This window comes from Rhamphochromis longiceps, linkage group LG6, assembly GCF_057381845.1.
Source record: "Rhamphochromis longiceps isolate RC_006_pf linkage group LG6, R_longiceps_female_GT1.1, whole genome shotgun sequence".
NCBI classification, from domain to species: Eukaryota; Metazoa; Chordata; class Actinopteri; order Cichliformes; family Cichlidae; genus Rhamphochromis; species Rhamphochromis longiceps.
This window is the reverse complement of record NC_140562.1, coordinates 43150463-43262183: the sequence shown is the minus strand read 5'-3', so window position 1 is coordinate 43262183 and position 111721 is coordinate 43150463. Positions and strand designations below refer to the sequence as shown.

The window sequence follows — 111721 nt, the reverse complement described above, 5'->3', positions numbered from 1 at the left end:
TGCGGTCTCTCCTGTGTAAAAACAAAATATATATTTTTTATTAGTCCTTTATTTATCCAGGTAAAAAATCTCATTGAGATTAAAAATCTCATTTCCAAGAGAGACCTGGCATCATGGTAACAAAAGTCACAATACACGTACCACATAAGTACATAACATTTAAAACAAATACAATATCCCATACCAACATGTGAAAAATATACAATAACAGATCAAATTAAGAGTACATTAAAAACAATCACACTCAGTAAAAGAGTTGTTCTCTCGTTCCTTTAAGACAGACTTAAACTCTCCCAATTCTGATCATTTCAGTTCCTTCTGCAGATTATTCCAGGAAGCAGGGGCAGCGTATGTAAAAGCCTTTTTCCCCAATTCTGTTCTGATTTCTGGGACAATCAATTGTAGGATATTGTGAGAACGACGGCTGCATTGGTTGTGGTTTTTACACATATAAACACATAAATAAGATGAACCAGCCCAAGGAGAGGTTTATAGATAAAGATCAACCAATGGGAGAGTCTACGAATATGCAAAGATGGACATTTAGCAGCAGCATACAAAGAACAATGATGTACACGATTTCCATAGCCGGTAATAAGACGTAAAGCACAATGGTACACAGTATCCAACGTCTTTAGGTAGTGGGCAGGTGCATTCATAAAAAGCAGGTCATCATAATCCAATAAAGGTAAAAAAGTTGCATGAATCAAGTGTTTTCTCACTTGGAGGGAGAAACAGGATTGATTTCTAAAAAAGAAACTTAGTTTAATGACAAATTCTGATCTATAATGATCCCTAGATACTTGTAAGATGTGACCATTTCAATTTCAGTTCCTTGAATTGTTTTAATCTTAGGAGACGTAGCTAACAACTCTTTGCCATTTGAGAATAACATGAACTTGGATTTCTCTGGATTTAACACCAACTTGAGTTAAATGGGACTGAACGACATCAAAGGCAGACTGCAGAAATTGCAGGATTTGTGCTACTGAAGGGGATGAACAATAAATAATTGTATTTAATCTGCATAAAGATGGAATGCTGCATTCGAGAAATTATCACAAAGGTTGTTTATGTAAAGAGAAAATAGCAATGGCCCTAATATGGAGCCCTGCGGAACTCCTTTGGATACTGGGAGAAAAGAGGAAGAAGACCCGGACACACTGTTTTCTTGGTGACAAGTAATTTGAAAACCAACTTACAGCATTTACAGATAGACCAATATTGTTTAGTCTATGTAATAAAATAGCACGGTCAACTGTATCAAAAGCCTTTAACAAGTCAAGAAAAAGAGCAGCACAGGATTTTTTGCAGTCCATTAAATCAGCGATGTCATTAACCACTTAAACAGCAGCAGTTATTGTGCTGTGTTGTTTTCTGAATCCTGACTGATGTTGGGAAAGAACTGAATTGATTTAGTAAGCCAGGTTTCTGATGATATAAGAATATCAGTATCTAACTCTTTCATCCAAATTTTCACAAAATCAATTTTGGGAAGAAGACTTCTGACATTTAAATGAGTGATATCAAGACCTGTTCGAGTTTTGAAATCACAAGGAGTACTTAAGCATTTGCAATCTGGACCGGGATTAGGTTGCACATTTCCAGATAAAAGAAGCAGAAGAACAAAACATTTTCTTTGCACAGATTTTTTTTTTTTGTAGGATTACAGACTGATTTCTCTTAGTGCCCAATCTCTTTGGGGGGTGAGAGAATTGGGAAATAAACCAGTGATATTGAATAAATAAATCAGTTGGAATGAGATCTCTGCTCAGGATCACGTTTGAGAAGCTTCTAAAAGATGTAAAATCCCACCTTGTTCCCTTTGAGAGGAGTAAGAAGTGTGGTTTCTCTTGCTCTGCAGGCTGTTCCTGCACCTGATGTAGACAAAAAGCTGTCAATAAAAGCAATAAAGGAAAAAAGGCTACTGAGGATAACATGCTGACTGACAGAGGAAAAAGACCTGAGGTAGAGCATGGCTGTGTGGCCTGCTGGCTGATAACATATACAGATAGATATAGAAGTATAGAGAAATAACTTTCATTCAGAGAAACAAGTATTTGATACCCTAAAACCCAGCCAGAAGTGTGGGTTCTACAGATGTGTTTATGTGGCTCACAGAAATCAATCAATCCATCAATCAATTACAGATACTCCTGATCTCAACTCCATTTCAACCTTTCTGCCACCATGGGCAAAACCAAAGAGCTGTCAAGAGAAGGTGACAGCAGTGCGTGATTATTTAGAAATGGATGAAATGTAAATTGACCCTCCTCACCCACTCGTGGGGTGGCTGTAGCTCAGCAGGTGGAGATCCGTTGCTTCAGTCTTTGGACAAGATACTGAACCCCATGTTCCTCTGATGCACTGATTGGAGTCTGAATGTGTAGATGGATAGAAAGCACTTATGTGTAGAAAAGAGTGCTCAAGTAGAGCAGAAAAGTGCTGCATAAGAACAGTCAATTTATCATTTACCGTCAGTCACCCTCCGTCTGGAGCCCCACGCAATATCTCGCCCCTTTGCGTGACGATGATCCTGAGGAAGGTGGTGGATCAGCCCCAAACTAAATTTATTAATCATCTGAAGGCAGGTGGGAAGATAGTTTCCCAGAACAGCGCTGATAACACGCCAGACAACACCAAAATCTTGAATTCCCCTGCTCAAGAAGGCGCAGGTACAGACCTGTCTTAAGTTTGTCTGTGAACATCTAAATGACACAGAGAAGCCTTGGGAGAAAGTGCTGGGGGCAGAAACTCAAATCATGCAGACAGTGAAGAAACCTAAAAGATTTAGAGAATGTCTTTAAGGAGGAGTGGGCCAAAATCTCTCACCGTTGCTGCCACTGTGTTTGACAGCAAGGATTTCAGGTTTTGTTTGGGGTGGATCAAATACTTACTTCACTCAACGACATGCAAATCAAGTTATAACTTGTATGTACTGTGTTTCCTGAATTTTTGGACAATATTCTATGTCTCTCTATTAAAATGAAAGCGACATAAAAGAATTAGAGATGGTCCATTTCTTTGTGAGCAAATTTACTCATTTAGCAGATGTTCAACTAATTATTTCTGCCACTGTACATCACCAACAGTGTGTACAACAGTGTGCAGTGTGTCGGTGAAAAATGCTGATTGGTTGAAAGAAAGGGAGCTATAAAGAGTTCATAAACAAAAGACGTCTATATCTATCTGTGGTCGGAGAAGCTGCGCAACCAAAATCATTACAACCATACAATCAACTTCATCACCTTACTTTGAAATGGTTACTTTAAAAGCTGGGACCACCAAGTCTGACACCTCTGACAATCAGGTGCATCAAGATGGAAATAAAACACAGACACAGCTGCTCTAAGACTGAATCAGTCTGTTTCAACTTTGCAAACCTGAGAATAAACACACACGCACACAAAACAAGGAGACACACAGAAATGGACACTGTAAACACACTCACACTCCCCATATACACTCTATATTTAGGCCCCAGACCCAGGAGATGGTCCGCTTCACTCTGGGGTGGAGGCCGACCGGCTCAGTCCCCGCAGCAGCAGAGGAGTCCACCATCACAGACCCTAAACGGACGACCAGTTCGTCCTCTCAACCTCCAGCCCCAGATGGCAAACAAGGAACAGGGTTGTAAAAAGAGCCCATGCTTCACTCCGCCTGTTCATACGTGGTGTCCATGCATGGTGTTCTAAAGTGCATTTAAAAAGGGGGGCATGGCACAGACAACCCTCTGCCAGATAGCAGCTGGTGTCAGCACGACCCCTCCACAGAACCCTCAATGTCTACATGCGATTTAAAATTGAGAAGTGGGGTCAGGTGGGGTGAGGCTGAACGAACAGACCCCCTGTCTAGACGCCATTCAGTGTGCCCACCCAGAAGAGGTGTATGTGTTATGACAATGTAGGTAATGAGAGTGTCCAAGGCCCTGCATGTTTGGTGGTGTGATGGAGCGGGAAGCAATTAGGGATGGGGAGGAAAGGCCCAGAGGGCAAAGTGTCCTGATTCCTGGAGCCAGCCCCCCCACTGACCTTAATAGGCACTCCTGTTCCCTAAAATCCACCAAGGGCAGGGGGCCCCAGGCCCTTCTAGCCCAGGGTACATGGCTGCAGCACCATCTTGGGGCCAAGCCAAGGAAAGCCCACCCGACCCAACCACAGAGGGAAAACTACACCCGCCAGACATTCAGTCAACTCCCAGACTACATAAGGCAATAGACACCCAGGTTGAGTCCATCCTCCACCTCTGTTAGATCCTGTGGGTTTAAAAAAATAGATTTCCCGATTTTAAATAGATTTTAATTTGAATAGTCCGATATCAATTAATTAAATTCTGAAAGATGTTTAAATATAAATGTATTTTGCCAGAAACGCCAGAATCTCAGCTCATAACTCACAAAACTATTTTAACAACCACCGAGCAATTAAAGGGCAGGTAAATAGATTCTGCAAACAGAAACACAAAGCGCTGTTCACATCTCACAGATTCTTAAACTGCACGTTTCATCACTCCGACCAAAACTCACTGAACCAGCAGGAAAAGAAGATGAACCTACACTTCACATTTGAAAAACATCGTCATGACTTTTCTCTTACTTTTGCCGTTTAGCTTCCACCACAATAAAATCCCACTTCCTGCACAGTGCTGTCTCTCAGTGTACTTCAAGACCAGTTTCCCATCAAAAAATCTCTGTTTTCTGCATTTTTCACTGGCTTATTACCCACCAGTCTACCGTTGTGTACGGCCGCTGTTTTTTAGGGGGGAATCTCTGACAAGAAAGGCAAATTTCGGCTGTTCAATACTGAAGAAATTTCAGCTTTTACCACTTATGAAAAATTGGAAAATGCTTAGCTCAGTCTCTAATAAAACCTCTGTAGCTTTGCTCTGCTTCACGTCAGCAGCATCTTCATATGTTGATTCATGGTTTTCTTGAGTTCTCGATCTACTGTAACATATTTTTAAGCGAGTGTAGCAAAACCACGACAGACCTGATGACCACACGTTCATGCTTTTGAGGATTTCACACATTTTATTCTTCTGGTTGCTGTTCACACGCTGGGCTGCAGCCCACCACATACACCACAACAACAACATCAACTCAGGACCCAGTTCAGTGTTTTATCCTGGCAAGGCATGATTGCGGATGCTGTTTAGTTGCGTCCGCCTCCCCTGCAGCGGCACCGCAGACCACACCCCGCAATAGGGGGTTATATGATATAAAGCTGGTCACACAAATCTTAAGGCTAGACCATGCAATTTCACAGCCTCACACTTCCGGCCTACCCGGCCCACATAGACCGTGAAGGCCAGGTCCTCAGGAGGATGCACCCTATGAATTTGGACACCCCCTACATCTAAGTGTCTCAAATGTCACTCAGCAGTGAGCTGCTAACTAGGAAATAATCCAGACAAGAGTAGAAGTGATGGACGTGAGAAGAAAGTCCCTACGGTTGGCCTGAAGGGAACGCCATGCGTTGCCAAGTCCGTAATCGCTCATGTACTGATTAATTACATTTGTGGACTGTCAGTTGCACTGAGTTCCTCCTGTATTGAGCATGTCCATTTCTTCATTTAGTTCACGGCTGAGGTCGCCCCCAAGAACAAGTGAGCAACCTGAGCAGGGTGTTCAGAGAGTGCACCACAAAAAAAAAAACGTGGAAGAATGAGGGGTCATCAACATTTGAGCTGACAATACATAACGTTTTGTTACATATAAATCATTTAATTATTAGAAATCTATCCCCTGGATCTATAACTTGAACACTTTTATGAATTAAAATTGCCACTCCTCTTTGCTTAGAGTTATAGCAGGCTGAGAACACATTAGGAAACTTGCTTATCTATAGCTGTGACAGGTCTTAAATATCTTTAACCTTTTAACCTAGCACACTTTAGTGTACCCATGGTTGTGTGTGTGTGTAGCTGATGTTGCACGCTGTGTGTGACGCTTAAACGAAGGAGAAAAATCACACATCCATCATATGCAAGAAGGTGTGGTTCCATAAGAGCGCGATACATAGACCCGAGTGGTGCTTGGTGTTGTCTGATTGTATGTGTGCACATTAAATTATATGCGCCGTGAGGCTGTAGAGGATGTGCTGAAGCTGTGTGTGTGTGTGTGTGTGTGTGTGTGTGTGTGTGTGTGTGTGTGTGTGTGTGTGTGTGTGTGTGTGTGTGTGTGTGTGAGATCATGCGGTGCAGACGTGTAAAGTTCAAGGGTGCAGAAGCAGACACAAGAAAGAAAAGCTAATCCAGAAGATGTTGGGGGTGAGAGGGAGTTAAAAAGTAATGTAAGTATTTTTGACAATGCACAATTACAACTTGCTATCTGCAGCACTTTTACACGACCATAATACATCTGTGTGCGTGCTTAAGGCAGTGGTTCCCAACTGGTGTGCTTTGCGACAACTGTACAATATATTTTTGCACTGTACAACTACAGAAAAAAATATTAATGACTATATTATTTTTTTTAGGCAATTTAGGCTCATGCACACTTGGTAACTAGCAAGCTAAAAAAAAAAAAGGCTCGTGAAATCCAATAATTTCTTCTAAATGAAAACTCAAAGCTCACTTAAAGAGATGAGGAAAGTTTAATGATGGTGGAGTGCTAACACATTTGGAAAAATGATTTCAAATATGATGAGTGGTCTGCAGATGGGCTGCCTATAGTGCTTTTCTGTGATAACACAATCTGAAGAAGCACTGATGACATATCAGACGCTATACAGATGATTTGGTGTAGAAACGAGTACAGATGTGCCCTGAAATCTTGGCTCCTGGTTTGGTGCATCTATCCATCGACCTGTTTATGTGAAAGAAGTTAAAATTGCGTTAATAAATAATATGTGCACTATAACTGTAAGAAAAACTGCTGCATGAAGGTATAATACAAAAATCTCTTTGGGATCTGATGCTTGACGAGTGTGTTCACCTCACAGAATGAAGATTTATTATACAGCTTTATAGAAAACTGTGATGGAGAGCAGTTTGTTCAGTGATGCCTGACTCCCATGGAGTCTCCAGTGATGCTTCCAGCCTCACTGATTAGTTTGTTGATCCTGCTGGTGTTTCTGGCACTATCGTTACCACAGACTAGTAGAAGATCTCCAACATCTCGCTGCACACCTTAAAGGATCTGAGCTTCCTTACAAGTGGAGTCTGCTCATACCCTTTTTGTACACAGCGTCACTGTTGCTCCTCCAGCGTGTCCGCTGCTTCGACCTGATGCTGATGGGCGTAGTCGCAGTGTTTTTCATCCAGAAGTCAACCAGCATCTTTTTTGTCTTGCTGACATTCAGAAGGAGGTGATTTCTTCTGGGCCGCTCCAAAATGTTCCTGCACTCTGACTCCTGCCCACCCTTATTACACCTAACCACTGCAGTATCATCATTCCTTATTAAAGGACGTGCTCTGTGTATTAATGGGTTAATCTGCCTTTAAGTTGTCTGTAAAGAGTGTTATAAAAATGCTGATTCATTTCTTGATCTTCGTGTTCCCAAAACTCGTTGAGCATTATTTATATATTTACCTCCACATCATTCTGGATTTGATAGCTTGTTATAAATCCTTTGCAGCACGGTGCTTTTGACTGTCTTAAAAGCACAGCTTTACTCACTGTAAAGGCTCAAATGACTAAGAGAGCTTTCAGTTTTTGCAGTAGGTAAATCTACCGAGGAATGATTATTAACGCCTGTGTGTGGTTTCTGGATCGCTCAGTGTCTCTCACCTTGTCCCCTTTCACTGATGTGTGACAGTTGGCTGTTTGGCATTCTGCCGCTTCTGTCCAGGTGTACTAAGACTCATCCCCCTTCATATAGCTTGGCGTGGATGACGTTGCAGGATGGGAGTTACGGTCAAAAACACCCACAAGTCTCCAAAGCCCCAACGAGCTGTTCAGTGCTCGTACAGTCTCATGCAGGGGGTGGGAGGTGTTGTCCATGATGGATGTTAGCTTAGACAACATCCTCTCCTCCCCAACCTGCTCGACTTTCCTTGGATTAGTGAACTTATTTCATTTCTAACAGAAAATCATGTGTTTTTGTTTTTTTAGCTAACATATAATCGGCGCAGGCAGACTCTTTGTACTTTACCTGCTGACCTGCTGCCAGGCCAAACACATCAAACCTGTGGCTCAGGCTTAGCTGCCCCACTCCCATCTCCTTATACCCCTGACACTGAACCGGCCCTGATATCTAAAGAAACAGGTGAGATATTTCACATCAAGAAGTTTTTTCACCTGCAGGAGGCCTCTTGGGAAATAATATTTGCATTCTACACACTATTTAAATAGAACGTTTTTGGAGAAGTGTGTGTTACTCTGCGTTTATTTTCCACACTGTCTTATGACTGTTGCAGGTGCTGAGAGCTTTCAGGAAGCTGAAACCAATTAAAACCTATTTGAGTTCCACCAGTTCTCAGGACAGAGACGTATTTTAGTTCACTATATTTTGTTTGAAAATTCATAATCGAAGGATTATTTAAGTTTTATGTTAAAGCAGTAAAAATTTATTTTACCCAATTTTATAGATGAGTATTGAAATTCACTTCCATCCCAAAAAACTTACATATATTTTATATGTATTTGGTTTAAGCCACCAATCACTGAAAAAGTAAAATTTAAAATTTAATTTATCAATTATCATAAAAAAAATATGAAAATGTAAAATATGACTTGCATATATCTCATCAATCTTCCCTGAAATAAAAATGTGTTATATGTTGCCGTGGTTTCCTTTGTTAAAGTGGTGGGGCCCAAAGTGATATGTTTTTTCCATGGGGCCCCAGATCCCCAGTGGCACCCCTGGTGGCGTCACGCACTAAACCAGGGGTGGGCAACTCCAGGTTTTAGATGTGTCCTTGAACCAACACAGCTGATTTAAATGGTTAAATTAGCTCCTCAACAAAGTTCTCCAGAGGCCTGGTAACGAACTAATCATGTGATTCAGGTGTGTTGACCCAAGGTGAGATCTAAAACCTGCAGGACACCGGCCCTCGAGGCCTGGAGTTGCCCACCCCTGGGTTAGAGCCACCTACCTCACTAACAGATGAAAATCTGTGTAAACCACAAACCCTTGTAATCACACTCAGTGTCGTGGATTTCGATTTCTTCGTCTCGTTACGGATTCTTTAATTCCAATTTATACTTCATGGTTATTCCGCTGATGAGTTTCGGTTATGTGATGTTTTGATTCATGTCTTGGTTTTTATTATTAGTTATAGTAGTTTTAGTTCCCTCAGTAATTGCCACTATGTTCCTCCTTTGTCTCGTCTCGTCAGTGCCTTCTCCTCTCTCTCTGTTACCACGTCTGGTGTGGGTCTTTTTGTTACTTCCCCATTTTATTTTGAAGGTTAGTCTTCTGTTTTGTCTTGCTCTATTTTGACTTTGTTTTTCCTTCCTTTGTGGTTGTGAGTGCTGTCCTAAATGTCAGTGTTGTCTCTCTTTCCTTTCAGCTGTGCATCTTTTTAATCAACCCTCTGTACATGAATAGCCCCGTGTTACTCTTTGTCGACTCATCTGTTTTGTCTTTCTTTTGTTTCTTTTGTTTTTATTTTCTATCCTCAACTGAACTTTGAGTAAACGAGTGATGAATTGTATCCTTTCCAAATTTGGCAAGAATCCTTCCCTTATCTATTTTTGCATTCTAACTGTGACACTTAATACTTTGTATTTGTAATTAAAGCAGTAAATCATTGCAGCTGCAGCAATTGTGGCTGTGTCGAAGGGATGTGGTTAGTTAATGGATTCTCGCCACCTTCTGCACAACTTACTAGACTTTTAGTCCAAAATCAGTTGCTGCTCTAGTGCTACAGGGACAGATACGGCACATCTCACACCTCAGTACCTTCAGTCAGATTGGATTTAAGCTTCTTGTTTTGGCATATTTAAATTTATTGATCTCATCACTTTTGTGTGTTTGTTTTAATTTGATTGGCTTATGTAACATATTCATTTCTCAACTCTTGTGATAAAGTATTTCTTGTTTTGACTTGTCTTTTTATCTGCCCTGCATAAGAAATAGTCAAACTAATCTCCAACTTAATATTTTTATTATTTTACAACTGTAGATACTAGAGTAACTTTACATGATTCAAAATTCAGAATAATCTTTATTTATTCTATGCATTATGTGTTTATCCTAGACCTTCATACGCTATCTGAATCATGCTTTGACATCATCTTTTTTCTGATTGGCTGCCCCTTGCAAACTGATATCGGAGAGCAGGTGAGTGCCAAGATTGAGACGTCTGAAGCCTGAGCTTTTAGCTCGCAGGGATTACCATGATTAATGTGAGCTTCCAGTGTTGGAACACTATATACAGGACAAAAAAGAACAACAGATCCTGTGCAGCTAGCATATGAAGTATGACAAAGTGCACATTTTTAATTGTAATTTCTCTGAATATGCCATTGCTATTTTTGATGTAATAAGTGCACCTGAAATCTTGTTTTAATATATTTAATCTTGTTTTGATAATCTGGGCTATTTACAAATGGCAGAGAAAAGTACAAATAAAAGGTACACAGCTGGCTTTAGTTTGATTTGATATACTCTGCTTTGAATAACAAGCACAAACAGACAGAAATAATATACATTGTAGCAAATGCAAAAATGATCATGAAAGTTGTTTAACAGATACAGACAGAAATAAACTCAGGTGATAAAAAGAAAAAGAATCTATGTAGATCAAACTTCTGTGTATATCAAACCTATTTTTAACTAAAAATGCACTTTTCTGTTTTTGTAACACTGTGTGGTAAGGTGTTTAATACTGTTGACATTTTTCTTTAAGATCACAAACATCTTGAAATATTCTACCTTAGAACAAATATACAAAAACAAGGAGAGCAGAAAAACATCTGGAAATCCATTTGTGTCATTCAGACTTTCTTTTTTTTCAAGCAGCGACATAAAATTAAGATTGAGCCAAATTTAGTTCAGCTTATTTGTGCAGTCCTCCACAAAAGTCCCAGTTAAGCTATCTACATATAAAAACATATGCTTTGATATTGTCCATAGCTCTTTGTAAGCAGGTGTGTAACACTAGGCTGAAGGTGCTGACTCCTCCACACGGACGCTGTTTTAAGGAGAAAATGTGGTGGTGGTCTCAGTTTCAGTGGGCACTGAGCTCCGCCTCCTCCCACAGGTATACCTAAAGAACCTCTCCTGGCTCATGCAGCCAAACTCTTTCAGTAGTTTCAGGAGGTCATAACGAAACTTTGTACCGATAAAGGCGTAAACAAAGGGGTTCAGGCAGCACCTCAGGAAGGCCAAACTCTGGGTCGTGTCAGTGGCATAGAGGAGGTTGTTTTCGTATTTGCAGTCGATCAGTACTCCGCGTGCTGTAAGAACTGTGCTCCAAAACAGGACCACGTTATAAGGCGTCTGGAAGACCAAGAAGACAGCGACCACAGCGAGAATCACCTTGATGGCCTTATTCCGTTCAAAGCTACGAGCATAGTAAAGGGTCCTGAGGATGCTGCTGTAGCAGAAGGTCATAAACAAGAAAGGAAGGACAAAACCCAAAGAAATCTGAGTTGCCTGGACGGTGATGCGAAGTGGGTCAGCGTTGCTGGAGAAAGGGGTGCAGGTTTTGTTATTGATGGTGGTGTACACCATTTCTGGCACAGAGAAGATCAGGGCCAACACCCAGACCAAAGCTGATGACAACTTGCTGATAATCACTGCCTGGGAGCGGTGGCGGTGAGCAGAGATTGCTTTGGAGATGGCAAAGTAGCGGTCGACACTGATGAGGGACAGAAGCAACATGCTGCTGTAGAAGCTGACCTTATAAATGGTGTACATGGCTTTGCACAGCCCTAGACCCAGCACCCATTCTACCATGGAGTTGGCTGCCCAAAAGGGGAGGGACAGGGCTAAGAGCAGGTCTGCAAAGGACAAGTTGAGCAGGTACACATCGGTCATGGTCTTGAGTCGCTTGAAGTAGATATAAGTGAGGATGACGAGCATGTTTCCTGCCAGCCCCAGGAAGCAGATGATGGAGAAAAAGATGGGCATAAACACGAAGCGGAACTGCCGATTGGAGTGCTTCTTACAGAGTTCAGGAACGTCACTATAATCCCAGCTGGAAAAGCTGTAATCTGTGAATGTAGTGGTTGTGTAATTTCCATCGTCGGACAAGCAAGGCTGCAAAAACAGAGCAAAAAACACATGAAAGAAGTAAAATAACAGAGCAGATCAGACAAAACTACACCTGCCACCTGCCTTTGGTACATTGTACTTTTACACCACCACTTCCTGGGGGGAGGGGGAGCACTTGGTACCACAGGGGAAGACTGCGGTTCGGTAAATACTATTTATCCCAAACATATTTACAGCTGGAAGAAGAGCTTCAGTGAGGTGTTTCTCTTACCTTAGAGGTCATTAACCATACCAGCACAGTCGGCAGAAAGTTCTGGAGAGCTGAAAAACAAATGTAGATTATTTATTTATTTATTTTAGAAATAGGATCTGTGGAGACAAGCTTAGTGTTCATATAAACGATGACTTTTCAAGATGCTCAAACGTTAGTTTTGGACTTCCTCAGCTTCTGTGCGAGGGAGGTTTAGTAGAAAACCCATATACATGTATTTCTATGCAGATAATACCCAACTTCCAAATCAATTGGTCCTCAAGCCATAGAGGGCTGAATGACCTTTAAATTTCTACTTCAAAATTCAAAGAAGGGTGTTATTAGTTTTTAATATTGTATTGGGCCTGGACACCTCAAAAATGGTCTACTTATTCTGGATTGTATTATTTTTGTCCGTCTGTAAGGAAATATGTTCGTTAACAATTTCACTATGTGCATGTGTGTGTGTATTTCTGCACATGACTAACAGTTTGCATTGGAGTTACACAAATCCAGCAGATGCGTGCGTGGTACAGATCACATCTTTTGAACTAATCAAGCTATCAAACCCAAAATAAGTTAGTTAATTGGTGGTATTAGGGTGATTTCCTTTATAACACGCATGAAATTCGTGTTTATTTGTCAGCTTTTAACCCAGAGTGAAATTTGATATTTGGCTTTATTGTCAAGTATTATTAGTATAGTACTGGTTAACATTTGAAAGCTTGGGAAGAAACACAAATCCTTTGTCACATTTTTGTCACAGCAGATCCATCCGCTGTGGTGACCAACTGTAAATAAGAGAACAGCTGGTTCTTTGTTTTTCTTCTTCTATTATTGTTACATTGTCTACATGTGTGGGATTTTATGCTTGTAAAAGACTTGACAATAACTGTTTTCACTGTTTGACTGCAACGACTCTTTATTACTGCCAAACAATCATAGACTGTTTGAGAAGTTTTTCCCCTTCTGGCCTACATCTTTTATCTTTTCTAATCTGTTTTCGGGGCTTTTGATCATGTGGCCATCGGGGAAAACTCCGTTCCTTCTTTTTTTTTTCTTATGAAAGTTATTTGTGGTACTCACAAATCTGATTAGTGAAACTGTTAAGATAAATGAGACTTTTAATAGATTGTGACATTACTGATATGTTGATAATATTTAAAACTAAAGACAAGTGTTACCAACCGCAATAAAATCTGCTTCTATTTCCTAATTGTTGATGTAAGTTCTTTTAAATGCCACTAGTGTATTTTTAGTAATTTGGGCTTCTTCAAAAATGATACTTTGAGCTGCTCCTTTATTTCCCAAGGGGCTGTCGCAGCGGATGAATCTACACTCGACTTTGCCCAGATTATTACACCAAATGCAACCTTGTGATTTATCTAACCTTGCGACAGACATATACTAGAACAAACCATGCAAGGCAATTATTATTATTTTATTTTACCACCAGTAAGCAGGTCGTTGTAAAGTTGCTGAATCAAAGTCTCTAGTATTTAAAAAAGCAGCTTTAACACACTAAAAAAATGCAAGTCCATGTTAAGTGTTCAATAGTAGATGAAACTGCCACAGCAGCTATCATTAGTTTTAAAATATAAAACGTGAGATTTAAGAAACACAATCTTTTTGGTATTTTTTGTTTTTTGTCTGCATTTATTCATTCATTCATCACAGCGCACACAAACGTCCTTTAACTATGTTTCTAAGCTCTACTCACCTCTGAGAGGAGTCATGTTGGCTGACGGTAGTTCACTGTAGGTGAAGCCGCTGCACACGCAGATCTGTCTATTTGATGGTGCTTTCCCTTCATTCTCACTGACAGGTCTCTGAATTTTTTTTCCTGATACCACATCACGTGGTAACCACCACATGTGAAGTGAAACCACATGTCACAAAAGTTAACTTCAGTTAATGGCGCAGTGATATCATATGAAATATAGATGGAGTTCAAGCTACGATGGTGTGTGCCAGTTGGTGTTCTTTGTTTCTCTCTCCCTAACTCTCTCTCACACACACTCACACACACCCCTACCTGCCTACTACAACTCTTTATTATTATTATAAAGAGATTATAACCTCTTCAAAATCTTCACTCTACCATGTAACACTACACATGATCTATAGAATAAAAAGAAAGCACAGGTTTGGTGGTTTTGATCACGTTGAATTATTTGTTAACACTACTAGCAAACATTGACATTTCTTTGCACAGCCCTTTGCTCCTTGTATCTAACTGAGAAGTCGTAGGTGTTGATGCGTAAAGCACTGTGAAAATTTCAAATGTTAGTTCAGAGGAACTTGAGTGATTCTGTGCCTAAGGGGTGGCTGAAGTTCAAAGCTACACATTGCAGTCAGCAGATACTAATCTGAGAGCTAACACGTATTGACCTGATAATAATCAGCATTTGCTTAGAGCTGAATGAAACAGATGAATTCTCTGAATGTTTTGTGTTCATACTGAAAGATAGTTTTGCTTTCATTGACATTTGCTGCTGTTACTGTGACATTCAGGGCTAATGCTGGACATGAGGTGAAACCCTACAGAGCTGCTTTTTTTTAACTCAAGATCTGCACTAGCTTTCTGCACACCTGTCTCTCTGCGGTATTGTGGTTTGTTGCTTTCACTTGAGGCAGTACTAACCACAGTACAAACGTGGCATGTTACAATGCACCGTATCATCTTTCACGTTGAAACCATCAGATCTGTCAATCGGATGGTGATTAGTTTCCAATCTTATGAGGCTGAAACCTTACAAATCATTGCACAAAGATTTAAATCTCCTGCCAGATCTGTGGCATTACTCGAAGCACCTACTGTGTCAGGATCGGAGATGAACAGGATGATGGGTACTGCTGCTATGAAAAACAGGAAGAGGAAATCAGAACAATTCCTTCACATGTTACCCACTTCCCTTACCTGTACTGTGCAAAGGAGAAAATGCTATATGCAAGTGCAGTGAGCCATGGCGAAGCTCTTATTTCTGCACCATGAATGTTTTACAGTACTGTCATCAAACAGTACAGCTTTTAAGTAAGGCATTTAAAAGCAGCGTGCAGATGAATTCAAAAATATCTGGTGTGTTTGTTTAAAAAAGCTAAACAAAAACATCAAAATATTTAATCAGAAACAAACACACACACCTTCATACAGGTAATTAATGCACAAGAAGTGGCTGCACATGATGAAAGACAAGAATTGACTTTGTTTATATATGGAGAATTCTGCTGTTAAATAATGTTATAAAGATTTTATTGCATGTTTTTTGGTATCTGTGGAGCTGAATCAGTCTGTCACAACAAGCTGCCACTTTCTCTCTACTCAATCTGCTCTACTTGTGATTGACAAATCATTAGCCATTATCTAATGAGCATATCCTTTCTGACTCTAATTACAAATGGAAATGACAGAATTACCTTTTTAATAATACACAAAACTAAAGTTCTTAAACAGAAGTTCCCTTTTTCTATAAATTTCTGTATAACCTGATGTCCTTTTTTTTTTTTTTTTTTTTTTTTTTTTGTTTGCCACCACAGTCCCAGCAGCCCCTCCCCCTTCTGGTCGTCAGAAAGAATGCAGGTTTAAGCCACTTAAATCAGTCAACCAATCGTTTATACTGGAGAGACTAAGTACAGGAGAAAGGATTACTGTTAACTTTGAAGAGATAGCAGAGTATAAAAGAAAATAAAAAATATGGAGCTGAAAATGAGCAGAAAAGGCTTTAAATTGGGCTGTTTTAGTAGCTCAATACAGCTGAAGCCCAAATATACAGGGTGGGCCATTTATATGGATACACCGTAATAACATGGGAATGGTTGGTGATGTTAAAGTCCTGTTTGTGGCACATTAGTATCTGTGAGGGGGCAAACTCCTCAAGATGGGTGGTGACCATGGTGGCCATTTAGAAGTCGGCCATCTTGGATAAAACTTTTGTTTTTTCAATAGGAAGAGGGCCATGTGACACATCAAACTTATTGGTAATGTCACAAGAAAAACAATGGTGTGCTTGGTTTCAACGTAACTTTGTTCTTTCATGAGTTATTTACAAGTTTCTGACCACTTATAAAATGTGTTCAATGTGCTGCCCGTTGTGTTGGATTGTCAATGCAACCCTCACTGAAGCATAATAACAAATCCCAGCAGCAGCCAGTGATATCCTCAGCCTTCCAGCACAGCGGTCTTTTTTGCGCCACGGACCGGCCTTTAAGGTGTCGCGGATAAATACAACAAAATAAAATGATACGACCGAGACAAAAACTGTGGTATTTTGTAAATATAATAATAAACGTGAATTCACTGTGTAATTGTGTAACTTTATTAGCAGCGTGCTCCTGAAACAACCAACAACATTGAGAGTAACATCCTCCTCTCTGGTCGCTATGGTAACGCGTAAATATTTCTTTCAAAATAAGAACCAACTACAACACGGGTAAAGACCGTGTTAACGATAAAAACCCTGAAAACCATGAATTTCACACCCGAGCCTCAATTCTCATGGCCCGGCACCAAACCACTCACGGACTGGTTGGGGACCGCTGTTCTAGCAAATATACCTACGGTATTAATTTCAAAATCCTGTGTTGCTTTCCCAAAAAGTTGATTCAACATCAAGACCTTTGTTGCTTTGTTCTCAAGTCATTGCATTAACAAGATTTTCAGAAAACTTGAACTCTGACCTTTAGGCCACGGTCATTGAGATTCAAAATTGTCTGAGATTTTTAGCAGATACCCCCATGGTATCTAAAGTCCTACTATGCTTCGTTCTGGAGTTATCCCTGACAACCTCGGGTGTGGATGCGCCTGCCCGGCAGGGAGACGACAAAGCCTCAACAACCTTTTGTGGCCGAGGGGTAAAAATGAAGCGAGCGGTTTCCTTCAGGGTAGAAAAGTTTTATTGGTATAAATATGCAAAAGGAAATTCATTTTAAGACTGCATGTTTATGAATGTTCTTCAAGCTTTTTATGAAAATCCATGTTTAAGCAAACCTCGTTACACTGTGTACACAATTACGGTACATTTAAAGGCTTTCTGTTGAAAACCACAATAATGATCTTAACACACAAATGTTCTAAGCATACTGCTTTTGATTTGATTGACAGCAAGCAAACTTGAGAACACTGGTAGTTGAGCATTGTACAGCATTGATGATCATGTGATATACTCACGGATGGACTGGGCCGGCCCCAGGACAACCGATACACAAATATAATTTAAAAAAAGCTGATAATAAATAACAAAAATAGCTACTACTAAATGACTACGAACTCCTGAGACAATACTGCCACTGTAATACTGATACAGAGAGTAAACAAATATTCTCCTGCCGAGGAGATGGTCACTTGGCTCCACTCTTTACAACTCATTTTAAAAAACATGCAAAAACAACAAGAAAAGCAACAATGACACAACAATACAAAGTTCAATATAACACTGAGCAATGTTTGTTTCGTGTGACGGTCAAATTGCGACAGTCAGGATTCTGCCATAGAGAGTGCTAAAGATATGTTTCAGTATGTGCTGAAGAGGGCGTGTATGGGTTCTTCCAAATGGCAACGCAGTCTGTGGAGAGAATACATAGTGCTTTCACATGGGCTTCTGTGGCACATTTAGCAGCCATTGATTTTATCATTGCTTTGTCGGCTTCCAGTGCAGGTTTTTTTCTTTTCTTTTCTTTTTTTCAGAGTGTGTCTGCGAGCCTTAGTGTTCGAACTCGGCCTCAGGCTTGTTAAACATCGAGCCCATCTGAATGCTCTTCATATGCTTTGACAACTGAGATGACACTGTGCAATATCTGTAATCGTCAGAGTGCAGCAGCCCGGCCAACAGCCTGACAGTTCACACGCAGCCCGCTGCCGGACTCAGTGGGCTGCTCGCGCCCTGCTGGGCCCCTCTGATGGCTCGCTAGTCGTGGCGTCTTCCGTTTGAGCGGAGGTGGTTTCTGAACCCGTGTTGCTGTCGCTGGTTCCCTCCTCCATGGCTCCCTCTGGGACGCTCTCTTTGTCCTCTGACGCCCCCTCTTCGCTGCCGGGGTGGGCCTCAGGTTCCTCTGAGGTCTTTGGCTTCCCTGAATCAAAGAAATGTATTTGTTATTATTAATTCGATCTTCCAACCAGCATTTCTGGGGCAGGGATGGCATTTCCAATCACAGTTCACATATTTTCATATTGAAGGGAGGCTCATGAATGAAGGTAGCAGTTTTCAGTGGTGCAGCGGGAAGGGCGAAGCTGTTGGTGCAGAACTTGATCAAGGAACTGTTACACTGTTGTTTGCTACTAAAATAGACCAAGACAGTGAACCCAGGCGGAACCAAAGGAAACTCTGAGAGATCTGACGTCAGCAGTGCTTGTTAAAAACTCGTGAAGGTAAAAAAGTCAATGTGAAACACCTGTTTGACAACCTTAAAGCAGATTTTTGTTTGCTTGACACAGAGACGGTGCAGCTGAATGAGCAAAGGGCACAGCTGTCTGAACACACACAAAATGCATGCTTGCCTTGCTTTAAGCCTCTGACATCACTTGTAAACTTTGCAGCATGATGACGGACGCTGTCCCTCTCTCACAGCATTTACATCACCGCTTTTATTTTCAGGCTTCAGTTACTAGAGGTAAGCCATGAAAGCAGACAGACCCATGCTTTTACTAGCATGTACACTTTGTGACAATATATAAAGGATACATGTAAATATATCATACTGACGATAGACTCGAGCTACACCATCGTGGACTGCAGGAGGTGATGGTGGTCCCTGCAGCTCAGTGTTGGTTGGACTGACCTACCAACTTGAACAACGACTAGCTGCAGTTCAAAACAGAGCCACATGAGTTTAGGGATAGATGGCTGCATATCTCATTGCCCTGGACAGGACTGAGCTTTCAAAATAAGATTGAGAAGTCTGAAAAAGTCTAAATATATGAAACACAGAATATAAACGTGTTATTAAACCGGGCTATTAAACCACAGATTAAGCTGCTCAGAGTGTTGCGTTGGACACAAGCCATGACTAGTGTCCAGCGTTGCTCACCTGGTGCGTCTGTAGTGCTGGATTCGGTCTCCTCGCCTTCCTTGTTGCTGCCTTCGCTCAGAGAGTTTTGCTGGGGCTTGTTGCCATGTGTTGCACAAATGTGTTTGTCTTCCTCTGCCAGCACACAGGTCGGGGCCTCTCTTGCACCTCGATCTCCTGCATCCTTCTCACGTTCTGCCATCCGTTTGCGGGCTGCTTCTTCTGCTGCAGCAATCTCTGCAGAAATCTTCTCCATGTCCACCTCCACCTTCATGCAGCACAACTGAAAACAACAAACAGCAAATGTGGAATAAATAAGTTATTTTTGAAACCTCTGACTGTTTTCTCAGAACTGTAAAGACAAACCTAATTTTCTTTTTGGAAACCACAAACGCATCAAAACAGTTTTATCTCTTCTATAAACCACACAACGCTGCCAGAACTCTCTCTCACACACACAGGCAAAACAACAGTACTTGACATTCATTACACACTCTCTACAACGCTCTTCGGGGTATTTAAATCAGGACTTTCCAACCTCATGTGGCTGTCCTCCACCCACCACTCTTTTCAGTGTGAGGTACTTATGATGTGTGGCAGAGAAGCAGCAGAGAAACAGAACAGTGCATGCAGTAAATCGTAGTTTTAAACATGTTTCACATGTTTCTGTAGTATGACTCAAGTAAATGAGGAATGTAAAAGTGGCTGCTTTCATGAATAAATCATAGCACAAGTCATACAAGGCTCACATTAAACACTACTTCTTTCATGCCATGCACAAAAACACACTCTATGACCTTTATTCAAACTGCATCTGAAATTACTGATTTGTGTCTTTCTCCTCTTCCCACCCCCTACCCCTCAGACGGTTTCCATCCATTGCTTCCTGCGCACCCTGAACGTGCTTCATCAACATGATTAGCGACGCCCGAATTTTGCGCTACCATGCATAAAATATAACACCTGTACCATTGTGTTAAACGTCCGGCTCATGTGGTTAGCTTTGTGCATCACTTTGCAAAATGTCTTTAGTCAATTGTATTTGTTTCTTCAAAAACATCATATAAGATGTACAAGTTGCTTCAAATTCAAGTGAAAAGACTGGTTGATTCAGTAAATAGTGCAGGAAGGTTAAATATGACTCAGAATGGGAGTTGAAAGGTTAGTTAACTAAACCTGAAAGCTTTTGAGCAAAATGAAATAAAGATAATCACTACACTTTGACAAAAACTGAAACACTGTATTTAAAAACTAAAAAAAACAATCTTGAGGCACTTTCCTTGGTTTCAGTCTTTTAGGACGTCAGCCGCCGACACAAAATGTGTTTTGTTTATTTTGAACTTCTTCAATCATAACTTGTGGAATTAAAAAAAAAAAAAAAGGTTTTATTTCTGTTTCGTTCTCACTGGAAAATATAAGCCTGTGATGGTTGTGGTTTTAACAAGTCTGTGCAGGATAAATAAAATTACAGCTTGTTAGAAAGTACACGGATCAGGTCACAGAGCCTTTGGTGCAGATGTTTTGACACTCAGGATGTTGACTGTATTCACAAAGTGTTGTGTTTGTACTGTAATCTGTATCCTGAATTCCTGTTATCATACCTCCTTTATATTCTAATACTTGTAAAGCTTAAACTGGTGAAAACTAAACACACTCGCTCTAAACACACTAAGAAAGAACAAAACAGAAACAAAAAGTTACTGGAAAACATGACCAGTATAACTCTGGTGTTAACATGTTTGTGCAGGCTGAATGTGATGTCACAGCTGTCTAGGGAGCACCTACAGCAGGTCTGTCAACTTAAAGACTTGTTCTGTCTTTAACAAGCTCTGTAAAATATAAATGGCGCCACCTTTTGTCCACACCGGGAACTGCAGCCCATTGCACAAAATAACAGTTATAATGGAGGCTACAAATTGTGAATGATGACAGCTATATGATTGCCAGAACATGTGGATGGAGTTAGCTGCAGCTTGGGCCTGCGTGGCAGATGGAGAAAGGCCCATAACCAGAGCTGCACACGTCACGCAAAGTGAAGCTTGCGTGCAAGTAGGCAATGACAGAGTTCAATGTAAAAGACGCCGTACCCTTTTGAGCTCGTTTGTGAACGACTCTGTGGCGTCGATGAATTTTCTCTTCTTGTCCTGATGGCGGTCTTCAATCTGAAGCAACTCTGCCTCCAGTTTTCTCTGGGAAACGAGACATGCAGGCACCACAGTTAGGAATTAACGAGCTGATGAAAACAGAGCCGTCAGTGAGCGTTTAAACATCCCAGTTTGATCCTACCTGATGAACCATCAGGGACTGGACCTGCCGTTTGAGGACCTGCATGCGAGCGGTCGTGACGACGGATCGCACGTCTGGGACGACGCTCTCGCTGAGGATCTCGCTGATCAGACGGTGGTTTCGTTGGAAACGAGCCGCGGCCAAGTGCTTTATAGAAAACCCGTCGTCGTAATCTGAAGACAAGAAACTCATCTGAGTTGTTGCCGTACACGTTTATGGGCCTTTCAGAAAGCAAAGCAAAAGAGGCTTCAGCAAAAAACCAGCGTAAACAATACAAACAGAATCACGCAAACATGTATGAAGACGGCGTAAACATACGGAGGATATGGCTCAATATTTATACAGAGTTCGAGCTAAGTATATGCCATTATGTCCAAACACATCCCTAAGCAAAGTAGGTGAATGGCACAGGCAGCCAATTATAACCCACAGTATGTGGACAGATGTTTTAAGCCGTACTCTGCAATTTACATTCATCAGTAAATGTTTCTCTGTGTTGTCTTGTAAGTACAGGACGACTGTGCATTAAGGTAAAAACCTACAAACACAGCCTGAAGAAAATATTCATGCTAAATTACCCTGTTACCACTGATTTGGGAATGTATTCCCAATAAATGCACAGAAATCCTGAAAGCATCTTTGACACCGATTACAGCTTTGACTTGAACCGTCGTTTGAATTTGCTCAATTTCAAGTTTTATTGTCATGTACAGATAAGCAGTGTAGCAACATTTACCCATAATGAAAATCTTTGGCTCGTGCTCCTCAGCTTTACATGAACATATAGAAAGTGTGCAGTTATATTAAGAAGAAAATAACAGAAAAATAGCAATAATAATAATAATAATGAAGAAAAATGCATTAAATATTTAGAGAATTTAAGACAAGCTGGTATATACAGTTTGTGCAAAACTGTGCAATGAGCATTTAAGTGGCATTTGTTGAAGTGACAGTGTGTAGAGTCCTGTAATTGTAGTGAGTGTGTAATAGTGTGTATAAGATGTTTAAGTGCAGGTTAAGATGTCAAAGCGCAGCAGTGCATGTGCACGGCTTTGTTAAAGCCACCTAAGAGATTTTCATTAGAAATTAAAACCTATCCCAAGACTGCGCTGTATGCAAAACATTTCCTCTATATGAGCACGGCGAGTGATTTATGGGCCCAGATGAGTGGAAATTAACCATAAATGTCACAAAGCTTTCACAAGCTCATGCTGACTGATAAAGTAAATTATGTATTCAGTGCTCAGCAATTAACAAACTGTGGTTGTGTGGGGAAATTTATATTAGACCACAAACTGTTGAGTTGTACATAGACCTCCAGGTGGAAAACGCTTTGAAAAGTTTTCTGACATTTAAAATGTGTTTTTTAATCAGATTTGACTGTTTCCCACTAAGCACACAATTAAATTAATTTTTGAATAATGTGTTAAAATTAATGTCTGTTGACTGGCAAGACTTGTTCCTAGAAAGGTTTTGAGATGACGTGCATGACCAGTCAAGGTTTGCTAGTCAGCACCACAAATATTAAGTAGTTAAACTAATTATTAAGTAAGTTAAATAGTTAACACTAATGGATTAATAATGCAGTCAGGGTGTAACCTGCCTTTTAGCCTGTCAGCTGTGACAGTCTCATCCCCTGTGATGGTAGGTTCGATCAGCAGCCAAGAAAAGAACATGAATTGATGGGTAGTTAACAATCAACTGTAATATGTCACACAGCTTGGCACAGAGTGACATATACATTTAGCAGGACTTGAAATTTGGTCGAGTGAAACAGCGTTTTTACAGGACTCTATGGAATCCACCGTCTCCTTCCACAGAAAGTAAGAGCATAAAGTGGTAGCCAGGTTCTGCTAATCATGCACCCGATGAACTGATCGTAATCGACTGTAACCACCACTGGAAGTTTGCTGGTCTGGAGCATTCAGGTGTGTTCAGGATCTTCCCAGGGGTCGACTTCCCAGCAACTTCACCCCAAGTTCAGACTAGAGTTAGCCAATTAATCGAAAACTAATCAAAACCGACATTCAGAAACTCTAATCGACATAATCTCACATCTGTTATTTTGCTTTGTTTTTTAACTCGTTAATGTTTAATACTCCCCTGTTTAAAACATAGTGTGTTGTCACATGACTGCCACATCAAGTCTACAACAGAGAAAATAAAATGCATGAAAAATAGTTTCAGCAGCCAACGTTAAGACCACCAATCTGCTACCACAGCTCCAACACCATCGGATTAGCAAAAATAAATAATTAATCCAGCATTAGTAGCATATTTATGGTACAAACCTTGTGAACTATGAGCGGAGGAGAAAATTTAAAGTGTGTAGTAGTAATAATAAAAGTAACAATCATCAGCGTACGTACATGTACATCCATCTACGTCGACATCTGCAAACCTCACTTGTCTTCACTTATTTATTTTTGTACTTATTTATCTTCCATTATTTTTTTTATCCTCATTTGTCTTTATGACAGCAAGAAGGAAGAATTTCACTGCACAGAGAAATGCTATGTCTTCTGTACATATGACAATAAATGCTTTGAATCTTGAATCTTTGAATCTAATCATAATAATCGTAGTGCAATTAGAAGAGGACGGAACAAGTATGGCTTGTTTGGTAGAGTTCTCTTAAGTTTCTAAAGTTGCATCTGAACAAACCACGAGACATAATAATAATGAGACCAAAGTGGAGACGTTTGATCAGATTGCACAGCACCACCACAACTCCTCATACTGTCAGCACGATGGTAGGGGGCTGATGATTTGGGCTTGTTTTTTTACAGCCACAGGACCAGACCGCAAAAAATTCTTGAGTCAAACTAAAGCTTGGCCCGATTTCAGCCACTAAACAGGAAGTAAATCCCTAGTCCAGCAGCAAATCTGCGACAGAATGACTGAAATAGAATGAAGATGCATGGTGGTGGTCCCAGTCTAAGTCCAGACCTCAACCTGATCATGATCCTGTGCATTAACCAGCGCCCACAAACTTGAATGAACTGAAGCAAAGCTGTAAAGAAACTCTGCCAGAATTGCTCTACAACGATGTGAGACAATGATAAAGTCACAGTTTTCACGTGATGTATGATTATACATTGGAAGTTATTGAAGGCTCTTAATATAAGCATCTTAAATCCCTCCCCCTGCCGTCGGACAGACTCCAGCTTCAACAGCTTAAACTGCAGCTTGAAGCAGTCGTTCTTGTTCTGCTCTGGAAATCCGCTGCGAGAACGATGGCCCCACAAACCAGGCCTTGCAGCAGGTGGAGACCTGGTGCTGTTGAGTTCACCGAGGCTTCAGAGAAGAGCAGGGACTATTGCAGGGATGTTTGAGGAACCTACTGCTTGTGGTAATTTCTTATTTAAAGGGACTAAACTTTATTACAGAGACAAATACAGTGCAATTCTGCTGGAAACAGTGTATTTTTATACTCCATATACATGTTTAAAAAGACATCCATTTACTCTTACCCGTTAACAACAATCCACCTGTGTTTTCGCCATTTTTCCATTTAGCAGACTTGCTTTGACTTTGTTGTGGCAAGCTTCGCCCTTGCTCACTGGGTATCACCTGAGGTTGCTGGTGCTGTGCACCTCTGTGTGCACCTTTTGAAACTTTCCAGAGAGCAGAAATGAATGTCGTTTGCCACATAGGTGCTCAAGACACAAAAACAGGAAACCATTACCACTCCGAATGCCGTGTGAGAGCATTAAGCTTCTCTATGATCACAAATGACGTCTCACTAATGTGTGGGATATTTCTCAAAAGGTAAGGTCTCCACGTCGAACACTGTTTCAGGTTATTTTCTAGTAGAGTCAAACCACAGCACCTCAAAAATACCCATTTTAATGTTCATAAACAATGCAACAAACTGATGTTTAGAGTAGAAGTGCACGAAGACTTTAATAAAGAGTGATCTCTGTTCTCTCCACCCGGAGAGCTAAATCTTATTTAATCGTCGCTGTACGTGCAGTTTGTTAAGAACAAAGCCCACTGGGATACCAGCTTTGACATTTTTATGGTCTGGGGTGTTTCTAAATAGCAACGGTTTTATCTGTAGTTTTCCTGTGCATCATTATCGTCTACTGTAACTCAGCCAGACCCCAGACAAGCATCATTTCCTTGAGGTGGGTGTAACTCAAACGTTTTCTTCTGGCTTCTGTCTAACATGGTGTGTGTGTGTGTGTGTGTGTGTGTGTGTGTGTGTGTGTGTGTGTGTGTGTGTGTGTGTGTGTGTGTGTGTGCGTGCATCAGTCAGGCTTTATAACAACAGAGCAAAGAATGTAAATTTTGCAATTATGTCTTAACCATTGCCAAAAATACCTACAAAATGTAAACACGTGTGCAAAACAAAGGCAAATTTTGGTCCCAGGCTGGAAGCTTGAAAGCAGAAATGGCGTTTCAAAGGTACCATTACCAAAGATGTTAATGGTTGTAGCGCTATAGGAGGAGGGGGGGGGATAACACATTCTCTGGGTGTGCGCGCTCGCAACGCTGTGTGGTCGTGCTACAATAATTACAACTCTGTGGCAGTGCTCTAAAGAGCCCAGGGGGCCTTACCATCTGGATCCTCTGCTGGCTGAATACTCATGTAAGGCTCATCCTTGTCCAGCCTGGACTGCCTCTGGCGACTCTCCTCTTCCAGAGCTGCCTCGGCCCGGCTTTTTGCATTTACATAGGCCAGGTAGGCTGGCGAGTTGTGATAGGCCTTCATGCTCTCATTATACTCAATCTACAGTGGAAAAGATGAAGGAATGACAAGGAAACAGAAAAGGCAAGCAGACACAACAATGTGGACCCTTGTATCTAGGACAAGATGAGGAAAGAGGTTTATTCAGGAAGGAATGATGACTGGAGGGACCCACAGCTAGCGGGGACACATCTACTGTCACCCATCAGGAAAAACCCCATAAACACCCCTTGTAAAACAACCAACCTTCTCTGCTTCGTAGTCATTCAAATAATCCTGTTTCTCCTCATCAGTGAGGTCCCTCCACATGCCACCGATTATCTTCCCAATTTCCCATAGCTTCAGATCAGGATTGGAGGCTTTTACTTGATCCCAAACCTGGTGATGAGAACCAGACATGGGTGTGGGGTTGGGTTGGGTTGGAGGGGCTATAGGTGGTTATCTCTTTGCAGAGAGGTCACAAACCAGAGGAGGCCGTGTGCTTTAAGCTGCATTTCCAAGCTCAGAAATCCCACTATGTGATGTAGACAGTTCTAAGTAATTCCTGGCTTAATCTGGCTTCACACCTACCTCGATAAACAACTACCAAGACAAAATGTACATCTTACTATGCAAACTATGTTCAAATCAAAGCATCCCTCTCTTCCAGCTGAGCACATGATGATGCAAAAGGGAGCAGTTAAACACTGTACCTACCTTGCGACTGTATCTCATATATGGCATCAGTGGCTTATCGGGAGGCTTGGGTGGCTTTGGGATATTTATTCCAGAGGAATTCTGGTAAAGAAAGGAAAAAGAGTCACCTTGAGATACGCCTGCTGTGCAGTGACGAGGCATCCACAGAAACACTATAGCTAAGCTAGGCTGAAGCTTGTGACGCTACAAGCAGGTGATTATGTTCAGGTTTAAACACAAGATCCATTAAAGGAGCTTCTTATCATTTAACTCGATTGCATTGATGACAGTTTGGAGGTATAAACAAGAAGAAGAAAGCCCACAGAGTGCACTGCAACAACGCAGACTGTGGGGGGAAAAAATCAAATAGAAAAATCTCACTTAAGCTGAGATTTGCTCAGTGCGAGACATAATGCCATTATCAGAGGCAGCCAACCACAGCTTGCATGCAGCGACTAAATTACTGCTCAGCAGCCAGAGCCATGCCGAGCAGCAAAGTCTTTAATGCCATGGCAACATGATGGCATGGGTTACTTAACATGGCTGTCAGAAATGCAGACTTTGAAAGGCAGGTGGGATTTGAATAGACACAGATGGACTCTTAGCAGGTCTGCAGTATGAAGGAGGCAGCAGAGGGAGTTTGGGATGGTATGCATCATTTCTGATTCGGTCTCAGTACCGGAATGAGTTTCTACTGTAGGAAAGCAAAATTATGTCTAACCTGATTTACTCCAAACAAAGAAAAGTCAGTCTTATAGCTTGCAAAGGCCTCATCTGCAGCGTCTTCATTTCACTAGAGCAAGCTTTTCTGGTTTGCCTTATACTTTCAGTCACTGCCTTTATTTATTTGTTTTGTTCTTCTATGTTAATATTCATACCGTTACCCGACTGTTGCTGCTTTGGCTCCCTCCCAGTCTGTAGTTGTTGTAGGCCAGATGGCTGTATGGGTTGTACCCCACAAACCCGGTGGTGTTGGGCATTTGCTGATGGAAACAAATGAGACAGAAACACGAATGAGAAATGACCTAAAAGAAGAAGAGGGGAAAGCCCAAGACAACGAAAAAATAATAAAGAAACCAATGAAAGAAGCTGGGAAAATGCAAAAATAAAGAAACTTGAATTCATGCTGGTGCTATAGGAAAATACAGCAGTGGTGTGTCAGCACATCATTCTGTGACTAAACAAAATCAAGCACAAACTGTACTAAAGGTCCTTGGTGTAATTTGCTGGAGGAGATTTCTTCCCCTCTGGTCTCCATAATTTTGCCTCTCCTGAATTATTTTTATTCCTAGTAGGAATAAAGTTTATCCCCTTCCCAAAGTGATTAATGCTACTTTAACAACAGATACATCTCAAATAATATTGTTTGAGATGTATCTGTAGTGCAAACGACAGTAAAATCAGAAACAGACTTTCACTGTTGAGCCTGGTGCCGTTCCATATCTGCCTTGATCTATGTGTGGCTTTTTAGTCTAACAACAAGCACTAACAGGCTGAAAATTACGGCTAGTAAAATAAAAAAAATTAAGGATTCAGAGCAGAAGACTCTGATAGGTCCTCTCAAAAGAAATCTTTTACTCCTGAAGCATAATTTAGAGTCATGTTGGGCAACTGGGCAAAATTCATTTAGAGTTAAATCTGTTTAAAAAAACAAACAAACATTTTTTAAAGTTAAGTAACTGTGTTAAGACTGTTTTTGCCAGTAAGCCTATTATTATTATTATATGAGATTATTTTTTTGTATAAAACAGGCCAAACGCTGCAAATGTTAAATTGCATTTATCTGGTAGAACTGTTGCTAAAAGTATCACATGAGGACATCTTGGGGAAAAAAATGTCATCATGAAATCTATATGAGCCTAGCACTAATATTCTGGTTTTATTTGTGTGACTGAAAAGACCCAATCAGGACCCTGCTTAAGTGTCTCCTCATCAAAACTTAAAACATATTCAATGAGGTATTAAAACTAAAACTGATGTCTGGGGCTGATGCTGTGTTCCTCTATGTTGCTTTCTTATTCAATGCAATTATATTTTGGATGCAATCATTTTATTGCATATGCGTGAGCTGGATCCTAACTAAATGTGGAGCAAAGAGTAAGTTTGATATTTCTGACTACCTCTCAGCATTAGATCCACCTTTCCCTGTTCTCCCACACAAAGTACACAGAAACTACACAGGTTACGGCAATCACGTGAAAGCCAAATACATGTTTTATTTGAATGCAACATGTATGAACGAAGCTAAAATGAGATTTTATGATCGTTCATGATGGTGTTTGTACACTCATGTAGCTCTATTTGCACTTTGGCTCCTTGGATTTCAGTAGAGATGCAGCCATCTCTTTCTGATTCACACACGTTTTGTGTAGGACGCTGTGTGAATATCAGTGAATCCGTCATTATGATCCAATACAATCAATATCATGTATACGATTCTACTTAATGAGTACTTTTACTTTAAGATGTACTCTGATACTAAATCTTTTTTATTAATTAATTATTAGTTTTAGTTATTCTTCATTCACTCTTCAGTGCCACTTTTCGTGCATTGCTTTCTTTTGACCAAGTCTAAAAAAAATAAAATATGCTCTATATTTGTCACTGCACCTGAGCGACTACAAGGCCCTGACAAAACATGCAAATCTGCTATAAATCCCACATACCACTTGAAAGTCTTTCCCAGTATTTTTTAAACTGCATTTATTTCTGATCAATGATTGTGATTTCCTCCAGTACCTGAAAACAAAATAAAAATCTCCATTTTGTGTGACATAAAAAAAAAACCAGGGGGTGGCTGGAGTTGGGGCTGAAACAGAATGAAAGGTTTTAAATAAAAACCCATGGGTGTGGATGTATATTTGAGAATACTTACAGTTGTAGGGGCAGGGGGAGGTGGAGGGGCATAGGATGGTCTCTCTGTTTCGGGAAAGAAATATCAGTCCTGTCCAATCTAACTTCCACAACTCTTGTCATATCACTTCGCATGGATAAACTGAAACACCAGGTCTGATGCATTTAGATACCATCACCTACAAAGAGCCTGACTATAATTAACTGTTTCAAACACTCCCAGTGTCTTACTTGACATTTCTGCAGTGAGGAGGATGAATCAGTCTGTTCCAGTCATTGGATCTGCAATAAACACATTTATGAGGAGGGTAACATTATATACCCCAGTGATTAAATGGGAGATTCAAACATAGCGTAAAACAAAGAGATGCTGATGGTGATTCAGGCAACAAGGCAGGCTAACGTCCACTAGCATCAACGTTAGCTCAAAGCTAACTTAATAAGCGGAATATCTATGGGGCAAATTCACTGTGTCACAATGTAAATAGCATCAATGACCGCTCTATGTGATTATGAAAGTGTGAATATGATGATGGTGGGTGAAGAGCGTAGTTCGCAGACGTTAGACTCGTCAATGCTCATCCTATAAACGACCTATAACGTAACTAGCAAGTCGCTAACTAGCTAAATCTTTTGCTGTTAGGTTAGCCTGTCTGCGCCAAAAGTCAACCTCAAGTTTAATTTACGGTTGTGAGCTGACTTTAAATGTGGCTGACAAATTCCTAACGTTGTGATAGCTGACATTTCTTGTAGTTCGCTTGGCCCATAAGTTCGTTTGCTCTAAATAACCAGCCGGTTGACGTCTAACTAGCTGAATAGCTGGTAGCTAAAGGAATGAGAATGACACCTATGATTATTATTAGCATGCAGCGTTAGGCAAAGCCGACATGTCTACAGTTATTTGAAATTCCCACGTAATCTGCAAGCATGAATACTAAAGGGCAAAAAACTCACCCCAAACCCTTTAGTCCCCACCACTGTGTGCAGGTTGTGGCTTTGGCAGGGAAGGCTAACCACCTAGCTTAGTAATACAGTTCCCACTAGTGATGGGTCGTTCGCGAACGAAATGGCTCTTAGACCCGGCTCTTTGACGTGAACGACGCGAGCCGGGTCCTTATCGCGAGCCGTCACGTGGGTTTTTTTTTTTTTCTCTCAGCCTCTCTCTCGCACTTTTTTCCCGCTTCACTCTGCACGCGAGCCTTGTGCTTTACGCTGGGCAGAGGGGGGAGGGGCGGTAGTTACACTCAGTAGCACAGGAACAGAGCCAGAGAGAGAGAAAGAGAGGCAGGGACAACAACATTAGAAAGGTATAGTAATCATCCACAACTATTTTCAGTTGCAGATGATAAAGGATTGAGAAAGTTTATTCATGCAGGTCCATATGACAGAGAATATGCATGTTCTTTTAGTTTTCATATTATAATTTATATTTAATTGTGTTGTGGTTTGCAGTGTTTTGTGTTCTTTTCACTTTAAATTTGTGAAAGGAAAAAGCTGAAAATTTAAATAGTTAAAAGTTGAAATGTGAATAGTTGATTTTTGTATTATATGATTTATTTATTACATTTTATGTGGAGTGAATAAATAAAAGTATATTTACGGTGGCCCCTAGAGACAAAGCACATACAAACTTCAAATCACGTATGAACTCTGAAGCATGTACAAACTCCAAAACACGTAAAAACACGTACAAACTCCAAAACACGTAAAAACTCCAAAACACATACAAACTCCGAAGCACGTAAAAACTCAGAAGCACATAAAAACTCAAAACACGTACAAAAGACAACAGAAGTGCTCCAGGATGCTGGGCGCAGTGTTGAGCCTTTGTTATCTTGTGGCTACACAAGCCAGCAAGTACCAACGACCGGATTTGGTGTGTGGTAATAACAGGTAAATGAACTTTTTTTTAAATTATTTGAATATATATATGAGTGCCTGTGTATAAATACACAAACAATACACACATGCTTTCAATTGTGTAATTTAAGTGATCTAGTAGCTCGGCTTTGGAAGTTCAGTTCATGCTAGAAATGTGTTTTGGAGTTTGTACGTGTTTTGTCTCTAGGGGCCACCGCATATATTTATATATAAACATATATAAATAAAACCACTTGTTTTTATGTTAGTAATTCCTTTTGTGCATAATTTTATATTATTGTTAATAATAAATTAATTAAAGCAACAAAACAACCTGAAGAGCCGGTTCGGAGCCGAAAGAGCCGGCTCTTTTTAGTGAGCCGAACCGAAAGAGCCGGATCTCTAAAAAGAGCCGGAAATCCCATCACTAGTTCCCACAATAAACCAGTGAAATGGGGTCCACTCGTATGATTCCTGCAGAATCTTCTAGAACTGCACCCCCACCCTCTCCTTATTACAGCTGTGCCTCGGCTCGATGCTGATGCTCATCGCTCTCTGCTGTCACCGCTGCAGCAGTGACAGCAGAGACGTTTCTCCTCCAGCATTCAGAAGGAAAAAAGACCATATGGCAACAACAGAGCTGCTGAGTGGGATTTCACATTTTCCCTGCGTGGCTTTAGATTTAAGCTGCAGATGTGCAACGTCGTAGCATGATGCAGTTTGCTCCCGGATTGTGAAAAGCTGACCTGCATTGTCACCCCTGACTGCAAAACGCATCATGTCAAAAATCAGCCAGGTCAGTGCAGATGCTCTGCAGCCATCACCTGTGGAAAGCATATATTATTTCCATTTTAAGGCAGTAAGCTAGTTTTTCTTGCAATATAGGGGAAAATCAGGAATGATTTCTTATGTCACCATACCATAAGCTGCATTATGGATGCTTCACAGGCTTGTGAGCTTTTGATAAACTCAAGGTTGCCCCATTCACTGCTCCCATGTTGTTAGAACTGAAATACTTTGCATTCTTGTTCACATTGTCTGAGAGCCGCCCAGGTCAATAGTTCTAATAGTGAGTTCCCTAAAAAAAACAAAGAAAAGCCCGTGGGATTTGGCCCATTCAGCCTGAATAGTTCTTGTTTTGAATTTGTTAATTGATTGTGGTCATTGTGACCCTCTTTCTTTCTGTTTACTCTGTACACTTGAGAGGTTATTTTACTTCTGCATGACCTGCCTCCTGCACAATATGCATTCAGAGCTCATCTGGTGCTTCACCTTCCTTTGACTCTCCAGGTCACAAAAGGCCAGAAAGCTGAACAGATGAGACAGAGAACAGATTCCAAATGAGGCATGGCAAGGACCTTGTTTAACCTTGCACACCTGCAACAGAGTGCATCTGGAGGTAGGGTGGAGGTCACATGCTTCCTGCAAGTTCAGTTACAATGCAGGCTTTACATGGACATTTGTGCAGGGCCTCCCAGGTATAGCTGTGGGATTGTGGATGCCCAGAGGCAGAATATCCCATGTGACACTTTAAATGAGTCCATGAAGCTCCTCTGGTAATGCACAATCAGTCCTTAGGCATATAAACCAAAATAGACTCAGGCAGTGGAACTAAGCAGACGTGAAAGTTTACTCTGGTGTTAGATGGCAGAGATATTTTTAGAAGCTGCTAAACACACATTATCATGATGTAACCTTCCAGAGGTTCCTTGCATAACTGCATCGAGTTTTATGATTAATGCGTCAATTTAAAAAGCTTTCACTGTAGGCTGAGGGAAATATATAGTGCCAGATTAAGATGTGAGAACATAAATTCTCCTTGTACATATTTTCTGTCGTAACTTCTAAATATTTCCTTTTCTACATTTGGTCTCCAGGCAACAACTTGATATACTTTTTTTTTTCTCAAAAATGTATTTTTGTTCACCAGATCACTAAAGCTCATTATGTAGTCACGTTTTATTCAGAGGCTTATACCCTGCTTAGTTTGGTCACAATAGCCCAGAGTAACACTCAGTTAAGTACACTGTTTCAGCTGCTCATTAAAGTGATATAAATAACTAATCGTGATAAATATCTAATCAGGCATGTACATAGCAACAACTCGGTGCATTTAGGCATGTGGACAAGGTTACCCATACGGAAAAGAAATAGTAAAAACTTATATGTGATTACTCATGAAAGTGGCCACTTTCATGAGTAAATCATATAAGGCTTACATGATTTACTCATGAAAGTGGCCACTTTCGCATTACTTTCATACATTGTTTTAGTAAGTATCCAAAACATACAAGTTTCATTATATAATTTTTCAAGGGATCTTATATCTGTTTTCACACTTATATGATTTTCATACAAGTTTCACACAAGACAGATACAAATTTTATAAGATTTATATATATCTTTTCCATATGGGTAAGGCTACCAGCTGAATCTAAAACCGAGCAGGAGAATGGGGAAGAAATGTAATTAAACGGCTTTGAAACTGCCATGGTTGTTTGTGCCAGGCTGCTCTGATTACTTCAGAAATTGCTGATCTGCTGGGATTTCCCCACACAACCATCTCTAGGGTTCGCAGAGAATTGTCCAAAAAAGAGAAAATATCCAGTCAGCAGCAGTTCTCTGGTTGAAAATCCCTCATTGATACCAGAGGTCAGAGGAGAAAAGCCAGACAGCTTCGCCCTGATAGCAAGGCAACAGTAACTCAAGGTATGCAAACCAAGATATGCAGAACCTATCCAAAGATACATTTAGGCTGCGTTCACACTGCAGGTCTTAAAGCTCAATTCTGATTTTTTGATCACATCCGATTTTTTTGTCTGCTTGTTCACACTACAAATAAAACGTGACAGCAAACGCACACAACGCGCTCTGTTTAGACCCAGAGCAAACAGTATTGTTTGACTAATGGCCCTAAAAGACTTGTTTCAGACTTTACGTTTCTCAATTTTGCTTTAAGTTAAAAAGTTATTTTGTTATTAACAAATGTCCTAATAATGATCCTTATTGCTGTTTTAGAGGAGCGGTGCTTCAAAGGATAGCTGCAGATTTCTGTCAGAATCTGCAGATTATACAGTACAAATAAAATGTTCACGTTTCTCCAACGTTGTCTTCCCGACAGTTTCACTGACATCTACACTGGATGGCCAGGAAGCGTTCACGATGTCTTCTCGGGCGCTGATAATTGGCGTCTGTCTTGTGTCAGTGACGTAAAAGACGGATTTAATGCGGCATGACCTTTCAAACAGCAGTCGTTTTCTAAAACATCAGATATGTATCGGGCTCAGTACCACATAGGATTTGAAATATCGGATTTGTGCCGTTCACACTGTCATACCATGATGGGATATGGGTCGCATACGGTCAAAAAAGTCGGATTTGATGCACTTTCGCCTGCAGTGTGAACGTAGCCTTAGTCTCGAAGCAGATGGGCTACAGCAGCAGAACACCACACCAGGTGCCACTGCTGTCAGCTAAGAACAGGAAACCTAGGCTACAGTTCACACAGGCTCGCCAAAATTGGAGAAGATTGGAGAAGCGTTACCTGGTTTGATGAGTCTCAATTTCTGCTGTGACATTTGGATGGTCAGAATTTGGTGTAACTGGCATGAGCGGGGGAGTGGATGCATCTTTCCTTGCATCAGCGGTTCACGCTAGTGGTGGTGCTGGGGGATATTTGGGCTGTTTAGTACTAACTCAGCATTGTTTAACCTGCAGAGCCTGCCTGAGTATTGTTGCTGACCGTGTCCATCCTTTTATGACCACAGTGTCTCCGTCTTCTGCAGGCTGCTTCACCATGTGTGAGTGGAGGTGCAATTGTGCTTTTATCTTTTATGGTACAGCAAAGCGATCCTGAGCATCATCGCTGCTGCTCTCTGTTTGAGTCCACCTGAGCTGAAACGTTTTATTAGCAGATGTGTTGCTCGCTACATTCTTTTTACTGCATATATAAGTGAAAGATTTGTTCTGAGTCCTGCACCAATGCAGCCCTCCTGCTGTTTTCATTGACTCTAAGCACAGTGTCTTTATTTTCCTTGCCTCATACACTCTCTTTAACCCTTCTATGTCATCCTTACATCTGTACTTAACAGCTTTGAAATATAACATTTTATCGGGTTAAATATCCCACCTATGATGACCTCACAGTGTTAAAGTAAATACTGACTGTGGTGAAAAACTGCTTGCCAAGAATAGTTTGCTTCAGTTCATTGCATTCGTCAACTCATTATCCATCCAGCTGCCCAGTATACTTTTTACTGGCCCCGGGACAGAAGTTCACTGGGTTTGTTGAGTCTGAGTATGTCGAACAACTTTATGATGATCTGGTGCTCAAAGGTGGGCAATGCTGTCCTTCACTTATCTGACACATCTGACAAATCCCATGTAAGCACAGTGAAATAGTCACATATGGTTGCCAGAGACAGACAAACACTGGAATCTATATTTATTTATTTATTTAAACATGAGTTAATTATATTCACTAGAAAAATGGATCTCATATTTAGTTATTCAATCACAGAAATATTTCACATACGATTCACTGCAAGAGCATGTTTAACAGAAGAGTCAGTAAAGATCTGAGATTGGATACAAACAACTTAGATATTTAAAAGAAAAAAACGCTTCAAGACTAAGAACTATAATTAACTGTTGTAAACTGGGACACTGGTAAGAAATGATAAGACCAAGTCTTTATTGATAAATAATAATAACACTAAATAGAGCATATTTCAGATTTGATGCACCATTCTCCAAAATATATCTCTGACATTTTTATACTACAGTGTTTTGCTACCTTTGTACACATCCAACTGTGCCTTCAGTTTAACTCTGACCTGTCAAGGCATGGACAGACCCCAGGAATTTGGCAGTCGGTACTTCGGGCCCTGAAGGTCGAAGTGTGAGGCCTCTGTGCGTCAGACACATCCCACAAATGCTCAAGTGAACTTTTTGCATTTGTACTCAGGAAGCGAGGACTCCAAGAAATCACATTTCCCAGTGGGATAAAAACCAAAAACACTACTTTATGACAACCAGATGACTGTTTTCCATGATCAGTGGAACTATATCTGCTATAAACATTGACTGTATATAAATGATGTCACCCATTGCAGATTTTTTTTGTTTTTTTGGTGGGTGACTAGACACAAAAACACAATTAGTCCTAAATAGTAAGGTAAAGAATCTGTGTTACCCTTACAGGACAAATCTATGCATTTATTTGTATCTGCAGACTTAATAAACAGAAATATCTCTTATGCTTGGATATGTGAAAAGCCAGGTAACAAAAAATGGTTGCAAATGTAATGCAGGTTAGTTTTCTTTCACTCTACATTAAACCTGATTAGGGTGGGCACCAAATGGGTTTTTTTCTGCACCACCTCACTAAAACAATAGAGGATATAGTCACACCATAAAGCACATCCTTCTTTTTGTCCAGTTTTACTCTAAATGTGACAATACTTTAAAAAGTTAACATTGTTCTATGTTAAACTAGCATTTGAGACCTTGAAATCAACCAAACAATGTTTATTGAGGTCACAAAATAATTTAGTGGAAAGTTTATTTTTTAAATTCTCAGTTAATACAATCTTATTTCTTTTGGCAGCCAAGGGACTCGCCACCTGCTGGACATCAGAAGGAATGCAGGTTTATATCACTGCTGCGACTAATAACACCAAGCTACACTGTAGTTTCTATGTATTTTAATCGTTGTATTACAATGTGTACATTTTCATCAGGAAAACATTTAAAATGTAGCTGATTATTTCATTTGAAACTCTATATTTCAGTTGTTTGATCACTTCAGTGTTTAAGTATAACAATCCTGTTCTGGAAACATACACAAGACTTCAGCTGTTTCCAACCTCAGTCCATTTGTATGCATGCAAACATTACTTCATATGTTCTACACATTAACAGATAATATCAAATGCAAACAGTCTATTGTCGAGAAATGTAATTACAGTTCAGTACAGCAAAGTCAGAGGACAAGCAACTTACTATAGCTTAAATACACCATTTATGTAGTTAGAAGGCCTTTACACAGTCAAAGCCAAAACCATTTTCCATCTCTCACAAGGATTAAGACTGTTTTAACAGACAAATGTGTTTAGTAACACTTCATTAGTCGATGAATTGTAAGATAGGATTTGCTGGAACAATCTTTGTGAGTTCACTGAATGAGAACTGGCGTCTTTATTTTAACGTGCTCATAGTCTTCGGTTTGATTTTCTCAAGCCGCAGCAATTATTCTCCACCCATACCATCTTCTACTTATCTGTGGTTACCTGAACTACCTTTGGATGCATTTCTGTTTTTACTACCAACTAAAACTGCACGTCAGTGACATGCGCTGTATCTAAAAATGTTTAAACTGAGCGTTAGCTTCAGTGATTAGATTATCGCAGCTTGATTTATTTGGATTTTTATTGTTACTTTTATACCCTGTAACCTGTGTGTGGAAACTTCATCATGCTTTATATGAGAGCAAAACTTGGTTAACACAGAGACAAGAAAAGATGCTGAGTTTGGTCATTGTTGCTCAAATTGTTTATTATGATTAAACATTACAGGGTTTAATCATAATAAACCTTTTTGACAGTTTTCCATTTGAAAAAGAAAAAGAAAGAAAGAAAAGAAAAAATATGTTTTTCCTTCATTTGTCTGTTATAATGTTTCAGATAAGATCAGTGAGTGTACAGGTACACTGTCCAATGTGCAGAGTGCTCTAAATGCTCTGTTATTTGGGATTTTTTGTTTGTTTGTTTGTTTGTTTGTTTGTTTCTCATCCCTCTTGGCTTTATACGTATAGACTGTATATAAAAGATGAGGACACCCATCGTGATGAGGGTCTTCACCTCGCTGTCTTAGTGTTTTCAAACCAGATGTCATGAACATGGGAGCAGATCTGATTTAAAACCTGGACAGTGCACGCTAGCACATTTACTCATTTAGTCACAAGGTTCAGTCATAAGGTATCCTGGACACTAATGGCAACTTTAATTTATGGAATATAAATCATAATGTATACAGAAGTAGTCAGAGAGCTGAGGGCCATTTTCCCATAGACTTAAACAGTTGGGTTTCTTTTTACAATTAAGAGGCCTGCCTTCTGCTGCCTGTTCTTTACGTTTAAGGCACTCTTCCACATGAGCGTAAACTCAGAAATTGCATCTATCTTCAATATACAGTCTATGGCAGAAGACCCCTTGATTGTTTGTTTGCCAGACAGCACAGTTGGCTTAAAGGGAGCTAAAAAGGGAGGCAGCACCAGGACCCAGTGTAAGATAAATGAGCATTACTTTTAAGCTATTTTAGCTGTTTTGAAGCTGCTCTACTAGAATCTAAGAATCAAGATATGGAGTTGGCAATGAGCATAATAATTCCAATAAAATCCAATTTCTTGACTGAGTTGCATAAAGAGAAAACGATCACATTAACATTGGGAATATCAGTTTTCCACAGGGACCTGGGCTGAAAGCAGCTGTCACTGGTTATATATTTTACTACCTTTCCCAGGAAGCACGAGAGATAAGCTCAGATTATTTTTCTTTTCTCAGTCTCTGTTTATCTGTCCTGCTTTTTATAAAGTAAAAACCCAATGCACTGTGGGAAAGGTAAAAAGCAAAAATGAATGAATTTTCATGGCACGTTTATTATTCAGTTTGGAGCTGAACGTACCGCTCCGTGATTTAAAACTTAAATATTGTTTAGGTAAAATCAGTTGGTGGACATACAGAAAGTAAAAAGAAAGCCAAAATTTTGTATTAAGTGTCTTTTTGTTTCCGACACATCTTAAAATTATAGGCCACACACCAGTGCTTTGTTAGGTTAATGTTAATGCTGTTCTGTTCTTTGGTTTTTGAACCTTTTCTAGTGAATCCTGGGCCCAAACTGCCAGGACACCAACAACAACGACAGCAACAACAATCTTTTCTTGAGTCAGTAACAACCAAAGTCGCCCATGCAGCCGATGATGGAAAACCGTGACATTTGCACTGATAATGAACTCCTTTAATTATTATTGTAATCCTCAACAGATGCGTGATAACAGATACGCTGAGGAATTTTTATTTCCACATCATCGCTGCGTTATCTTTACTGCTTCGCCGCAGTCATCCAAGCCCAATTTTATGTTGGCTATAAGTTTACTTTGCTGCGAGGAGTTTAATCATTAAACTTTATTACACTCTGCTTCTATATTTACAGAACTGACTAATGAAACATTCAGCCAGGCAGCTGCAGTGATAGTGCAAAGCTAACGTGGGATTTTCTTTTTTTTTATCATTTGACAATAACACTGAAAACCTGCAGGAAAAGCCTTTTTCAAACAAAGGTGATCCTCACATTTGCTGATGCTAATTGCTCCCCTCGTCACTCCAATCTGAAACAATACCCAAAAAGTGCAGAAACATTTTCCTTTTTTTTTTCCTTTCTTTTGTATTTTGGCACAATCAATATGTAGCACCACCGAAAGTTCTGCCATGCAGTCTGTTTGGAGATAAATCCCCTACATCGGAGCATATTCATACAAACACGAGTCCTACTGGCATCTTAGCACCAGCTGGAGAAACAAGATTATCCTATCAGCAGTGCACAGAGTTTCTAACCCAGCTACGCTGCCAGTCCTTTATGCTAGAGAGAGCTCAAAGAGGGAGGGGGTGCAGAGTTAACCACGGGGTGATGAAGCAAAACTATTCTGGGCTCTGTGAGATACAGATTTGCAGACTAATCTCACTTTTCACTTTGGTCTTTGTGGTGTGAAAAGCTATGGCTTATCATTTTGGTAATTCGAGACAGGGGTTGATGCATTCCTTTTCTTCCCTGTTTCTTTCTCTCGTTCTCGTCCCATCTGTTATTGCTACTCTGATGCCGTGGCTGAAGTAAACTTTGTGTTTATCAAACGCAAGCAAAACGCATTTTATGGTTTGATTTCACTTGCTTATTAGATGAGTGGGGTTTACAAAAGAAAGAATAGCAGACTAAGAGTCACAAGTTACTTAAAAAACAAGAAGCTGGTGCACAGTCTTTTGAGAATCTTTCCGGATTGTCCAGAAATTCAGGTGAATAAGTGCTCCAGAAAGAATGAACCAAATGTTTAATCTCAGGTTTGATTGTTGGGTGGAGTGACTGCTTTTTTTCCCAGAATGCTACACTAAACCAGAGAAAATGACACGCTCTGCATTCTCTCTTTCTCAAAGATCACAACCACAACTGTTATCTGGAAGTGTATGTGTGCCTTTCTTCTGCCATCTGGTACTTTAAAGCACATGTGTCTGAGGACTATTGGCCTAAAGTTCACGTGATACAAAGAAAACAGAACAAGTGCTCAAAAGACTCGTATCACATACCCGCACACACAGAAACAAGATAGCAAAAGAACTCAATTCAATGGTTTCCTTTTTGTTGCACAAGCTCAAGTACCGTTGGCCTCAGGTAGAGTGAGGCTTAAGAATGAAGTCCTTTAGTCATATAGTTCTACTAATAAGCACCAGTAGAATTCAGCTGGTCCTGCACCCCCACTGCTTCCCCCTTGGTCTTCAGTCCCTCAGGCTAGCAATTAACTGGTGGCAGTCTAGATCCCCTCGCAGTTCCAGCGGCCCCGGCAGCCTCAGGCCCGTCTTCTGATCCACACACCAGCATTTTCCCCGCTGGCCGTCACGTGCAGGGTGGCACTGCAAGCATAAAGACAAAGGCGTTATTCTAGTTCTGTAACAGTTTTTCTAGACTAACTGTGAGTTTTTCTGGACTAACTGTTCCTGCATATTTTTGTTTTTGGACTCTACAAGTCTTGCTAGGAGTGTAACAAGACTCATCAATGAAAAGAAGACCTTCGTTGTGATATTTAAAGACATTCCCACTGTACCGAAATGTAATATCGCAGCTCCAGATTGAGATAATGCTGCTTACTTTGCTAAAAACACAATCACACATTGCAGAAATTATACCCAGTGGATCCAAACAGAGTGTGAGAAGTGTTTAAAGCAGTTGAATTATTTAGCTAAAGCATTCCTTTTTTGAGCTTTCAACAGTTACTGTAATACTAAATTTATTGTGTGCGTTTGCACTTTTCCCATCACCAACACAGACGAGTTAACAATCTCAGAGCAACCCTGCCATGAAATGATTCCCAGTTGTCCCCAATGACCTGTGCTTTACTTCCCAATACGTTTTATCACAGCGCAGTTTTAGTTAAACAGTAAACAGATGCCTGCGAATCTGAGCAGAGAGAGATACTTTAGCCGTGTTACACAATCTGCACAGCTCAGACTTTTGATGACGGGTGCCTTAGCAGAGCTCGCCTTTTATCACTGACTCTGCGTCTGCTGCTTTGATTGCATGTGCAGCTCTATCAAGAGCTCAAGAGCAGCCCTATCTCCTCTCATTCTCCCTCACTCTTATCTGCACACTTGCCCAATCTCTCAAAGGCAAAAAAAATAAACTAACCCCCCAAAAAAAGCAGGTAACTTCATCCAAGAACTAATTGCATCCATCGCAACAACAAAGTGATTACTGTCCAACAGTTTAGGGGAAACCGCTTTACACACAGTCTTGATTTCTGAGAGTAAATCACTTTCCATGTGAGCTTAGAACAATAACGATCTTGGCATGACTGTGACAGTCTGCTTGGAGACACTTTTGTGTTGATTTAGACTGTATGTCATCAGCTGCAGGCATGTTTTGTGTCTTGGCGAGAAGATTGCTTATGTAGTTTGAAAGGAACTCTTTGAACTATAAAGATAGGCATTTTTATTGGTAACGGCTTCATGATTGAGATTCACAGTTCACCAGTTGACATGGTCAGATTGCGGTCTGCTGAGTGAAAGCTGGAAAGTACAGACCTGTTTAGGGTGGAAATCTCCATTTTTGTCACAGTTGGGTATGGGGATCGTGAAGAGGTCATCGTGTGTGCGAGTATTCGATGCCAATCTGTCCAACGCTCTCTGGAGCTCGGCACGACACGGGGCCTGTAGGAGCAATAAGATTTGATTTGACGTTTAAAGACCAGCTGTCAACCACACAAATAAACAGGCACTAAAACAATGGAAGAAAATTATTCTCTTTGCTCATTAAAATCATGGAAAAATCTCGAGCAAGTTTAGATTTACTTTTATAAAGCGTCACCCATCTTAAGTTACCATTCTAGTCAGTAATGAAAAGTGATGAGTAATGCCAAAAACACGATTTCAGAACACAGTGAAAAACATTTTGATTACTCACAAACTGCAGTTTGTGACTCAGCCCATAAAAAGCTAAAACCCTGATTTGGCAGCTATCCTGTTAAGGTCGACTCCTACGTTTTGAACGACCTGTGGATGTCCCGTTCTGACCTCTTAAACGTGCTCATTTGCGAGTTCTTCGTAGAACATCGGCCTCTGTCAGTGCGCCCCAGGGCGGCTGTGGCTACAATGTAGCTGCCATCACCAGTGTGTGAATGTGTGGGTGAATGGGTGGATGACTGGATGTGTAAAGCGCTTTGGGGTCCTTAGGGACTAGTAAAGTGCTATATAAATACAGGCCATTTACCATTCTGCATCAATAATCCCATGTTAAAGATTATCATGGGTCTCCACCTATTACTTATCCAAATAGTGGTGTCCCAACACAAAGGTGGTCCATCAGGAGCACGCCTGCGTGTTTCTTAAATATTCAGAGGGTTGAGCACCATTGGTTTGTTCCCCAGGGTCAGACTGTCAGTGCCGAGTATTCATCCGAACTGTGGCAATGACCACACCAGCACAGTCTAACCACCCACCCTGCTGACAGATCTGGCTGCCCTGCCTCTTCCTCCTCTTTTCCCAGAATAAAATGAAAACTAAGAAAACATGTCTGGGGTCCAGCGCAGGAAGTCGTCAGAGCAGGCTTTCACAGGGAGCAATTTAAAGATGGTACCTGATTAAAGTGTTCACGGAGAAACCCTTGAAGGGGATAGGATTAAAATGTTGTCGTTTTTTTTGCGGTTGAAGTCGCACAGCGTTATATCTGAGTGCACAGAAGACACTGATTATGAAAAAGCAGCTTTTAAGTAAGCCGGTGTGTTTGTACCCAGCATCTGACCCTGAGAAATGTGAACTCGAGCTCTAAATGTGTTATTTCTGTGCGTCGATGTTCCACATGTCTGTGCGAAATGAATGCGCTGAATAACGTGCCTGTGACGGATTAGGATCCAGGTTCGAACAGCTAATGGCACGCTAATGAAAATATGCACGTGTACTTTCATTCACAAGACCAAATGTTCCAGCCTGTAAATAACTAATTTGTTCAATTTATAACCTGCCTGTTACACGCTTGTGACTCTGGAACTGTAAAGCCGTAATGTAAAACACCTGCTGGATTCATGCATTTCGCTGCAGCGGACATCGTCTGGGTTTCTTGTTTTTTCTGTGAAACGTAAGAAATGCCCGAGGATCATTTCTCTCACCAGGATCGCTTTGGCGTCTTCTCTGGCGTTGTTGCTTCTCAGGTTTGTGGATTTTGGAGGGTGCCGGGCCAGGGTCTTCTGTATGCACCGCTTGTCCTGTGGACTGCACCGGATATTGCTGTTGTTCGGGTGTTCGGGAGTCATCTCTTCCTGCCTGTCCATAGCTAAACAACAAGAAGTAAAACTTTAGATCTTCAAATTCAAACAAGCGGTTTATGAATCCTTGAAATAAATGTGTTTTAAAAAAATGCTATTCACAGCAGGTTTATAAAATACTTTTCTAGAAGTCTTATTTACTGGCAGTTCCTTTATGGGGGCATGAACCTAACTGTACAGAAGGAGCTCCAGAAAGTTAAATAGTGCGTTCCTTGATGACTTCAAATACCTTATTTTGTCTTACCAACAGTCCAAAATGTATTTTAGTGAAAGTTTACTTCAGGAATGGCAGTGAAAGCTAATAATTTGTCATTTAAATGATAAAAGTGTGAAGTGAAGCATCTAACTGTTTTGTTCTAATAGTCCTCCTCGGTCAGCCAACAGTGTGGTGAATGTAGGCTAAAAACAAGGCCAGGTTAACTACAAGGACACGCAGCCTTGTTCCTGCCTGTTTGTATGAAGGGGGGAGTCTGTGCCACCTTTGCATCTCCATCATCCTGCAGTATGAGCCCAGCAGGCAACCAGCTGCTTCCTGAGGAAATGCCCCCCTGCCTCGTCATTCTCCACCTCTCCACAACAACCGCAGTCCGCACCAGATGGAGGTTGTTTGAGAGTATTTGCACTGTCACAAGCTTTTGGGGGCACGAGAAGGGCGAAGTAAAGAATAAAATGCGAAGTCTCGGTTCTCATGCATCTTGCCTTTCACCTGTGGCGTTTAAGGCTTGGCAGCGCTTTGGACTTTGTGCTCATAATCCATGGCTTTCTTACAAATTGGCACTGGAATCAAAGGACTTCAAAGTGTAGTTTTACAATTTTTAAACTGGTCTTTCTCTGATCACTGAACCAGATCTGAGCTCTGGTTAATATCACTGATCACTGGCAGGCATCCAGCTAACTGCTCCTGGCATAGACAGTGAAACAAGGGTTTGTAGCCTCCTTAATCTTGTGCAACATGCAGCATAGGTGCATAAAGGCTCAAATACAGAAACCTTTCCTTTGTAGTTCAGACTCTTAAACATGTCCTGGAATGCCCCTTTAAGGATCCCGGGCCACTTCCTGGGGATGATTAGAGGGTTTTACAACTTGATCGGTGACCGTGTTTCTCTAAACCTCACGAAAGGTCATGTTGCTTTGTTTGTCTGGGGTGGAAGTATATCTCAGCTGTTTATATTTTTAGTCTCTTTGCTGTTAAACCTTGCTCATCAGCACTTTCTTCCACAAGAGCCATCGGGGTTTCATCTGTTTCCTAGTTGTTCTTTCTCCTCTTTTGCCGGTTCAGACTTTTTCCGACTCCACGTAGAGCGAGCCAAAGTGGGTCAGGGGTGGCATGTCCTGTTTGCTACCACTTCTGTTTTTCCATGGAGGAAGTCGCCACTTCTCTGTGTGGTTTCATCGGATTTGGATCGCCAGCTCTTGGCATCTAAATATCATTCCTTCAGGGCATTGTCAGGCCTGCACTGACACATTTGCGGCGCATTGTTAGTCACAGGTGCACAGCAGAGATAAAGGAAGTGCTGGAGTGAGCAGACAATCGCACTCAGAATCAGGGACCAGGTGTCATGAATCGCTGTGCGGCAGGCAGGAGAAGGACCCAGGATGCAGACTCACAGACACGGGGATAAACTTAAAGAACACAGCTTTAATGCTGGCACGGCAGAATACAGGAAATACAGAACTAACTGGGAAAAAGTAAACTAACATTCGCAGGAAGGCACAGGAAGATCCACACAACATGAGGGACGACGTCACGCTGAACAGAGGGAGACGCAGACAGAAATACACAGAGGGTTAACGAGGAAAGTGGGAACACACGGGGAACACAGGTGACACTGATAATCATAACGAGACAGGGCGGGGTGAACTGAACATGACATGTACGGGCGTGAGAGTCACAAAGTAAACAGGAAGTGCACAGAGGTTCAGACAGGAGGAGAGAGAGCACGGGGAAAACACAGACATAACGGGCTGGGAAAACATGAAACAACCACAAAGGGAAACGAGGGCTCATAAATACATAGAGGGCACACAGGGGGAAGAGAGAGCACGGGGAGAACTTAGACATAATGGGCAGGGGAAACATGGAATAAAACATAAGGAGAGACGAGGGCTCACAGATACACAGAGGGGCACACAGGGGGTAAGAGCCATGAAGGGAAAACACTTAGGGAACAACACAACAGGGCAACTCAGAAAACATGGCCTAAGCAAGGAACAAAATACAAACATACAAGAAAACTAAGAACACTGGGCCAACATGGCCCAGGACCATGACACCAGGTACATTTTAATTAACCAAAGCTGAGACTGTAATCAGTTCAAACAGACACCCTCACCTGTTTGTTAATCAGCAGATTTAGGTCATCGTCAACTAGTCATTGTGATAAGTTAGCAGAACGATAACGCAGCTTCTGACTCGGAGTATTTAGCAGACAAACTCAAAAGCTCTTACACAATAAACTGCATTGCTTGCTCAACCTAGCTTTTACATAAATATTTGTCTTCGCGTTGCTGCCAACGTCTTCGTCATAGTGAGCGTGACGTGCCGAGGGGCATCATTCATCGCTTGAAAAGAAAAACCCCACTTTACACAAGTTCGTCTCAGTACGTTATTTAATCCACATCATAACAAGTCCAGGCCACATGTGTCTGTTTATATATTTGCCTTCTCTCTGCAGACTGTAGAGCAGTGACACGAAGGGGTCATCAGATTACAGATTCCACTGTTAGTGGCTTTTAAGGCTGAGGCTGTGAAGCCCAAAGACAAATGTTCTCCCCAAATAAATATTTGGTTATGCTCAGAGTGCTTCCCACTGGTTTATACTTCTCCTAACTTGGATCTCAGATCTCAGATCGTCCATTACGACATGCAGCCTTTTACAGATTATTCATTCGTGCTCTACTGGATACAGATGCTGTGAATATGTTTAAGGTGAGGCTAGAAAGGTTTGAAAAGCTGAAAACATCATATCAAGCACTTTCCTGAAAGCGCATGGAGATCACTTTGGAGGACAGCATATTCACAAATGAGATGTTTTGGTGGACACACCCTGAAGAGGAGCAGCTATAAAATGTATTTGCTACTTATAGAGTGCCACACGGTTGCTGTTCTTTTGTAGGCCAACCCAGAGGTTCACATTGTGCTGGTGGCTGAAACAAAAAGCCAATGAGATTTTTACTTAGGCTTATTGGATTATTGCAAAAAAAATAAGCTCTTGGAAAAAACATTGTGTCCAAACTTTTGACTGGATCCGTACTTGGACAATATATTTTTCAACTGTGTGAAATTAATCACAGAAATGCTTAAGTTAGCCACAAATGATCTACATCACTCTCTATATTGAATGGTACAGAAACACCATTGACATGTTAGCAGCTCTCATGATTCTAGTAATGTATTTAACAATGCTCTTAAATGCATCTGTCCATTTCTGACACTTTTCTGGCAAGTCTGGTTAATGGGAGTAGCAGTCTAAGCAGACATGCACAAACCATCCTCTTCCCAAACAGCTCTTGCAGGCTTGTGGGTGTCATACTGAGGCATTCCCAAGCCAGCTGAGAGACATCATCTTTCCAACATGTTCTGGGTCGGCCCCAGGACCTCCTCCCAGTTGGACATGCCCAAACCAAATCACCTAAGAGTCATCCAGGAGGCACACGAACCTGCTCAACTGGCTTCTTCTGATCCAGAAAAGCAGTGATCCCCTCCTTAAATGAACTTTTTGAAGTTCTTCTCTTCTGTTGAGTTACAGCGAGAGCCACAGCTCATCAGGCTCAGGCCTTTCCTGTTCTGACACATTGTTTTATTTATGTCCAAACATTGAGGATTAGTTTGATTTGAACATAAAACTTAAAATGACACCTGATAGAATAGCTTATATTGCGCTGACAACAGCTAATGTCTTTTGAAACAAATGGTCTTCGGGGAGTCTTCTTTTCCCAAATGTTTGGTGACACTTTTATGTGCTTTTTCCCCCCCCCCCTTCCCTGCAAGCGATTCTGGCAGCAAACTGAACTCATCTAGGCTTACTACCAACTGACTGCTCTTTTTGGTCAACACTGGACACTGCCAGAGTATCAGTATCAGACGCTCGGTTTCCAGGCAGAAGATTTCTTTGAATCTGTTAATTATCAGCTCGAATCTAACGCAGCACCAGTGCTGCTGTCGGGGCCAATGAAAATGTTGGACCGTGCTATAGGGTAATTTGTCAAAGGAAAGGTTGAAAGAAAGTTAAATCAACACTAAATCACAAAAGCAGAAACCTGCTGCTACTGCACGGCCTGCTGCTGCTCAGCGGATGTCAAAACAGACATCCCAGTCTCTAGAAACCAATCAGGAGCAATAAATCTGTAAAATTAAAAATACCTGCTTGATTATATACTGGCTGCTCTTTAGGAGCTAGCAGAAAAAAGTGCATAATTAGAAACAGAACTCAGAAACTATAACTATAAGGCTCCTTTACAGGTTCAAAGCAGCTTTTCATGATTCAAAATCGTATACTTATGCAGCCCTCAGTTCATCTTCTGGCTCAAACACACTGATTAGGCTCCTAATGGCAGATGTCTTGATCGGCTGACCCTCACAGACAACAGATTTGAACTGCGGGGCGTGAAGCTTCTGTTCTCACAGCCAGAGGTTTGCGTCTGAGATTACCTTGTAAGGATATCCCCTCTCACTGACGGCAAACCGATCCGAGAAAAACTGTCTGCAACTGAGCGTTTAGAGCAGTATGAAGCCTGAGCTTTGACCCACATGGTTTGCATTTACACACGCTGACCTCATTATTTGAAACTTTAACCGTGTTTAGTGTGAGAATCCTCCGTTATAACAATATAGACATGACAGAAAACAAGGAAAAGTATAATAGGTCCCCTTCAGCCCAATACTCTACAGCCTAAACCTCTTATAAGCCAGATGTAACACAAACACACACACACACAAAGGTGTGGATCAGAGAGAAAAACATGGGTAAAGGATAGGGCTGAACCTTTTCCAGATGGATCATCATCAGGATAAACATTATCCTTGAACCTGTGTCAAACTTTTGGATCAAAGCATTGTTCGGCGATGAAAATGAAGCTTGTTTTTCAGAAACAGGGGCTCACCCCCCCCTCTAAGTTTCTCGTGTTTTCAGGAAGGAATTCTGTTTTTAATCGAGATGAAGACAGAACCTGAATCTGAATTCATGTCTGTTATATAAACTCAGCCGATGTGGATCTGTCAGTAAGATATCTCTGGAGCCAGATCGTGTTGCTGTTTGTGTTGCAGATTCATTTGCTTACAGATTTGTGAGTAAATTCTGTCACAGAGAGCAGTAATCCTTGCTGAGTTTATGCATTAATGGTGCTTTGTGGTGAATAGAGGGAACCCTGCATCTATAGTGAACTAGGTCAAACTATTCTGGGTTACTCCATTAGATTGATTGTAAGCTAAATATTCTTACATTCAGAGTGATTCGCTCCCCTGTGCGAAGACAGGAAATGAAATCAAACATTGGTGATTACAGCTGAGGAATCGCACTTTTTAAAAATCTCTTAATATCAAGACTGTTGCCGGTGAGGCGTTTAGTTTGATTCACATCTACAGGTCAGGATGTGGGCCCTTAATCCTAAACTCAGTGCTTCCTAAGTGACCTAGTGGAAGTTAAGAGGTGAAAATGTAGTCAAACGGTGCATACCTACACCAAGGCCAACTGAAATTTAAAATTTAAAGATTTATTTAGTGTATTTATTGAATTCCTGGATTCCGAAGAACATCTGGGCCCAGATTAGAGTGTAATATTGTCTTGAGAACTTTAAGACAATAATTCCCAGTGTCAGTTTGATATGTGTTTTTTTTCATGAAGCTATAAAACCAAATGTCCAATTTTGTTCTACCTTGACGTGGTGAAAATCTTTCCAAAAATTCCTGGATCCAAATCTGGATCGACTCCCAGGGACTCCATTTAACCTGGGCCAAGCCCCACCTGGGGCAAAAATGTTCATGCAGATCCATCCATAACTCTTCGAGCAGTTCTGCTAACAAACAGGCAAACCAAGCCAGTCACATGTCCTCCTTGAAGGAGGTAAAATGTCCATTTGTTCTCGGGAGATGGAGCTAAAGTATTTTTCTTACTGAACTTCTGGCTCAGACTTAAATCCCAGCCCGTGAGGATTCACTCGCCTCAGATTAAGGATGTGTTGTGGCCGGGACAGAGTTGGGTTGTTTGTGTATCTCTCGGCTCCAACTCTGGAGGGGGGTCCCTGCCCCACAGAGAACAGCAATTAGCTAATCGCATTTACGGCTGCACAAGAGCCCCAGCTGTACAAATGCACCGCACGACCCAAAGAAAGCAAATATGAAATGACATCTGCCGAGACAACTTTGAGAAAGCACATCTTTAATAACCAGTTCGGAGCTCCCAAATTGTGCTGGGAGAAAAAATCTAGGTTAGCATGCTGCTTTCATAAAGGCCTACGTGCGTCACAGTAAATTGGACATAGTCGAAACAGAGTCTGGCTCCGCCGACTGCTTCATTCATGCAACTCCCTCTGTGCCTGTAGGTGTAAGACTTTTCATATCTGACATCTGTATCAGTTTGTAAATAATATCCGTTTCACTGCGACAGGGAAGCGTCTGAATACCCGACACCGGGGCAGACCCAGCAGGAATGCGGGAACAGATGCCAGCACACGCTTGATGATTTATTCTAAGTATTAAGATTGAGACGGATCCTGAGAAAGGAATATTAAGAAGCACTAAAGCTGCCTTAGACTTTGACATGCGGCGCAGGATACTGCCTGTTGTTGCTATGGAAATTCAGTTCAGGAAGAGAGAAACGGGCAGATAGCTCATAATTCTTCACAGCCTGATTTAATATGTTACTTTTCCTAAACACGAGGCAGCACCAGCCAGCAGCTGCAGGGCTGTGACTACCAGCGTGAACACCCTAAATTCACTTCAGTACGCTGTTAGGATGTGCCTGCATCCCAGGGTCCTTTTATTGCGAATTCTCTAGGTTTTTACAATCCCTCTTTCTATTTTTATCTGGCATGTTCACTGTTGCTAGGAGTGGGGCAGTGTCAGACATGTATTCAGGAGATGCACCCCCTTGTTTAATAATGCATAAGTACGGTGAATGCACCACAAAGGAAATCTAGAGCTTTTTTGCCTCTCCCCAGTGCCTCTCTGATCGTCTCCCATCTGCCACGGTTTACATTAAACATTCTCATACAGTAGATCTGAGCTGCTGCCAGCAGAATTGATTTACAGTGAGATTTATCGGGCAGAGCTTCCCTGCTTTGTTATGACAGACCTCGGGGGTGAGAAAGAGCATCGAGGCAAACGATACCCAGCGCTCGGATTACAGAAAACCCCCAAAACAAAACTTTTCGAAAATGTTCCAACCCGCCAAGTCCCCTCCGTGTGCTACAGCTCAGCTAACTGGACAATGCAGCATCGGAGAGATTCAGGGAGAACATTCTGCAAGATAAACGGGTGTGGACCCAAACAGCTCTCCTTTTATATCAAGCTCAACACAGCTTTCCTCTTCTTTCTGATTCCGTTCAGTCACGCTATGTGCCGGGCTAACCTATGCTGGCCCTGCGCAGAGAGCAGAAGGCTCTAATTTCAGCTCTGGCAGCAACAGTGCCGATGAGCTCATCCTCACGAAGGAGCTGGACACGGTGGGCGATGCGCTCGAGGGCTCGTTCGGGCAAGAGAGGAGGTGGGGTGCTCCCAGGGCCAGGAGAAACAGATGCTGCAATGACAATGAGCGTCCTGCGAGTTTTACACTGACTAAAGCCCGTCCAGGTCTTTGGAAGACTATCCTACTACTATTACCAGAAAATGTCTGGGAGCATGTGTAGCATGTTCCAGCAGATAATCTGGAACAAATAAAAGAGCCGCCACCTTATAACAGTTGTCTTAAATGATTTAATGGAAATCAGCACCACTCCCTTTGTGGAGACAAGCAGTTAGTCTAGTTAGGAAGAAGCTGATGTTAGTGCAGTGAACTGGAACTGGATATGCAGATCCAGCATTAGACATCCCACTGTGTGAAAGTGGAAACAGACTTTGGAAGAGGAATGCAATAACAGAAAAGGAGAGCTGGGCCAGAAGAGTGTCATAGAGACATCAGCAGCAGAAGAAGAAGAGTTAGAGATTTGCAGCAGCAGCGGGAGGAGGAGGAGGACCAGGGGTATCCATGAAAGAGCACCACGTAAATTACTGATTGCAGAGAGCTCTAATAGCTCCAGACTGGCCACACTCCATTACAGTCATTTCATACAGCAGCTTTTATTACCTCCTCCCATTACAAACACACACAGATTCACTGGGACACACACACACGGAGACTCTCACATTTCCAGCATCACCACAGTCCATTTCACTGCCTGCACTTCACCTGCAGGACCTCACTTAAACATGGCATACGCGAGTTCTGCTGACAAGAAGAAAATTTGCAGGATGCCTTCAGTAAACTTTGTGCAGCGTGCAGCACACGCACACCCTGGTGCTCCGCATCTTTCAGCAGGGCTTCCTTTCACAGCGAGCGGCCGCAGGACAGCGGCGGGACTGTGTGCGCTCTCCCATCAGGATCCGGTGCGTGTGCATGCTCTGCTTCAGGGCTTAGCTGAGATTAGGGTAAACAAGCAGCACATTGTCACCCCCCCAACTCTGCCCGGATCAGGTAAAAAAGGTCCGGGAAGCACAGAGAGAAAACATTCTGGTCTGCAGAGACGCCGCTTCAGCTTGGGACAGATCACTTTTGGCACCAAATGAGAGAAAGACCTTTGCCGCTTTGAGCGTAACTAAACAAGAAGAAGAAGAGCCCGGTTTCACTCTCACCTGAGTTCTCCTCCACCTCCCTCTCATCAGTGCAGATCCCCTGGCCATGCATCAGTGAGTGCAGCGGCCTCTCCACGCCCCTCGGCGGGTAGCAGCGGAGGCCCGTGCCACATCGGGGTGAGTAAACGCCACAGTGGGCTCCTTTAGGCAGGGCACAGGTGGGGCAGCAGCCGCAGCCGGGCTCCCGCACCGTTTCCTCGCAGCCTTCAGGCAGACGGCAGCTGGCCAGGCGCTCCTCTGAGCAAACGGGGCAGCGAATGGCCTGGTCTGACAAGCACAGTGCCGCCAACGACAGGGCGCCAAACACCCACAGGCCCCAGCAGGACGGAGCTACTGCCACGCCACCTCCACGCACCATGGCAGTCCCGGCACCTGCACGCAATCCTTTGCCCTTGTGTATGGTCACTTTGGCCGCCTCCTCTTCTGAATGTGGTGCAGCTTATAATCACTTTGAGAAGAGGTTTGAGAGGAACACTTTGTCCTGGAAGGTCTTTGATATTTTCAGCTGGTTAGTGTTTCAAATGCAGGCACACAATGCCTCTGCTGTACTGCTTCTCCGTTGCTCTGATTCAATTTCACACCGCAGAAATTGGAGCCTGCTCTTGATGCGCTCAGCTCGTGGGTGATGAGAACAAGTTTTGGGGTTTTTGGGGGGGTTTCTTTTTTGTTAAGGTGGAACGAGCGGGAAGGATATCCACCGGCACGTTCAGGTGAGGCTTGCTCTTCGAGTCCGAGTCCCGATGCTCGCCCGCGCTCTGCCGAAACACCAAAAAATCTGGTCTACAAGTGTCCAAATGCAAAGCCAGTCAGCGAAAGGCCGTGTTTTTGGTAACAGCTGCAGTTTCCTCCTCTTGCTGGTGTGCAGTGCAAAGGACTCGCTCCTGAGAATGGCTCAACACGAGTGGCTCTCCTTGGACTTTATACTGGCCCATGGACACGCCTCTTTCTACAGTGAGAGAGGAGCTGAAAGGCAGAGCAGAGAAAAGCCAGACTAAAGCTCTCTCCCTCTGTCTCCCTCTCGCACTCAGGCACACAAACTTATATACACTCTCCCTCATTTACTTGTCCTCTCTCAATCCTGAGTGCCCTGAGAGGAGAGGGAAAAAAGAGCCCAATCGCCTTTTCACTTGTTCACACAGAGAATATCACTCTGTTCTCTCTCCCTGCAGCCCACCCTTATCTCAGCCACTCTCAAATATTGATTTTTTTTTTCCCTTTTTTTTAAAAGATAAAACCATTTACGTCCAGGAAAAAAGAAGCAATGTGTCAATGCTGCTCTGCTTTAATCAACCCCAAATGCACAGCAGAAAACAACCTCTGCAGCCTCAACAGGGTCTCGCCGTGTGTTTGTGCCTGCATCCAGTGGTCAGTCCAGGCTGTGCCGTCAACCCCCCCGCCCACCCACCCACCTCCTCATTATCTCTGCTCCTAGATCTCTCTCTCTCCCTTTTTCCTAACTAGAGTGGGCAGCTATAAAAAGGCAAATGGACAGTCAAACACAGACCCCCCCCCCCCCCCTGCCCATTCCCAGCTGCTGCCCTCCCCCCACCAATCCTAAAAACGCCTCCCACCAGTGGGATCGCACGATATGTTCTACCAATGCTGCAGTTTATTGCACACGTGTGTGTTTCTGATCAGACTCTGTAAATCAGCGTGCTCCTTGCGTCTTGTTTGCCTGTGCATGTGTGCCCTCCGCCCAGCCCAAAAGGTTTTCAATCATGGCTTTTATTGCTTTTCTTTTTTCTCCCCCTGTGTTTCTTTGCCTCCATTTTGCCATGGAAACCCAGCATGCATTGTAACGCCTTTGTGAGTGTGCGTTCTTTCAGCTTTTTTCTACACGCTGGTGGCTGGTTGCCACCGGCAGGCCGTGGGCAGCAGCCAAGCCTCTCAAGGCCGTGCACCGCTCAGGTGGGTGCTGCAGCGAGCGTTGTTAGTTACGAGACATCGGTGGTACTGATCTGAAACGTCCACAAAGCACTTTAAACACACTCCAATACAAGTCTGCTTTAGGGCTCTGTGGTAAGGTTAGAAATTTTTACTGAGCCTCGATTTAAAAGACGAGCCACCCGCTTACTTTTATGTTCTTTTTTTACAGAGACGGAAAAATCAAGCTGCAGTTTCTGGAATTGCTCAACAGTCTCTGAACTCACAGCAAGAATAGGAACGTTATTATGTGTCAGTTATGAGGTGTTTGACTGTGTTTGTGTTTTGGGGGGTGCAGGGTGGTTAGTCAAAGGTTAAATGTGGTTATTGACGCAATTTTGTAGATGCTGGCTGAGCTAATGAGTTGTGTGTGAGCTGTGTTTTTGTTGTAACTTGAAAAGCAGTGCAACAGACCGGCAGACAAGCGGAACATGTAAATTCTTCTTCCGGTATTTTAGGCTCGTTTTAAACAAATATTATTTTGCCAGAGATGACAGGAAAAGGAGGGCAGACGTAGACGGGAAACGATGGATGGGAATCTTTCAACAGTGTGAAACAAAACAACCTGAAAGAAACGGTGCAGACAAAAGCAGAAGAACAACAAAGCCGCCTCCCCCCAACAAAAAAGTTAAAGTTTATATCCTCGCGGAAATCACATTTTTTTTTATCTTGCTGTTCATTCTAACAATAAGCTGTGATCTGTTGAAGTTCACAAATGAAAAGCACATAAACAGCTTCTAATAGATGTCATAAGATTTCCCCCAAAAAAAGCAGAATCTTTGCCACCTGGAATATTTTCAATATCAAAAAGAGACCATGTGCAATACTCAAATTCCAAAAGTATTGGCTATAAAAGCTGAAAGGTATAGATTTAATTACGAAATGGAACAACCTGGCAGATCTTCACAACTTTAAAGCCACATAAGGAGAAATAAAAGGAGAAAACTGACCTTTCCTTTATTATGTGCTTTCAGTGAAAGAAATAAGGATATATGGTATTTCTGTTTGTCTGGTGCTAATATGAAGCTTAAACAGTCAAAGTTGATTCAGTGAAGTGAATATTTACTGCACAAAGGTGCAGGATGAAACCAATAAGCTGTCTTATTAAAGGAGAATGAGAGAAAGGAGCTGAAAACGAGCAGAACTGGAAGGAGAACTGTGCGTTTTCTCTCACCTACATTAAACTGCTTTAGGTTTGAGTCATGTCCACAAGTTTTACAAAGAGGAGGGACGACCACAGGAAGCTAAAAGCTGTTTAAATGTTGATTTGAAGCATACTGTCTTTGCCAGCAGAGCTCTTTGCAATCAAATATTTAAACCTGTGAGTGTAGAAGTCCTTAGCCCGACCCTGTGCTTTTAGGATATGTGATCTAAGAGAAATCAGAAACAGTTGTTCCTCACTAAAATGAGAAAGATGTTTTTCTCTCTCCAGAACACTGAGGCTGTGATAGGTCCTGTGATTTTGAAGCACACTGTGGAAAAACTGTGTGGAGACCCTTCGTTATGCACAGATAATAGTAAAACGTACAATTGTGGCACATCTGACGCATTAAAAGCATCATATTTAAATAAATAAGAAGTGGGATTACGGCAAGATGGCGTCGTAGCGCGAACACCCGTCTCGCTGTGCTCCGGTGAGGTCCCCCGATTATCCGTCTAAAATACGTGTTCACCTGGTGAAACGTTACAAATGTGCGTGGGAGTAACTCTATAATGAGTCTGGACGACTATTTTTCTAAAATGCCTAACGTCAGGTCTAAGAAAAAGACAGCTCCGGTTGTGCAAGCTAGCGACATTGTGGGTCCTATGGCGGCTGAGCCTGAAGAAGCTAACGCCAGCGACACAGAAATCTCCGCTGACGCTGAGGAAACTGGGAGTGATATCGACCCGAATATCCTTGCGGCTCTGAGTAAGATAACTGACAGCATTACAACTTTATTGGATGTTAAAGTTGATACTGTGCTGGCCGCAATCCGTGAACAGACGTCTCGGATCCAGGCTCTGGCGACACGGGTGGGAGACGCCGAGATACGGATTTCAGGCGTGGAAGACACGGCAGGTGTATTGCAGGCGAAAGTGGCTCGACTCGAAAAACAAGTAACTGACATGGCAGACCACATGGACGATTTAGAGAACCGCAGCCGCAGATGTAACCTTCGCCTGGTCGGGCTTCCCGAGGGCACGGAGGGAAATGATGTTGTCGCCTTCATGGAGTCATGGCTCCCCTCCTATCTCGAGCTCACAACTAAAAATGGGAAGATCAAACTAGACCGCGCTCACCGCTCTCTAGCACCGAGGCCGGGCCCCAGCCAGCGCGCCAGACCCATCATTATGAAGCTTCATAACTTTGCTGATAAACAACGTGTGATGGCCGCAGCTCGGCGCCTGGCTACGCAGCCGAACCAACCAACAAGTCGGATCAAAGTCTCCTTCTTTAATGATTATTCAGCGGCGGTAGCCAAGAAACGCAAGGCTTTCGACGAGGTGAAAAGCTGCCTGAGGAAGAAGAATGTGGATTATGCGCTTCTCTACCCCGCCACACTGAGGCTGTTTGCCAACGGCAAGGAGAAGAGATTTAACACACCGGAGGCAGCTGCGTCCTACGCGGACTCGCTGCCCTGAATCCCCGTAACCACCGGAGTACTCCTTTTCTTCACACTATGCCTTAATTAACCGGTGTGAGTACTTGCCGAATCTAGGCATATGTGACTCTCTTTTTTCGTCCTCGCTGCTTATAAGCGACCAGGTGAAATCTTCCACCCCATCGGGCACCGGACGGACTGTGTTTTCGTCTATGGGTAGGCGTGAGTTACGCGCGTGCAATGCCCTTCGGCTTTCCCGACGGGCAGGAGGAGATTGGTTTTTCCCTACATGTTTAGTAGGGCTGTTGCCAAATCACTGTTCTTTGAATGTTCCGTCACACAGCTCTTTCATGCCTTTTTTATTTTTATTTTATTTATTTATTTTTTCAACCAGGGTGTGGTGAACCCTTTGGCTCAATATGCTTTGTGTGATACATGAATAAGTCTAATAATGAGTAGGCTGCGAATATGCACCTGGAATGTACGAGGGGTTCACAGCCCTATTAAGAGGAGGAAGATATTTACTTGTCTAAGAAAGGACGGTGTAGATGTTGCTATGTTACAAGAGACACATCTTGATAATAATGAACACTTGAAGTTGCAACAAGGATTATATGGACAAGTGTTTTTTTTCATCCTTCACTACAAGAAGTAGAGGAGTGGCAGTGTTGATTAGGAAAAATGTACCTTTTGTAGTAACTGATTGCGTTAAGGATCTGAAGGGCCGCTACGTGATAGTCAAAGGGATTTTGCAAGGCCAAAATATCTTATTACTGAATGTTTATTTTCCACCTGCCCACCCAACTACCTTTCTTACCAAAATGTTTCTGGAATTAGCCCCATTTCTTCCTAACTCTACCGTTATTATTGGTGGTGATTTCAACTTAATGTTAAATCCGCTTATGGACAGATTTCCACACAGCATTGCAACTCCTTCTCCTCAGGCCAAAGCGCTTCATGCTCTATGCGACGAGTTTGGACTTGTGGATGCTTGGAGATATACTCACCCCTCCGATAAGCAATACAAATTTTTTCGGCTCCGCATAGGTCCCAAACTAGAATTGATTACTTTTTTCTCCCGAAAACTGACTTAGGTTCAGTAGTATCGTGCGACATAACAAGTATAATCATCTCAGATCACGCTAGGGTAATCATGGATCTCGATCTTAAAGCTGCGCTTCATAGGTCCCGCCACTGGAGGCTTAATACCATTATTCTTAAGGATGAGGAATTTACCTCTCACTTCTCTGCAGAATTTAAAGCGTTTTTGGATATCAACACCCCCTCAGCTACTACTGCCTCTGTTTTGTGGGAAACATGCAAAGCTTATGCGAGGGGCCTAATTATTTCGTATTCTGCGACAAAGAAGCGACAACGGATGGAGGAACAAAAATCTTTAGAGAGCGAATTGATGGATAAGGAGAAAACATATATTGCCTCCCCATCACCACCATTATGGCAAGAAATAACCGCACTCAGGTCAGCGCTGAATTGCCTTCTTACCAGAGATGCAGAGAAGAAACTTAAATACACCAGACAGAGGTTCTACGAGCATGGAGATAAGGCCGGTAAATGTCTGGCGTACTATGTTAAGAAGCGCGCAGAATCTAATACCATTGCAGCGATATCTGATGAAGGTGGCCACAAGATATATGAAAACAAACTGATAAATGACTGTGTTAAGAAGTTCTACGAAGCCTTGTACTCTTCTCAACAAGTCCCGGAGGGGGTGCAGCTGATGCATAATTTCTTCACCCAATTCGACTTACCAAATTTGTCAGAGGAACAGAAGACTGCCCTTAACAGCCCTATAACTAAGACCGAAGTGATTAAGGCTATTAAATCACTGCGAAGTGGAAAGTCGCCAGGGCCTGATGGCTTCTGTTGTGAATTTTATAAACAGTTTCGGGATATTATTGTGGAACCGCTTCTTGATATGTTCAACCACTCCTTCATTACGGGTGAATTCCCGCAGACACTGAAGGAAGCCAACATTTCCCTAATTCTAAAGAAAGGGAAGTGTCCTGATTTGTGCGGATCCTATAGACCTATAGCCCTCTTGAATGTAGATAGGAAACTGCTTTCTAAAATTCTGGCCACCCGCTTAGAAATTTTTTTACCTGTGCTGATAAGGGAGGACCAGACAGGCTTTATAAAGGGTCGAAACTCAGCCACCAATGTTAGACGCTTACTGAACGCTATTGTAGCTTTCAAGCAAAAATCTATTGACGGCCTGGTGCTTTCTCTCGATGCGGAGAAAGCATTTGACAGAATTGAGTGGTCTTATTTGTTGTATACTCTGGGCAAATTCGGCTTAGGGGAGAATTTTATAAAATGGGTCAAAGTTATCTACAATAATCCACAGGCAGCAGTCCTGACTAATGGACTTAGGTCTGATTACTTCAACACTCATAGGGGAGTTATGCAGGGCTGCCCCTTATCGCCCCTTCTATTCGCTCTGGCCATAGAGCCTCTTGCTGAGGCCATAAGGGCGACGCCCACAATACGTAGTTTAGAGATTGGACAGCTGTGTCATAAAATAACCTTATACGCGGACGACATCTTGATTCTTTTGACTAACCCTGTAACATCCGTACCCAGTCTCATTGAGGTGATTGACAGGTTTAGCCATTTCTCTGGCTATAGAATCAATTTGGCTAAGTCAGAGGCCATGCCTCTCGGTACTCTTTTCACAATGCCGGCTACTGTTCCTTCCTTTCCTTTTAAATGGTCTCCTAATGGATTTGTGTATTTGGGGATCTTTATTACCCCGTCTCTCGACCAATTGTACAAAGCCAACTTCACACCCTTATTTGGCAAACTCAAATAGGACCTAGAGCGGTGGGCGTCACTTCCTGTCTCCTGGCTAGGACGCATTGCCCTGATCAAAATGAATGTGCTGCCCAGGCTATTGTATCCTATCCAAATGATCCCTGTCTTGTTCTCTAAGAGAGTACTGAAGGACATAAATGGTTGGCTCACCTCTTTCATCTGGAACAAGCGCAGACCCAGACTCAAGATGGCAGTGTTGCATCTGCCAAGCTCCAGGGGCGGCTTGGATCTACCTAATATTAGATTGTATCAGCTTTCTGCCCATTTAAGATTTGTGAGCGACTGGGTTAGGGGTAAAACCTCAATCTGGTCGGATATTGAGACAGCTCTGTCACAATGCAAACTGAGCGATCTATTATTTTGTAATGATTTTAACGGAATTAAGGCCCTTTGTACAAATCCTGTAACAATCAACACCCTAAAAGCGTGGCGAATTGTCCGCCGTCTTGAGGGAAGATCGAGAATAACATCAACCTTTACCCCTATAATGAATAACCCTGCTTTCCCTCCGGGTTCTTTGGACCCCGGCTTTCAACGATGGTCTGATAAGAATATTAAGTCTCTTGGTGACCTTTTCTCGGGTGGTGAACTCATGTCGTTTGAACAGCTTACCAACAGTTACGGCTTGCCTAGACAGGATTTCTTTCGTTTTTTGCAAATACGACACTATATCACTCACAATACAACCCTTGCTGAGCACCCTGAAGTATCTGATGTTGAGAGGGTTTTGTTTGGGCAACAGCTGACGGTGTCTCTGAGTTCATTTTACCATGTGCTTAATGCTTTGACTACCACTGATGCGCAGGGGATTAGAGGTGTGTGGGAGAGGGAACTGTCGGTAACCATAGATGAAGATAAGTGGGATACCGTTTGGTCTCTCGCAAAAAGGATTTCAATTTGTACTCGGACAAGAGCAATCCAATTTAAGATTTTACACAGATTACACGTATCCCCTCACCGCAGACACCTCTTCAGCCGCTCTCTTTCCCCTGTGTGTCTTAAGTGCAAAACTGATGTAGGGACTTTAACTCACTGTTTTTGGTCCTGTTATAAGCTTCAAGAATACTGGGCTGACATTACAGGTGAACTGGGGAAAATCTTCCACGTTGATATAGAGATGGACCCTTTGTCCCTGATTCTAGGTCTTCCAAGTGACCGCCTAAAAGCGGCGGCCAACAAAAGATTGTATAACACTCTAACATTTGCAGCCAGGAAAAATATCCTCTTACAATGGATCAACAATAGGACTCCCACTGTCTGTGGCTGGCGCAAAATAGTTTTTGAACTGATTCCTCTGGAATACCTCACACACGTTATACACCACAGTGTGGGTCAGTTCTATGGGATGTGGCACCCCTTTTTGGACTATATTGGACCGGACCTTTCCGCTATCTTATTCAAAGGACTACTACACACGTGATCACCACCCGGGCGCTGTAAGACTGACTCACCACCTCTTGTATGTTATATTTTGTATCTTGTATTATGCCTTATTTAAGAGCTGTTGTGTACGTTTTGTGTTTGTACTGTTTTGTTGTTCTGTGTCTACTGTCGAGACACTGTCGTGTTAAAGGAAAATCTGCAATAAAAACAATGATGAAAAAAAAATAAATAAATAAATAAGAAGTATATAAATAAAGTGAGGAGCATACATCAGCAATTTTAGAAGCAGTGAAAGACAAACATTTTCATCAGTAACCCTCTTTCTGCCTCAGTTTTCAGACTACGTTCGGATCTTTAAAGGCACTACATGCTGGTACGTCCTCCCGTCACTGAAAACCAGCTTTGCTCATATGGTCGCTCCAACCTCCTTCATTACTGCGTGTTACTAATTAGGCGTCTGTGGAGTTAGATAGTGGATAATCTTTTGTAACAGACCCGCCTTAGGGTTGAACATAAAACATTCAAATGTCACAAGACTTAAAAGTTTTGATTATATTAAATAGTTTTTGGCAGTTTTTAAAGTGTTTCAGCTGAATTATTTGTTCCCCCCTTAAAATTTCACCTCACACTTGAAATTTTGTAAATTTTAAAGGTGAAACCAAAAACTAAATCTGATACAAATATCTGAGGGTCACTTCATGCTCCTGTACCACAAGACCTTTGTTACCTGTGGTAACTCCACAGGTTGTGGTCAAAGCTGGATCCGGTGAAAATGTTGACGTAACACTGAAAATACGTCAGTATCCCCCCCGCCTCTCTTACACATAAACACACACACACGCGCTTTTGTCCCCCATGTTTTTGTCTCCGTTTGCGTCACTCGTCCCCTTTAAAGAAAAACCTAAGTATGACTCGAACGGCGGTTTTAGAGAACTGCTGCTCATTCAAGCAACAAGTGCATTCAAACTAAACATGCACCTGGAGATCTGCTGCGCATGTGTTCAGGGATTTTTTAACTTGTTTTTATCAGCAGGAGAGAGCATGAGCTTTTATTTGCCTTTATTTACACGCGTTAGAGTCGCTTGTTTTTCCCGTGAGGGGGATGGTAGATGATTTAGCAACTATAGGCATAAAAATCACACAAATATAACTTCACTCACTGTAAACAAGTGAATGCTGTGCTCAGATCATATGCTGTATCATAAAATAGGTACTGATTTCAGTGATACTGCATATGCACTTTTAAGACTGCTTAAACTCTCCTATAATAACAAGCCCGACTGTTAAAGCTCATCTGTAGACAATATTGGGATACAAGTATTTAAAAGCTTTTTTCCTAATTCTCTTCCAACTCTGCGTCAGAGATGGGAATAAAGAGAGGGACACTCAGCAGCTGCAGCATACAGATGCAGAGCCATGATGTAAGATTTTCCACAGCCAGTGTCTGACTTCTGCAGGTACGGACCATAAAGGGCAGATATCAGCTGTTTATTCACCTGAAATGAGGGGAATTCTTAAAAGAAAGAAAAGTAAATGAAGTTTCAGCTTCAGACGAGTTGGACTTTGAAGTAGCTTTCACATCTGGCCACAAGATGGAGTTAGATCTCCTTAAAAGCCAAGTCTGGAGCCATGTGGACGCCCTGAAGTAACATCAAACCCCGAATCGGTTCTTTGTTTCGCTCATAAATGTTGTTGGCTGTGCGTGTTTAGGTTCAGAGAAGGAATGTTTGAAGATTTAAACATCATCAGACTTGTTCTGAGTCTCGCCGTCGGTGCTGCTCTGCTGGATTCACACGCTCTGGTCTTTGTTGCTCCACCTTGCTGAAAATGCGTTCCTGTTCCTTTAAGGAATTCACGGCTGTGACGTTGCTTATATTCCATATTCAGAGAAAGTCCAGCGGCGGAGTGTGGAATCTCCTCCTGTGAGTGCACTTCTCCTCTGTGGTGCTGAGCAAGAAGCAGGTAAGATCTTATTCTCATCATTACTCCTCAGACTTACTGTTAACTTCCAGCAAAAAACAAAACCAAAGACGTCTCCTGGAATTAACAGCAGCAATGTAGACATGTGCTTCTCAATTTCATTTTGACCATGTGAGAAAGTTTCCTATTGATGTATTTTAACGCAAGAGCTTCAGTTAATCATGAAAACCCTATCAACGGTGTGGTGTTTTATTATTTATTAGAGCTGATGCGAATAAATAGTTGAAACAATATAAAATATAATGAAATACTTTGTTAACTCGGTGGAAACTGACAGGGGGCTTCTTTAAAAAGTGCACGTCTGGATTTTTCTTAAATAATTTTGAAACTGTGCTGGAGTGTCTGTGTGTGCTCTTTTACGCCTGCTCCTGTGTACAAACCCAGCAGGAAATACATGAGCAGTGAACATCATCTCTTTCTCATAAGGCTAAATGTAGAGACAGGGTCGAGCAATCAACCGTGGGCTTTTTTACCCACTCTTCTTTTTTTTTACACTGTCCAACCAACAGGAACAAAGAGATGCAAGTCTTGCTTCTATTTCTTCACAGGCCTTGTAGAAATAGTAAAGGGGAGGTTGGGGGGGCTCTTTTATTAGCATCGAGAGCATCTGAAAAAGTTAAAATTGTCTCACAAACGGTCAGATAAAATGTGACACAATGAATGTAAGAAACAAACCCGCCTTTTCTCTATCTTTATTGGCAGACCTGGTTTTAAAGCGCCAAAGGGGAGAATCTGGTTAGACTCTCATTAACCGAATACTGTAAATCCCCCCCCTCACAGAACGTTTTCCTTCATCATGAGCACAGAAAAGCATCCTGAATTCACATCCTCAGAGGCAGACGGGATGGGTGAGTATAGGCATTCCTTGTCTTTAATGTGAAACTTTCGATGATGAGGATGCACGCATTCCTCCACAGCGGCCACCATCCTGGCTGAAGTCGTGCCTAAAAACTCCACCACGTACGTGGAGGGATTTGTGCACGCTGCAGCTGAAAGCAGGTCATAGTGTCGGGGTCATGAGCAAGACTTCCTGCATATTTACTGTTAATCTGGAGTTTTAATGTTCATTTGTTGCTACGGAAAACACTTTTTTAATTAAGAAGAAAAGCGTCGCTCAGTTTTAACACATCCACTCAACATGTTACTTTCTCAGATGTTGCAGATGTGAAGTCGCAGGAGGAGGAAGAAGAGAAGGAGGACAGCTCATTTAGTGAAAATGGAATTCAGTCCGCTGAAGGTGTCGCAGATCCACGTATGTGTACCCACACACACACTCACACTCTCAAACACACACAAATATATATATATATATATATGTATATATGTGTGTGTGTGTGGCATTGGTGCTACAGCTGTTCTTTACACGTCTTTTGTTGGGTTTTTTTGCCTGTTTCAGGAAAAAAATTGAGGAATGGTGCTACAATACTTTCATACAATGAAATAGATTATACTGGTTGAGGACAGGAAATACAGGAAACCATTTAGAGTGGCAGAAAAAGTAGAGGAGGGGGATTAAAATGTGAAAGGTCACCTGTAACCAGAGCATTTGGCCAAATCGAGCCAAATCCGGCCCTTTGCAAATCTTAATCAGGCCGTATCTTATTTTATGTTCCTGATCATTTTTTATCCACCTATTTGTAGCTGTGGCCATGCACCTCCACTGCACCTGCGAGCTAACAGGCTAGCTATCGCCGAAAGCAACAAACGGCATAATTTGCAGCTTAATTTTGTCGTTTGAATCAGCAAACCAGCAGGCATTTGGAGTGAAAGACAGGGAACTGCTGCTTCGCTGAGCTCACAAGAGGAGCGCAGCTGCAAGCGCAAAATGTTTTATCAAACCCGCTCGTAAAATGATGGAAACGTGAAGACGAGTTTCATTTTTATGCGCAGCCAGTTTCGTGGCAGGTGACTGGAATGTGTGTAACAGGTGAAACAGCAAAGATCTTTAACTGTGTTTTAAATGAAACTTCCCACGCGACCTTTCAGTTGTGACGCTCGTCTCTGCAAAAACTTGCACAAAAAAAGCAGATTTGTTATTTTGCTTTTACATCAGAGGTTTCTGGGTTTAATTAGCTAGTGTTCGTGCCGGTAGCTGTCAAATTTATGCATAAATGCTTATCTGAATACTATAAAGCCAAATAAATATTGTTGTGTACTAGCTGAGGGCTTTCTGTGGACCAAATCATTGTGAGAAGAGCTCGGCAACAAGCTGTGTCTGGTATTTGCATGTCTCTCATTTTCCAGGGTTTGACATGAACTACATCAAGGTTGCACGTGACGAAGAGGTGCTTGATTGATTTGATAGGTCATCTAGCTGATTAAAGTTTCATTGACCGCGTGCCAATATAGAAAGTAAGAGAGCGGGGCCTGCAAATATGCATTCATACTGTATCTGATCAGTGGATGGTGGTTTATGTTCGGAAACGTTGTTTTTCACCAGTTAGTGAGGTGACATTTCTTGACACCAATGGTATATGGGTGCATGATGCCTCAGTGGTTAGCACCATCACCTCACAAGAACAGTGGGTTCAGACTTGTGAGGCTGTAGCTATGTGGAGTTTGCGTGTTCTCCCAGAGCTCCGGTCAATAAATGAGTGTTGATGAGTGTCCGAAGTCTTTCTGTTCCTATTGGGCAGCAGTTAATATGACACCAACCAGAGAAGTAATTGGATGAAATGGAAACATCCATCCTGGATTCTTCCTAAAATGCAGTCAGAATGCAGAAAAGGAGAGAAAGAGATGATGAAACCTTCGAGCAAAAGCTCAATCTGCCTGTGGTGTGGATGGTTCAGACAGCCCAGTATGACAGGAGCCCTCCAGAGACCCTTCCTGTTATAGCTGACCCAAAGCTTGGCCTGGCTCATCAGACCTGTTCTTACGAGACTACTGGGTCTGTTTTTATTGGGCAGGTTTAGACCCCAAACAAAGCAGTGATGCAAGAAGTAAAAACAGATTCAGCAGAACGCCTGTGAAAGAGAGGCATCGAGCCTTTGCTTTGTCTATTTAGCTGTAACATCAAAACAACATTCACTGCAAAGTCGGTTATATAGACCAACACCTCAGTGTGTTAGACATGGTAGGACTTATTAGTCTGCGATAATGTCTACAACATATATGATGAAACTGCACAGAAACGTCCCTGGGTCCGAGTCCTGTTCCTGCTGCATCACAGTGTTACAGGAAAACTTGAGGGCTGCACCAAAAACCAAAGGTTTGCACTCTGAGTCTGGAAGTAGATGAAGTCATTTCACAGAAGCCTAAATCTGTCCTCATCTCCAGCATTTGGTGTCATTAAACTCAGTCTGAGACGTCTAAAATCAGACCTTTTTAACTCCTTGTACATGGTGAACATTGGTCACAGGAACACTGATGAGAACCAGCAGGGACTCTGTCTCCATTTTCTCAGCCAGTGTCGTGTCCACACTCTGCAGTCTCTTCTCTCTTTCTTTTTTCTGGTCACAGCAGAGTGACCAGAAAAGCTCCTTCTGTTTCTGCATCATTACTCAAACCTTGTTCTTCTTGTAAATTTCTACTAGGAGCCCGATGACAGATAATACAGAATTAAATTTAGTTTTAATCTTTCATGTAGAGACCCTTTGATTAAAACTGACTGAACACACACTGTATGTAGGTATGAGAGGCTGTCTCCAGCGTGTGGTAGACATGGTCTGGTTTTAGTTCTCACTGCACGTTCGTGCTTCTGTGATAAAAGCTGCATTTTAAAAGCTCTCTTCTTGTCATCAAGCGGGCAGAAACTGTGACAACTCTGTTTCACACGATATTTTTAATGTTGAATTGTTTTGACTTTGTCATTCAGCCCTAACTCTCTAATTTCTCACTTAAAAAAAAAAAGAACATGGTGTTACAGACAGCTCTCCTCTTTATTTCTGACTGCCACCCATCTATCTACCCCACTGGGTGCACTTCCTAAAGCCCTGCTCTGCGTCTAATGCACAGCCTGCGGTTCACTGCTTTGAGACACTGGACTCTATATCGGGCCTCTCGGAGCTCTGTGTGTGCAAAGTTTCCATAGCACCTCTGAGCGCTTTCCACAATACAAGGCGCTGCTCTTCAGCTCATCATCAGTCACCGCCAAGACCACAGTGTGGTTTTTGGATGGAACTGAATAAGCTGGGGGGCTGGTTAACGCTTGCAAGAGGCTAGGTGAGAGGTCCTGTACATTGGGCCTTAGGACTCTGCGTGTAGGCAGATGTGGTGTTAATAAATGAAATTGCTAAATCCTGCATGGAGAAGTAGTTTGAGCTGAGCGTGTGGTTGAGAAACCAGAAGAAAAAAAACCAAAAGCGGGAAAATCTTGCTTGTATAGGTGATGTAATTGGTGCTCGGCTGGCTGAGGGGACACCGAGAGGACTTTAGGTGCACTTTAACACCTTTTAACCCTTAAATTTGGATGCTTTTAAGCCTTTGTGACCAACGTGATGAACAGTCAGTCTGAAATGACTCTTCAAAGGCAGATGAGGAATTAGTGTTGTCTGTCTGAGGCGCCGGCTCACTCACTCTCTCTCTCTCCTGCCCTGGTTCTAGCCGCTGTGTAGAGGAAATGCCTTTGCCTTATCTCAAGCACACATCTTCTGAATCTCTCTGTGACACTATGCATCGGCCCAAATTAGGCTACCCACACTTTGGAGATGTGCTAGTACTAATATCTTGCTATCGACCTTAAATACAAATGTGGAAGTAAAGACGTGACTGTGTTCCACATTCTGCTCACAGCTTATCTAGCTCCTTTGTTGGAAAATGCTCTACACATTCCTGTGAAATGTCTCTCCAAATGCATATTTTGGTTGTCCCCTCCTTCCACTTTGCTCAGGTGTGATAAAGTCCGAGGCTGAGGAGATGGAAGATAACGAGCAGCTTCTCAAGGCTGAAAAAGACCAAGAGATTGTGCCTAAAGAGGAAGCAGAGGGAGGCAGTGAGGACGGGATGGAGGAAGGTTTTGATGGGGAGAGGACAGAGGAAGAGAATGATGAGGAGAGGGACATGGAAGGGGATGAAGAGGGAGATGGCCTGAGTGAGCCGCAGGACCTGTCGCTGGTGGACTACTCGCGTTACGACAGCGCGGCCCTCCCCGACGCCAGCGCAGCGGCGTCTGCCGCCAACGCGGAAGGCGCTTACGCACCTGGAGCCGGGCCGCCTCGCATCCAACCGACAGGCAAGCTCAGCTGTGACATCTGCGGCTTGTCCTGCATCAGCATTAACGTACTGCTGGTGCACAAGCGCAGCCACACGGGTAAGCAGAGGGACGCTGACCTCAAAGATCGCAGTTGTGCAATCGCCGCGCTGTTGATGGCCCTGAGGTCTCCTTTTATTGACTCTGTCAAAGCGATTAGGAACACACAATCGTGTGCTAACTGACAGATTGTGAAATAGCCTCTATTGTTGTTCATATATTCCACGCATGCACTAACTGTGTGATCTGATCGCAGCAGCAGATAGGTCAGCACATCAGACTGCAGCTGCAGTTATCGTTCTGCCCTAAAATCCTGAAATGAATGACAGATTTTCTGAAGTGATGACCTAACCAGCGTGCTCAGAGCCGAGTTATAGTATGGAAAATAATACTCATCCCACTCATGGGATTACTCTGTCAGCTTATCCATAGAACTGATATATCGAGTTATCGGCGGTGCACAAAAAATATCAAAAACGTGAAAGAAGGTCAGAAATTCTCATGTTGCTACATTTTAAATGTCTTCAAAATGAGTCACGAAGATTATTTTTGTCCCGTCTTCCATCAGTCTGACTAACAAAGCAGAGTTTAGCTTTAAGTCATCACAGACAATTATTATAATCCTGTGCTGTGAGATTATGTGATTTTAGGCTTCTGAAACTATCAAATCTTAGTCAGAAGAATATTCTAGCAAAAAAAAATAGTGTTGGGGTTACGGTTATGATGGAGTAGATAGGGTACTTAAACATGAAAGCAAGCTATACTTATTCATATGGCACTTTTTACCCACAGATAAAAGAAGATAGATTAAGAACACACACAACTGCCCCAATAAAACAGAGTCTAGAGCAGTACATGGATTCAAAGGCGCAAATGTCCTTAGCTGGGGCAAGCACGTTACTTAAATGCTCAAGTGACTTTAGCTGACTTTTAAAAGAGATGACAGAATCGGAAAACCTCAGAGGTGAAGCAGAGCGTTCCACAGGTCGCCTGCTGTGGCCTCGAAAAGCTCGATCACCTCGTGTCCTTGGGCGGGGGCGTGGAACAAACTGTAATTTCAAGTTGTTGTTAGATCTCAGTGGGCGAGCTGAGGAGAGAAATTGAGGAAAATCCGCTAGACGCGAGGAAATCTGATGGTTAAGAAGTGAAGACGCTGAGGCGACCATACTCCCTGTAACAACCATGATCCACCGTCTGATGCAGTACTCGCTTACTTGAAAGGCTCGTGTGTCTCTGTGACATTTAATCGCGACTTTTGTTGTAAAACATACAAACATTAGAGCTGCATTTCACTGAGTAGAGCCGAGCAGTGCTAGTCTTCGTTTGGCACCCGTGAGGCTTTGTTTCTGACATGGGAAGTCATGCACAATCTGCTTGGCAATTGTGCGGTCTGAGTTGTCCGTGAGAACAGTCTTTTCTAGGTTTGGACGTTACTTTCTTCCCCTTTTAAAGATGGTGAATGATTCTGTGTTTTTTTGCAATTCATCGTAGGAACAAGAAAACAACTAAAGTCAAAAAAAATGGAAGCCAACAAATATCTGAGCTATTGCAAAATTTCCACCCAACAAGAACATAAGAATACCACAGTGGGGTTTTTTATTTTGCTTACAGGAGCCTCGCGGCAGGTGGTCGAAATCAGAATAAGTTGTGTGATTAAAGAAGCCGGTGTCGTGTGAGAATGTGCAGGATTGTTTCAAACGCTGTGTTTTTTCAGGCGAGAGGCCATTCCACTGCACTCAGTGTGGGGCCTCCTTCACCCAGAAGGGAAACCTGCTTCGCCACATCAAACTGCACTCCGGGGAGAAGCCTTTCAAATGCCCGATGTGCAGCTACGCCTGCCGGCGACGTGACGCTCTGAGCGGGCACCTGCGCACCCACTCTGGTACCAGGCAGCCACACACACACACACACACACACGCACTCACACTGATAAGCTCTGATACTGTATGCACCTGCGTACAGTACCATGCTGGTTGGTTTCTCACTCCTTTTGAATCTGAGGTCTGCTGAGGCTACATGGCTTTTCCAGTAACACCTTGCCATGCATTCTCATATGGTTACACACATCACATATGATTAGCTTACTCATTCACCTCTGGAAACTTACTCATTCACTTTCAGTTCACGTGTTTCTCCTGCACGGCCTCCAATATGCACACCATCATCAGTTTTGTACGAAACCGCGTACTTAACGAAGTAATGCTTGCTTCATGCCGTTGATGTGTTTGAGTGTTTAACTGAAACCTCTGCCTCGCAGTAGAGAAGCCCTTCAAGTGCAACCATTGCAGTCGCAGCTACAAGCAGCGCAGCTCGCTGGAGGAGCACCGAGAGAGGTGCCATGTGTACATTCAGAGCAAAGGTCCCGCCGAGAGAGGTGAGCAGCGGTGCGCACACACTGTCTCACCACCACGCTTGTAAGAAGACTCCAACATGTCTCCGAGGGACACTCGGTTCACACATGCACATATAGGTGTTAAAGTTATGAAGAACGCATGCATTTCTGCAGCTCGTGCAGAAATGCACACGCTCGTGCAGGTGCACACTTAACAGATCCTGTTTTTATAGCCCCATTAAAAATAACAAGCTTATGGCTACTACCCCGCACTTACAGCTAAACGGGTTATGGCTGCTGTGGCTTCTCATCTCTCTACCATCAAAGGGGAAGCTAAATAATGTAGGGCAAATGCTTCAGCCCAGCCACCCGACACAAGCAGGAACACAAACGCACACCACCTTACCTCCCCCTTCCCTCCAAATAAAAAAACAGAAAAGCCTTTATGTACTCAGAGGACAACAGCATGGTTGCAACACACAGACAATGCTCTGTTTCTGTGGTCACCAAATGTCGTAAGTTTATGCCTGATAGTGCCGTAGTGGTGAGGAAGTACATCCTCATCCTGTGGTCTCCTCTCCTGTGCTGGTGAAGTAAAAAAGAAACCAGGAAGTGAGGTCAAAGGAACGTCTGCTCTCAAATTAATATCTCGTTCCTCCCGGTGTAACTGCGCTTCTGCGCAGCTGCTGTGTTTTTTGAGTTTCTTCCTTTTTTTTAAAAAAACTCTGTGACTTCAAAGGCTGATGGACAGCTGTGCACTCATGACACTGCCTGATCAAAAAGAGAGTCTTCATTTCCTTATCTCTCTCTCTTTCTCTCTCTGTGCTCTTCTGCTGCCAAGCAGAGGACAGTCACACATCCAGGACTCAGATGGGTACTGAGCGTGCGCTGCTGCTCGACAGGCTCGCCAGCAACGTAGCCAAGCGGAAGAGTTCAATGCCACAGAAGTTTACAGGTAAGGGTATAAACACCTCAGGCCGATGAAAGCGCTCAGATTTCTCTTTAAAAATGTGCTTTTATATCTTTAAGGAATATTTAGTGGCTCCAGCTTTTATACGTATCGTTTGTCATTTTGCCTTTTGCTGCGCTTTTATGCTGCACAATGCAGAATTTGAAGTTGTCTGTCTGAGCTACTTGTTTGTCTGTCTGTCTATGCTGGCCTTCATCTGTCGCCAAAGGGGGTTTCAGGGCAGACCACCTGCCTCATACCTGCACACACCACAGAGTGGTCCCCACTGCTCCAAATTCTCTGCAGGAATTGTGTCATCGGTGGGTATTGGTAATTATTGCACGGTTAATAAAATAGTGTCATGCACATGAAACCTCTGAGTTCCATTACTAACCGCTTGTGTTTTGATTCGATCTGAGATAATTTGAGCTGGTAATTATCAGAAGTATCAGTTTCGGTAAATGGCTGACTTGCCACAGTGATTTCCCAAACTTTATGGGCGTATATATACACACACATGCACAATGATTTTCAATAGCTTGCTCTCACCTTTCTGGTTAAGACTAACACTGAGTTGTAGTTTCGCAATCGAGCTTCGAGCTGCTCGCAAAAAGCATGAGTGTTTTGGCAATTAAAAAAAAAAACCCTCCTACATCTCCATCAGGTTTACAAATGAAGTGAGATCTTTCAATATGACAACCACAGGAGGAAAAAGAGAAGTAACCACAGAGAGCAAACAAGGCGCGAGGCGAGAAACGTGAGCAGGTGTCTCTCTGTCATTACACCAGCTGCACTACAGAGGCCTTCATCTGCGTCGTATGCTTCCTCCCTGTCCCTAACTGCTGCCTCGGGATGCTGCCAGGCTTTAAAGCTGCTTTAGTCCCGTCGACCTGGCGCTTTCCAGGTTTTTGCTTTTTCCCGCCCTCGGACTGCACGGCGGAGTGAGAAACCCAGCAAGGGTCTAAATCTTTTCCATCTGTTTTAACTGCTTCTTGCTTCCTGTGTTGTTTCTCTGCCCGTGCTGCTGGATGAGGTTTGCAAAGTCTCCTCGTGCTGAGCTCTTTCTTGTCGTCTAGGCGACAACGGCGTGTGCCTGGACCTGAGCTTTAACAGGGATCTGGTCCACCGAACTGATGTCAAGGATCCTCCGTCGGACTCCCCGGGGCCAGACGCCCATCACCAGCAACAACCGATCCACCCAGGCCCCAATGGTGACCAACCGCCTTCCCACAGGCCCTACCCCATCTCGTTAGCCCGTGGCGACATCACTCCCATGGGCCTCACCAATGGCCACAAGATGGCCATGCCGCTCCTGGGAATCCCTCACGCCTCCCAGCCTCCCCTTGGCATGGACTCTTACCACAATGACAACACCCAGATATCCCAGCCTGTCATGTACAGCTTAGGCCACCTGCTTGGGGGGCTGAATTCCCAGAACGGCATGCCTCACCCACACGCCCAGCCCATCCCCCTGTCGCCTCTTGAGGCTTTGCGAGTGATGCGAGCTGACGGGGAGACCGTGCCCGGGGCCGTGTACCCCTGTGGCCACTGCAGGGTGATCTTCCTGGACTATGTCATGTTCACCATCCACATGGGGTGCCACGGCTTCCGCGATCCGCTCGAGTGTAACGTGTGTGGCCACCGCAGTCGGGACCGTTACGAGTTTTCTTCCCACATAGCCCGTGGCGAGCACCGCCTAGAGTTGAAGTAGACTGCAGGCACAACACCAGCACTGCATGAGAAAAACAGCAGATTAACTCATATAAGTAGTGTCAGAAATGAATTCATGAAGTAGCTATCACTTTCTGCCTGTGTGTGTGTGTGTGTGTGTGTGTGTGTGTGTGTGTGTGTGTGTGTGTGTGTGTGTGTGTGTGTGTGTGGGTGTGTGTGTTGGAGAGGGAGACGTTATACGAGTGTAACGGGTTTCAGGGTGTTTTTAGTCATACTGTAGTCATCTGAAAAGATGGCCTGTAAAATGTTAATGCAGGAGCACTTCTACCTCCTTTTTCATGCATATATTTGTACTTAATGGTCCCTGCTGTAGCCGCTGTGTATATCCTAATCCTCAGTTCCATATGTTAATTCAAATGTTCCAAAAATATGAGCACTTATTACATTTATTGTGTAAATGCTTTTGTTTTTTATCAGTGTAAAGATGTAAGTAATAAAAGACAGCTCTTCCTTCGTCACACACAAGCTGCACCACGCCGAAAGACTTTTAGCTTCTCTGACAAACACTTGGCAATTCAAGACTGCAGAAAAAAAAAATCCTATTATCTCGAAGGTCACATGTCTCTTTTTTTCTCAGCTGTGGTTTTCTGAGTGTAGTTCACGGCTTCAAAGGACACATCACTCTGCTTCTCACTCCAGATATTGTACTCATTTAGCGCTCCCCACAAGTTGCTTCACAGTTTTTCACAAGACTTTTAGTCACACAAAACACACAGTGTTCAATTACATTTCTCACTTCTGTTTGATTTATACAGCACTGGTTCCCTTCACACTGTGCAGAAAAGGCCGTACAGTGAGACAGAGGTTCCATCATTACATTTAACCCTTGAAAGTACAAAACTGCACTACATGTATGGAGGACAGAGGTAAAGGAGATCGAACAAGGTGGATAAAAATTCAGTATAAAGTCAAGCTAAAGGCCTCAAAATGCGTATGGCAGCAGATGAAATCTTCTAGGTTCCATTAAATCAGGAGGGAAAAAGAGACTGATCACTTTGTTCCATGCAGTACGTGTTGACAGATTCTGAAAATGATGAAATGTATGGCTGGCTGAAGCTGCCAAAGTTAAAATAAATACATATGTAAGTAAATGGCTCAATTAATGTGGTGAATGTGTTGAAAATAAATGTAGGCCTTTCTTATTTTGGGGACTGCACAACACAACCCAATATTTCTATTTTAATTTGCTTCTGAATGTTTTTTTTAATATAATTTCTAAAAGTATTTCTGTATATTTTCTTTCGCCTTCCTGTTTATGTCCTCATTTATTTCTATATTTTCTTTCACGATGGATGCCAGAGCTACACCAGAGTCTGCAGTTAGGAACAGCTAGAGAACTGACGGTCTGAGCTAATCCAGCTCCTTGTATTGTTTAGGATCATTTGGGAAGTAAACCCTTTGCTCATTTCACTAAATGTATTAAAGAGATTCTGGTGCATTGATGCAGAATCAGCCACGATCAAAACATAGCGTAAAGAAGCAAACATGACATCAGGACTTTTAAGCAAATGTAGATGTTCGCTTAAAAAAAAACACCTACAAATGCATCAAAGCCGCCCTTTTGCTCGTCTCCTCTAACTGAAGTTTTCACGCCGTTTGTAATTATTTTGTTAATTATCTTTGATTTTGGCAGTTTTGGCCCTCCATCCATGGATGGAGGGGAGATGGTGGTGTTTGTAACGGGATCATCGCAGGATTTAATCTGACTCCATCTTGAGAAAATACAAAAACGAGTCACATGTCTCTTCACATATATGTCGTCTATGTGGCGAATGTGTCATACGTGGTCTTCTGTGCGTGTAGCTTCTATGTGAAAGTGGTTTTGTTGGACAGAGGGTGAAGGGGATTTCAAGCAAAGTGAACAATAGTTTAATTTTACATTTTTTGGGCCAGAAAAGAATGAGAGAATATGCAAATTAAAAAAAAAATCCCACTTCCCACTTATATTTCACTTCACCCACAGCAAGGAGAGAAATCAATTACGTGTGCCAGTAAAGCTCCCTGATATGGGATCTCAAAGGTGCAACAAATGTATGTGAAATTTGTGGGAATTTCTTTGTGACAAACTTCAGGAGCCTCCTCTGACAGCTAAATCTGTCTTTCCTGTTTGTATTGGGGAAGTTTTGGTGAGCACACAAAATGAGTTCTGACTAGCTAACTTAATATATGAGTGCAGGAGGGGCTGTGTGTGTGTCTGTGTGCGCGCGCGCAAATGTGGATGCACTTCGCCCCCACATGTTACTGCAGGAACTCGGCTACGCCTTGCTGCCTTCAGATCAGCAGAGGGTGTTAGCTTCATCCAGCTGCCACCTCGCTATCTGTCCTCTCCATCAGCGCCAGTTCCCTTTTCTCTCTTTGGGTTTGAAGAGAAATGACACTTGTGAGACAAACTGTCATCACAGCTTTGTGTCCATATGTCAGTATAAAAAGCCCAGTCATCCATTTCAAAAGTACAACTGCGCTGGTTCTCTTTTTCCTATTATAAGACACTGAGTTAACAGCATATGTCTTCCGAGTTGTTTGATGGTGTTGAGTAAGATTGTGGCTGAAAGACATGTCAGATTATGGCAATCTAGGAAGATATGAATGTTTTCTGAAAAATCATGTCTGAGCTAAAATGAAACGTGGGAAAACGGGAATAGGGCTTATGTCGAGATAGCTTCTACCCGTGTGTGTGTGTGTGTGTGTGTGTGTGTGTGTGTGTGTGTGTGTGTGTGTGTGTGTGTGTGTGTGTGTGTGTGTGTGTGTGTGTGTGTGTGAGGTCCCCTTTTCACCTTAAAGACAGAATTACTCAACCAGACGAGATAGGAGTCATAAAGCATCCATGACGCAAGACCAGTCAAAATGAGATGTTTTTGGTGACATCTGCTGACTGAATTACAGGAGTTAGTGTAAGTGGAAAGACAGCCAGTAAAGTTTGAGTCATTAAACCTCAGGGCGCTTCAGATGGACAAACTGGATTCAAATTTAAATTTCACATGTTTAGTACTTTTCAGTTTTGCTCCCATAGATCGGGGGCGTCATGCGTCTCGTTTTAGCTCATGGACCACAAAACAGCCCAATTTGATCTCAACTGGGTTAGACCGCAAAAGCTATTACATAACAACCTGCATGGAAAAAACCCACCCGTCTTTATTCTTTCTTTGAATAAAGTCTCCTGAGTCATCCATTCACAACAGCATTATGAACACACAGCACGAATCTTTAAAAAATGTGATTTCAGCTACACTCTTCAGTTTTTCCACAAATGGTGAGACTGCTGCCATTTTCAATTCACTGATATCGATGGATCTCTAAGGGAAACCCGGAAAACACATAGAGATTTCTTAAATAGAAAATAAAGTTAGGGAAGCAAGGCTGAGATGAATATATTGGATGAAGGATGTTGAAGTAGAAGCTGTCAGGCAGGAGGAAAAAAAGACCTCAGAGAAGATGTATGTAGGACATGTGAAGGGTTGGTATGACAGAAGAGGATGCTGGGAATAGATGATATATATGGTGACCTCTAATGAGCTCCGCCGAAGGAAAAAGTGTTTTATGTCTTTGTGATTCAAACTATTTTTTCTGAATCCAGGGTGTCACACTCATAAACAGCCCAGTTAGAGCTTGTAAAAGTTTCAAATACGCCTCCTCCTCTTCTTTCAGCTCCAATCCTACATATCAGGACGTAAAACTAATCTCATCCTTAGCATGTCTTAAAATTAGATAAATATCATTTCTGATAAAGAACAACACATGACATTTCTGTGGAAACTAAGAATAGCACCCAGGTGCTTGTATGAACACCTGTGTTAAAGCAGATGTTTTAGATCATTCAGCCGTGTGTTAATTCAGTGCCAAAGAGGACAAACATCAGCAATGATCCATCAGTCTGGGAAGAGTTCGAAGACCATCTCCAAATAAATTGAAATCCATCGTTCTAGAGTGAGAAACATTATTCGCAGATGACACCTGCCAGTCTTCCCAGTCTACATAATTCAATTTATAACTAAAATTCAGAGAGCTGTGTGTACAGGCCAGAACATCCAGACTGGCCAACAGCCTGTATCCACAGGCTGTGAGGCTCCTGAACTCTCTGCCCCCCTCTCACGGACAATAACCATATCCAACTTCTTAATAGCAATGAACTGGTCTGCATTGGTGCATCATATCTTTATTCTCTTCCCCCTCCTGCCCCCCCCCCCCCTCTTTCTTAAATAGATAACTATCATATCTGATATCATATCTCACAGTACAATAATATTGAATGGGTTGCATTGTTGTATTTTGTCATGTTTCTCAGGTCTTTGTCTGAATTTCTACGAACATTATTGCTAAGGATTGTCTTATTGCATTGGAGTCACACTGGGTTAAATATGTACACTTGGGTTTTAAGGGGTATTTATTATTTTCTTCTTTTTTTTTGGGTTGTATGGAAGCCCCAAACGCAATTTCATTGTTCTTGACAATGACAATAAATAAATAAATACTAAATACTAAATAATACCGTGTAATAATATGCTGTGCTGCTGTTCATCTGAGGGGTTTTTTATGTGTTGATATGTAAAACCTTGGAAATGAGGGTGTTAGCCCTCACACATCGCTGATGGTTCACACTGGTGGTTTGAAGGTGAGGTTTGTGCAAATCCCGTTTGTATGCTGCCTGTTTTTAAATCTTTATGATTTCGTTGATGCACTAAACTGATAATGAACAAAGAAATGGAAAAATATTTGAAAGAAGCTGTTTGAAGTCAGAGAGAGAACGTATGAAAAGCAGGGTCGGTACCAATAACAGAAAGTAGATGCTTATCTGTCAAAGTGTTAAACTTGTGTAATAGTTGTGATGAGCTACAAACTGAGATGTGATTAGCGTTGTTTACGAAACATTTGGGTTTGTGTTTCTCTCTCTGTCTTTTTTTATTTTATTTCTATGTAATCAGGTTTATTTAGTAATTAAATTGTCATTACTGTCATTATCCATTATTGTTATTATTTATTTATGTATTTATTTTGGTACTCATTTTTAGTAAATAATAATTTTAAAAAAAAGCAAATGAGCAAAAATAAAACGTTGTCATTACATTATGAATTTCAAATGGTACATTTATTTACTGAGCTCCTGTTTGTATTATACTTGACTTTTTACTTTGTCTTCTATGTAGGTTTGCGCTTATTGAGCTCCCCTTTTTTTAATGAAAGTTTATATTTTATTCTATTTAATTGAGCTCCTTTCTTTTGCGTGTTTTTTCCCATTATGACCATTTTTGTCTTTTAATATTTTATGATATTGTGTTGACCTGTTTTGGCCGCTGTCACACGGGAATCTCGCATCTTTTGTTATCTTATTATTAATGTTTCATTATTTATTTTAGGTCCGGACGCCGGATGGTGAAATAGCTTGTAATTCCTGCTGTTAGCCACCCCCAAGATGTCCTGCAGATGGCGCTGTTGAGACGCGGTTGATGCCGGGCGCATACAGCGGTTTGGGCCGACGTGATGCGCGGGGTTCGTGTAAAGAACACAGTGGACCGGGGCAGGAGGCCGTGCGGGCGTCTGCTCCCCGGGTTCGTGGAAATCGAGTCGTCACTGCCTGAAAACACGCGCTGAAAAGGCGCTTCCTGCTCAACAATAACTTGCTACCTTTGCTGTGACTTTTACTCCGGCGAAGATCTGAGCATGCGCACTTATGTATGGGACGGGGAGGACATCACGGAAAATCTACTAGAAGCACCACAAACGCAGAGATTTCGGCTTTCCGCTGCACTAAAACTGCACGACGTGGGCGGCCCGTGACCATGCCTAGAGCGGCGTTAAGATGCGGGACGACCGCCTGACAGGCCTGGCCTGGGTCTGAGCCGTTGCCGGGAGGGGAAATCTATTTCTTCATATGGGAGCAGCATGCGGGAAATGGTCGGAGGTTGCTGCGTGTGTTCCGACGAGCGAGGCTGGGCTGAGAATCCGCTGGTGTACTGTGATGGACACGGCTGCAGCGTCGCCGTTCACCAAGGTAACATTAGCTGCTGTTAGCGTGTGATTCCCGGGCAGCCGGAGCGGCTCTAGCTTGCGGCCGGAGGCGTTGGTCCTCCCTGCCTACGTGCGTGTTCTGTGTTCGTGCGGGAGGGGCGGGTAGTTAAGCGTGCTGTTGTTGCTTCCTCTCCGCACACTTGATTGATCGCGCAGGGCCGAGCGGCGTGACACCGAGCCCGGATGGCGCCTCGAGGTCCGTGCGTCGCGGACCGTGCGGCACGCTGCGACGCGTTCGCGAGGCCGTGTTCGTTCGGACAGCAGCGCGTGTCCACTTGCTTTGTTGCATTCGAGCGATTTGAAGTGGGACCTCACGCAGGATGGCTACTCTGAGTGAGGATCAGCCCTCTGATCTCAGTGATGCTGTGACGGTGTTGGTGCACAAATGTGCCAAAAAGACAAAAAGAAATTTGTGCCCAAACTGAAAAAGTGAAGAAGATTCTGATCCAGAGAGGTGCTGATGCAGGAGGCTGATTTCAGGGCTGTCCCAGTCAAATTAAAGCTTTATGTCAAAGTGGAATGAAATAGGATTATAAAGTTAATCCGATCAGGATGACAGCAGCACCTCTCACCACTGACAGGGAGAGATGTTAAACTTAGAAAGAGAAAAGTTAAAACATAAAATCAGCTTGAAATCATTTTCTATTCATCTGTTAAAGCAGGATGGCTGTGCCAAGTGTCAAGTCAGTATTATCTTGAGTAGTATTCTTGGACAGGTACTGCCAGCTTTACTAGTATTTATTAAAGTATTTATAGAGCTTGGCAAGTCGTTTCAATCATAAAAAGTGAAATATTATTTCCAGAAAACGTGAAACTTTTAAACACTGTTAAAGGTACAAATTGTTGACCCTCGGGCTGTTCAACATCTGTCCTGTGAATGAATGAATGACTCATTAAATGTGCATGTTTTCATTTGTAGTTTACATTAAAAGACAGGTGTGTTACCGTGGGTCGTGCCGGTCCAGTTTGACACTCCCGTGCTTGTGTGTTTGTCGCAGCATGCTACGGCATCGTGCAGGTGCCAACTGGCCCGTGGTTCTGTCGGAAGTGTGAGTCACAGGAGCGGGCGGCACGTGTGGTGAGTACGCCAACACGAATGACACAATTTATTCATTCATTCCTGCTTCACCTTCACCTACAAGCAGTCTGCCTCAGGTGTACTGAGCCAGCTTGTCCCATACTGATGCCCTAAAGCTGAGTTAAACGAATAAGCTGGATTCCTCTGTGTTTATGTGTGAAGCAGCCTCAGGCGTGATTTAAACATTGCTTTCCTACCTTTCTTAAGTAAAATCGAACATAAAAGAAATGTACACATTAACTGAAACTGTGTTTATTATTAAATAATAACTTTCAGTGAGGACTTTTTCTCCCTTCATGGTTTTTTTGGACTAGTCTGATTTTAGTCTATTCATTTCAATTCATTTTTTTTCATATAACATCAACTCACAACACTTCCCACAGCAAGGTTCTTTATACTACACGGTAACAACCGTATAATATAAGAGCGAAAACCCCACAGCTAACAGATGATCCCGTACGAGCAGCATTTGGCGACGGTGGGAAGGAAGAACTCCCTTTTGACAGGAACAGACCTCCAACAGAACCAGGCTCAGGGAGGGGCGGGGCCATCTGCCATGACCAGATGGGCTGGCGAGGGGAGAAAGAAGAAGATCGTAGAGGATAAAATAGAAACTGTCTTTGCATCTGCAAGAGTTAAAACGGATTTTAACTTTGATGTGTCACAATTATCAGCTGACTCTGGATTCTCCTGATTCTCCTTTTTACAGTCTGTGGACAGCAAGAGCTGTTTGATTCCTTCTTTACATATATATAGACACCAAATAAGGGCAGGGCTTGTTAAAAAAGTGAGCAAAATCATAGGACACGACAACATGTTACTCTTAATTTTTCAATTCAATTCAGTTTTATTTATATGGCGCAAATCACAACAGCGGTCGCCTCAAGGTGCTCAGTACTCAAAGGTAAAGACCCAACAATAAAGCCTTGAGCCCACCTATCAGCTGTCCTCCTCCTGTGTGTGGAGGTGGTTACAGCTCACGTGCACATGCGCTGCCTGCAGAGTGGAGCTGAGTAGCGACAGATGAAGTGAACTATAAATTAAAAAGCTTGATGACAACACATTTTATTACAAGAAGCGCAATAAAAGCCATAAACTGAGGCAGAGATATACAGAAAAGCTGATGTCATAGGCGCAAAATAAAGCCTCTGAACTGTTACTTCCTCTATATTATGTTAGCTTAGAACTGCATCGAATAGACTGACCCACTGTTTCCTGTATCTGCCCTAACGTTTGGAGTCATGGTCAGACAGATATCCACTCCAACAAGCTCCGCTCTCTCCCGTGTCTCCTCAGAGGTGTGAGCTGTGTCCCCACAAAGATGGCGCCCTCAAGAGGACAGACAGCGGAGGTAAATATCATCATGTTCCCGCTCACTCTTCCCGAGGGCATAACCGAGTGCGCGAGTCATTCCGAGTCTTGTCATATCGTTGATCCGCTGCCAATCTCTCCTCCAATCAGGCTGGGCCCACGTCGTGTGCGCACTCTACATCCCCGAGGTGCAGTTCGCCAACGTCCTCACCATGGAGCCTATCATCCTGCAGTATGTCCCACACGAGAGATACAACAAGGTAGGGATGCACGCTGTTTGAGCGGGAAAGTTGGACTAGTCTACAGGAAGTTAGAGGCGCGAGAGAAAAGAGGAGCACAGAGAGATCAGATCCAGCCCCAAAGATAAGCTTCATCAAACAGGAAAGTTTGAAGCCTAATCTGAAAGTAGAACTAAGGGTTTACTTTGGAGTTTATTTATTTGTTTGTTTGTTTGTTTGTTAGTTTGTTTGTGAGGGTGTGTTGTTGTTGTTGTGCTCTTATAAAGTGGTGACATTTCAATCCTTCGGTAAAATAGTTTCCTTGTTCATAACTCAAAAATGGCTGCGAACACATTCAGCACACGGATTTTTACGTTGTTTGTACCTGCAGCTAAACAGGTAACAAAGAACTCTTCACACCATACGACCCCAAACCAAGTGTCCTCCAAAGGAAACAATATATTCGTTCCATTTCTAAAATAATTATTCATCTTTAAGTCCTCTCTGACATCTTTTCCAATGCTTCAGCTCTGGCCACCTCTACTACTTCCACGATGCTAGTCTGGACCAGATGCTTAATCTCTCTGTCATCTCCCACTAAGTCTGTCTCATCGCCTAAAACAAATAGTCTTGGACTGCCTATGAATCCTTAGCATATCTTAATTTCACATAATCTAGTCCAGAACTCTTCAGGTAATAAAACTCGATAATTTTATTACCTGACTTTGAGGCATAGAGTGAATTTCTCCTTCTTATAGTTCACCAGCAGTTCAGTATATCTTTTTATCCAAGTATAAATAAGAATATCTAAGAAGCTAAGAATAACAACAAAGTCTCATCATCCATCCCTTGATCATTTTCATTTTGCTAATAATATTTATATTAACAATCTCTTGTCTCATGTCAGACTTAAATCATCTCCCATGTTCTTCCTGAGATCTGGAAAACCTTCCTGAGCCAAGTTCTTGATCAGCAGAGAATAACACTTCATGACCTTTCCCAGCGTTCAAAACTATCTAAATGCTTAGAAACTGTAGGAGCTTCTGTATTGGGTCTGAACAGCCCTGATAGAAGACGACAGATCCAAGGTTTCCAAAATGGTGTAGAAGACGTCACAGAAAAGGTCATCCGGGGGGGCCACTCCCATTTCTTTCCGATCCTGCCAGTAAAACCGGGTCTTACCAAGCGCAGCTTCAGGTTCAGTCTGAGACTGAAAGGCACATTTAAATATGGGTCCAACTTAAACATCCAAGCCACTTTAATCCAGATTAGATCGAGATGAGCAGTTAATAAGACTGCAGATGACAGTGGGGCTAAAAGATGCTGCTCAGTGAAGGTGGGCTTCTCTCGGGGGAAGCAACTAAAGGGCCAGACGTCATAGTTAAATGCATAACATTAACCTCCTAGGACCTGGCATCCACGTGTGTGGACATCACATTTTGGGTTGTCCAGACCACAATGCTAAATGTTGCTCTACAAAGGCCTGATATCCACTTACGAGGACATTATACTGCCAAAAAAAAAGTGTAAAGTAAAGTGTGCATGTTAGTCCCCATAGGGAAATAGTTCCTCTGCATTTAACCCATTCACCCAGTGAAGCAGTGGGCAGCCACCAGTGCAGCGCCCGGGGAGCAGTGTGTAGGGATGGTACCTTGCTCAGGGGTATCTCAGGGTAGCCGTTGAGTGAAGTCGAACCCCCAACCTTCCGATCATGGGGCAACCACCCTACCTACTGAGCTATTCCTGCCATTGTTCTAACAAAATTTAAAACGAATGTCCTCATATGTGGATATGAGGCCCTCGTAGGGCAAAATCAGGTAAAAAGATAATTCTTTGTTTTTACATCCATCAGGTCCCAATCAGCCCAAATAGCAAAGAGAAATTAAAAATGCATGCCATGAAAGAGTTCAGGTCTTAGGAGGTTAATACAAAGCAATCCCAGAGCCCCATCAGCAAGTGTTTGCTGATTTAAAGATTTAAACGAGGTTTTTTTACCTCTGCATATGAAGTAATTTGTAATCCCCAAAGCTCCAATCTAAATTAATGGAGAGAATAACTAATAATTTCCATTGTTACCAGGATCTAAAACCTGTATCACCAGGCAAATTTTAATTAAAACAAACAAACAAAAGTTTGTCAATAACCCAAAATAAGATTTAAAAGGTTTTCTGATACAGTTTGATTTAGGGTCTCCAGCTTCTCATCCGATCACAGAGAAAAATGTAAACACATCCTCTTACCTATGATAACGTGTAAAGCTGCACACCTGCACCGCACCCCTGAAACTGGCACAAGGTGACCCCACAAACCTGCGTTTGATAAACAAACACTTTAAACAGGTAGAAGAAGTCAGCACCAGTAATCAGTAATACTGAAAATCCTCAACAGTAAAATGTATAAATACACAGAAAGCTGCATCCGTGTTTACATATATGAAACGCTGCTAAACAGGTTATGCAACATGTGTCACACGGTGTGTCAGCAGTCATCAAAAACATAGAGAGTACTTTCAGAATGAGCAGTCACACAGAGGGAAAAGAGAAAAAGTGTCATCTCCGTCCTCAGCACCAAGTTCGACGAGTCATGATGCAATGCAGCAGACGACACGTGGGAGACTGCACGACTGCTTTCCTCCTTAACGGGAAAACCAGTTTTGCTTCACATCCCCGTTCTTCTCTCCACCTACACGTCCTGTACTAACCCGGAGCTCAGCGTGGCAAGGTCACGCCTGTTCTCTGGAGGCTGCTGAAAGCCTTTCTGGGAAATGTGGGAGATTTCGAGCTGTAGTAGATGTGGCATGTTTAGTAAACAGCAAAGCACATTTACCATAAGTGCAAAGATTCAAAAATACCCTGAAGTGATTTGTGAAAGTAAAGTTTTTCTGGTTTTCACATTAAAAAGTATTTATTCCTCTTGGAGTTTTGACTGATGATAGAAAAAGAACACGAAAAGCTTCTCATGGTTTGAACTTTTACCAATTAAAAAAATGTGAATAATTAAAAAATATTCTTCAATAAGCTTTAATTCAAGGATTTAAAAAAAAAATACATTTAATAATTTTAAATAGAAAATGAAAAACGTGTTAGATTGCCGAGCCGCTCTCCTGTTTTCAAAACTGTTACGCAAAGACAAACAGAATGCAGTCGAATCATTTACAGATTTAAAATTTAAAGCCCGGGTTTGAGAGACGACGAGCAGCGACAGCGCCGGATGCTGAGTCACACAGAAAGGTCATTTTGAATGTGAGGCCACCATTTTTAATTCTGACAGCACATTTTCATTTCATTTCATTCATACTTTTGGCATCTAAGTCAACTAAGTACTCCAAGATTATAGCAGAGTAAATATAAAGTGAAAACATAAAAGTTTGTCTTATACTTTTGAAGGCAAAACGTTTCCTCTGCTTATTACAAGCTCGTGAAAGGAGCTTCTTTATCTGATCAGTCTTATTAGCTGACTGTTTCACACATTAAAAAAAGCTTGAAAACATACTTAGAAGTTGTTTTCAGTATTTAGAAGTTAAAAAAGGTAAAAAAGAAACAATCAGGCTGTTACAAAGTAGCAGTTTTATTTATATACAAAGTAGTTGTACCTGTTTAGCTGATATCTGTGCCTGTTTGTCCGCTGATTAGTTAATGAATGGGTTAAATCGCTCTTTGCGGTATGTGAAAGATGTAAACTGTGATTGTGTGCTGATGTCACTCTGCACTGCTGTTTCATGCCTCACAGTTGTTACAGTGTTTCAGTAGTGATACATTAATAGCCCAAACAGTCGTCTGTTGTAGGAGTGTTGTCTCTGTGAACTACAATGTTTGCAGATGACACTGTGACCTGTAATGACTGTAGGGAGCTGTTGGAGGTGTGCAGTGGAGAGGAGAGGAATTAAAGATAGTGTGTGTGACTGAGAGGGGGGCGGGTGTAACGCTGAAGCTGCAAGGTAGTGAAGATGAGTCTAAAAGGGAACAGAAAGTGCAGGGAGGGTGGAGCCTGGTGTCAGTGGTGCTTTTTGACATCTTCATCCTTTGTTGAATGAAGATGGATGTTTAAAGTGTTTTCTTTTTGCATCGTTTTATATTGTTAAATATCTCTTACCACAGAAAGAGTGATGGTAGTTTTGCTTTACTCGGCTCAGGTTTGTTTTCTGTGTTCTTCATGTATAATTAATGAATGCTGCAGATCGGCTGTTAAGATTCAAAGATAAGAGGACGTGTCACACATAGACTCACGCTAGCTTTTGAAATTTTCTGCTAATGATGTTTTTCTTTCTTTTTTACTTTGCACACAAACAGTTTAACCACAGACTAGTTTCAGGCGGGTACAGCTTCAACATGCATCAGCTCTCTGGTAACTTTACTCTCTTATTAGGGCTTCCCGATACTGGCAGAAACCATAATCGGGTCTTTTGGTCCGTATTGAGGATTACAGGAATATTACAGGATTACAGGAAGCCAGTTACTCACTGGCTTTGTGGATTCATTAAAAAGAATAAACTTGCCTTTGAAGTTAAATTATATTTTCAAATGGAAAATTGAGACAAAAGTAAAAGTGAAGGGATCTTTGGCCCTGTGCACCACCACAGTGGTGTATGTGATTAAAGTGCAGACCTTCATCTTCACATTAAGGGCTGTTGCAAATATTTTGCATAATTTTTTACACTTGGATGAAAGTGTGTAATCCGTGGACATCCTTGAGGTATTCTGCTAGGCCTTTACTGCAGCCACCTTCACTTGCTGCTTGCTTGTGGGTCTCTCTGCTTCAGTTTTACCTTCAGTAAATGGAAAGCTGCTCTGCTGGGTTAAGATCAGGTGGCTGACTTGGCCATCAAAGAATGACCCATTTCTTGAGTTGCTTTTGCATTTTGCTTTCTTTGCAAAGTGCTTTCTGAGCAGAGAGTGCAGCCCTGTACGCTTCACGTCACCCTGCTGCTTCTATCAGCAGTCACGTCATTAATAAACACCCGTGACCCGGTTCCACTGGCAGCCGTACGTGCCAGTGTCATAACACTGCCGCCATCGTGTTTGACAGATGATGTGATATGCTTCAGATCATGAGCTGTTTCTCTCTTTCTGAGTTCTTTTCTCCTCCCATCGTTCTGGTACAAGTTCTTCTTGGTTTCATGTGTCCAAAGAATTTTTCCAGAACTGTGCCGGCTCTTTCAGATGTTTCCTGGGAAATTTAATCTGGCCTTCCTGCTCTTGACTTGGTCTGAAGTTTTTCTTGTCCACTTTAGTCTTCTGTGGTCTTTCAGGCTGTTTGGTGTTGCTGAGCTGGCCATTGCATTCCTGTTTTAATAAGAAAGCACCAGATTGTTGCTTTGACCACTCCTAAAGCTTTTGCTACCTCTTAGATAGGTTTATTTTTCAGGGCCTCCTTTACTTGCAGCCACGTTTCGCTGGATCAATGAACAGCTGCAACACTTGTAAATTTGTCATTTGTCCAATTAATTTTGATCCTCTGAAAATTGATGAATGTCAATAAAAATGTATGCAATTCCTCAAGAGCTTATGCAATACTTTTGTTAACTTCCTTGAATTAAAGATGAAAGTCTGAACTTGTATCACATCTTGGTTGTTTGATTGCACAACACTGCAGTTGTTTTCAAAGTTACAAAAACTGTTCAGAAGACATCTGCAGTGTGTGCAGCAGAGCAAGCCTTTCAAAGCAAAGCACATTACAAAGAAATCAATATTTGATTCATGGACTGAGCATCTTGCATTGTGCGTCGTTTAGATGCTCTGTGTGTGTGTGTGTGCATGCCTGCATATAAATGTACATGTGTGAGTGTTTGAGGGCCCGGTTTCATATTACTGTGTCAGCTACAGTAAATTGCATGCAGCCTTCCCCCGTCAGGGCCATTCATTCAGACTTTGCTGCCCGCATTCCTAGACAACGTTACAATGGACACTGAAAACTCGAGAAGCCACTCTTCCTTTTACATGCCCGGTGCAGTTATGTCTCCGGCCTTTCATTGCACAGCAGACATCCTCTGAAGGGAAACAGAGAGCTGAGTAGGATATGGAGAGAAGGAGAAAGGGAGAGAAAAAGGTGAAACAGAGAGGGCCAAAGTGAAAAGGTAAAGAGCCTGCTGTTCCTTTGTCCCGCACCTGTTGCTAGGCCTCTTCTACCCCCCACCAGTCGGGCCTGCTCGCTGAGGAAAGCTGAACAAGAAGTACAAAAGCGGCGTGTGTGTTCGTGCATGCGATTGTTTGCTTTTGGGGGCTCGAGTGTGTATGCTTACATGTCTTTTGGAGACGGGCTGATATGAGTCTTTTGTCGTGTCAGCGTATGCTCCGTGGCACCCTGAAGTTCGTTAGAAACCACCTCACTTTGGTGCAAAGAAAAAGATTAACGGGAGGCTGAAAACTCCAAGCGTAGCGTCTGTTTCGAAGCAGATTCAGAGCAGTTTGCAGGCCGATCTGTGTCAACTTTCTTTACAACATCCCCAAACATCTGGTCAACAGTTTCTCTGTAGAAGCTGTGCTCTGTTTGAAAACCTCATCTGTTGTCTTGACAAGAAAAACTTCCCAATCATCTGCACTGCAGCTGCAGCTGGACTCGAGTCGAGGAGTGTTTCATCTCTGCTGCGCCGCAATCACAATAGTTCATTTTAATGGCCGTCAGACGGGACGGCTTGCTTTGCTCGTGCGACAGATGGAAAAGCAATCCGGCACCTGTTGTTGATAATAATAATGATGACTGATGTGTTTGAGTCCCTGCATCTCCTGTACTCTCCGTTTGTGCTCTTTCAACAGACTTGTTATATCTGCGAGGACCACGGGAGGGAGAGCAAGGCCGCCTGCGGCGCGTGCATGACCTGCAACAGACAGGGCTGCAGACAAGCGTTCCACGTCACCTGGTCAGTGTTAAATTGTGTGTGTGTGTGTGTGTGTGTGTGTGTGTGTGTGTGTGTGTGTGTGTGTGTGTGTGTGTGTGTGTGTGTGTGTGTGTGTGTGTGTGCGCCTATGTGAAAGTGTGGGGACATCAACATGAATGAACAGTGCGTGAGGACTGAGTGTGATAAGAAGCAGTTCAAGGGCAAAAACTTTTATTAAGGGTTATTTTTAGTTAGCCGACTGTTACCGTTAACCATGTTTAAACCTGGAAAAGAAACAACCTGAAAAAACTATGACGAAGTTTAAAAAAGAAATCATAAAAAACAGCACTGTGTTATTTTCAATACGACCTAAAACTATCAGGTGAGACCATAAAGTCATCAGTAAAGTCTTTATTGAAGTCACAGATCAGGCGATCCACCGAGTAATCTCTTCATAGACTTTGCACCACTGGACTCTTTTTTTGCAGGCTGAAGGGTCGCCCCCTGCTGCCCGTTAGAAAGAATGCAAGTTTAGGGCACATCTCCACTGGTGGCACTTTTTTTTGCTCAGCATATGATTAATATTGTGGGCAGGACTGTGATGGTTGGCAAACACCAAGGAGGTCCTAGCCTTTTTGGGCACTCAAGCTTCTTTCCACAGTCCAGAGAGATGCATATTAGCTGGTGACGCTAAATTGGCCATAGGAATGACGTGAGTGTGAATGGTCGTCTGTCTGCGTTAGCAACCCGTTCGCAGGGACCCCGCCTCACACCCTAACTTGGATATCATGAATGGTGATTACTTTGTGTGCTAATCGAAGCAGGTTAACGTTTGTCTTGTTTCCTGTGTCATATCATTTTTGAAAATAAGGCCAAGAATAGAAAAGAAATTCCGTCTCCAATTGCCAAGATTGAATACGTGCTCATATGTTATGTGTATTTGGCTACAGCCTTAGTTTACTCACACAGACATTCTGGGCTACAGTTGGTTTTTCTTCATTTACAGTCTTTTACCTTTCATGCTGCTCATCTTGCTTTTTGCCTTTATTTTGTTTCCTACTACAAGAGAAAGATGATTTATTTAGAAGTAAATCCCGAGACACTGACAGGCTCAGATTTTAATGTGACATTCGATCAATCTGGCGACGATCGGTGACTGAAGCTCTCAGGTGACTCGGCCAGGTGTTGCCGTCTCAGTCCGTGCACGTGTGCTAACTTGGCTCTCGTGTTTCATCTCCTTTCCGACCCTCCGACACCCTGCGCTGTAGTGCTCAGATGGCTGGTCTGCTGTGTGAGGAGGAAGGACCAGAAGCTGATAACGTGAAGTATTGTGGCTACTGCAAGCATCACTACAACAAAATGGTAAAGAACACAATGACATTGTACCCCAGAAAAGCCTTTCTTACTGCACTGCACAGTTAACAGCTAACATGATTGATAAGGGCTTCTGTGCCCGGCTGTTTTTTTCCTCTAACTCAGCTCAAGGCAGCTAAATGATTCTTGGAATACGCCCAACCAAAATAAATAATTCAGGAGATAAACCTCCTGTTAAGTCATTGGAAGTGCTTGTAGGGAACCTTTTAAATGTCAAACTGTTGCTTTGAAATTAGCAGCTGTTAACTTTTTGTTTGCTGTTCCTTCTTTTGGACTTTACAGCAGAAGAAGTTGCGTTCTAGTGAAAATACAAGTAGCTCCTTCAGTCATTCCAGGGGGCGCTCCAGCTCTCCGTCACAGGAAAAACAGCACCACCACCACAGACAGAGGAAGGTAAGCACAGCTGTGGTCAGATCAGAAGGCAGTCTCCAGAGCTGAAAACTACCAAAAGCTGCAGTTCCTCTAATGTCCACTTGAGGCTGTTAAAAAAGGGACTCAGTCAGATGTAAGGCAAGGCAAGGCAAGTTTATTTGTATAGCACAATTCAACAACAAGGTGATTCAAAGTGCTTTACAGAGACATTAGAAACAAGAACAAATAAAAAGCATGATTTAAAATTGAATAAAACAAGCAAATAAACTAACTAACTAATTAATAAACAAACAAACAACAGTATATAAAATCAAAACAGATAAAATCAGAACAGTAGATAAAATCAGTAGTTAAATGTAAGTTTTGAAATTTAAGCTTAAAGTGTGGATTTGGTGCTTTATTCAAATGCAGCTGAGAACAGGTGAGTCTTCAACCTGGATTTAAATAAACTGAGTGTTTCAGCTGATCTGAGGCTTTCTGGGAGTTTGTTCCAGATATAAGGAGCATAAAAGCTGAATGCAGCTTCTCCGTGTCTGGTTCTGACTCTGGGAACTGATAAAAGACCGGATCCAGATGACCTGAGGGATCTGGATGGTTCATACTGGGTCAGGAGGTCATTGATGTATTTTGGTCCTAAACCATTCAGAGCTTTATAGACCAGCATCAGAACTTTAAAGTCTATCCTCTGACGGACAGGCAGCCAGTGTAAGGACCTCAGAGCTGGACTGATGTGGTCCACTTTTTTGGTCTTAGTGAGGACTCGAGCAGCAGAGTTCTGAATGAGCTGTAGTTGTCTGACTGATTTTTTAGGCAGACCTGTAAAGATGCTGTTACAGTAATCAAGCCTACTAAAGATGAATGCATGGACTAGTTTTTCCAGGTCCTGTTGAGACATCAGATCTTTTATCCTTGAAATATTCTTGAGGTGATAGTAAGCTGACTTTGTTATTGTCTTAATGTGTTTTTCTAAGTTTAGGTCTGCATCCATCACTACACCCAAATTTCTCGCCTGGTTTGTGGTTTTTAGATGTATAGATTGAAGTTCTCTGGTGACCTGTAATCGTTTTTCTTTGGCGCCAAAGACTATTACCTCAGTTTTGTTTTTGTTTAGCTGGAGAAAATTGTGGCACAACCAGTCAGGCGCCATGTAGGCGCTGGCTGCAAGCTAGGCCTCACCTCAGCTAACTAGAGCCGCTAACTAGACACCTGCTGACTATTTTTGTTCTGTTGGCATCGTTTGGTCGATGGCTGCCCTTCCCCGAGCTTACGTCACCCAGATGTTCCTTCCTGTTGAAAGGGCGTTTTTCCTCCCCACTATTGCCAAGTGCTTGCTCATAGGGGGTCATCTATTGCTGTGGTATTCCCTGTATTACTATAGGGTCTTTTTACAATATGAAGTGACTTTAGGTGACATGTTGTTGTGATTGTGATTAGAAAGAAATCATTTTGGAGCATTTTATTGAATTATCAGACAAATAATAAGGTTTTACTGTTTGGAACTGGGAAATGCTAGGATTTAATAATTTTGTAGCACTAATTAACAGGATTAACAGGATGTATTTGCGCAGTTTGTGTCTGCAGCTTGCTAATATTAGTGGATAACTGTACACTACAAAACCAAAAGTAAGAGTTAAAAATAGACTTTGTCTATTCATCGTCAGATTAATAAGACCAGCCAGTCTGATCCAGACCAGCTTGGCACACAGACTCTTTTATTTTGAAACGATTGAATAACAGCAGAATTGGCTAAGAAGAAAAGGATGAATTTTAATGCATTTTCTTCCTGATAAAATCATCAAATAAGCAGAGAGCTAATTTAGATTTTATTGCATGGGCGTGAGCAAGCTGAGCTACACTGTGTAAGCACGCCTCACACAGACATACACCAGACACACCCAGTTGTCCTACGCTTTCAACCTCACAGCTTCCATCTGTTGGCTCCTGGGGAACGTTCAGTCATCACTCCCGATTTCCGGGTGTCATCATTTCAGGCAGTGATAAGCTCGACCCCTTGACGTCAAACTCTAATCTGAATACAAACTATGAGCTCAGAGAGATACCTGGAGGTACAGCCTGGCTAAACAAAAGCTAACGCATTTAGGCGTACCCTGCCTCTGGTCATAAAGACATAAAAAACCATATTATAAAATACATATCATGAAATAACATCATGATCTCTCTGCGCCATTACATCCTCTCAGCCTCAAACACTTGAAATCAAATAGGCCGGCATTCATGTAACACTTCTCTCGTCGTTTTGACCACTTAAAGCTCTCCACACTGCACGCCACATTTACCTCCACACACATTCATACAGCGCTTTATTCTGTGCACTCGAATAAACAATTAACCTAACGTGCACTTCTCAGATGGGCCGAGTTAACTCTGTGAAGGTGCGGTGCTCACGTGCACGTGACCCCATCACACGCATGCAAAACTAAGCAGACAGGTGCACCTTCAAAGCCCCTGCAAGCTAACAGACTAGCTAGCAGAGAATTCAGCAGACAGGAAAGATAGTGCTGACGGCACACGGTTCCAGCTGAGCAGCTCTTTGTCAAGTGTAAAAAGAGACCCGCATATTTTTTTCGCCACCAGACAATTCCGGTCTTCAAAGAATGTCATCGTTGTTATCGTTTTGATGTTCTGGCAGAGATATGGCTCCACAGTCAGGGAGCGGACGCTTCACGCAGTTGTTGAACTGAAAAAGAGATGAAGAAGAAAAGCGTGTTTCTTCCAGTCAAATCTCAGCTGAGCTGTAAAAGCAGGTTTTGTTGCAGAAAGCTCGGTTTTATGGCAACCTTGGACTGGTTAAATATATGATCTAGTGTCGCGTAGATGTTGGCGGCAGCTGGCGGATTCAGGCTGTTAAAAGTTGGCTGTGCGGTTGTCTTGTTGCTATGAACAGAATTTTGCAGGAATACACTTGTTTGCACTTTTTCGGTTGTAGGTTTTAGACTGACACAGTAGCGTGTGTGAGACGGCTGTGTGAAGCATATATTTTCAGTCAACGTCTGGCGCTACATGATGCCATTTTCAGTATAACCCACTGTGAAACTGAATCTAACACCCTGCTTTTAAGCCAGTAGCAGATAGAAGAGACCAGTATTTCTTATCATTTAGCTAGTGGCACTGAGTCATACTGATCGCAGGCTCGCTTGTAATCATTGATTTTAGTCTGATATGATAAAAAAGGCTGTCTGGGATATTCTGATATAAAAAAATAAATCAGTAGTTTTTGCTGTGACAGAAAGCCAGACGCTTTTATTCAGAATAATCTTCATCAAATGCAGTTACAGTGATGCACAAACGGATTTGACTGTGCTGTTAGCGTATCCCTGCAGACATTGTTGTTGAAGCTGGTTGACTGTAGCAAATGTGATTCGCTTATATTCCACTCGCTGCGTTTGTGTAATGTGCCAGTGTTGACTCTGCAGCCTTGATTCTAGGCTCAAGCTTGTGTATTTGTATGTGTGTGTTGTTGTTTTTTTCAGAGTCATAAAGACAAGATTCGGCAAAAGGAGCGCCACAAAAAGTCGAGCGACAACCTGAGCTCCGCTGTGACATCCAGCGGCATAGAAAAGGTATCCGAGGACACCACACAGTGATTGAGAGACGCCGCGATGTCTCAGTCAGTGCTTTAATGGTTTTGACCCGTCTGTGTTGGGACAGATTTCCTCAAGTCACCACAGCAGCAAGGACGGCGAGGGAAAGTCCAAGAAGCTGAGCTCGCACGGTCACAGTCATCGGAGCAAGAAGACCGGAAGCACCGGCAAGAGCTGCTCCTCATCGTCCTGCTCCTCCAGTCCATTCAACACAGGTACCACATGAAGGGTCAGCGCTCGATTTCTTCTCGAGTTCAGATGTGATCGATGCCCATGCAGCCCGGTACATCGACAGCACAGTTTGAATTATTTGTATACACTAGCCGAATGATATTTTATAATTACAGTATCATTTGTAGTAAAAGTTTGAGTGTGCCCCACGTCGTCTTCCTGCCTGCTCTACATCGTCCCCGGCAAATACAGACCAACAAACGTAAAGCAAATAGAGTTTTAGTTTGATCTTCATCCAGCCGTGCTGTGGTTCTGTAGGACGAACAGAGCGGCACTTGTGGATGAGGTGGAGTTATGCAGGACTTCTGCTGGCTGCCTCTGTGGGAGGAGAGGCTGCTGCTCCACTTTAAGATATAACAGGGGTGATTGCATCATCTTGGCTGCTGTTGTGTTGTTGAGAAAAACAGAAGCTCGCTGGGTTTTTCATCCACACACGTGCCCCTAAATTCAATTTACGTTCAGCACGGATCCATTTCTGTCTCGAATATGAGAGAAACGCTCGCTCTGTAGAGTCCTGCACCAGTTGGTTTTCTTTCAGTGGCCTCGTACTAAAAAACACTGTCATTAGTGAAGCTTTCACTTAAGCCAGTTTGTTTCACAGGTAAACTTCTAACTGGGATTGGTGGCAGCACCGTCATTGCCCTGTGCATGACCAGTTAGCTTCTCCTCTCTTACTGGGTTCTGTTGAACCCTGGAGACGGAGGGAGGTCGTGTGGCCGTTTGTGTCTGACTTTAACTCTTTGTTTTTCTCCTTCAGGTGGTTCCCTGTCGTCTGCTCAGGAGTTTCATCAGTTCTTATCTTCTTCCCGCCTGGAGCGTGAACATGACCGAGGAGGTGACGACCACAGCGGAGAGGAGCGCAAGGAGCGTCACAGGAGACCGGCAGTCCAGGCGGAGGAGGAGGAGGAGGAGGATGTAAAGGAAGAGGAAAAAGACGAGGAGGAGGAAGAGGAGGAGGAGGACTGTAAATACCACAAGCCACCAGCACTGACCCCCGCTGAGGGCCCGCTAGCAGGGTCGCAAGGTCACGACAGGCCAGAAGGCAACTCCAGCCCTTTCGAGAACAAAGTCACCATCTCCACCTTCGGGTCCATCATGCGCATCACGTCGTCGTCGGGGCTCGGCAGCAGCAGCAAGATCCGAAAGATCTCCTCGTCGAGCGACTACAAACCCTCCAAATCCCTCTGCAAGCCATCCCAGCTGAGCACGCCGCCCATCCTGGAGGAGGCCGACCCGGAGGACAAAGTCACGCTTCCACCGCCGCTGCCTCGAGAGAGGAGGCACCGTGGCAACAAGAAGAGCCGCCACGGCCCGGGGCGCCCACGGGGGAGCAAGAACCGAGAGAGGAGGGGGGAGGAGGAGCACCACCACCACCATCACCACACAGCGCCGCCTCCCCTAGCCTTAACCTCGTCGCTCTATCCGAGCCCGTCCTCCATCCCCCACCCCACCTTCTCCTCGACGCTGCCTCCCACCGCCACCTCTTCCACTTTCTCCTCCTCCTCGTCCTCCACTGGTAGTTTTTCTACAGGCCGCGGCAACTCGCTGCTCGGCTCTGGTGAGTCTGAGCGAGTGGGCGTGTGCGGTAGCCCTCTAGCTTCCTGTGTGTGGTGAAGGAAAAAAACTGAAGCGCTATCTCTTTGCACTTTGGTGCGTTTCCATTGCACGCAGCAGCTTATCTCTGTATCAGAAGCGCAGCGAAAAAAACTCCTGGAATTAAGAATGAACGGAATAAGTCGACTGTTTCTTGGCACCACTTTTAAAATATTTGTTAAATCTCTTTCAGAACGTTTGTGTAATCTGTGCGAGGCAGTGATATTGTCCTACATGGTGTTTTTGTGTGCGCCGCACGTGTCTGTAGTGCATTTCCTGCCCTACTTTCCATTTGATTGGCTCACGTGTTCCTCTTTCTGCAGTCATACGACTTCTAAGATGAAAACGACAAACACCTTATTCCTTTCTTTCTTTTATGTCTCTCAGGCATCTACTCCAGTCTCAAGGACCCTCTCACACTGGGCGGGGGTGTCTGCAGTACCCCCCTTTCCCTGGGTGGAGGGGTGTGTAGCACCTCCTTGTCCCTGGGAGGGGGCATGTGTAGCACCCCTCTCTCCTCAGGACTCCTTCCATCCCACTCCTCGCTGTCTCTTCCACCAGTCAACGCTGTGTCAAACACACAGGTACGTCACAAAGAGAGGACGTGTGCTGTTTGCGTCTGTGTCAGCAAACAACATTTCAACAAAATTAAATGACACATGAAGTTTCAGGCCTGAGGATTATAGGAAAATTCATAATCACGATTTACAGTAAGCAGCAACGGAGGAGTTAGCCTCTGACTAGCAGGTGTTTTTACTTGTAGAGCTGGTGCCAGCCTGCCTCCACTGCAGCATCTCTGTGGGTGCAGGTCAATGACTCATTACAGTCACTGGGTGCAACTGGGGTAAAGAGAGGTGGTGCTGCAGAGTCAAAGCTGACACCCGGCACCAAAAGCCGACCGCAAGACCCCCCGAATGATCCTGAGACAAAAGCAGCTGCAGACAGACACCAAAGTCCTTCCACACGTCTTCACTTGTACTCCCTTAGTTGTCATCAAAGTCTCTCTTTTAGTTGTCTTGGCTCGAACTGAAATACACAGTTCAGGGTGGAACAGGGTGTGTCTGCTTTATAAGAAAAGAAGTGGAGTGTTGTACCAAAACTGAGTGCAGCAGCGTAATCATGCACAGCGGTGCGGATACTTTCACCTCGCGTCCAGAGACATGCATGTTGGGTTCTAATGTGCACGTATGTGTGAATGCGAGTGTGTCTGGTTGACCTGTGCAGGTACCCTGTAGCCTATGACGGCTGGGACAAGCTGAAAGAAAGTGAGTGTGTTCATAAACAATGATGAGCGGACAGATGTGGAAGTCATGAAGAATCTGGAAGCACAATTCATTCTCGAGTTATTTTTGATAGATGTGTGTTACGTTTCCAGTAGATGGATGTTTTCTTCACAATAAGATCAGTTTTGAGTTGTTTTTTTTAAACTAAAATCCTTTCGTGATTATCTCCATGCTTTCTTTGTCAGCCAGATGTTGACGTTCGCTGTCTTATAGGTGAATCCAGGTTCCAGCGCCTCCTACAGCCTGACCTCCACTCAGCCTTTCACCAGCTGTCTCTCCACAGCCCTGACACTGCCGCCACTACTGAGCCAAGCCCAGACCTCACTGCCAGGTGACAGGAAGCACTTCTTGAGAAACGAATGTTGGCTTTAGATAAGCTTCACAAAAAAACCTTGCTCTGGCTCAAATCCTCTGTCAGAAATCCAACATTAAACGTGCTGTTGTTGCGCAGTAAACACGGCGCTTTGATGACGCTGCCTTTCAGTAAATGTGAGCGCACATGAAATTAATGTCTGTTCCTTTTCTCAGAGTCTGACCTCGATGACTGTCGCTTCCCATGTCAGGGGAACTCACCGAGAGAGAGTCTTTCCTCGCAGTGAGTCTTTGCTTTTTTGTCTTTATTGTTATTTTTTAGTGTCAAATCCTGAAAACAATACATCATTCTTACACTTCAGATTTACTGACTGAAATGAGTCAGCAAGTAGAGATGCACAAACCACTGGTGACGCATCATTCATCTGTTCAAATCATCACTTGGTTGATTTTTCCCTTTGTCATTTTTATTACCAGCAACAGGAAAATACCAGCTGGTTAACAATCAAAGCGTCTATGTGGATAAAAACACAAACCACAGCCACAGAGGATGATTGGTAGTTTCCCAGCTTGGCTGCAGAAGCTGTGACGTGTCGCTTCTGACTTCCTGTTGACTTTATCCTCTTCCACGCCCAGGTCTCCGATGAGCTGTCTTCCTCTTCTGTTCGACCAGAGGGACGGGCTGGGCGCCGGAGTCAGAGCCCGTCCTGAGAACGTCCCTCCAGCCAGCTCTCACATTGATCTGCTGCTGGAGAAACACAGCAACGGAGAGATGGGAGTCAACAGTAAGTAAGGCCAGTGGGACTAGATATTGAAAAGTGTTTATAAGATGAATGAAATGGCAAATATACTTGATGGACCTGCAGTTACTGTGCTGGTACTGTGTTCGACCCCTTTTTGCCTTCAGAACTTGTTTCGTAGCAAAGATTCAGCGAGGTGCCATGCAAACAGAGATTTTGGTCCATATTCACAGGATAACTTCATGCAGTTGCTGCACATCCATGATGAGAATCAGCCTTTCCACCACATCCCAAAGGTTTAATGTCCAACAATATTTTCACGGACCGGCCTTTAAGGTGTCGCGGAGAAATACAACAAAATAAAAAATACTAAAAAACTAATAATAAACACGAATTCACTGTGTAACTTTATGAGCAGCGTCCTCCTGAAATGCGCCAACAACACTGAGAGTAACATCCTCCTCTCTGCCCCTTAATGCTCTCTGGTCGCTATGGTAACACGTAAATATTTCTTTCAAAATAAGACACACAACTACAACACGGGAAAAGACCCGGGGAAACCAAGTTAACGATAAAAACCCCGAAAACCGTAAATTTCACACCCGAGCCTCAACTCTCGCGGCGCGGTACGAAACAACTCACGGACCGGTCCCGGGATCGCTGTGCTCATAAAAGGATGGACATGGTCAAGAACAGTTCTCAGTTACTGAACCATGGATAGATCCCTATTTTCATGTTGTTCACGCCAAAGTCTGAGACTACCGTCTGAATTCACAGCAAATATCGAGACTCATCAGAGCAGGAATCGTTTTTCTAATTTTCTGAGGTGCAGAAGAGCAACCGAGGTGCTCTTCTGCATGCTTTGGTTGTAACCAGGAGTTATTTGAGTTACTGTTGCCTTCCTGTCAACTCAAAGCAGTCTGGTCGTTCTCCTTTGACCTCTGGTGTAAACAAAGCATTTTCTCCCAGGGAGCTGCTGGACAGATATTTTCCTTTTCTTTATCATTCTTTGTGAACCCTGGAGATGCTTATGAGGGAAGATCAGCAGTCTGAAATACTCAGGCCAGCCTGCCTGGTATCAACAAAGTCACCTTAATCACATTTCTTCCCCATGCTGATGCTCAGGTTGAACCTCAGCTGCTCGCCTTGACCTTAATGCATCGAGTTGCTGAACTGGTGTACCTAATGAAGTGGCCAGCAAGTGTATTCTGTGCATAAAGGACGGACATAAACAGAGTGATATGTACAAGTTGCCTCATAAACTGCAGGAGTGCGTAAAATATTCGAACTTTACTCAGCAGGCTGGAGCACAGACTTGTGAGGCGTGTGCTTCTTTGAGTGGTCTGTTAACATGGCGTGTGGCGTGCTGTACAGTTAGCCGCACGGCCAGTCGTATTATTTGTAAGAATCGGTTGTTGGCCAGTCAGAGTAGCCACGCCACCAACTTTATCAATTAAAAAAAATCAAACCAGGTGACTTAAGAAAATGTTTCTTCCAGCATGAAGCTGTTATGGACCATGTCTACAGACCATTTCCTGCAGTGAGATGTAAACTGGGCATTTTAACACAGGAGCCTCAAGTGGCCATCAGAGGAACTGCAGGGTTGTTTTAGTACTACTTTGCTCAGTGCTAAGATCTTTGAGCCTCTCAGAATCCTTCAAAAACAGATCTGAGAAACAGAAAGGACTCTTTGCTTGAACCTTTCACTTCATTTTAAGCCAGAAATGTTGGGAACCTTACACGTAGACGCTGCCGGCCTCTGTGTGTGCCTCGTGCTGTCGTCAGATGATGAATGTACCTGTGTGAGGACAAAAAAAAGCTCAGCAAGAGATCAGATGTGCTCTCGGTTCTGAAAGCTGCTCCAGCAGCTGCTTTGTTTCTGCCGTTGTATTTCTGCTCGTCTCTCCGCTGAACCAGATTGCTCACCGCCTTTTGCTCTGACTCACTTTTTCTCCAGGGACATCATCAGCTGACACTTGCTTTCAAATCTATTATTTGCTCATTTTTTTTCTTCCTACACCCAGCACTGTCAGTGCTTTTGGCTCACGCTTGCATGCACACGGCTTTTTATTTCCATGGTTGCTGCTCTTCTCTTTTTGGTCTCATCGCGCTCAGCTAGGTGTATTTCTCTAAAAGGAAATGCCCCCACAGTCCTCACCTTAATTATATTTATCTGCATGAGAAAGCGTAACATTTATTTTGCAGATTTTTCTGTGTGCGTTTCTTTTTTTGAGCCTAACTAGTAACTTGTGACATACTCTCAAAATAAACACACTCATTTCTACTTAAACAGCAAAGTGTTGTATAAAAATAAGTGACTTAACTTGAGTGCAAAAGGCTCAAAATGTGGCATGTTTCAGGACCCAGCCTTTGTTTTGTGACCTCTAATATTTTCCAGCATAACTCTGCCCGACTTCAACCCAAGCGGGGGCCCGAACTGCCAGAATAATTGGAAACACCTGTGAGACAGTGCAGGACTTTAAAAAAAAGCACAGTGCAGGTTGCTGGGTCCACTCTTGTCAAACATATCTCCGATCGTTTAGCCGTGACTAGTTTATCCCAGTACGTCCAGTAAATCGGCGTGTTGATGTTTAACTACACAAAAACAGAAGGTTTGCTTTGGGTCGATGTGCAAGTTTAACTGTTCGCAATACATGAAAACTGTACGCCCATCAACTGCTCTGTGCCCTTGATTGTATTGAGCAGCTCTTCCAGCAAAGCGAGTTTAATCTGATCAAGCGCTTGCTGACAGAAACGGTCTCTGGGTGGGCGGCCATCTGCCCCCACCGGCTGGGGTGAGAGGAGAGCAGAGAGGCAGGAAACATCCAATGCTAGTACTTATTTTTTGTTTGAGCACCACCAGCTGGTTGTTACAGTAAATACAATAATTATGATAATAATACCGAGAGCAGAACTCCTCCAGTGTTCATCTGTGTTTGTGATGTGAAAGGTCCAATTTTAACTGATATTCCTGGATCCCTTTCGTGCCGATCCACCCATCGCCCGCTAAAAATGATAAAACAACCAACCCGAGCCAATCCTAAAACTTCTCAGGCAGTAATCGTAATAATGCTTACAGTAATGATGACAGCTGGAGTTCCTAACCCAGAAATACTTACAAAATGGGGTCAGGAAGCGAGAGAACTCAAAACCCACTGACATGCAATAGCGAGCGAAAGAGAGAAGTGGGAGTCCCAGTGCATCATGGGAAGTCTTCCAGCAGCCTGAGCCTAAAATAGCACGACTGAGGGATGGTTCAGGTTCACTGGATGCAGCTCTAACTATCAAAACTAAAAGTTTGAAGTTGAGAGGGAGTCATTCTCCAGAGCCCAAACTGGGAGCTGGTTCCTCAGGAGAGGGGCCTGGAAGCTGAAGGCTCAGCCTCAGGCTGGACTGTTGAAAACGAGCGATGCCTGATTTAGACTCGCGCGGGGAACCTTTGTAGCGCCCACAATCTGACCTACGTAAGTGTGTGCTGCATTATGCCTGAGTTACTATATTGTAAATAAAAAAATAAAATAAAGTGCTGGGACTTTTTTTGCGTCCTTGGTCCCTGCTCAATTGTTTTTCACATCCGGACCGATAATTTCAGCCATCTCTCCGGGAATCTGACGACATTTGTGAGTCATACATTGATGCTATGTTGAGGCGATACTGAACTCTGATAGTGAAATGCGCTGCTGGGGCGTTGTGGTATTGTGGTGCCGTTTCCCACGTGGTGCATTATAGCTGAATAGAAAAAAGAGCGCGATCACCTGCTGGAGCCCCAGATGGCAGAGAGAGAAATCTTCCACAGAGTGAGAGAATCAGTGGAGGTGATCACAGAGGCCAGGGAGGGTCTGATATGTTTCAGCTGCCTCTCCAGAAACTCTCAGTTTAAAATGTGCCTGTTGAGGGCAGTCGTCCCTCTTTTACTGTGCAGATCTTTGAGCAGGAAGACCACCGTAACCAAATTCTGCACTGAGCTCACAGAGGCTGCAGCGCAGAATGCAGACTAGCATCACCAGCTCCATTATTTAATAATTAATTTAAAATAGTGTGTGCCTCTTTGAAGATGGTGGGAAACACTGGACTGAAGTGTGGCGTGTCCTCTTGTCCCCTCAGTTATGGAGATGCTCCAGTCGCTGCACTCCCTGCAGCAGGAGAACCAGCGGCTCCAGGACCAGATCCTCAGCCTGACGGCCAAGAAGGAGCGACTGCAGCTGCTCAACACGGAGCTGGCCGTGCCTTTCCCTCCACAGCTTCACTCCACCCAGGGCTCCATGCACACGTCCGCCCAGATCAACTTCCTGTCATCCACCCAAGGTCAGATTAAGCTCCTCTGTCCACTTTCATAAGCGAACTTCAGGGCACATAAATCCCATCGCCTTCTTTTATTTTTTTAAGCTGCATTCCTTCATCCTCCCTTTGCAGCCCCACCCGCTCACACGGATGATTTATTGATGTTAATTAACCGTAGGAACAGTTTTGATAGTACAGAAAATGGTGTTCAGTGCAAACCTGGTAGTTTTCACCCTGTGATTGTGGCTCTCATTCCTTAGACCCCCTGAGCACCAATAAGAGTCCCCTGCCCAAAAGCTGCTTCCTGAATGACACCTCCTTTGTTACCTCGTCTGAGGTGAGAAACTTTAGTTCCTTTCGTGTCTCAAAATCACCGTGCAATCCCGTCAGGCACCATTAGCAAGTATATTTGTCTTTTTTAAGCCTCTTTGTAGATTTTCTCAATTTTACGGTAAACTCAGTAAAAAGCTGCTCGCTTGCTCTCTTGTGTTTGTTCCAGGAGCTGCACTCCGGTAGTCCGTCCCGAAGCAGCTCGTCTCTTTCCTTCCAGAGCACCCCCCCTCCTCAGCAGAGCCCCGCCTCCTTCGGGCAGCCGCTGCTGAACGGCTTGAATCGAGGGTTGAACGACGGTTTGGGGGCGATCGCTCAGGCCGGCGGCTCCGCACTGCCCGTGGTGGGCGGACTCATGGCGTCTATCGCGGGAAGTCCTCAGCTGGCCGTGAACGGCGTGCTCGGCAGTCTGAACGGAGTGATCCAGTCGCCTGTGCAGAACGCTCCTCAGCCCGCGCTCCCGGCCCTGCGACCCCAACCTCCACCCCTCAACCCCCTGGCGCTGGCTCAAGGCTTTCAGCTTCCCAAGAGTGCGAGTCCGTACGTAAAAAATCTGTCTGTAAAAACCACAGAAGAAGAAAACAAGAGCCTCTAAATGAATTAACTAACTTTGGTTGTTTCAGATTTTTTTAGCATTCAGTGATTTCTTTTTCTTTTCTTTTTCTATCCTTTTGAAGCGCAGAATCCCCTCACTCCTATTTTTAAATTTTAGTGTTTCTGCCACCAGCTGGCCACGTTCTTGTCTTCCCCATAGTAGGACGTAGCGGACTGTCATGGACTGCAGCTGTCGGTGGTTCTTCTCCTGCTCTGAGGAGTTGTGGTGAGATGGACGACCACTCCACCCCCAGGTTTGCAGCAGGTGGAGAGGAGCAGGTTCATGTGCCGCCACAGCGAGCGTGACGAGGCTGCAGCAGAACCACCGCCAGCTGAAGTTGATTGGCAGGAAGAAAGACCCACTATATTTGTTTCGTCAGTTATTTATGATCACGTCTTTGCTCCGTCGGAGATTATAAACACTGTTTATTAATAGATTAGCGAGAACATGTGTGCCTGCCCACTGACCCCAAAATCTAAATCTGTGAGAAACATTTAAACTCGGTGGCGCTCTCTGACAGGTGTGCTTCCACATGTCAACATCTGTTTCAGGTCGCCGTTCCTGTCAGAGCAGCAGAAGCAGCTTCTTCTCGAGCAGCAGCAGCTGCAGCAGTTCCTCACCTCGCAGAACTTCACACCTGTAAGGACACTCGCCTCGTCGCTCTGTCGTTCTCTCTGATTTTTACATTTTCTCACAGCTTCTCTGACATTTTTCTCTATCCACATGTTTCTGACTCGTGGTGTGATGATGTCATGAAACAGATAAACAAGCATATCAGCTAAAGCTTGTTTAGCGAGGCGCGTGGCACAGACCCGTGTACCTGATAATTAAATGGCACGTATAAAGAAATGTCAAAGTAAAGCTAGAATTCGTCTGGTGAAAACTGAACCACAGATTTCTTGGATGGTCTGTTTGTACGTATAAGCACATAGTAAGATATATTATTTGCCTGATTATTGCAGCTTCATCCAATTGCATCAATTTGTCAGTCAAAGCAGCCATTCCCCTAAAGATGCAAACTTTATGCTTAAATAAAAACTCGCATGCTGTAAAGTCGGTCATACTTACTTGGGAGTGTAAGCTGAAATCAAGTGGCCATTAGAGGAACTGCAGTTTTTCCGGTGTTTGCTGCTTGGTTCGACTCATTAATAAACACTTTCATTAGCTCACTGAACCATCACAGCGATAAAATCTGTGCTGCAAAAGCTTTTAACCGAGGGCTTAAATTGATTTAGGATCAGAAAAGGAACAGAATATTTTCTCGCTCACGCCTCAGAAACGGAGCAGCTCTCTGATGTTTGGTCGTGACGGGAACACCGAGCAAATCAGGGCTATTTGAATAAGCGCTAACATCAGGGGCAATCTCACGCGTTATTTTTAGACTCATTCAGAAATCCTGTTCAGTAAAAACTAACTTTTTACAAAGAATTTATTACTGTCTGTAACTCAGGAACTTGCTGTAACACATTTTGAAGTTGGGAGATTAATACTGTGGTATTAACCATTAGCAAGACCTCATATAGAGATACTAACCGATTCAATTATGTTAGTTAAGAAAGAGATTGTACCAACAATAATGTTTTGTGTCGAAGTGAACCAGCCGCCCTTATTTGACATGCAAAGTGAGGAAAGCTTGGTGGGGTGCAAACCAGTCAGGCACTGTAAATATAGGAACCAGTGGGTTTCCTGTTTGACTGTAAACTATAAGTACTTTGATATAATAGACTAAAGACAGCGGGGAACTGGATACTTTCACTTTTCTGTTAGACGAGGCGACAGTGAAACAGAACGACTGAACATTTGTTTACAGTTTTTACGTCCAATTTTTAAAAAATAAAATAAAACACGTGCAGTTTGAAAATAAACGTACTTGTGAGAGTTCCCACTCACACACATGAAGTACGGTCAATGTGAACTGCTCCAGGTTTCCCTGAGATAAGGTGTGTTATCAGTTATCAGTCTGTTACTAACGGCAATCCAGTAACAGCAGAGCGAGGCAGTGCACTCGCCTCTGTAGCTGTTTGTCCTTCTGGCAGGAACCCTGTAAAAATCACTCGCTGCCACTCCTGTCCCCGGGTGCTCTCCACTGCTCTTAAGTTAGCTTAGACTACTTGACCCTGAATTCGACAAGCGCAGGTGCATCCTCGCCCAGACACCTGAGCTGGACTCTTCCAGACATGCCTCAGCATTTCACTTCTTCTAAGTGTCGGGGTGCTCTGTTCTGCTATTTTTGATGGAAGCTGCTTTAAAGAACCCAGAGCAGATGAGGGTGCCAGGAAACCTGACAGAGGAGTGCTGCTCAGTTATGGCAGCGTGATTGTTCAAAGTACGATTGTTTTATACAAATATCCCCAAACTTAAACAGAAACTGGCATTTCCTGGAAATCCTTGAATGCAGTTCAAAGGAAAAACACTTGTGAGGCTCTCCTCTACAAGGCCTAAAAGCATGTAACTCAAGGGTGATGAAGGCCAGATGGCTCAAACAGGAAAGGGAGTAACAGCGGAGGTCATTGAGGAGAAGATGCAAAACCCCATCAAAGATCACAAACACGCAGTGGCTCCAGGGGACAGTTTTCATTGTTTTTAACAGTCAGTTTGAACATAGAGACGCTCTTTGTCCACGCTGTCATTCCCAGCAGGAGCTACATGACCGGCAAATACACACAGGTGAACAAGAGTAGCATTGTGTCCAACACTGCCCCCTGGTGACGGTCTGCCGCTTCTGCTCGGCGTTTACAGACTCCCAGCACTGTCAGCCCCCACACAAACCCCCATCAGCGCCTTTTCTCTGCTCGTCCCTTAAAGCCGCTCTCCTCTCATCCTCCTCCAGGAGCAGCAGGCCTTGGTGTGCCAGATGTTGCAGCAGCAGTGTCAGCGGGAGCTGCAGCGCCTCACGCTGACAGGAGCTCTCACCTCCACCCCCAACTCACCCATGATTGCCCAGTCACCCAACCTGCTGTCCTCAGCTACAGCCTCCCCCCTGCAGGGAGGCCAAGGAGGCGGGCTCTTCGGGCTGCAGGAGAACACGCTTCACAAACCCGGAGTGAGTAATACTCGTGATTGTCCTCCTGAAAAACTCCAGGAACCAAGAAACTCAACAGCTCACTTCCAAGAGTTTTTATCAATCATTGACAAGAGAGTAGATAAAAGTTAATGACATGAAGTAGTGCCATATAAACACATGGGCAGAAGAGGAGAAACACTCAGTGCATCGTGGGAAAGTCCTCCAGCAGCCTTAGCGTATTGTAGCATATCTAAGGGAAGGTTCAGGGTCACCTGATGCAGCTCTAACGATCTGCTTTATCAAAAAGGTTCAAGCCTGGTCTTAAAAGTAGACAGGGTGCCTGTCTCCTAAATCCAAACTGGGAGCTGTGTCTGTGTAGGTTCTCAGTCATCCAGGTAATTTACGGAGCAGAACTTGAAGAAGTCCAGTCGCTTTCCTTTTCAAGCTTCATAGGAAACTGGTAGCTGGTTCCTCAGAAGAGTGCCTGAAAGCTGAAGGCTCTACCTCAGATCCTCCTTTTAGAAAGAGCTACACGTAAGCTGCAGTCTGAGGGCAAAGTGCTCTGTTGGGGTGATACGATACCACGAGGTCTTTAAGATAAGATGGAGCCGTTTAGATCCAGCTCTGGAGCTAATGAAGAGAAGCTGAAATCTAAAATGTTCCACCCACCTCGGTAACACGTCCCACAAGTCCTTAAAATCCGCTTAAAATCCATGCGAATATTTTATGTCTTTACAAATATTTGTCCTATTCCTACCCTACATTCACACTCACAAATTTTCTGCATTTATATCAAAGCTCGATTTTTCATATGTGAATAAAAAGATCTGACCAATCAAAGCACTCCATTTAGCAGTGCAGCTCAAAACGTGCACTGGTGCTGTATATACTTTACTACGTGTGGTTAAATAGTACAGTTTAACACACAGCTCCATGCTGCTCCGGTCAGTCGGCTCTCTGAAATCATTTCTCTGCCTCCTCAGACGTGATCCCAACTCGAACTGACCCGCTGACATCATGAAATACATATGAAAGCGGCCGTGATACAGATTCAGCTCCTGGATCAAACCACGAAACCTCATACAGACTTTTCAGTGTGTGAAGGCGCTTACGCAACAAGCTCGCATCTGAAAAACTCTGAATTTCATGTAGCTACGCGCTCGGGGTGTAGTGGCCTCAAGTCCACATTTATTTCGCCCATATCTGGACGTCCTGTTATACTTCAGATGAAGGTGAAGATGTGCTGGAAACCCTCTGCTCTCTGTGTTTTCAGGCTACTGGAGAGAAAGGTGGAGACAAGAATGGCTGATGTTTCTCCACAACACGCGAGCAGCTCCGATGAAAACATCAGGCATGACGTGCCGCCTTGAAGAGGTCAAATTTCCAGGACTTTCTCCTTCTCTGTCGTCTTTATCTTAAGCCCTCTTTTATGAATGTACAACAGGATGGACTTTAATGTCAAGGTGAAGTTTTTCGTGTTTTGAAATTCTTGATATCAGAGGTTCTTCTCATAGGGTTTTTTTTGTGTGTAGGCAGCTTTCAGAGAGCATGAATACAGTGGTCTCTTCTTAAATTGCACTAATTTGTTAGCTAGACCAATGGGGCTGCTGATGAAGGCAGAGTTCATGAACCGAAGGTCTGAGTCTCTCTTCTCTGACCTCCCAAGCACTGACTGTTCATGAATTCCCTCCAGAGTTTCCATTCAGTGCGTCAGCGAGGAAAAAAAGCAAGAAAAAAAAAAAAAAAGCGGACTTCTGCCACTTCCTGCAACCTCAACTGTCTTCCTCGATATTGTGTCTTCCCTTTGTGTTCACCCCACTCAATTTCATCCAGATCTTCTATATGTGAAGCCTCTCACGGGCACTTATTATGTAAAGGATCAACATACAATCATTTTTGATGTGTGGTTAGTGGCATTTCGACATTAAGCTAGTTATTACCTCAGACTTTGTATTTTTCATTGTTGACTTTTGTGCAGACTCATTACCACAATAGCCTTCACTGGATATAAAATGCCCACCAAAAAGATATCTTGGTGTTTGCTCTAAGGTATTAACTCATGTAAATGTAAAAATGACACAGCACCTGCGTGTCCAGAAAGCCGCCATCGTCTGCGGGCGAGCGCCGGGTTTTGTTCCAGACCACCACCAGAGTTTCTCAAGACTTTTATATCCTTCTAGTTGCTGTCGAGATTAAGCGGACGAAACCAAACATTTGGAAATTGTAAGTAAGAAATTAATAGTTTTTTCCTAAACAAGTGTGCACTTTGCATGTTAGTAGCTAACAGAGCAAATTAGCCATCAACACAGTACCTTCTAAAGGATGCTCGGTACTTCATAGGTCGCTAGGGACGAACAGGTTTTTGATTTTTCTGAGTATTTTGCACTCCTGTCCTGAAGTGTCGGTCTTTTACTGTCATACATAGATATTCCTTTCATGTCCACCAACTAGCTGTTCTTTTAGCAATACTGGATAGATAATGCCTTAATGATGTTAGATTTACAGAGGAAACCACGAGCCCAAAGGCTCACTCTCTTCTCGTCTTTCTTTGATAACGTGTTTTTTTTTATTGCGGGTACACGGAGGGTCGCGTTGTCCGACGAAAGCACTCTTCCTAAGCCCATTTATATACTTTTGATAGCTGACTGATAATTTCAACAGTGGAAAAACGTGTGAAGCGTATAGTGGTGACTAAAGTGTCAAAGCATTTTCTATTGTGCGTTTTGTGTTGGAATGTTTTTGAGTTGTTTGTGCTTCAGAGACCTGAGAAAAAGGACTTGTAGAGAATCTGCACAGCAGTTTGAACCGCTCGTAATGAAAGTGCTGCAGAAACAGAATCGATGTAGGAAACAGGGAGGCTGCAGGGCGACCGGGGGCAGCTGTGGCATTTTGGGTTTTTTACATTTTCTTTCACAACTCACAAAATAGTTGCATCAAAAACATGACATATGTTGCAGTTTCAATTAAAACTGCACCAGTTTATCGTCTGTGGTGTAGACGAGCAGAAACTAGACGTTTGATATGTTTTTTGAGAAGACTTTTAAAACTTCATCTTCTAGCTTTCATTCCTTCTGTGTCAAAATGATGCTCTAATGTAGCATGACTGAACGATCTGCGTTTCCTCTTTCTGCGCAGCATTAAAATAGACAAAAGGCAACAATTTGGACACGAGCTCGTTAATCCTGCCGGCGTGTCGTCGCCCTAGCTTTCTGATTGGATACATTAGCGTTGGGTGTTACAGGTGTCCCTGGTCTCCCCTAATAAGCTTTTCCTTCCACTTTATGAGGCGACACCTCCGCTTAGCTCACTTTTACTAACAAAGGCTCGTCACCATTTCACCTTTTTCGCCCTCAAATGAAGGGATTATTTAATCTCCTCCTTCCTTCATTTGTCACTCTGTTTGGAGTCTTGAACATGAACTCCCATACATGTGATATCTATTTTTATTTTATTTTATTTTATGTTGTTAGCAGCTCATGTAGACATCAGAAGCTTCACGCAGCTCAATGGTTGGTGATAAATACTGTAGCAATGACAGAAGGAGAATGTTGACAAAGACATGAGCCAACGTGACTCCTGCTGGGAGGTCTGCAATTTACCAAGTATGACCAGCGCGACCACACGATCGCCTGCAGAGCGGCGCGAGGGATTTCTGAAACAGTTTCTTTCTCATGTTGCACTGGGGCGCTTTGGCCCAATTGTAAAATGTTTTTTTTGTTTGTTTGTTTGTTTTTTTGAGATCCGAGTTGTATACTTTAATATGTTTGTGTAAAAACACATTCATTCTTTTAAGCTTTGAAGTTTGGGTAAAGATAATTCATGTTATGAATGTCGTACTGTGTATCTTTTATGTATTGCAACATTTAAGCACCTGGCTCCGAGTGACGTCTGATGGACGGCAAAGTTAACTATCGGGATATGAATTGCATGAAATGCAGTGATGTCTCTCAAATGTATCGCTAAATACCAAGTAATAGCTATGCATAATTTTAAATGCATTGTTCCCTGAAGAGAAAAAAAAAGGAAATGAAATGAGCACTGAATTTAAAAGGACAAGCACGTTGTCATTGTACAGTGTATTTGTTTGAGAGAATCGATTGAAGCAAATTTGACGATATTCAGATTAAAATCCCTGTAAAGTATTTTGATATTTTTGTGTGTAAAATTAAAAGGACAGATTAAGACAACTTTTTTTTGTCAATAAATGTATTTTACTGAGTTCTTTGACATTTTCTCTTGGATGTCGAGTGATTTAACTGTGGGTGTATTTTACTCACCGTAAAGGAATCGACTTCAGGTAAAGTGAACACATTGACTTTACACCACTATGAGAAATACAGAAAGTGAAGAAAAATGCTTTCTATCTTACGTGCTGTAAAGTTTATGAAAAGTTCACCTTTTTTGGAGGTTTATTAGAAATGAACTGATTTATTCATGTTAAAATGGGAAGACAATTAAAATGACTTTCAAGACGTGCTTTAAAGGATTTTAGGGTTTCTGCGAGCCTCATGTCCTCAGTTCAATGAGTCCTGATGGCAAAATTAGAC

The 111721-nt window shown here is 43.0% G+C and overlaps 5 protein-coding genes across 9 annotated transcripts; 2 read left to right on the top strand and 3 right to left on the bottom strand.

The window, feature by feature from the left end:
• Window positions 1–10846: 10846 nt before the first annotated feature.
• Window positions 10847–14132, bottom strand: ccr7 (chemokine (C-C motif) receptor 7). The gene is made up of 3 exons (XM_085408761.1): window positions 14075–14132; window positions 12376–12425; window positions 10847–12149 (listed from the first exon to the last, which is right to left on the bottom strand). The coding sequence occupies exons 1-3, from the start codon at window positions 14088–14090 to the stop codon at window positions 11085–11087; spliced, it is 1131 nt and encodes a 376-aa protein (XP_085264887.1). The 5' UTR covers window positions 14091–14132; the 3' UTR covers window positions 10847–11084.
• A 3080-nt stretch (window positions 14133–17212) lies between these two features.
• LOC146668831 (SWI/SNF-related matrix-associated actin-dependent regulator of chromatin subfamily E member 1-like) lies at window positions 17213–30904 on the bottom strand. 2 transcript variants are annotated; one of them, XM_085410869.1, is made up of 11 exons: window positions 30818–30904; window positions 30095–30145; window positions 29886–29929; window positions 27889–27993; window positions 27032–27112; window positions 26582–26713; window positions 26206–26377; window positions 21643–21815; window positions 21444–21545; window positions 19378–19639; window positions 17213–18420 (listed from the first exon to the last, which is right to left on the bottom strand). In XM_085410869.1, the coding sequence occupies exons 2-11, from the start codon at window positions 30099–30101 to the stop codon at window positions 18215–18217; spliced, it is 1284 nt and encodes a 427-aa protein (XP_085266995.1). In that variant the 5' UTR covers window positions 30102–30145; window positions 30818–30904; the 3' UTR covers window positions 17213–18214. The 2 variants fall into 2 exon arrangements, with proteins under 2 accessions (XP_085266995.1, XP_085266996.1); XM_085410870.1 differs by having other exon boundaries at window positions 27895–27993.
• An 8030-nt stretch (window positions 30905–38934) lies between these two features.
• LOC146668830 (insulin-like growth factor-binding protein 4) lies at window positions 38935–54454 on the bottom strand. Its single transcript, XM_085410866.1, has 4 exons — window positions 53131–54454; window positions 44148–44311; window positions 42568–42693; window positions 38935–41400 (listed from the first exon to the last, which is right to left on the bottom strand). Exons 1-4 carry the CDS (start codon window positions 53486–53488, stop codon window positions 41266–41268), a joined length of 783 nt encoding a protein of 260 aa, XP_085266992.1. The 5' UTR covers window positions 53489–54454; the 3' UTR covers window positions 38935–41265.
• An 8741-nt stretch (window positions 54455–63195) lies between these two features.
• LOC146668829 (zinc finger protein Aiolos-like) lies at window positions 63196–76793 on the top strand. Of its 3 annotated transcripts, none has more exons than XM_085410864.1 (8): window positions 63196–63812; window positions 64611–64678; window positions 64984–65082; window positions 68662–69081; window positions 70736–70903; window positions 71279–71395; window positions 72195–72308; window positions 73379–76793. In XM_085410864.1, exons 2-8 carry the CDS (start codon window positions 64627–64629, stop codon window positions 74011–74013), a joined length of 1605 nt encoding a protein of 534 aa, XP_085266990.1. In that variant the 5' UTR covers window positions 63196–63812; window positions 64611–64626; the 3' UTR covers window positions 74014–76793. The 3 variants fall into 3 exon arrangements, with proteins under 3 accessions (XP_085266990.1, XP_085266989.1, XP_085266991.1); XM_085410863.1 differs by having other exon boundaries at window positions 63197–63812; window positions 64533–64678; XM_085410865.1 differs by having other exon boundaries at window positions 63496–63812; window positions 64533–64678; window positions 72198–72308.
• A 2689-nt stretch (window positions 76794–79482) lies between these two features.
• Window positions 79483–109994, top strand: LOC146668828 (protein AF-17-like). 2 transcript variants are annotated; one of them, XM_085410861.1, is made up of 20 exons: window positions 79483–80019; window positions 81035–81114; window positions 82411–82465; window positions 82576–82685; window positions 89396–89499; window positions 90726–90819; window positions 91114–91224; window positions 94695–94784; window positions 94873–95020; window positions 95794–96594; window positions 97017–97213; window positions 98126–98243; window positions 98441–98507; window positions 98861–99009; window positions 103069–103269; window positions 103506–103582; window positions 103745–104115; window positions 104722–104809; window positions 107001–107213; window positions 108448–109994. In XM_085410861.1, the coding sequence occupies exons 1-20, from the start codon at window positions 79911–79913 to the stop codon at window positions 108481–108483; spliced, it is 3219 nt and encodes a 1072-aa protein (XP_085266987.1). In that variant the 5' UTR covers window positions 79483–79910; the 3' UTR covers window positions 108484–109994. The 2 variants fall into 2 exon arrangements, with proteins under 2 accessions (XP_085266987.1, XP_085266988.1); XM_085410862.1 differs by lacking the exon at window positions 91114–91224.
• The last annotated feature ends 1727 nt before the right edge of the window (window positions 109995–111721 follow it).

What these genes read in the sequence shown, in the direction of transcription:
- ccr7 (XM_085408761.1), bottom strand. An exon ending in TATGGTTAATGACCTCTAAG is followed by an intron (nt 12,150 to 12,375) that starts GTAAGAGAAACA and finishes CTGTTTTTGCAG; the next exon opens with CCTTGCTTGTCCGACGATGG.
- LOC146668831 (XM_085410869.1), bottom strand. An exon ending in GCCAGCAGAGGATCCAGATG is followed by an intron (nt 21,816 to 26,205) that starts GTAAGGCCCCCT and finishes TCTTGTCTTCAG; the next exon opens with ATTACGACGACGGGTTTTCT. An exon ending in TCACAAACGAGCTCAAAAGG is followed by an intron (nt 19,640 to 21,443) that starts GTACGGCGTCTT and finishes TGTTGTTTTCAG; the next exon opens with TTGTGCTGCATGAAGGTGGA.
- LOC146668830 (XM_085410866.1), bottom strand. Translation starts at nt 53,488, where the DNA reads ATGGTGCGTGGAGGTGGCGTGGCAGTAGCTCCGTCCTGCTGGGGCCTG. An exon ending in AAGACGCCAAAGCGATCCTG is followed by an intron (nt 42,694 to 44,147) that starts GTGAGAGAAATG and finishes TTGCTCCTACAG; the next exon opens with GCCCCGTGTCGTGCCGAGCT. An exon ending in GAGATTTCCACCCTAAACAG is followed by an intron (nt 41,401 to 42,567) that starts GTCTGTACTTTC and finishes TTATGCTTGCAG; the next exon opens with TGCCACCCTGCACGTGACGG.
- LOC146668829 (XM_085410864.1), top strand. Translation starts at nt 64,627, where the DNA reads ATGAGCACAGAAAAGCATCCTGAATTCACATCCTCAGAGGCAGACGGG. An exon ending in CTCAGAGGCAGACGGGATGG is followed by an intron (nt 64,679 to 64,983) that starts GTGAGTATAGGC and finishes TTACTTTCTCAG; the next exon opens with ATGTTGCAGATGTGAAGTCG. An exon ending in CAAAGGTCCCGCCGAGAGAG is followed by an intron (nt 71,396 to 72,194) that starts GTGAGCAGCGGT and finishes TCTGCTGCCAAG; the next exon opens with CAGAGGACAGTCACACATCC.
- LOC146668828 (XM_085410861.1), top strand. Translation starts at nt 79,911, where the DNA reads ATGCGGGAAATGGTCGGAGGTTGCTGCGTGTGTTCCGACGAGCGAGGC. An exon ending in AGCATCACTACAACAAAATG is followed by an intron (nt 90,820 to 91,113) that starts GTAAAGAACACA and finishes TGGACTTTACAG; the next exon opens with CAGAAGAAGTTGCGTTCTAG. An exon ending in ACACGCTTCACAAACCCGGA is followed by an intron (nt 107,214 to 108,447) that starts GTGAGTAATACT and finishes CTGTGTTTTCAG; the next exon opens with GCTACTGGAGAGAAAGGTGG.